The 141213-nt window shown below is 49.3% G+C and overlaps 5 protein-coding genes and 1 pseudogene across 6 annotated transcripts; 3 read left to right on the plus strand and 3 right to left on the minus strand.

Moving 5' to 3' along the window:
• Positions 1 to 2690: 2690 nt before the first annotated feature.
• Positions 2691 to 81867, plus strand: ACTN4 (actinin alpha 4). The gene is made up of 21 exons (XM_084905628.1): positions 2691 to 2992; positions 52403 to 52517; positions 52758 to 52877; positions 56436 to 56522; positions 57331 to 57418; positions 59963 to 60041; positions 61204 to 61285; positions 62028 to 62113; positions 66846 to 66938; positions 68608 to 68838; positions 69399 to 69546; positions 72661 to 72811; positions 75635 to 75743; positions 75877 to 76017; positions 76091 to 76273; positions 76368 to 76502; positions 77628 to 77807; positions 78278 to 78424; positions 79307 to 79387; positions 80326 to 80484; positions 80610 to 81867. The coding sequence occupies exons 1-21, from the start codon at positions 2831 to 2833 to the stop codon at positions 80766 to 80768; spliced, it is 2736 nt and encodes a 911-aa protein (XP_084761754.1). The 5' UTR covers positions 2691 to 2830; the 3' UTR covers positions 80769 to 81867.
• Positions 14207 to 15320, minus strand: LOC311633256 (small ribosomal subunit protein mS35-like). Its single transcript, XM_084905631.1, is given in 2 exon segments — positions 14207 to 14862; positions 14866 to 15320. Coding segments are annotated over 2 exon segments (966 nt in total). The 5' UTR covers positions 15259 to 15320; the 3' UTR covers positions 14207 to 14289.
• Positions 81037 to 93202, minus strand: CAPN12 (calpain 12; the record flags this gene model as incomplete). Its single annotated transcript, XM_084905634.1, has 20 exons — positions 81037 to 82543; positions 82638 to 82754; positions 85292 to 85370; positions 86404 to 86466; positions 86562 to 86632; positions 86939 to 86996; positions 87426 to 87485; positions 87553 to 87595; positions 87741 to 87949; positions 88139 to 88150; positions 88574 to 88803; positions 88881 to 89044; positions 89639 to 89713; positions 89784 to 89869; positions 89941 to 90015; positions 90802 to 90970; positions 91537 to 91670; positions 92066 to 92184; positions 92354 to 92423; positions 92966 to 93202. The coding sequence occupies 20 exons, from the start codon at positions 93200 to 93202 to the stop codon at positions 82365 to 82367; spliced, it is 2250 nt and encodes a 749-aa protein (XP_084761760.1). The 3' UTR covers positions 81037 to 82364.
• A 15821-nt stretch (positions 93203 to 109023) lies between these two features.
• On the plus strand, positions 109024 to 111337 carry LOC311633860 (protein MEMO1-like; annotated as a pseudogene). Its single transcript has 2 exons — positions 109024 to 109151; positions 110673 to 111337. The product of its transcript is annotated as a protein MEMO1-like (transcript).
• A 6550-nt stretch (positions 111338 to 117887) lies between these two features.
• LGALS7 (galectin 7) lies at positions 117888 to 120774 on the minus strand. The gene is made up of 5 exons (XM_084905111.1): positions 120445 to 120774; positions 119639 to 119704; positions 119193 to 119281; positions 118314 to 118515; positions 117888 to 118051 (listed from the first exon to the last, which is right to left on the minus strand). Exons 1-5 carry the CDS (start codon positions 120457 to 120459, stop codon positions 117938 to 117940), a joined length of 486 nt encoding a protein of 161 aa, XP_084761237.1. The 5' UTR covers positions 120460 to 120774; the 3' UTR covers positions 117888 to 117937.
• A 2220-nt stretch (positions 120775 to 122994) lies between these two features.
• LOC311610266 (galectin-7-like) lies at positions 122995 to 125866 on the plus strand. The gene is made up of 5 exons (XM_084861328.1): positions 122995 to 123311; positions 124053 to 124118; positions 124473 to 124561; positions 125239 to 125440; positions 125703 to 125866. Exons 1-5 carry the CDS (start codon positions 123297 to 123299, stop codon positions 125814 to 125816), a joined length of 486 nt encoding a protein of 161 aa, XP_084717454.1. The 5' UTR covers positions 122995 to 123296; the 3' UTR covers positions 125817 to 125866.
• Positions 125867 to 141213: the final 15347 nt, after the last annotated feature.

Raw genomic sequence — 141213 nt, forward strand, 5'->3', positions numbered from 1 at the left:
AAGCTACTCCACCAACTCAGGGAAGCAGCAAAAATGCAGAGACAAAGAAACAGATCACAAATGAAAGAAATGGAGGAAAGGAAACAACTGGATATAGAGTTCAAAACCATGGTCATGCCCTAACCGGTTTGGCTCAGTGGATAGAGTGTTGGCCTGTGGATTGAGGGTCCCAGGTTCAATTCCAGTCAAGGGCATGTACCTTGGCTGTGGGCACATCCCCAGTGGGAGGTGTACAGGAGGCAGCTGATCAATGTTTCAGCTGATTTCTCAGCAGAAACTATGCAGGCCAGACGGGAGTGGCAAGAAATATTCAAAGTGATGGATAGCAAGAACCTACAACCAAGATTTCTCTAACCAGCAAAGCTATCATTCAGAATTGAAGGTCAGATAAAGAGCCTCAGAGATAAGAAACCAGTATTATATGAAGTACTGAGAGGTATTCTTTAAGAAGAGGAGGAAGAAGAAAAAGGTAAAGACAAAAATCATGAATAACAAATACATGTCTATCCACAATTGAATTTAAAAATCAAGTGAATAAGCCCTAACCGGTTTGGCTCACTGGATAGAGCACATGTGTCAAACACAAGGCCCGCGGGCCAAATCCAGCCCGCCAGGCCTTGCAATGTGGCCCGCACCGCGCTGTCATCACTGCACTCCGCTGTCAGTTTATGACATTGTCAGTTTATGACTGTTCAGTAAACCATTCGGCCCGCGATTTAGGCTGGATTTTAGATTTTGGCCCCTTCTCTGATTGAGTTCGACACCCCTAGGATAGAGCATCGGCCTGGGGACTGAAGGGTCTCAGGTTCAGTTCTGGTCAAGGGCGTGTACCTTGGTTGCAGGACAACCCTAGTAGGGGGTGTGCAGAAGGCAGATGATCAATGCTTCTCTCTCATTGATGTTTCTAACTCTCTTTCTCTTTTCCTCTCTGTAAAAAAAAAAAAAAAAAAAAAAAAAAAAAAAAAAAAAAAAATCAATAAAATATATTTAAAAAATAAAAATCAAGTGAATAAAAAAATCTGATGAACAGAATAAACTGGTGAATATAATAGAATTAGGGGCATAGAAAGGGAGTGGACTGACAATTCTCAGGAGGAAAGGGTTGTGGGGGTGTGTGGAAAGAGACTGGACAAAAAGCATATACTTATGGATGAAGACAGTGAGGGGGAGGTAAGGGCAGAGAGTGGGGTGGGAACTGGATGGAGGGGAGCTATCAGGGGAAAAAAGAGGAACAATTGTAATAATCTGAACAATAAAGATTTATTAAATTAAAAATAAATAATATAATAAATAATAAAATAATAAAAATAAAATATATTTTTTTATTGATTTTAGAGAGGAAGGGGGAGGTAGAGAGAGATAGAAACATCCATAATGAGTGAGAATCATTGACTGGCTGCCTTCTGTACACTCCCTACTGGGGATGGAGCCTGTAACCTGGGCAGGTGCCCTTGACCAGAATCCAACTGGGACTATTCAGTCTGCAGGCCCACACTCTATCCACTGTGCCAAACCAGCCAGCTCTATATATTTAAACTATAGGCCCAGTGCAGGAAATTCGTGTGTGTGTGGGGAGGGGGCAGGGAGGGGAAGGTGCGGGGAGGTTGTCCCTCAGCCCAGCCTGCACCCTCTTCCAATCCGGGACATCCTTCTCACAATCTGGGCCTACTGGCTCCCAACCGCTTGCCTGCTTGCCCGTCTGATTGCCTGATTGCCCCTAACCGCTTCGGCCTGCCAGACTAATAACCCCTAACCACTCTCCTGCCAGTCTGATCAATGCCTAACTGTCCTCCCCTGTCAGTAAGGTTGCCCCCAACTGCCCTCCCCTGCCGGCCATCTTGTGACCACATGGGGTGGCCATCTTGTGTGAGGCCATGATGGTCAATTTGCATATCACCACTTTATTATATAGGATTTGAGATTCCTATTAATGTGGCAAGGTCACTTATCTGTATGCATTAACTTATTTATTGTTGTCCACCATGTTAGCCACTTGAGAACTAGCCACGCTTATCATGCCCATCACCCCACCCCCAAGAACCGGGCTTGGCAATATAGGAGTTCAGTGAAAGTTGAGGTCCAAAAAGTCCTCTACCTTCCCAGTCAGCCAGTGTCTATTCCAGTTTACCTAACCTAACTCCACTGTCCATTTGATGAATCCTTCCCATTATTGTTCAAACGTCCTCCTCCACGAAGGCTACCCTGACTACTTCACATTTAAGCTCATGCTTGATTTTTCTCAATAACACGTTTCATCTTCGAATATACTATATAATCTTAAAATTTTGTTTTCCCTTACTAAAACGTAGCTCCATGAAGGCAAGGATTTTTGTCTATCTTGTTTTCTGCTGATGCGTACAACATGGTCTGGCACACAGCAGGCGTTTAATAAATACTTGCTGAATTTGTGTTGCGGAGTGGGACTTCAATCTCCGCCGAGCGGGTTAAGGCCTGAGGCTGGTGAATCATTCCCGACGGGCCCCGCCCACAGGCGAGACCGCGCTCGCGCGCTCCTGCGGGAGAAGGGGCGCGGCTCCTACCGGAGCCTGGGGGCGGTGGGGAAAGTGGACTCTGCGCAGGCGCGGAGCTTCCCGAGGACGGAGCGTCCCAGCGCTTTCCAGGGCTGCAGGCGCGCGCGCGGGAGGGCGGCGGCGGCGGCGGCGGGTGCGCAGGCGTGGCGGGCAGTGCGCAGGCGCGGGCCGAGGGCGGGCTGAAGTAGCTGAAGCGGCGGCGGCGGCGGCAGCGGCAGCGGCAGCGGCAGCAGCTCGGGCAGAGGGGCGGGAGCTGAGGCGGGAGCGGACCGGCTGGTGGGCGAGCGAGAGGCGGCGGAATGGTGGACTACCACGCGGCGAACCAGTCGTACCAGTACGGCCCCAGCAGCGGGAGCAACGGCGCCGGCGGCGGGGGTAGCATGGGCGACTACATGGCCCAGGAAGACGACTGGGACCGGGACCTGCTGTTGGACCCGGCCTGGGAGAAGCAGCAGCGCAAGGTGCGCGGCCTGCGGGCCGGACCGGCTGGAGGGGGCCGCGAAGGGGGTTGGAGGTCCTGGGACGGGATTGGAGGGTCTGTGATGGGAATTGGGGGCCCTGAGAGGAATTGGAGGATCTGGGGGGTGGGTTTGGAGTCCTGAAAAAGAATTGCAGAACTTGAGCAAGAATTGGGACTCTGAAAAAACAATTGGCGGCCCAGTGGGAATGTGGAAGTCTAAGGAAAAGGACTCGGGGAGCCGATGAAGGAATTGGAAGGTTGGGCGGGGAATTGGGGAAACCAAGGAGGTGATTGGAGAATCTCAAATGGAATTGGGGTCTGAGGCGACATGGAAGGGCCGGGCGCCAAGAGGAACGGGGGAGTCGAATTTGCGGGTCCGGACAGGACGGGTTGGAGTCAGAGGAGCCGGAGGGCGGAGGGGCATTCGGAGTGAGGGAAGGTTGGAGGGGGTTGGTTGTGGCAGCGGCAGGGTGGGGGTGCCGAAGGGGACGAAGGCTCGGAGGCTGCGATGGGTGGGAGAGTGAGAAGGGATTGAGGAGCCAGAGTAGTGGGAGGACCAGGGTCGGGACGTGGGAAGGAGAGGGGCTAAGGAGAGGGTGTGGAGACCTGGGCTGGGGTGTGGGGAGGTGTGGGGGGAGGGAGGTCTGGGCAGGGACCTGTGAACAAGAAGTTCCTGAAGGGGTGAGGTTTATTCTGGTGCCCCCTTTTGAAGGGAAAAGGGGAGGTAGGCTGCGGGTGGGAGAGGCTGCAGGGGGATGGAGAGCATTTGGCACTGTTTTGGGAGGGTTTTCTGAGAACTGGTGGAAGGTGGAAGGTGCAGCGAAGCCAGGACTGGGAGCGGGGCGGAGCTGCGGGAAGGCCGATGCGGGGGGAGCTCAGTGAGGAAAAGGAAGGGCTCGCTGGGAAGGAGTCCTGTGCTGGAGAGACCGGGAAGGCGGTGTGTGGGGGGGGGGTGGGGGGGGTGGGGTGGGTGGGTGTTACGGTGCAGCTCCGGGCTGGAAGAGTGTGCTGTGAAGGTTGGAAAGTAGGAAGAGTTGTGTTGGGGGAGGGGCACACGAAGAGCTCCTAAGCGGGGTCTGTGTTACGGGGCACTTTGGGGTGTGGACGCAATTTACGGGGCACTCGCAGATCGAGAGGGAGATAAAGGAAGTGAAAGGTAAGAGAGGGTTGGAGCGTGTGCTGAGAGCACTGTGTGTGAGCAGGCGGGCGTGCCGAGGTGGGTGGAGTTGGAAGCATTGAATGTGTTCCGGAGGTCTGCATTTTCTTCCCAGGTTTGTTACTGAACCATTCTGTGGTCTTGGTAAGACCTGATCTCAGTGCAGTGCTCTCTTCCAGTCCAGCAAAGATGGACGTGTGTGGTACTGGGGCTTTGGGAGCAGACTCGGATTTGAGCTGAGGAAAGATGGGTGTGTGTGTGTGTGTGTGTGTGTGTGTGTGTGTGTTTGTGCTTGTGCTTGTGCGCGCGCTGCTCTGGGGCTCCGTGTAGGCAGTCCGGTCCGGAGGGGAAAGGGTGAAGGGAGCAGCTGTTCCAAGCCCTCCCTGGGGTGGGGCCTAGCATAACCTTGGGTAAATTACCAACCTCTGCTTGAATTTCCTCCTCAGTGATGGGGGTGGCGTCCTTACCTGTTGCCCCACCTGCCTCAGAGTGGGCAGGTTGAGATAATCTGACATAGAAATGCTTTTTAAGGGGAACGGGATATCTTTTCTGCAGTTGGAACAATTATTACCTGAGGCACTGCCGGCTTGGAAAAGATTAAGAGTTGCCAAGAGACCTGGAAAGTTGGGAGGGGAACAAAGAGCCATGGGGTTGATCTCATGTCTGAGATCTGTCTTCTCTTGCTCCAGTTGCTTGAGAAGTGCAGGAAAGGGAAACCTTCCTTCTCCCTCCCTTCTTCCACTGCTCCCCAAGTGACTCCTTTTGCTAGCTCAGTTCCCTCTCTGGGAGGTAGAGTGTATGCTCCTTTGTGGTAATGGTTCCCTTCACACAGGGTGAGGCTGGGTGTGGACCAGGACTCACCAGAACCCCAAGGCCTTGCTGCTGTGTGTCATTTTCCCTCCTTCCATCCTCAGTGACCAGGCAAGGTTGAAGGAAAGGGTGGCTCAGTCTGTTGTAATACCAGTGCTTTAGGTTCCAGTAAGGGCCAGTTTCCAGTACGTCCTGCTTTATACCTACTACAGCAAATATCTACAGAGAGCTGTTTTTTTTGGGAAATTTACTTTATTGATGTGCACTTTCCTATTATGGGGTAGGGATCCTTTATGGAAAAAAAAGAAAGAGTAATGGGAAGGAATATGTACACATGTTTGTGCTGTTCTCTTTCTAAGAGGACCCTCTCCCACCCCACCCCCACACACCCAAACAGGATAGTTGGATTTTTCTATGTTGTAGTGTTGCTTTAGTGAATGACAGATTGCCTTCTTGCCTCTTCAAGGCTGAGCCACTAGTCACAGGGAGAATGGCAGTTCTGTAAATGTCTTGTGCATACTCACTCTAAAAAGCTGTGTCCAGAACATCCATACGCCCTTAAATCGTATGGAATTGAATTCTTCTAGGACTTAAACAAGGATTGGCCCAAGTCACAGGATGTTTGTGGCTTCTGTGGTTCTTATTTTTACGTAAAGTTTTTACCTTTGCTCTGACTTCTAGGGATCTCTGTAACCAAGGCATTTCCTGATAAGTAGGTTATGCAACAGTTATGACACCCTAGAAGTTCTGGGGAAGGACAGGTCTGATTTTTGAGTAAGTTCTCCAACAATTATAGTTCTGGGCTACAGTTCCCTCTTCCAGTTTCTGAAAGAGGGAATTGGTCTCTGAAGCTGGAACTTGTGTAGCCTGGTCACCACCTATTCTAGATAGGTGAGGTCTCGTGACAGCTGCCCCAGAACTTATCACAGCAAGAGGAAATGCTGCCTTTGCTAAGCTTGCATGTTCACTGAAACATCACTGTTTACCGGGCTTTGGTGTTTAGATCTTGACCTTTGGCTCAGGCTGTATCAGATGTGAGTTAATTATTTGAAAGTTCTGATGGTGTTTTGTTTTTCTCCAAGAAATTGATTTCAGAGAGAAAGGGTGAGGGAGAGAGAGAGAAACATCAATGATGAGAATCATTGATTAGCTGCCTCCTGCACAACACCTACTGAGGATTGAGCCTGCAACCTGGACATGTGCTCTTGACCAGAATTGAACCAGGAACCCTTCAGTCCTCAGGCTGATGCTCTCGCCACTAAGCCAAACCAGCTAGGGCCCAAGAAGGTGTTTTGTGTGTTTTTTTAGGTTGATGATGGAGGCCCCAAAGAAACCATCTGTTATTTTGTTCCATTATTCTAATTGCTTGCCTCCTAGAATCTGGATAAGACTAACATGTCCTTTGCAGTTTTCCAAATTGAATAACATACTTACAGAAAAACAAAACACACAACCACCACCACCAAACTCTGTTGCCATTTAGAAATAAGACTGGGGGAGTGGGGGCAGGTATATTCTGCCTTCAGGAAGAGGGGTAGGGGAAGCTATTCAGCTGCTAGCACTATATATTTTCCCTCTCCCATGATGTGTCTTAGAACGAGGCTTTTATGATTATTGCAGAAGTGGTGAGGTATGGGAAGATGGCCTAGGAGTTCAGTGTCCCTTGTAGCCACTCATACTGATTCAGTTGAGAGGTGAAATCTGGTTGGTGCTGTGGAGTGGTGCCTGCTGCTTCATCTAATCTCCAGTAGATCAGGATGTGGACCCAGGATTGCCCTGTGCCTTTTGAAACACCCTCCCTGGTTCCAGCTTCAGAGACCAATAAGGAGACTACTTTACAGCAGGAGCTGACTCACTCTTCAGTTGGAAACTGGTGCTAATGGTTTCATTTAATGGCAGCCGATTGCCTGGCCTCGAGTGGGCTGCTGTGTGGGGAAAGTTTGGTGAAAGTTTTGGAGGAAAACAACCCAGGAAATCAGGGTGGTGTTTTAATACCCAGGTGCTGCTGCTGCTAAACTCTTGAGATGCAGTCAGGAAGGTCAGTTAAAATGTAGGATTGCACTCAAAATGTCCTCTTAATCAGATGTCAGGACAGCAGAGACAAGGCTTCCAATCTTAAGCCTCGGGTGGGGAGTTTCTGCCATTTAAACATATACTACAGTCATGGCAGATTTTGGCCAGACACTGACCATTTTCAGAGTTAACTGAATGAGTGGTGTAGGTTATCTGGCAATGTTATTTAGCAGATGACTGCAAAGAGAATGGAGCAAAAAAAGAATTGATTTGGGAAGGCTCAAGGAATTTGAGACTGTGAACACTAGGCTTTTGCTGTAATATTGATTTATAGTGTGCTGCAACTTATACAAGCCTTTGACCAGATCTAAGGATTGTTCTTTTTACAGTATATATATATTTTTAAAATATATTTTTATTGATTTTTTTACAGAGAGGAAGGGAGAGAGATAGAGAGTTAGAAACATCGATGAGAGAGAGTCATCGATCAGCTGCCTCTTGCACACCCCCTACTGGGGATGTGCCCGCAACCAAGGTACATGCCCTTGACCGGAATTGAACCCGGGACCTTTCAGTCCGCAGGCCGAGGCTCTATCCACTGAGCTAAACCGATTTCAGCTACAGTATATATTTTTATATTTTTTATTTTTAGTAATCCTCATCCGAGATTATTTTTCCATTGATTTTTAGAGAGTGGAAGGGAAGGATAGAGGCAGAGAAGCATCGATATGAGAGACACATCAATTGGTTGCTTCCCACATTTGCTCTGACTAGGGCCAGGGATCAAGCTTACAACCGAGGTACGTGCCTTAACCAGAATTGAACCTGGAACCCTTCAGTCTGCAGGCCATCACTCTATCCAGTGATCCAAACCAGCTAGGGCTAAGGATTGTTCTTTAAAAATAAATAAATAAATAAATAGCTGTTTTATTTGTGGGTGGGGGAGAGCAAAAATAATTAGCAAATATCTAACTTTGAAGTTTTCTGAATAGCTAACCTGTCAACATATTTATCTCTTCCCTGATATTAGTATATTCTAGATCCCCTTGCTTTAATCCTTATTTCTTTCACTTAGTGATGTGCTGCCTTTATTTATGTATTTATTTTACAGACTAACAAAAGCACTCCTGTTACCTTAAGCCTTTCCCCCCTTTCTTTTTCATGGAAATAGGAGGCAAGTGATAGCAATTTGGTAATTCAATGGCAGTGGTAACTGAAACACTGACCTACTAAAAAAGTAGGCGGAAGTTTCTACTTGGACAGATACAAATCCCTTCATCCATGAGGTTTGAAAGAAGTCTTTATATCATGGGTGGCTTGAGTCTCCAGGAAAAATTAAAGCACATATATAAGGAAAGTTAGTATTACAGTATTAGCATTCTAGGCACCAGAATTTGTTCAAGTGTCGGAAAGTGGCACAAGTAACACTTGCTTTTCTTGAAGAAGGTTTATGAGTATCCCAGGTATCAAGTAGTGTAAGGTTCAGTGAATCAAGAGAAACAAAAAACTTAAAATTCCAATCTCTGTTTAAATAGCTGTGATTGGGAGGAGAAATTAACCAACTGGCTGGGAGGAGAAGGACCATGCCTCCTCCAGAAAGTGGAATCTTTGCATACATTTAACTGGCAAGAGTGCTGACACAGGGTTTGGGAAGCTCTATCCAAGTAGTGGTCCCTGAGTTTATAAAAATCCCTGAGGCATTTGCCTGGGTGGTGTGTGTTGTTCTATGTCCTGTCCCATCTCCTTTCCCTCATAAACAACAGATGCCTCTACTTGGAATGTCCGTGGAAAGTCTAAAAAATCTGGTTGTGTAACTTGCTTGCTTTCTCTTTAGTCTGGGCAGCAGTTACTCCGTTCTTTTTCTTAAATGTAATTTATTGAAGTGTTACCTATAAGTGAGTGGATTGAGCTTCCTTGGGATTTGCTATTTGCTGCTTGTTTCTGTATTGGCTCCTGCCTTCCCAGGATGAGTCCTCATGCCCACAAATGTGAGGAACCATTCTGTTTGCAGAAGGGACAGTGGTTGCTCAGCCAGAGCAGTTGTCCCACCCCCACCTGCGTTTTTCCTAAACCAGTCATTTGCGATTTTTCCTACCCAGTTTTACATACTTTGTAGCTTTAAGTAAATTTGTTTTCTTAAACTTGTTTTAAAAGGGAAAGTTGTGAGTGTGGTAAATGGAAAACCCAGCTTCTCTGGCCATAAATAGAAAATGGCAAAAATAAACAGGCTGAAAACAACAATGTTGCTAAATTCTAGGTAGGTATTATTCCTGCTGAAGGCTCTGAGCCAGAGGCCTGCTCCCTTTGTTAAAAAGAGATGGGCAGGCCCAGCTGACAAGACTCAGTGGTCATGGTTTGATTCCTGGTCAGGGCACATGCCCAGGTTGCAGGCTTGATCTCCATTGTGGGGTGTGTAGCATGCAGCCGATCAATGAATCAAAGATCCTCTTGCTCTTTCATCATTGATGTGTCTATCTTTCTTTCCCTTCCTTTCTGAAATCAGAGAGAGAGAGAGAGAGAGACAGACAGACAGACAGTGCTCTGGCTGGTGTGGCTGTGCATCAAAGGGTGTCGGGTTTAGATTCCCAGTTGCGGACTTACCTGGGTTGCAAGTTTGATCCCACTGCATAGGAGGCAACAAATTAATGTCTCTCTCACATCCATGTTTCTCTCTGTGTCTCTCTTCCTCTCGCCCTTCTAAAATTCAGTGGAAAAAATATCCAGGTGAGGATTAACAACAAATAAAAAAATAGTAAACTTATTTGAGAGAGAGAGAGAGAGAGAGAGAGAGAGAGAGAGAGAGAGAGAGAGAGAGAGGTATTGGTGAGGTGCTATCAAACAGAGACTTTCTCTTTGAAGTAATCAGAAGGTTTACAAGAGAATCAAAGGGAATAACTTTCTCATTGTGATTCAAGGTTTAATATAGAATGTGGATAAGCTTAAACTCTACCATGTGTGCATGCCACCTTGGAAAAACTTTGTCACTGGACTCAGGGCAGAGTAACATACCCAGGAGTACACAGCCCATTTTGCTTGCCCAGTATCCTACCAGACTTGAACATGTCACTCATAGCTGGCTGACATGGGATTTATCTTTGCTTCCAAATGTTAGGATTTTTTTTTTTTTTTTTTTTTTTTTTTTTACAGAGGAACGGAGAGGGAAAGAGAGTTAGAAACATCTATGAGAGAGAAACATTGATCAGCTGCTTTCTGCACACCTCCTACCAGGGATATGCCCACAAACAAGGTACATGCCCTAGACCAGAATTGAACCTGGGACCTTTTAGTCTGAAGGCTGGCACTCTATCCACTGAGGCAAACTGGTCAGGGCTAGGATTTTTTATTTTTATTTTTTAGGAAACCAGGGCCACATGGTAAGTTTAAGAATTGCAATTTTAGCACTTGTTCCCCATACACCTTTTTCTTTTTTTAGAGAGGAAGGAAGATGGAGAGAGAGAGAGAAACATCGATGATGAGAGAGAATCATTGGTGAGCTACCTCCTGCACACCCCACATTGGGGATGGAGCCCACACCCAGGCATGTGCCCTGACTGGAAATCGAATCATGACCTCCTGATTCATAGATTGAAGCTCAACCACTGAGCCATGCCTCTGGGCACCTTTTTCTTTTTAAGACTACAGCTTTCTTACACATATACACTTAAAGTTTGGCTGCTCCCATGCATCAACTATACTGCTACTCCATCTGGGTATTGGAATCCTGAATTCTGAAAGGAAAGCAGTGCTCTCCTGCAGAGTTAAGAAAGGCTTATTTAAATGTTTTTCTTCCAAATATCAGAGTAGAACAGATTCTTTGTCTTCCAGTGGAACTATCCAAATGGTGCAGAAATTGTTGGAAGTGGCAGTTACTATGCAAAACAGTGAAGTCATCTTGGGAAATATTGGTGATGGTGTTGAAATGATTGAATGGGATGCTAGAGCACTAGCAGTACAATAGCATTTGTGTCTACAGCTTTTGGTAGGAATAAAGAAGACACTGTGGTTTGTTTTATGCTATTTAAAGTTTCCTCCCCAGAGGTGTGGGGCTGAGTGATGTTTGTCACTGGCTTTCTAGTGGGTTTTTCTTTTAATCTTTTCCCCAATCCCTGACAGCTGTCGAGAGTAGGTGGAAGGCATAGTCCAGGTGGATGGGAAGGCAGGCAGCACTCCTTACTCCTTGTTCTCCATGTGTAAAAGGAACATATTTGGTTTTTTAATTTCCAAAAAGCCTAAGGTAAAGAGTTTTCATATCTTACCTCCTGTGTAGTAATGAATCTGATTCAGCTCTTAAGAATGTCTTAATTAGTCTGGCCCCTGTGGTTCAGTGGTTGAAAGGTTGACCTATGAACCTGGAGGTCAGGGTTCGATTTTCAGTCAGGGCACATGCCTGTGATGTGGACTCAATCATCAGTAAGGGGTGTGCGGAAGGCAGCCAATCAATGATTCTCATCATTGATGTTTCTATTCTTATACCCCCCTTCTTATCTCTCTGAAATCAATAAAAATATATTTAAAAAAAGAATGTCTTAATTAGCAGCCATCCAGGATGGGGGTATGGCAGGAAGTAAAAGTTGCCTTTCTTCCTTTCTTTTCTTCTTTCCTTCCTTCTTGTTTCCTTCTTTCTTTCTATAATGCTTCATTTTGATGCCTGAAGAAGGCCAGTTTGAAGTTAGTAAAAACCTCAGAAGGAAGTTTGAAAGTGATTCAACAACTTAGGTCGTGGAGGTTGCTTCTTCAGCTTGCATTGTTGAAATGGCAGGCGTTCCTTTACCAAGCTCGAAGGGCAGTGCTGGAAGTCAAAGCCTTAGTATGCCAATGTGTGAACAGTCACACATTAGTGTTCTATCTGTCTAAATCTGGGTGTATGAATGAGAGGTATTTGGTTGATATTACCATAGAAACTGAGTTGCTTACTTACTGTTTTGGGAGGAGTGCCTTTGAACCAGAGGGAGGCATCTCTAATGGTGGAATGTTGGTTTCACTGGACAGAAATTTTATGCTGCTAACTGGTCTCAGGAAAATACTCTCATGCATGGTGGCCATACTGGGTAGGAGGACCAGGGACTCCTGTTCCTGACATAGGACTTGGGCCAGTCCGTTTTATCGACTAGGGGTGTGTATTTGCACATGAGAGAGGGAAAAGAAAAAGGAGAATACACTGTGAAAGCTGCTGTTGGTTTTGTGGCTGGGACGTATGTTTTTTCTCTAGGCATTTTGAATTGGAATCTCAGCTATGTGACTTCTCAATAGCAGGGCAAAATGTGCCTGCATCTTTTGCCTGCTTTCACAAACACTGACAAAAAGAACGCAAGTTTCCAGCAAATCCCAGCACAGTTCATTCCATGATAACATTTTTTTAAAAATCCACTTCCACCGAAACCAGTTTGACTCAATGGATAGAGCGTCGGTCTGCGGACTGAAAGCTCCCGGGTTCGATTCCGGTCAAAGGCATGTACCTAGGTTGCAGGCACATCCCCGATGGGGGGTGTGCAGGAGGCAGCTGGTCGATGTATCTCTCTCATTGATGTTTCTAACTCTCTATCTAACTCTCATCCCTCCCCCTTCCTCTCTGTGAAAAATCAATAAAATATTTTTTAAAAATCCACTTCCTTCCTACTCCAACTCTGACAGTAAATAAACCATTTTCCCCCTTTTTATTCCCCCTTCTTCTTTTTTTTAAAAAATATATATATATATATATATATATATATATATATATATATATATTTTTTTTTTTTTTTTTTTTTTTTTTTTTTTTACAGAGAGGAGGAGAGGGGGATAGAGAGCTAGAAATGTCGATGAGAAACATCGACCAGCTGCCTCTTGCACACCCCCTACCGGGGATGTGCCCGCAACCAATGTACATGCCCTTGACCGAAATCGAACCCGGGACCCTTCAGTCCGCAGACTGACGCTCTACCACTGAGCCAAACCGGTTTCGGCTATTCCCCCTTCTTTAAAGAAATGAGCATTAGACTCAGTGTCTGGTAAAAATATTAAATGCTTTTACCAAGTGTGTGTGTGTTTTTTTTAAAATATATTTTATTGATTTTTTTACAGAGAGGAAGGGTGAGGGATAGAAAGTTAGAAACATCGATCAGCTGCCTCCTGCACACTCCCTAACTGGGGATGTGCCCCCAACCAAGGAACATGCCCTTGACCGGAATCGAACTTGGGACCCTTCGGTCTGCAGGCTCTATCCACTGAGCCAGACTGGTTGGAGCCCAAGTGCTTCTTTGCCTGTTACTGGCATGACTTGTATTTGGAAGAGTCAGTTGTTGTTTTTGTTATTTTTAAATGTTATTAGGTTTGTATGATCTTCCAGTTTTGGCCTATGAAATAAACTCAGTTTCAGAATTCAAAATGTCTGGAGGCAGCCAGCTTGCCAAGCTTGTTCAACGGCAGTCTGATGAATCAACCCTTCTTACAGGCTGTCTGCTAACCAGTCTTGGAAGGTATCCAGACGGTAAACATCACCAGGATTGTGAGGCAGGTTTTTTTTTTTTTTTTTTTTTTTTTTTTTTAAATCATTTGAGCTATGCTGCCAAGTCTGGTAGGATTTGACTTTCTGTAAAACAGAATGGTCTGTATCAAGATGTCTTTTTCAGAGACCCAGTACTGTGTCTACTGGTGGGGTGAAAGGGAATACCTAGACCAGTTTGAAGGGCCTTCTTAACCATTTTGAGAAACAAACTTTCCCTTTCCTTTTTAACTTCCATTAATTCACAACTCAGGGACAACCCACAGAAAGGAGCTGTAAACCTTTTTAGGGGAGATTGAGCCAAAGCTGGGGAAGGTGAGCAGCTCTTACCTGCTGCACAGAAACATTCCAGAGATTCAAAGGGAACGAGCTTTGACCATAAAAATAGACGCTCACAGTGCATTGAGTTCTCTTAGCAGCTACCTTGGACTTGAGAAAGTTCTGGGCTTCTTTAATAAACAACTACAAGGCAGTCCTTGCCAAATACGGCCTGCTACAGGGCCATAGGGTTAGCTTAGGAGCATTTTTTTGCCTAAAAATAAATGCATGTTGCTATCAAACATTCCAAGCATAGTTTCAACATGAGACGTCTGAGTAGCCATTAGACTCTGTGGGTTCAGTTATGACAGAGTGTGGGCAGTTGAGGGGCTTTGAGAGCTGTTCTCTGCTTTAGGATTGGCCACTGGCTACCCTGATGACCAAATGCAAACCATCTTCCATCTCATTTCTATATGTTCTTTTTTTTCTTTAAAATTTTTTTTAACATTTTCAACTTTATATAAAATTAGATAATTACAAATCAATCATAAAATAAACCAAGCATATTTTTCTACATAATTCATGTTAAATTTAATAGTCTCTTCACTGACTCTTTGTACTGAGAAAGAGTATTTTCACTGTCCCCTTCGTTCTTAAGACTAACAATGCACTTTTTGTAATCTTCAATCTCTTTAGTGCCAAGGAGCTCTTCTTTAGTTACTTCCAGGTTTTTCTCTGCGGCTTTAATTTGGAGAAGTGTTTCCAGGATATTTTTTTCTGAGGAGCTATTTGTCCATATATACTCTTGCATGTCTGCTTCAGTGATATTTTTCTCCCAGTCCTCAGTTTTCCAAGACTCATGGTATAAAACTGTTAGCAGATACATTGCATAATCATAATTCTGCCTCTTTAAAGGGCACCTATCTGTTTTGATGGTAAGCACATCTGTGGTCTTGCAGTATCGCTCTCCTACAAGTTTAATAAGTTTCTTCTTTGCATGATCATCTAAATTCAAACTGGAAAGTTTAACCCTTAAGGTTACTACTCGTGCTTTGGGGTTTCGAATAGATGGTCCTGCTGAAACATAATCAGCTGTGTCAATTTCAATTGGAAAATGCTTCTCACATTTTTCATCACTGTCTAGTGCAGCTGGCTACTCAGTGCAGAAATCTTTAAGAGCTTCACAATGCTTTTTAATTGCTACAGGAGTCAAATGCAAAAAATTGGGGATCTTTAAAAGTTCTAGATTTCCCTCCTTTGCCATGGGCACCCCCATTTTTACTGGGTAACCCATTCGAACAGGAAGAGGTACTGCAGAGGGCTTAAATGGTGCTGCAATAGGGTAGACACTAGGCCAGTCCTGGTCAACAGCCATTTTCTCTGTCCTAGGAGGTAGTGCCTTTCTTCTTGATGGCTTTTCCAATCTGGATGTTCTTTGCGGGCCTGCCTTCCCGGGGAGAGTGGTCGGAGACACTGCGGTGGAGAAGGCACGCAGGGCCCTGGCCCCCGGCTGCAGGCACAGCCACGCGGGGAGCGACGCGGCCGCCATGACTGCGAGGACGGCAAGGCGGGCAGGACAAGCGTGACCCCGCTCATGGGGGCAGGCCTGAGGCCCTTTTTCTTTAAATTTTTATGTGTTCTTTATTTACAAGCTGGTGGGAGACAGAGAGCAAGCGTAATAGCTAGCACATTACTCCATACTAGACACTATTCTCAGTGCTTTACATGGACTGACTTGTGTTATCCTGGGAGGTAGATGTTGTTACCTTTATACGACAGGTGCAAAAAATGAATCCATGGAAATTTAAGCCACTTGCCCAAGTGACAGTGTCAGGATTTGAACCTGGAAGGTCTACCTCAAGCCTATGCTCTTATTTTTACACCAGTGAGGAAGAGAGAACCAAGAGGACACTGGACTAAGGCTGTTCTAAGCAGAGGGAACTAGAGTGTGGAGGCACGGAGAATAGAAGGAAGGCCAAAGTGGTTCAAGGCAGGGCATGTTGAAAAGCTGGGCACAGCCAGATTTCTGAGAGCTTTGTTAGAATTGGTGGTGAGGCCTAGAATATGCAAATTTTGTCCCTTTTGGACTGTAGTAGGCCAGGAACCTCATGCTTCCAAAACTGTCACTTCAACCCTTTCCTCTCAAGCCTCCTGGACAGGCCAGACCAGAACTGACTTCTAAAGTGGGAATCCCAGGACTGGAGAACATTAAACCAAACAAAAGCTTCAATTATCTCTGTGATCATTGCTGCAGGAGACACCTGTGTTTGATTAAAGCCTTGGTAACTTTTAAATCTGGAGTTTTATGGCACTGTGTACTCCTATAGCTTTGTAGTGTCTCTCAGGGAGCTTAACTTTTACTCCATGAACAAATTCCAGCCCCCTTCAGTCCCATCAAGAGGCTGCTTGATTTACAAAGCATCACTGGTAAAGTGTTGTGTTTCCTTCTTTGAAGTGGGAAGGCAGGAAGCCTGATTTTTTAAACTGGCTCTTCTCCTAGGTCCTCCCTTTCTCTGTAAATCCCTCTTCCATTTACTCAGTATTTCCCTCTTGTTTTCTTTGGTCTGGGAGACAGGCATGCAGGCCGATTCACTCTGAGGCGTTTAGCTTTCCAGACCCCACTGAAAGCCAATCCAGGAACTCGAAGATTTCATTTGGCCCGTGGCTCTCCATTTGAATGCACACCTTGTCAAACTAGTTATGTGGCTTTTACTCAGAGAGGGAGGAACAGAGAGAGCTTGGGTCTATCAATAGACACTCCTGACTGTACACACAGCATTCAGCAAGAAGCTCATGGATCATAAAATGTCCATTGTGAACATGGGCTGGGATTTTCTCTGCCCTGCCCTTGATGTGATTTGGCAGCAAAAATTAACCTTGTCGACACAATATAAAGGAGGGAATGAATATGAAGGTGTCTTTGTAATGGCATGGGCTGCTTCATCTGGAAAGAAGATGGTGAGGTTTCCATTCTCCGGCAGCATACCCATGTGAACTTGTTAAACCTTTTAAGTAGCTGTATAGGAGGGGAGAAAAGTATGTGTATATGTTTATCCTTATTCTTTAAATAGGAAAAATAAAACTTTACCTTTATGCAAGAAAGTGTTTGGTAAATGGAAAATGTGTCCAGTTCTATATTCCTACCCCACGTTTGGGATACAGCTGTAAGTTTCCACGGTGGGTAGCTTATGCATTTATGCTGAGCTGAACTTGCTCCAAGCTGTTCCTGCACTTAGAAAAGGCTTTCTTTGCGGGAAGCTGTCTCTTTTTATCACACTGTAAAAGCTTGGGAGGTCTTTTGAAAAACCTTAGCAGTCGTCACTTGGGAGCAGAATTAGGGGCTACTGACCAAAGTGGGTCTGCATTTTATAGCCAACCGGCATCTTGTGTAACATGAGTTAGGGCTTCATGGGCTTTGGAGTCCAGCACTCAGATAGAAACATGACCGCCAGGGCCAGACGACAGCCCTCGCTGGGCCCCTCTGCAGAGGGAAGCTCTGCACCGAGCCTTTGGGGGTATGAGAGAAACCGGAGACCCGGCCCATGATCTCAAGGAGCTCACAGTGTAGTTGGGGAGAGAGCAAAGCCACATGAGACCTCAGGAGGACACTAAGCTGCACACCGACAAACCCACAGCTCTCTGGCCGTGTCCTGGGAGAGGAGAGGGGTGAATAAGGGCAGGTGGGGTCAGTCATGGAAACGTTCATAAAGGAGGTGAGTGTGCAGGAGGGGTGGGCCTTTTCCCCAGCTTCGTTCGGGAAGGTTTCTGGGGGAAAGTATTAAGGGGTCCTGTGTGTGCAACTGAACAGTTTTCCTTAGCTGCCTCTTATGAGCAGTCCTACCAGGTCCTTCCCCTGATGAGCATTGTCTTTGTGGAGTTTCATTTTTGAGTCACTATGTTGGGTATTTCTTAGCCATACCTTGCGAGCTCTGAATAGCAAGATCCTAGGTTCTGAATCTGAATCCATTCACAGCCCCTGTTGCTTTCACGGCTGGAGTGAGCAGGTCAGACACCTTCCTATGTGGGAGTCTGCCCTGACTGATACTTAAAATATAAAATAAAATATGTCTATATTTTTTATTGATTTCAGAGAGGAAGGGAGGGGGAGAGAGACAGAAACATCAATGATGAGAGAGAATCACTAGTCAGCTGCCTCCAGCACACCCCACACTGGGGACTGAGCCCACAACCTGGGCATGTGCCCTACTGGTTATCAAACTTTGACCTCCTGGTTCATAGGTCAGTGCTTAACCACTGATCCATGCTGGCCAGGCTGACTGATACTTTTAGGGCATTTGTTTTCAGAATAAGTACAGGCTTCAGAAAAAGAGGAATAGAGAAACTCCCTTCTTATGTTCAAGGATCTCTTCAAGCTTTGTGCCTTATGGCCCCTCCAGTGTGTGAAGCTGCCACTGCCCCTGGCTCACCCAGAGCTGGGACTGGTAGTTCTGTATTGAGATCATGGAAATGAATGGGGTTGACTCCCAGCAGGCTGGCTGGTTTTGGTGTGCCACAGCTAACATGCTGTCCTTGGAATAAAGGTAGCCTAGAAGTATTGTGCCTTGAGAGTTTATTCTTGCCTGCCAAGCTCAGCTTCCAGGTGCTATTCTTTCTCTAAATAAATGCCTTAGAGCTGGCTTACGGAACTTAAGAGTTCCTATCCCAGGAAATACTCTAGTGCGTTTAAAAAAAAAAAACAAGGAAAAAAAAAAACCACCACCAAAAAAACCCTCATTCAGATGCTCATGGCTAATGATTCAAATACTGCAATGCCCTTGATATGAATTCCCAAACTTGACATACTTGAGTTGTACTCAAGCCCTGCTACAAGATAAGGTTGGGGTGCTGGCCCAGGCCTTTTTCTTCATGTGGTTTCAGGTTTGTTTGTTTTTTCTCTCCTAGATGATGCTTGAGAGCCATGACATAGCTCAGCTCATGCAAGTAACTTAGTGGCTAAAATCATCTAGGAGAACCCAGCCTCTGTCTCTTAAGCTGCCTGACACCAGTAGGTTTGCCGTGGGAGAATTTGGTGTGGATGGAGAGAATGGCAGGTGTCTCCTGGAATGAACCAGTCTCTGTAGCTTGGGCACTGGAGTCCTGCCTGTGCGTTAGGGAGAGGGCTGCAGGGTATTATCACAGTTCATTTCTGTTTCCTATTGCATTTTATTGCACCTTCCAGACAGGATCTGTCTGACTATCCTCAAGAGTTGCCTTTTTCCACCCCTTTGAAAGGTAAAGGAGTTAGGGAGGTGGGCATTTTTCCAGGAGAGAAACTGGGGCTCATTAGTTATAATTCGGAGGTGCATTGCTCTTCCCACATTTTGAGAGAGGTTTCTGGGGAGCTGTTGCATAGTATAACTTTCTTGCATGAACCCAGGTGCTGGGAGGACACACCTGCTCTGCCAGTGGGTTAGCCGATAGCACCCAGCCTACCCACCCGAGATAGGAGGCGGCTCAGGTGTCCCTGGGATTCAGGCTGTCTCTTGGCCCAAGCAGCTGCAACCTGGGAGGTGGTGTTGAGAGAGCAGAAGCTTCTGTGGGAGGGTGCTTCTGGTGACAGAACAAGGAAGTAGTGAAAGGTATGGTGTGGGGAGAGGGCTGGGTTCAGAGCACAGACACTAGAGCAAGACAGACCTGGGCTCCATATTTATTCAACACCTGCTGGTCCTGGACACATGGCAGGACTTAAGTAAGCCTCAGTGTCTCTTGAAAAGGGCCATTATCCCACCTCTCAGGATGATTCTGGGATTAAATTAGATACATGGTATGTGTGAAACACTTGCACAGTGCCTGGCACATTGTCAGTGCTCAATAAGTGAAGCTTCTCAAAATGTTTTCAACACTTACCACCTGTGTCCAGGTGGGATCTGCTGCTTGAGCTTCCTCCTTAAAAGAGTTGAAAGGGTCTGCTGAAATGTGCAGCTCAGTGGAAAGCCAAACTATATACCTCCTTTTCTGAAGTCCTCCCTCAGGGAGCTCTGAACCCTAAATCCAGCAGACTTCAAAGAAGCAGCTTCTGTCAAGTGGCAGCTGGCATTTGAGCTGCAAGTGACATAACATAGCCCTGTTCTCAGCCTCTGGGTCCATCTGGGCCTCATTACCTGGGAGGTAAGTTCGTTTTCAGAGTTGCAAGCCCTGAACAGTTTTGTGTCTCCATAAGCCATAGGCAGTGCTGGCAAGGCTCTTACATAAGTAACTTTAAGTTTGGGATCAACCGAGGTGCTCTTTTCCTGTTCCCGTTCTTTCCCCTTCCCCCAAAGTAAGAACGAACAAACAAAAACTTACTGACTCAAGTTAGAAACAACCTAAGGCCTCAAGCTAGGCCACCTTCTCTCAATTGATAATGATGTGGAAACAGGAAGGCCTTCCCATTGATAATCCCAAAAATCTCTGTTCCAAAATGCTATCATGTGGGGCTTGAGGTGTGTAGGATCCTGTGCCCACCTGCTGACCTGGAAAGAGGGACCATCGTTTAGCAGAGCCATGCTCCTTCCAGGTCTCCTTCCTCAGTGCTGCTCATGCCTGCTGCTTCAGCCTCTTCCACCTTCCTCCTGCCCCTCCTCTTCCCGAGGTCACTTCCTGATGCCATTCCTCATTTTAGCCGCTATTCCCCCCCAAAAGCAATCAAATCCACAACCTAATAAGGCAAAAGAATGAGGAGAATGTCTGCCTCCCAGCCTCTCCCCTAACACAGCAGGCTCTAAGCAAATTTGGAAAATGTTACAACTGACTAGTGTTCGGGGGTGGGGGCAGCCATTTTTAGGAGCTGCTCTTTGTTGGCAGCAGGCGGGATCTTGTGGGAGGGCCACCAGGGTTGTGGTGGTTGACACCCATCTTATACAGAAAAGTGAACGGAAAGGAAAGTAACAGCCTGCATCAGCTGCACCTCCAGTTGGGATTCTACAGATCAGAGGTATTCCGCACACACATCAAGAGTCCGCCTTGAAATCTGCTTGGAGAGATCTTCCTTTGTTGCAACTGGCAAATCCAAACACTTGCTGCCTCTGAGAGGAGGAGCAGTTTTTCTCCCCTTGATTGTGCCAGGGTTAAATTAGCCCAGGCTTAATTTAACTGTGTCGACATTAAAGCCCCTGAAACCTGCCACATCTTTTGCATCATTAGCCCTCTCCAGTGCACATTTTCTGTTCTGGACTTGGGAGGAGGGACAAGCTCCTCTCGGAGCCCTGAGGGAGGGGTGCTGACTGGCCAGACGTGCTTGTTTCGGTAGGTCACATTTAGTAATTAACCTGGACATTCAGGGAGGGGGGTAAAGGAGCTTCTGAGAGGGGATGAAGGCGAAGGAACCACCTAAGGATGGGCAAGGTCTTTCAATTTACTAATTACCAGCAGGCATGCGGTTACCCATAAATGTATTTAATTCCATAGCTGTAATTAAAGTGCTTGATAAAAACTCAGGGAAGTTTTTGTATTTTTAAAAGAAAAACAAAAAAATGTTTGTTTCACCTTGACAGGATGGCTCAGAACAGGCGGAGAATTCAAGGCACAGGGCTAGTTTCCTGCCTTTACAGGAAATTAACTGCAAACAATATTGGTGACCTTGCCAAAGAGGCAAACCTGGGATGATGTCATTGTTCAAAGCTGTCACCACTAAGCATGGCCTATGGGGAGGAGAGTTTGCAGGATTACAAAAAAAGAGTGTAAATATGTGTGCTTAGTTGTTTCTAGAAGAGGCAAGTCATTTGAAAAGCTGGGAAGAAGAGAAATCACAAGTTTTGGGGTCTTTGAAATATTCTTAGGTTCAACTTTCCTTGTTTTTCCAAGTTAAAATTCTCTTGCTATTTTTGCTCCTCAAAATGCTGCTGCTTTTTCAGAGACAGCCTTTTCTGAGCCATTTCCCATTTACTGGTAGTTCTTTCTTGAGTAACTGGCTGTTACAGTCTGGGATTTGTGACCCACAAGGCAGGGTGCTAAGTTAGGCAAGAGGTAAACGCCTGCTGCTGCTCTGAGGATGAGACGCTCCATCGTTAAGAAATGTGGAGTCCGCTGAAACCAGTTTGGCTCAATGGATAGAGTGTCGGCCTGTGGACTCCAGGGTCCCGGGTTTGATTCTGGCCAAGGGCATGTACCTGAGTTGTGGGCATGTCCCAGTAGGGGGTGTGCAAGAGGCAGCTGATCGATGTTACTCTCATCAATGTTTCTGGCTTTCTATCTCTCTCCCTTACACTCTGTAAAAAATCAATAAAATATATTAAAAAAAAGAAAAAAAAAAGAAAGAAATGTGGAGTCCTAGCCGATTTGGCTCAGTGGATAGAGTGTTGGCCTGCAGACCAAAGGATGCTGGATTCGATTCTAGTCAAGGGCATGTACCTTGGTTGCAGGCTCTTCCCTGGCCTGGGCCCTGATCTGGGCTCATGTAGGAGGCAACCAATCAGTGTGTTTCTCTGTCTTTCTCTCTCTCTCCCACTTTCCTTAAAAAATCAATGAGGAAAATATTCTCTGGTGAGGATTAATAAAAAATACACACAAACTCACAAAAAAGAAGTGTGGAAACTGAGGCACAGAACTAGTTTAATTCATCTGTTTCTTCCACAAAAACCATTTGGGAAATTACCAATGCCAGTGAGTTGGCATCTCTGAGTTAATCTTTTCAAATGCCTCCAGGAACTGTCTGGAGCATCTTTGAAAAAAGGATAAACTTTGCATCTTGTCATCTGGCTGGAAGTCTAACAGAAAAGCATAAACACAGTCTTAAAATGAAAGCAACAAAAATAAACTTGAACCAGCCCTGCATGAAAACATTAATGCAAAATATGCAAGCTGGCTTACTATTTATATGGCAGAAGGCAGTCATAAGAAGATCCAGGCCTGGTTAAGGAGAGAGATGTCTTTTGAGGTGCCTGTTCCTTAGAATTTCAAATAAACCATGGGTAATTTACTCAGATGGGATATAATGTGGTGTCTGGTTTCATGCTTTTCACAGTCCAGTTTGTTGATGAAATACTAATGCAGGATCAGGATACAGTTGAGAGTGTCCATTGCACCCCCATCTCCGTAAAAAACATCCTAATAGTTCTAGAAGAAGGTTTGAAGATTTCTAGAAGAGCCATGTAAGTTAACCTGTGGTGCACATCTTGTGATATGTTAGTATCTGTCCCCTCCCCCCTCATTCAATTGATATTTCCTTAGACTCTTAGACTTAGAAATACACTAAGAAAGAAAACCAATGTAGCTCTTGCCCTAATAGCAGTTACATTCCAGAGATGCAGACAGACAATGAATGGAATGATGGAAGTGAACCAGATATTTAAGGTGATATGTAGCTGTGAATACCACCTTTGGTTTACTGCTTATAGTTTAACTGCAATAGACACATTTCCTGGATTTGGAAAGGATATTTCCAACATGCTGTATGTGTCTAGGTGTTCAGGGCTACCTCTCATAAATCAACTTGCAGATGAGTCCTGAGTGTTTGGTTTTTGGTGTGTGGTTTCATAAGCTCCTCAGAGCTGCAGAGTCACCTTGAGATCCAGCTTTTCCTGAAACTGTTCTGGCTTGGGATATATTGCTGGGAAGAGAAGACAAATCTAGGCAAGAAGGAAGAATCTCCTGGCCTAGGACACCAGACTTTCCAGGTAACCCCCATCAATGGGATCTAGAGTTTCTATGTGGGAAAAGCTTAGGAGGCTACCAAAGTGGATGGGTAGAAGATGCAAGCATGCTACTTTTTACTTAGATTAAGTAGTTACCTGAGCAGCTGGAGAGAAGCTGGTGGTGAGCATCATGATGGGGGGCAGGTGGCCATTGCCTGGAAAGATGATTGGTTGCCTTTGGATTGCTCAAGCTGCTGCTTACTTAAGGGGCTACTTTGTACTCTTGGAGCCATGTTTATGTGGTAACTGCCAGGAAGTTGGTGAAGTTAGCACCCTTTTTGGTTGGCTAATAACAATACCAGGGCTAACACCTCATGGTCTGTCTGTGGGGTTTTGTTTTGGGGCACACTTTGGAAATTGTTCTTGGAATGCTGGTTCACTTGTTCATTAGGTAGCTTGAAGCAAGAGTTGAGAAAAGGAGGGAAAGCAGTTGCAGCCCAGTCCAAAATCTCTAGGCTCAGTCTTCAATGTATGAAAAATTTACTGGTATTTAGTGGAAATAGCTATTCTTAGCACCAAATTTAAGTGTTGGCAGCTGAAGGGGGTCATTCCTCCAGGGCCCTACAGACCAGTAGATCTGGTGTTTCTAACATTGCCTTTTCTCAGCTTTCTAGCCCCACCATTTGGATAGGGTACCTGGAAAGAATGTCTCCTAGGTCCCCCAGGAAATTTGGTGCTTCCTCTCAGGGAAGTTGGAGACCACATAACACCCTCCACTCTGACCTGGGATTTTCAAGTCATATGTGGGAATGCAGGTCAAAAGAGGCTGGAAGCTGAGCAGGTACATCTCCACCCTCAGTCCCCTTTCAGGAATAGTGAGGACAGGAGACTCCATGAGTGGTGCTGTCATCCAGGCCATTGTGAAGGGAATGGATGTGAGTGTTCCGTTTTCTTCTGGAGCTCTGAGGAACTGTTGTCCTGGATTATTATAGGGCAGGTGACAACCAGTGAAGTAGCCTGGGTGGGGACAGGACAGACACTACTTAGTTTCAGTTGATTGTGGTCAGGTGTGCATGAGGGCCTGGGACTTCATATTTCTAGATTTTTTTTTTTTTTTTTTTTTAATAAATCTGGCTGCAACAGTTATCTTTTTTTTTTTTTAATATATTTTATTAATTTTTTTAAAGGGAGAGGGATAGAGAGTTAGAAACACTAATGAGGGAGAAACATCGATCAGCTGCCTCCTGCACACTCCCTACTGGGGATGTGCTCTCAGCCAAGGCACATGCCCTTGACCAGAATTGAACCTGGGACTCTTGAGTTCACAGGCCAATGCTCTATCCACTGAGCCAAACCGGTTAGGGCTATTTTCCTAGAATTTTGAAACCCAGAATTATATGGGGCGATTAATTAAACTTAAAAACCCTAAGAACTATCTACTTGTGACCTTTGACCTTGGAAATTTGCATGATTTTTATCCTGTCTCTACCTCTCCTTTTTCTTTCTTGGGCTGCTGCTGCTTACTGGAAAAGAGAAAATCCATATTCTTTTACTCCCTGGTGACAGCTCTATATTTGTGATTTTCCATTTCTGGACTTCCCCTTTTTACATTGCTATAACTAATTGAGTTGGCTCCTCAAAATTCCTCACACCATATACGTATTTCTGTGAACAAAAATAGTGGAAAGTTCTTTTGATTTTGTTTTAGAAGGCTCCAAAGAACACTTTTATATAAAGGCAGCTATTTTGCACCTACTGTAACTTGATGAACAATGCCAACCTTCAAAATTAACTGCCAATTAATAATTTGTCCCCAAATGGCATATGTACTGAAGTACTCATTTAGGATTGGCCACTTCAGTTTGACTTCCAGAAGACACCTATAATCCAGGTTTTGTGAAAGAGATCAATACTAAGATCTAAGTAGATAGAAAAGTGAGAACACAGCACTAATTATACAGGAGAGAGTTGATGGGTTTCTGGGATATACTAGGAGTGTAATAAAGTTGTTGACTTGTGCTGAAACTGGTTTGGCTAAAGGATAGAGCGTCGGTCTGCCAACTGAAAGGTCCCGGGTTCGATTCCGGTCAAGGGCATGTACAGTGGTTGCAGGCACATCCCCAGTGGGGTGTGTGCAGGAGGCAGTTGGTTGATGATTCTCTCTCATCGACATTTCTAATTCTCTATCCCTCTCCTTTCCTGTCTGTAAAATATCAATAAAAAAATAAAGTTGTTGACTTGAAAAAAATTTTTGACACTTATACCCGAAAAAATGCATGTAATTTTTTTTTCTAAGCGCTAATTGAGTTTCCTCTTAATGGGATTAGTGACCTCACAGAAAATAATACTTATCAAACCTTGCATTTGGAGCTGTCTGTCTGGAAAAAGGAAACTCTCCATAAAACATCGCCCTCAACTTTAACTTTTTTTGGGCTCTGCACTGGTTTGAGTATTTCCTGGCCCAATTGTTTTCTCAGGCTGGCCTTGAGTCCTTATATGTTTTTGTGCCTAGAAATAGCTGGAGGAAAAATGGTTGTAATGCTTTGAATTGCTCACTGCCTCTCTCTCCTTGAATGGAAACCCTGCAAGAGAAAGGGCTTTTCACTTAGAAAAAACAGCTGAGCAGTACAGACTTTATCACCAGCTTGCCTGTCCCATTATGCCCAGGGCTGTCACTCTACCACAGAGATTAGGATGAGAAAGTTTCTAGCTCTCCACAGATTGGAGTAGAGGCCAGAGCAGTAGGAGTTCTCGTAAGTGGGAACTGCCAGCCATTTGTGCTACACAGGGGTGTTTGTTTCATGAGGCTCTTATTTTTTTTAATCTGCATTCCTTGTGGTGGATTTGGAATGAATGGGGAGGAAGGAAGTGAATTATGGAGGGGAAAGGAGAGATAGAGCAACAGTCCGATAAGGAGAAGCCCTCTCCCATTGTTTAATAATTGATCCCAGCATGATTAACAGAGAAGATGGGGTCATCCATCCATTCATCATTTATTGAGCAATTATCCAGTATGTGACATAAACAAGGTACCAAATAAAGAGATGTGAACAATGCCCTAGCCAATTTTGGCTTGTGAATAGAGCGTTGGCTGCTGACTGAAGTGTCTCAGGTTCGATTTCCATCATCAAGGGCATATGTCTGGGTTGCGGACTCGATCCCCAGTAAGGAACATGCAGGAGGCAGCCCATCAATGGTTCTCTCTCATCATTGATGTTTCTGTTTCTTTCTCCCTCTCCCTTCCTCTCTGAAATCAATTATGAGAGATGTGAACAAAACAGTAGTTCCTATCCTCATGGAGCTTACAGCCCAGTGGGGAAGAGAGATATTAAACAGCAAAAACAACAAAATCCAAAGCATATAGTGTTCCAAATTATGAAGGGAAAGAGCAGAGCCCTTTAAGAGGGTAGAGTAGGGAAATTGATTCAGATTGGGCAAGAGCCATTATGTTTGCCTTTTTTGAGATGGGGACAGTGAAATGGGACCTGGAGGGTAAGCAGGAGCCAACCTGGGAGAGGAGCATCCTAGGTAGGAGTCCTGAGGAACATGAGAGGAGAGAACTAGAAGTTGGGGCAGAGTCACCCAGCTAGTGTGGCTCAGTGGTTGAACATCATCCTATGAACAGGAGGTCATGGTTGGATTCCTAGGCAGAGTACATGCCCTGGTTTGGGGCTCCATTCCCAGCAGGGGGCATTCAGGAGGCAGCCAGTCCATGACTTTCTCATCATTGATGTTTCTATTTCTCTCTCTCTCTGAAATCAATAAAAACATATCTTAAAAAGAAAAGAAGTTGAGGCAGAGTGGGGAAGATGGTGTGAGATGAGGTAATAAAGGTGACTGCAGCCAGAACATACCTATAATAAGGACTGTGGTTTTTATCCTAAATGCAACAGAAAGCATGGATTTTACAAATATTTATTTCATTTTAGTCACTGTTTTAGGCACTGGGTATACAGTTATGAAGAAGACAGACAGGACCATCCTTGCCCTCATTACACTCCTACTCAAGTGGAACACCATGGAAATGTGTCTTTTTTGACGTTGGGACAGATCCTGTGATAGCTTATAACACGAATAATACATTTCCTTCTGTTCTTTCGTTTTATCCTCACATCAACCTTGTTTTTTTTGTTTTTTTATCTCCACCTTACAGATGAGGAAACAGATTCAGAAAGGTTATATGACTTTCCCAAGGTCATTCAGCCAAAACAACAGAACTAAGAATCAATCCATACTCTTTTCCTTTTAGGTTATTTCTTCCACGTCAGGACTGGTCAGGACTGAGCTGTTGTTTCTGTTCCCTTTCACTTTCCACCTCTAGTAGTAAGACTCAATGTTCTCGGGGATCCTTGGATGCTAGGGCTGTGAGAGCCATCAGAGTGCAAATGATTTGGGTTTTATCGGATGGGGTGTGGAGCGGGGACAGCTTAGTCATGGCAGTCCATGGGATTTCATCTTCCTCTCACTGGGGAACCTGTCTAAACAGTGTTGTGAAGTTGGGGTGTTGACTTGGCTCTGAGCATATCTTCTGGGTTCTGTCTGTCTATATATGGCTTCATCTCAAAGAGCAGGTGATGGCAGTGGGAGTTTTCTGTGTTGCTGGTGGGAGGTGCCCAGCTACATTCCTTTGTAGACAAGCACAAACTAGATATTTTTTAAATTGAAGGTCTGAAACTAGCCAAGAGTGAATCCAGGTCTGAAAAGCATATGGTGAGAGTACGGCCAACCTAGCTTGGGTGTTTGTTGCCTTCTTGACTTGCTTGGTTTTTCTTTTGATTTCAGAGAGGAAGGGAGAGGGAGAGAGAGTCAGAAACATCAATGATGAGAGTCATTGACTGGCTGCCTCCTTCTTGCCCCCTACTGGGGATCGAGCCTGCAACCCTGGCATGTGCACTTGACTAGAATAGAACCCAGGACCCTTCAGTCCACAGGCTGATGCTCCACCCACTGAGCCAAACCAGGCAGGGCAACTTTACTGCTTTTTAGTAAGCCTAAAAAATCTCAAGAGGGAGGATCTTTGTGAAAGTCTCAGGCACATTCTTTGTGGCTGACAGCAGAGGCCTCTAGCTATCAGAAGGTCTCAACTCCATCTTTCTGTCTTGTACATTTTGGCTGATGAGGTGCTGGGCAGAGGTTTTAGCAGCTACCAGAGGATTCTTGATGAAAGGTCAGCTGAATGGATCCAGCTCTTCATTGCCCAGCCGATAGGCCTCATAGCAGGGAGAGAGCAGGGCTTGGACACCCAGGGTACATGGCCCAGCTGTGCAGAGGCTGCAGCTGGACCCATGTGCATTCTCGGGCTTTCTTCTGCATTGGAGGCTGTAGACTTGGTTTCTTATGAACACAGGTCGTGAAGCTAAAGAAGTTCAGGTGCTGATCCTGGCCCAGGACTTAACTGCTGAAGGGACTTTGGGCAAGGAAGCCTCGGGTTCCTCATCTACAATACAGGGTTGATATGTATTTATACCAGGACGCAGTGAAGTGATGTGTTTAGCATTTTGTAGAGATGAGTAAATGGTGGCTGTTTTATTTTTTTTTTTAAATATATTTTTATTGATTTCAGAGAGGAAGGGAGAGGGATAGAGAGATAGAAACATCAATGATGAGAAAGAATCATTGATTGGCTGCCTTCTGCACGCCCCTTACTGGAGATCGAGCCAGCAACCCACGCATGTGCCCTTGACTGGAATCGAACCTGGGACCCTTTAGTACGCAGGCCAACACTGTCCACTAAGCCAAACCAGCTAGGGCAGTGGTCGGCAAACTCATTAGTCCACAGAGCCAAATATCAACAGTACAACAATTGAAATTTCTTTTGAGAGCCGAAAACTGACTTCTGCACATGGGCCACGAAGTTTCAGTCGCACTGTACATGAGCGCCCGCATGTGGTATTTTGTGGAAGAGCCACACTCAAGGGGCCAAAGAGCCGCATGTGGCTCGTGAGCTGCAGTTTGCCTACCACTGAGCTAAGGCAATGGTGGCTGTTTAATTATTACTCTGTCTATTGAGGGTGTTGGGGTTTGGGATGAAGTTTTATGAGGTCTCATCCTATGGTGTCTGGAGTCCCAATAGGAGTGATTTGGTTGGGGGAGTGAGAATTGGAAACATTTCTTCAACCAGGAGGCATTAGAGCTGTTTTATGATGTCTACATTTGAAGACAGCTGCTCTTTGAATAGTGACACCGAGTTCTAGCAAGTTCATTGCTAGGTATATACACATTAAGCATTTAAGGGGTCCAGGAAACAAGGTTCTTAGAAAGAGGCAGCAATCTCATACTCATCTTGATTATCTCAGACACAGGGTGGTGGATGGAGCCCATGTAGTTTAGGGGCATACTCTGGTCATTGCTGGGCTAGGAAGCTAAGCTAGAAGAGGCCGAGTGCTTTGTTCAGTAGTGTCCTACTAGTGGGCTAGAGACTGCTGAGGGGGGCCAGTGGGCCCATAGAAGGAGGTATTGTATGTCTTGCAGAACACCACATATGCCCTTCCCTCTGGGAAACCTTCCACCTCTGCAGGGCCTCTGGGGCCGGATATGGAAGGTAAACAGGCAGCCCTTCTGTTCTTTACCACAGACAGGCCCGGAAAGGCCCGTGTTGTAGCTTTTCATCTCAGGAAGCCCTGAGGTCCCCCCCTCCCCCCCCACCCCGGCCCTCCTGAAGTAGCTCATTGTCCCTTTGCAGGAGCATAACCGGTGCTCCAGCTCCTGAAGCACCGATGGAGAACCGCTGTGGCTCAGGCACCGATGCTGAAGTGTGAGCAGCAGCCCCTGCCCCGCTCCAATCCGTTCTCCACATAATGTCCAGCTTGAAATCTCGACTGGAATCCTTTGCCCTCCGGATAAAATCGGAAGTCTACTGGGCCCTGTAGGATCTGTTTTCTTGAGCCTCCTCTCTCTACCCTCCATCATATCACTACACACCAGATGCCTCAGCTCCATTCTCTTTCCTACCTGTGGAACCCCTGTCCTCTCCAAATCCCCCCTTTAGATCGGGATTTATATTCCTTTTTAAAAAACAAAACAAAACATTTTATTGAGTTTTTACAGAGAGGAAGGGAGAGAGAGTTAGAAACATTAATGAGAGAGAAACATCAGTCATCTGTCTCCTGCACACCCCTCACTGGGAATGTGCCCACAACCAAGGTGCATGCCCTTGACTGGAATCGAACCTGGAACCCTTGAGTTTGCAGGCCGATGCTCTATCCACTGATCCAAACCAGTTAGGGCCTGAGTTTATATTCCTTTTTGTAGGGAAGTTGGGCCTGAACCCTCTGGCCTAGGTTCTGTCTTTGTGGCATGCCTATTAACCTCCACTTCTCTTTTTACCTCTAACCACCCGTTGCTCCTTTTACCCCTACCGCTTCCCTCCCCCATTAGCCATGAGAGTAGACTGAATCTGTTTCTTCCATTGCTCTGCCCATAGTTTGCAGGACAATGTCTGGAAAATATAGGTGCTCAATAAATATTTATTGAATGAGCAGATCAGTGGTTAGCCAGTCAGGCTGATAGAATGGACCTGCCATCATCTGTCCCCTCATTTATTTGAGAACTTTCCATGGAACAGTACCTCTGCTTAGTGTTAAGGGCAGAGATTGATCACTCACAGCCCCTCCTCTGAGAAAGAGGATGCTGTCACTTTCCAGGCCAGGTTACTTCTGTAGGTCAGTTGAATCCCATCTAAAAGTTGGCCCTATCCTAAGCTGTATGCTGCATGATCATAAGAAGTACTTCTGCCAAAATCGGTTTGGCTCAGTGGATAGAGCATCGGTCTGCAGACTGAAAGATCCCAGGTTTGATTCCGGTCAAGGGCATGTACATTGTTTGCGGGCACATCCCCGGTAGGGGGTGTGTAGGAGGCAGCTGGTTGATGTTTCTCTCTCTCATCGACGTTTCTAACTCTCTATCCCTCTCCCTTTTTCTCTGTGGAAAATCAATAAAATATATTTTAGAAAAAGAAAAAGAAAAAAAAGTACTTTTCTGGACATTTCGAGGCAGCCAGGTGTCCTTGAAGAGTTCTGTATCAGTGCCTGCCAGTTATGAGACACAAATAGGATGCTTTTTGAGTGGGGAAAGAAGAGGAGATAATTACTGTTGCCTGGAGAGGTGAGAGAATCATTGTTAGAACAGAATTCATCCTATTTTGTGTAGATATTTACCAAGCTAGGTGGCTATGTGTGCCAGACATGGGTCTAGGCGCAGGGACACAGATGATAGAGAAAAGCCCCTCCTATCAAAATGAGACATGTGGCTAGACCTCCTCCCCCCTTTTAAATGTTTTCCTTTTATGCAGAAATTGCTATCTATAGGTCAAATAAACATATATAGTAAGAGACAATAGAGTGTTTTATTTCTAGAGATAGCTAAAAGCATAAAAATATAGCCCTGTGGTTTAGCTGGCTGGCCACCTTCCTGAAACCCAGCTCACTGTTATACTGAGTTCTAGGGCAGCCCACTCATCTCCCTGTCCTGAGCTGAGCCTGGAGACTCGCAATACCAGGAAAGGAAGCACAGTCTGGGCTATCTTTGGTGGCCATTGTTATTTATAGGGCATTGGCAGAGAAGTCAGTACCATGGAAACTCTAGAGAAAGATAGAGGCTACGCGGTGTGGTTGAGCAGAATTCGATAGCTCTTCGGTGCTCTCCAGGCCATGGGACCCAGAACAACACGGCCGCCCTGTCTCTGCTGTCGGGCTTGTCCTAGGGCTTTGTCTGCCTTGTCCCTCCACACCTCCTTCACTGCCGGCATGAGCGATGCTAGGGAATCAGTCTCACTGTGTTGAATCCCTGCCCCTGGGACCTTCTCTCTGTTTGGAAGACAAAACCTGAGACTGTTTCTCCTTTTAAATGCAACTTTGTTCTGCAGGAGAGGAGAAAAGTGAGAAAGAGGTGGCTTGTTCCTTTGACAATAGTAAGGTGTGCTCTAATAGGCCTTTGAAAAGGCCTTTACTTGATAACATAAGGAGGGGAACACAGGGAACTTACTGGGAATCTGAAGCCGGAAGAGGAGTAAGAGCAGGCAGATCTGTCCCTTGTAGGAAAATAGAAAGGGGCCGGATGGCCCACAAGTTGGGTTCTACCCTGGGAAAAAGAAACATATTTGGAAATTGGTGCTCACTGATTCCATTATTTCTCAGCCCCACAGCTCCCCTGAGTCTGCTCTCTGAGATCTCTAAAGACTTCCATTCCGAGGGTGTGTGTGCAACACCACCTAGTCAGGATGTATTTGGCACCTCCCATGGTAGGCCCTGCCTTCTCAACCTCTCTGCAATGCATGATCCTTACACACACACACACACACACACACACTCTCACACACTCACACACTCACACGAAGAGAGAATCCTTATGTACCCATCTCCTAGCATCAACGATTATCAGCATTTTGCCATACTTGTTTTATCAGTTTCTCCCAACATATTCCCTCCTTAGAGAATTTTAGACAATCCCAACCATCACCTATAAGTGCTTTAGTATGTTTCTAATAGATTTCAATGTACATGTTTTTGATATAATTAGTTATACTTGATGCTTCTGACCATTTTCTTCAGACACAAACTCAAAATGCCTCCCTTTGCCTTCCTTGACATGACCTTCTTGCTGTTTCTCTGACTCTTACTTCTCATTCCCTGTCTCTGAATTCTGCTTCTTAAATGTGGACATTCCATAATGTCCTTTCCCTGGAGGATTTTATCTGCCCACCCTCCCCTAGTCATAAGCCGCACGCCTCTGTGGATAACTCCCATGTTTCTAGTCCTGATACACTTATAACTCTCCAGAGCAATTGCTTACTAGTATGTCTCTTTCCTCTATTAGACTGGGAGGTCTTTCATGGAAGACCCTTTTCTTATTTCTCCCTGTATCCCCAGCACCATCACTATGTCCGGCCTTAGGAGAAGCTTAGGAAGTGTTTGCATGAGTGACGGAATGAAGGCGTGTGAATGAAGGCGTGTGAATAAATGACCTTCTTGCAGAGTTTTAGACTTCAGTGTCTTAAAATACACACACACACACACACACACACATATATGTGTGTGTGTGTGTGTGTGTGTGTGTGTATATATATATATATATATATACACACACATATATATAATTCAGCAAGGAAAGGAGAGGGTGAGAGAGATAGAAACATTAATGATGAGAGAATATCATTGATTGGCTGCCTCCTTCACACCCCACAATGGGGATTGAGCCTACAATACAGACATGTGCCCTGGCCAGGAATCAAACCATGACCTCCTGATTCGTAGATTGACACTCAACCACTGAGTCACGCCAGCTGGGCATAGACTTTAGTTTCTGAAAGATGCTAGTTGTGCAGCACATACCTCATTTTCAGCATGTCCCCAATCAAACTCTTTTCACAGTCCCTCTCTGGCTTCTCCATACCCAAGTTTGACATTAGTCATCCAAGTCTAAAACCTTGGAATCATTTTTTATCCTCACCCTGTCTGTAATGGGAACCAAGTTTTTTTCTTTTATATGTCTCTCAGGATCCTAACCTTTTTTCTTTTGTTTGTTACTACTGTTATCCTAAATCAGGACTACATAGTGGGTGCTTAAAAGTGCAAATTCTAAAATCAGAGAGCCTAGGTGTAAACTATAGTGCTGCCACTTGCTACCTTGAGCTGTGTGACTTTGGGAGAATGCCTTAACCACTCTGTGGGGATAATGTCTGCCTCCAGAGGCTGTGGTGAGACTTAAGTGTGTTAGTACGTGTGTGCCTTTTGTACCATGTCCATCACACAGGAAGTGGGTTGCTGTTGGCTGCCGCCGCCATCACCACCACCACCGCCACTGCCATCATCATAATTCCTGTGCTCAGGTCTCCTGAAGCAGCTCTTAACTGGCTTCACTCCAGTCTCCTAATTCACCTCAGCGTCTCCATGAACATTATCTCTCCAAGACTCATATCTAACCAGGTCACTGAGAAATCTTCCCATCCCCCCACTATCCAGAGAACAAATCTTAGTTTTTTTGGTTTCTCTACCTTCTGATTCCCAACTGACACCATCTCCTGTCACCTCCTTTTGAGATCCCCAAATATCTTCTGCATATTTGTGTGTTTTTTTGCTCTTGATGTTCCCACTACAGGGAACAACCTTCTTCCCAGGTCACCACCTATCGAAATAGCTCTCCTCTTTCATGGCCCAGATCAGGTGTCACCTGACCTCTGTTGTCCTCGGATCACACTGCCCAGCAGGGGCTGGCTCACCAGTGTCTCTCTCCAGTCAGACCATGCACTCCTCCAGGGTAGGACTGGCAGGTTCTGTGGATCTCCCCAAACTCTTGGTTGTGACTGTCTTTACTAGCTATTCTGATGCTCAGGTTCCCCAGGAGATGGGAAGCTAGCTACTCGAAAGCCAGTTTCACCTTAGTAGATGTTTAGTTAAATAAACTGAGGCTTCCTTATTCACTCTCTCTTTAGTTCTTCTTCTTCTTTTCCAAATCTAGCAGCTCTTTTTTTTTTTTTTTTTAAATCCTCTTCTTGTTCTTCTTGTTCTTGTTCTTCTTCTTCTTCTTAGGAGAGGATGCTATGGAAGTTGCTCCCACTGGACAACTTTGGGCAACCCTCATGAATTCAGGTTGCCATTATCTGGTTCTGGTTCTCCCTGTCAGGTCCCATCTGTGGGCAGCAGGCCAGACATTGGGGGAACTTTGGGATACAGGCCTTCTTCCCTTTGTTTGTTGCTCTACCTTACAGAAGGTCTCAGCCATCTCAGACCAGAACAGTAGCACATGTGGTGTCTGCCTTCCTCCATCCTCCTGCCACTAACTGAGCAGAGAGGATCAAAGGCTTTAACTAGGAGGAGAGATCAGAAACTACTCTTTCCCCTTCCATAGCTTGGCCTGGCAGAGCCTTGTCCTCTCCTCAATCTACTGTGAAAAGAGCCACAATCCTTTGGAATTGATTTGGCATGGAGGATTTAAGATTTAAAGCAATGATATTTTTCAATAGCACAACTGTTTTTTAAGTTTAGTCTCATGTAATAAAGTAGATTAAATATAAAATAGATTTTTTTAAAAAAAGAGCTGCTAGATTTGGAAAAGAAAGACAACAAAAAGAGTTGCTGAGGTTAAATTTGAGTAGGGGCACCTATTTTTACCTCTGGCATCCCTCAAGAACACGCTTTTGGGAATGCTGTGTGAAAATCACTCCTTGCAACGAAACCGGTTTGGCTCAGTGGATAGAGCATCGGCCTGCAGACTGAAAGTCTCAGGTTCAATTCCGATCAAGGGCATGTATATTGGTTGCGGGCACATCCCCAATAGGAGGCAGCTGATCGATGTTTCTCATCCATGTTTCTATCTCTCTCCCTTCCTCTCTGTAAAAAATCAATAAAATATATTTTAAAAAAGAAAGAAAAAAGAAAATCACTCCTTGGTATAACTTCCACTTCACTGAAGGAAGTGTTCCATCTACCTCTGTTGCCCTTGAATGAAGTATCCTGTGGTTCACTCTTAGTGTTTTGAAGAAGATGGGATGTCCTGGGTCTGCCCATTGGATGTGTCTTCATGCTATGGAGCCTTCTGGTTCTGTGTGTGTGTGTGTGTGCGGCGGGGGGCAGGGAATGGGAGGTGCTTTGACAAAGGATAGCAAGTCTTAGCAGCTTTGCCCTCAAAGTTCTCTCCCTCCATCTTCACTGCTATAACCCTGCCATCCACATGGCCTCCAGAAATATCTTCCCACACCATAAATCTGCTCATTACTATTTCCCCTGTGAGACCCTCCAAAGGCTTCCTGGAGGCCCTTACTGCCTACCCCCTTGGCCTATGAGGTACAATGTGAGTACTCTAATACTCTTCTTCTAGGCCTCCTGGAATAATGTCCTTACCTGTCAGTTGATTGGCTTTTTTTGTTTGTTCAGGCTCAAATGTCCCATCCATAGAGAGGTCTTTCTTGATTGGCTAAACTTGATTCCCTATCTGGCTGTCCCCCTCCTCTATTTACTCTTTGCCACATTACCCTGTTTTATTGCACGTCACTATATAATACCTTCTTTTCCTATGTATTGTCTCCTCCACTAGTATGTAAGCTTCATGAGGGCAGGAATGTTTGTCCATTTAATTCTAGTGCTCAGAGTAGTATGTAGCATGTGGTAGATGCTCAATACATTTTAAAATTGGAATGAATGAATGAAGTTTGGGAGAGGCTTAGAGCAGTGAGTCTTGCCCTTTCTGGGGAGGATGTGTGATGCCAGCATTTTGGGCCCAGGATGGAATGACTCTGGAATCCTGTGAGGCCCAGTCTCTGAACCTCAACTTGCTGGTCTGTTCCAGCCTGAAATTGATTTCCTTTGGGCCTTGCCTTGAATCTGGCCCTGTGAACAGAAGGCGGTGTCTAAAGCCAGGCCTCCCCTGCCGTGAGTGGGGAGAAGAGTGATACAGCCGCTTAGCCTAGGAGCCACTAACTTTACCCTCGCCTCTCTAAAGGCACACAATGGCAGTTGGGCTGCACCTTTGCTTTATGAGTCATAGGCAATTAGCCCCACCTGTCATAAATTGTTATTTCCTATTCTTTCAGAGCACCTTTATCTTCTATGCAATCCTGAACGGATTTGATGCAGGATCAGTTAACATGTGGTGTCGAAATTTGTCATTGTGCCCATATAAGGCAAACTCCTCAGGTTTCTTTTTACCTTGGCAGAATCACAGGAATGTCAAGGTAACCAGGACACCTCAGCATAGCTCTGATTCTCACTGGGTCACCTGACTTGTCCTCCTCCTCCCATGACTCACCCTGCAGCCCAGCACTAGGCCTGTTGAGCTTTTGGTGGATGGAATTGGCCAAGGGCCTCCTGGGTAGCAGTTGATTTTATATCTTCCATAGAGTGAATCAGATGAGAGAAACTATGTGAGGTATCTCACATGGGGCCTGACAGGGAGAGAAACAGAAATGGAAAGCAACCTTGGCCAGAGTTGAGGTTAATTAGAAGATGAAGTGGGTCCCAGGTCTGACACCTACCAGCTCTGTGTCCCTGGGCAGATCGCTTCAGCATTTGGAGCCTTATCTGTAAAATTAAGAGTACTCAGAACAAATCCTGGTACACAGAAAGTGCTCAATAAATGAGTCATTTGTACAATTCGGGTAATCCCTACACCCCACCCAATCAGCCCCTTATAGCTTTAATAGGGCACAGTGAACTGGTACGTTGAGTCCCTCCCTTTAAAACAACCCAAATCTTCATGATTACAGTCCCCCCCCCCCCCCGCCCTCCCCCCCCGCCCCACCCCCTTACACAGAGGCAGACACTCCTTTGTTGTTACAGAGTCAGAACTGTCCCCTTTCTCCTGACATCACACTGTTCTTGGAGACAGCCACTCCTTATGACTCTATGGTTTGGCCAGGCCTTAGTGCCAGCCCCAGGAAGGCCTGTAGGTAGGGCGAGCCAGGGTGAGAGTCTAGCCTTGTCACTCTGCCAGGGCAAATGGTTTCACCGTTTTTAATGGAGCAATTATGAGTCAGAGGTTTCAGTCTCTCTTTACTGGTTCCTCCCAATCCTATAATTACTCTTTGGCTATAGAATCTTATTTTGCTTTGTTTTTAAGACTCTCCCAAAATACTATTAATATTGTCCATCTCATGAGTCCAAGGGGTCTAAGATGGAGTTAATATGACAAAGGAAAAAAAAGACTCCCCCCCCCCCCCCCCCAATCCAGAATGATTTCTTAAAACTGTGCCCCCAACACCATCCTGGTGCCATGCCAGGAAGTAGAGCTCCATAAGGCCAAGGATAAGAGTAGGTAACTCTGAACACCACTAGTTACTTCTTGGCAAACTCCAGACTCCAAGCCAGGAATTTCTGGTCTGAGGCACCTCCCAGATTGACTGATGGGTTCATTCACTTCCTCATCCAGTACTCACTGAGCCCCTGCTTGCTGCCAGCCCCAAAGAGGAGCTGTGCTGAACCTCGGTAAAGGGCCGGCTGGCTGACAAGTACCCAGTATCTCTGTGGGCCCCCTGTCAGTGCCGGTCCACTCAGAGATGAGAGGAATTGATCATGCAGATAAATGCCCTATATTCTCTTGGCCTCCAAACTCACCCTGCTTCTCAAAGGGATCATCTTACACTCAGGCTCTGAGAGTGGGAAGCCATTGGGCTGGCAGAGTATATGTGAAACAAGGGCATGCCTGTGAGCACTGCCCAGTTTTCCCCAGTGTGTCAAGAGCACACATTACCAGACCAACCTGCCTCACCCTAGCCATGGTTTCTTCCCCCAACCTCCATCCCCAACCCCACACACCTCCTTGCTTTCACTGGAGCAAGAGAAGGCTTCTGACCAGATAAGCAGACCATTGAATCAGAACATCCCAAACAGGAAGAAAAGATCAGCAAAGAGGAAAGGTGAAACCCACACCACTGTTAGAGCTCACTCCTCAGCTTCCACTCAGCAGCAAGGCTCAATTATAGATCTTGTAAATTCCAGCAGAAAAAAAACAAAACAAACAAAAAACAAAAAAACAAAAAAAACCTGTCTGCTAGAAGGTGAACAGAAGGAGCAATGGGAGTATTTGCCCTGCCTTCAGATGCCCTTAGTCTGCAACAGTCTTTGCACCTCTCAGTTTTGTTGGGGAGTTCCCATGGTGGTCCCAAAAGCCCAGGGCAGAAGTAGCCCTGTCTCTCAAATGCCAAGTACCTGTTATCTGGATGAACAAGTCCATGGGAGGATTTGTCCTAACTAAAAATGGACCCTCTTAGACACTTGTTAGGATTCTAAGCCAACCAGTCTCACGACCAGAATTGGCTTGCTCAGGTATCTTTTTGAAGGATCAGAGTTTAATCTCCCCTCCCACCCCGAAACCTGAGCTCAGCTGTAAGCCATTGACAGTAAATGGGGTTTTTGTAGTTCAGACTCCCTGTTCTGCAGGTAAAGGGCCCTGTGCCCAATCCATTTGCAGCAAAATGCCAGATGGGGCTAGAGGAAGCAGAGGGCAGGTCCCTAACCTCTGCTGTTGCCCTAATTTAAAAATTGCCTTTTGGGAGTGGACATTTTCTCTTTTAAAGGTAGCTCTTTCAGGGTAGGCCTCACCCATCTCCTCTTTCTGCCGAAAAGCTCTCCTTTAAGACCTGACCACTGCCTCTGACCTCTACCCTGTGGGTCCCACCTGCCTTTAGTTCAGACACTTATCTCTCTGTGGAATTATCTCTCTGTGGACTCTGTACGGGGTGGTAGGGGCCAGGCTCTTCCCTCTTGGGGAGGACCCAGTTCTGTGGTATCTAATCTCAGTAGCTTTGGGTTGGATGGTTGGTTGAGACAAGATCAGACTTGGGGCCCCTCCTTACCCCAGGCTCCCTATCCCTTGCTTCTCTGGTGTTTTTTATTTATTTATTTTTATTTATTTTTATAACATCAAGGGTCCAATGCAGTCTAACAAATCCAGTGGCAAGGACTCCCTGGTTCTATCTGGGCCCTTAGATCCCTCAATTGTAGGATGAGCGGGTTAGATCAGAGTGGGTGCCCTCTCAGTCACATGCTAGACTCACTTGGTAAGTTTTGTAAAATATCATTGTATAGGACCCACTTTCAGGAAATTGGATTCATTTGGCCTGGGGTGAAGTTCAGGCATTTTAAAAAATATATATTTTATTGATTTTCTTACAGAGAGGAAGGGAGAGAGACAGAGAGCTAGAAACATCGATGAGAGAGAAACATCGACCAGCTGCCTCCCGCATATCCCCCACCAGGGATGTGCCCGCAACCAATGTACATGCTCTTGACCAGAATCGAACCTGAGACCCCCCCAGCCCGCAGAGCCAAACCTGTTTCGGCAAGTTCAGGCATTTTTAAGGAGCTGCCAGGTCCCATACATTTATTGTCAGTTCACTTTCAATAAGAATGAAATACATATTCAATGGGACCATCTTGGGAACTCCCCAACAAAACTGAGAGGTGCAAAGAATGCTAGGGGCATCTGGAGGCAGGTTAAATACTCCCATTGCTCCCTCTGTTCACCTTCTCTTAGTACTAATTCAGTAAACAGCGCTAAGAGAACCAGATATCCACATACAAAGAATGGAGTTGAACCCCTAGTTTACAGCATAGACAAAAGAATCCAGCTGGATCAAAGTCCTAAATGCAAGAGCTAAAACCATAAAATTTAGAAGAAAACATAGGCATAAATCGTAACCCTGGGATTAGGCAATAGGACACAAAAAGCGTGCTACCAAAGAAAAGTATTTAAAATAAAAATAATCTAGAGGGGTCTCGCTTCACCAACTGCAGTTCTAACACTGAGGCACCTTCCTGTCCGGGAATGATATAGTAATGAAGGTCTCTACTGATTACTCACCCTGCTGGGCTATTAATAATCTAGTGCTTTCTCTCTGTTATCCACTTAGGGCTCACATGGTATCTAATATACTCCTTTTACAGAGGAGGAAACTGAAGCATAGAGAGGTGAAATTTGCTTCCTGAGGCCACACACAATAAATAGAGAAGTAAGAATTTGAACCCGCATCTATTAAGATCTCGGAGCCCTTGTTCTGGAGCTCTGTCATGTTATTCCTTCCTCAGCCTGTCTCCTTCCAGCCTACCCACTTCTATCCCACTGTCTGGGCCCAGCCCTTAAACCAGGGTATCTGCAAGTTCAGGTGCCTAAGCTAATGGCTGCTGAAGGCTCCTCTTCTATTGGAGTGGCAAGTCGAGAGCACTATCTTCCCGGCTTATTTTTGGAATAGCTCCAGTTCTAGGATTGCTCAAGAAAGCAAGCAGTTTTATCCCTAAGTAGGGACCCTCACCAATACAAAATGGGACTAGAAACTATGTGGTCATAAATGAGTAGACACGAGAAGCCCCAATACCATTCCATTCTAGCATTTACTGAGCACCTACTGTATGCAAGTTAGTGGGGTCCTGCAGCAAAAAAGATCCCACTCTCGCGGAGCTTATATTACATTTGGGAAGGAGACTGGCTATGGACAAAGAACATAATTTCTTTTTTTTCCTTTTTTTAATTAAATTTGTTAGAGTGACATTGGTCAACATGAACATATAGGTTTCAGGTACGTGTTTCTATGTTACAAGATCTATATATTGCACTGTGTGCTCACTACTCAAAGTCAAATCAGAACTTAATTTCTGATAGTAATAAATACAGTGAGTAAGATAAAACAAGAGTAAAGTGATTGCATGGTAGAGATAATAAGTCAGGGAAAACCTCCTAGGATGATGACCTCTGAGGGAAGTCCTGAGTGATGAGAAAGGAACAGTCTTATAAGGAGCTAGAATAAAGTCTCAGACCAGTGTTCCTCATCAGACAGGGGAATATAATATAAAAATAAGCCAGGGAAGATAGTGCTCTCGACTTGCCACTCCAATAGAAGAGGAGCCCTCAGCATCCATTAGCTTAGGTCCCTGAACTTGCAGATATCCTGGTTTAAGGGCTGGGCCCAGACAGTGGGATAGAAGTGGATAGGCTGGAAGGAGGCAGGCTGAGGATGATTCCAAAATCGTCCATCACAACAATGACACGCATGCTTTCTGGTGCCTTACCGGGGGTTGGCTGAGGTGGGAACATTGGCTACAGGATGGGAGCAGAGGGGAAAGGGCTGGTTTATTGGATGGACACGCAGGACCTTTGGAATGCTCGCCATGCTACTTGGCGTTTATACCTCTCCTCCAATTTGAAAGTCAGATTTTCCATGTAGGCTGAGAAGACTCCGAATAAGGCAATGTGAGGCCAGCACAAAAGAAGCATTCCATATTCCCTGTAACTGCTTTCAAATTAGCTTATGTTGTCACAGGACAGGCACATATAGCATACCCACTCTGCCCCTGGCTAGATATGCATTTGTGTACCCATGCTGGCAAGGTTGGCTGAGTCTCCTGTTGCTGTGCCCACTTAAATGGTGGCCATGTCATCATGACTAGTTCATTTTCTCTCTCTCAACCTGGTCCCCTATTTCTTCTGTGGATCTGGTAAAGGCAATGGATTTTCAAACAAGTGCTCACATAACCATCTCAAGGCCATTCCAGAGGCTTCACAGATACCCTGGATTGATCCATGCAGATGTTGCCAGGATAATCTCCTTTTAGCTTGGGCCCCTGGTAACCCAGATTCCAGAAGGCTCAGTCTTTGGGCCCTGAAAGCACTTTTATAGCTAGCAATGAAGCCCTGCTTTCAGAACTGAAAAGGTGCTCTGAGGTCTGGCAGTAGCCTGGCAGATGGACAATAAGAAGGGTGGATGCCTACCCTAGGAATAAATAGCTCTGCTTCCTCTGTGTCCAAACCCCAGGCACCCTTCCTGAGGACCCAGGGAGGCAAGAACTATGGGCAGTGTCAGAGGCCATAGCAGGCAAGGTGGGAGTTTAAGAGGTGCAACTGCACCGTGCCCCAGTGGAGCAGTAGGCCCTACTTGGTACAGCAGAGATGAGGTTTAAAAAAGTAGCACCGTAGGATCACACTTGGGGAGTGTGCTGTGTCCAGTTCCAGGCAACCTGGGCTTGGGGGAAAGACATGCAGCTGTTCCTGGGACAGCAATTAACCTGGGACCTCCTGCTTAAAGAAGTTCATGGTATACACAGTGGGGCACTGAATAGGTTTTTTGAAAATCACAGTCAGCAGAATCCACGTGTGAGCCTCTGCTGGGCAGGCAGGAATAGTGCAGCCTCTGACGCTGATATAAGAGCTCTTCTTTGCTCATAATTAAAGCCAGCATGCTTGCCTCAGCCTAGGAAGGTTGGGAGGGGGCGGAGGGGGGGCAGGGGCAGGCTGTTTCTAGGCCCAAACTGACTTTGCAAAAGACTCCCTTCATTCTGGGCTTGAAGAACATGTTGTGTAGCAGAAAGTCATTGGGGGGAAAAAGGAGAAGAAAAGCTTTTTAGCTGGGTTAGCTGCCTCCCACCAGGATCCTTCTTGCACTTTCTATCCCTCTGCCCTCTGGAACACCACTGGGTTGCCAGTGTCTTTCAAATGTTTGTTTCTTACTCAGTGACCGCCCCAGCATAGAGAGTTTACCTCTTTGGGTTGGGAGAGGGAGTCATCAACGAATGGCTCATTAAAGCCCACTGCTGCCACATTCCTGGCTGCTTAGGTCACCTCCCGAACAATATCCATCATTCATTTACCCAGCCACCCCACATCCTGGCTGCTGGGAGGGGTCCCTGTGACACAGGAAGGACTTTATGACCAGCCATGCCAGGCCGCCTCCTCCTCCCCCTTCGCATTGAGTGACAAAGCAGAAACAGCTCTGGGGCCGCTCTGAAACTTGCTTTCTTGGGTGCACCACGAGGCCTCAGCATTGGGAGTGGTAACAGTGGATCCCAATGGAACCAACAAGCTCGTCTTTCTTTTACCCCTCCCTCTCCTTCACTATACCCGGTGTTATTTTAGCAACTAGAGAAGAATCTCTAACAGGCTGCCAGTTTGCAGAGGCAAGTTTGGGAGGCTCTTTGTGGTTTTGTTCATGTGTGTTCTGAAAGACAGACGAGTCCACATCCTTCCTCCCTAGATAGGTCAAGGGCTGGGTGCAAGCTCCCTTCATGGGATGACGGGAACAGACTTGGAACAGCAGAGCCTCACACGCTGGCCCAGGCCATCCTCCAAAAGGCATGCCAACTTTTGGAGCTACAGTCTTGCCTGCCTGCCTGACTTTGCGAGCTCACCTCCAGCTCTGGGACAGAGATGGGGCTGGGGCTCTTGCTGACGTGGTTCTGCTCGCTCTGCTTTGCCCATCTGGTACCTTGCATTCTACTCAAAACATTGTGGAATGAGTGAATACCCTATGTTTGTGCTGATTAGCTCTTTCACCCTAGTCAAGTCACTTAACCTCGCTCTGTTTCAGTTTCTTCATCTTAAAATGGAGATGATAATCTCTCACATGATCATGAGGTTGGAGGTTTTAAAGAGTTACTATTTGTAAATAGGAAGAACCAGCAATGAACTGTTATTGCATAGTTACCTTTTAGCATGCCTCTCCCCAACAGAATGTAAATTCTGCCGGGACAGGTTTGGCTCAGTGGATAGAACGTCGGCCTGCGGACTAAAAGGTCCCAGGTTCGATTCCGGTCAAGGGCATGTACCTTGGTTGCGGGCACATCCCCAGTAGGGGGTGTGCAGGAGGCAGCTGATTGATGATTCTCTCTCATCAATGTTTCTAACTCTCTGTCCCTCTCTCTTCCTCTCTGTGAAAAATCAATAAAATATATTATAAAAAAAAGAAAGAATATAAATTCTGTGTCTGTTTTGCTTCCTTCTATGGCAAGTACCTAGTAGGAGTTCCAAGTCAGGTTTTGTCAGCCAAGTGAATGCATTGAGTGCCGCTTAGGTGAAGCGCTGGGGACATGGCCACCGGTCAGTCAGTGCTGCCCCTGGAAAATGACCCTTGACAATAACACGCAGGTGAGCTCGATGCTCTTGCCTTCCCCTCCTCCAACAAAAGCCAGTACCTTTGAGCCCTTCCAAATGAAATGGAAATCTTGAGCCGGTATTGCCAACATGGCTTCTCTGCCTTCCTCCTGCAAGTTTCTCTCAGAACTCTCTACCCTCTTTCCCACACTGACCTTTGCCCCTTCAGCTTAATCCCGTGCAACAGCAGCCAGCATGACTTTTTGAAGGCTCCATGAGGTTGGACTCTCCGCCTCCTGGCACATCTTACTCCCCTCACGCCTTTCTTCTTGAAACTTGCTGTTTCACCTGTTGTTCTCCCTTATATTTGTACTAGGGGCCCAGTATACAAATTTGTGCACCTTAAAAGGAGCTCTGGGCTGTGAGGCTGCCATGGCCACAGGGGCAGGTCTTGGCCCATTCTCCGCACTCCTGTCTGGCTCCTCCCACCACGGCTCCCAGTCCCCTGTCTGCCAGCAGCTGCACTCCCGCCACTGCTGCTCCCATGTGCTGATGGTGCCAGACCTGCTCACACCTGCTGACAGCGCTGAGCTATCAGGACTGGTGCCAGGCACCAGCAGTGGGTGCGAGTGGTGGCTGCTGGCCTGATTACCCTTCAGGAGCAGGAGGAGGTGGAGAAACCCTGAGGGGCAATCAGGCCTGCAGCTGCCACCCACACTCGCTGATAGCGCTGAGCAATCAGGGCTGGCACCAGCAGCAGGTGCAAGTGCCTGGTGGGACCATGGTGTGCGGGAGCAAAGAATTTTCAGTAACCACCAGAGGTTCGCCCCATGACAGTTACTGGTGCCCTGCCTTGGTCTGGCACCCCCGCTTATCTGCTCCACCATCCCACAGTTGCCAACGCCTGTCATGTTCTGCACTCTGCCGCCTGTTGCTGATACCTGTCATGTTCCGATCACACTCCCTGGTGGTCAGTGTATGTCATAGCAACCCGTTCAGTTCAGTTGTTCTGCTGATCAGTCTATTTGCATATTAGGGTTAATATATATATATATAGAGAGAGAGACTTAGAGACCTGGTGCATGAAATTCCCTCAGCCCCACCTGCACTCTCTCCAATCTGGGACCCCTTGAGGGATGTCCAACTGTCCTACTGGGATCAGGCCTAAATGGGCAGTTGGACATCACTTTCACAATCCAGGACTGCTGACTCCCAAATGCTTGCCTGCCTGCCTTCCTGATTGCCCCTAATCGCTTCTGCCTGCCAGCCTGATCACTCCTTAACCCCTGCCAGCATGATTGATGCCTAACTGCTCCCCTGCCAGCCTGTTTGCCCCTAATTGCCCTCTCCTGCAGGCCTGGTCACCCTAATTGCTCTTCCCTGCAGGCCTGGGTCTCTCCCAACTGCCCTTCCCTGCAGGCCCAGTCACCCCCAACTTCCCTCCTCTCCCAGCCTGGTCACCCCTAACTGCCCTCCCCTGCAGGCTTGATCACCCCCAACTGCTTTCCCTTGCAGGCCTGGTCCCTCCCAACTCCCCTCCTCTGCAAGCCTGATCGCCCACAACTACTCTCCCTTGAAGACCTGGTCCTTCCTAACTGCCCTCCCATTCTGGCCATCTTGTGGCGGCCATCTTGTGTCCACATGGGGGCAACCATATTGTGTGTTGGAGTGATGGTCAATTTGCATATTGATCTTTTATTAGATAGGATATAGGCCTGGTACATGGGTGGGGGCCAGCTAGTTTGCCCTGAAGGGTGTCCTGGATCAGGGTGGGGGGTTCCCTTGGGGTGTGGGGCAGCCTGGGCGAGAGGCCTGTGGTGGTTTGCAGGCTGGTCATGACCCCAGGTGACCCAAGCGGAGACCCTGGTATCTGGGATTTATTTATCTTCTATAATTGAAACTTTGTAGCCTTGAGTGGAGCCAAGCCTCCTGCTCCCTCTGTGGCCGCAGCCATTTTTGTTGGGATTTATTTATCTTCTATAATTGAAACTTTGTAACCTTGAGCAGAGGCCAAGGCAGACTAGGGCTGTGGAAGCTTGGCTTCCTCTATTGCTGAGGAAACCCAAGCCTCCTGCTTGCTCAGTGGCTGCAGCCATCATGGTTGGGTTAAATTTGCATACTCGGCTGGTGGGCGTGGCTGGTGGGTATAGTGGAGGTATGGTCAATTTTCCTATTACTCTTTTATTAGATAGGATTACTAACTCTATTCTCAGATCAGAGTTGAAGAATCACCTCTTAGGGAAACTTCCCCTGCCACTAGATCAGGAGTTGTAACCCAGCACACGGAACCCTCTCTTTAGCTCCCTTTCCAGGGGTAAGAGAAAGGAGAACAGGTGCAACATAATACATCAGGGCCTGGCCTCTGGAGTTTACTATCTGGCTATATATATATATATATATATATATATATATATATATATATATTATTGATTTTGTACAGAGAGGAAGGGAGAGAGATACAGAGTTAGAAACATCGATGAGAGAGAGTCATCGATCAGCTGCCTCTTGCACACCCCCTACTAGGGATATGCCCGCAACCAAGGTACATGCTCTTGACCGGAATGGAACCCGGGACCTTTCAGTCCCCAAGCCAATGCTCTAGCCATTGAGCCAAACCGGTCTAGGCAGTTTACTACCTGGCTTTAAATCCAGCTCTGGAAATTTTCAGGTGTGTGACTCCCTGTGGGCAAGTCACATCACCTCTTAGACCCTTATCCTATTTGTAGAATAGGACAGTAATAGCCCTGACCTCAGAAGATAGTTCTGAGGATGATGAATTGCCTAGAACACTGCCTGACACATAGTTAGCTCTATAGAAGCATCTGCTATGGTTATTATTACTGTTATCACTTTTCCTTCTGTATTGAGTATTTGCTTAATGAGATCCTGTTCCTCATCAGACTGGGGACTACATAGAGTGCAGTCTGTTTCTGATATGGCTCACTATGTACTTGGTACAGGGCCTGGCCCTGGCTTGACACTCAGCAGATGCTTGTGGAGGAATGGATGTGTACCAATCCCGCAGTGGCCTGGGGTGTGGGAGCAGGTGGGACTCATCAGTCAGACTGAGAATTTTGCATAGCTGGATTTTGATTATGAGGCCTTCATCTATAGAAACTACCCCTCAGTACTATTCACTCCACACATCTTAGTCTAAATCCAGGTAGGAAGAATATATAAGCAGAATGTTATTTTTGTAACCAACTAGAAAAAGCTATAAATTTTTAATATCTTTGTATTCCAGCTCCTATTCACTAGTCATACTGCATGGAAAAGTGGCCTTCTGCGGTTCCCTGAAGATGGCCTCACAAGGTCATGCTATCCTTGCCCAGAGCTCAGGGCTCCATCAGTCTCCAGTGTCAGTAGACACCTCTCAATTTTCAGGAGAGAAAACAGGGCCATCATGAGTATGGATTGAGGTGGGGAAGCCTGTGGGTGGAGTTCCGTTTTGTGTCTGTCAGGTTTGGGAGGGAGTTCTTCCTACTCACCACCTAGGCCAGGTGAGTGGATATTTTCCCCACGTACCTGCTCAGTGTTCTGCTTGGGACTCTGCCTGCTTCTAGCCAGGGAGACAAGTACGTGGCAGAGTTACCACTTATTTAAAAATAGATCTTTCTTGACATGTATGTAGCACTGAATACTTAATTTGTGCCAGGCACAGCCCTCCGTGATTTACTTGCATTATTTTGTCTGATCTTCATTTAAATCAAGAGATTGTTGTCTTTATTTCATCAACAAGGAAGCCAAGGCTCATTGCTTGCCCAAGATAACACTGTTGGCAGATTGCCTCAATCGCAGAGACAAGATTTGAACTCAGGTCTGTGGGAGTCCTAAGCCAGAGCACTTGCTTACTGCTCAGAGAAGATGAGCAAAGGACAGAGATAGGACATGTGTTTGGAGGTGGGTAGTACAGTGACTTTGTGAGGAAAGATAGTGTGAACCCAACAAGGCGAGATTTGTTCAAAGCCTCCACAGGTTGGGGTGGATCTTGAGAGGATCTCCTGTAATCTCATTTCCATTTCAAACCATGGGGGTGGGATAAGGGCCTTTGCAAAGAGGGAGGCAGCAGTGTGGATGTGTGTACTCACACAGTTTATGTGGCACTTTTATTTATTACTAGGGGCCCGGTAAATGAATTTGTAAGGAACTGTGGGCTGTGGGGCTGCAGTGGGCATAGGGGCGGGTCTTGGCCCATCCTCTGTGCCCCTGCTGGACCCTCCTGCCTCGACTCCTGGTCCCGGGTCTGCTGGTAGCTCCCGCTGCCACCGCTCCCATGTACTGACGGTGCTGGCCCTGCTTGCACCCACTGACAGTGAGATTAGGGCCAGCACCAGCAGTAGCTGTTGCCCTGATCACTCCTCAGGAGCGGGAAGGGTGGAAAAACCCTCAAGGGCAGTTGGGGCCAGCAACCACCAGCAGTAGGTATGAGTGCTGGGCAGGACCGTGGCTTGTGGGAGCAAAGAATTTTCAGTAACTACCAGAGGCTTGCCCTGATGACAGCAACAGGTGCCCCACCTTGATCTGGCACCCTGCTCACCAGCTCCACCATCTTGCTGCAGTCGATGCCCACCATGTTCCACGTGCAGGCCCCCTCCCCTGGTGGTCAGTGCGCGTTATAGTGACCAGTTGTTCTGCCATTTGGCCTATTTGCATATTAGGGTTTTATATAGATAGGTGTGTGTTTTTAATCCTCACCAGAGGACATTCTCAGAGAAAGGGGGGGAGAGAGGAAGAGAGAGAGAGCGAGCGAGAGATAGAGATTGGTTGCCTTCTGCACATGCCCCACCCCACAACCCAAGTATGTGCCCTGACTGGGAATTGAACCAGCAACCTTTTGGTGAGCAGGACACCCTCCAACCAACTGAGCCACACCAATCAAGCTCATCTGGCACTTCATGCTGACCCTGTGTAAGAGGCTTTAAAGCATACCCTTCTTCCCCCACTTAATCTTACAACAACTATAAGAGGTAGATTCTGGTAAGTTTATCGTATAGAGAAGGAAAATTAGGTATAATAGGTCAAATCACTTGATTGGAAACACAGAACAAGTTGAGGAGCTGGCATTTAAACCCAGATTTGTGCCCCTTCAGAGCATGCAAGTATAACCCAGGCAGTGGAGCTGCCATGGAGACACTTGCTCGGCCATGCTTGCAGACCAGGTGCCTAGATATTTTTTTTTTAATTAAATATATTTTATTGATTTTTCACAGAGAGGAAGAGAGAAGGGTAGGGAGTTAGAAATATCGATGAGAGAGAATCATCAATCAGCTGCCTCCTGCACACCCCCTACTGGGGATGTGCCCACAACCAAGATACATGCCCTTGACGGGAATTGAACCCGGGACCTTTCAGTCTACAGGCCGACGCTTTATCCACTGAGCCAAACCAGTTTCAGCAGGTGCCTAGATCTTGGCTCCAGCAGCAGCAGAACACCAATAAGGCTTGCCCTCTGGGAACTGCCCTCTTATATCCTCAGTCGTGAAATGTGATTGGCTGCTTTACTGCCCAACAGCATCTATCAGGCACATGCAAGATCAGAGGCTCTGGCATCCCCTGTCATTTCCTGCCCTAGCCCTGCCTGCTACTGCCCTTAGCTTTACTAGTACAGGTCAGCTGAGTTCCACCGTGTACTCACTGCCCACCACTGAAACCAGCTGTGCTTTGGGCATTATAAAAATATCTGAGATGTGAGAGGTAATTCCTATCCCATGGGAATGTGCACATGTGCACAAAACCTCCAGTGAGATCCAGACGAGGAAGAGGCTGTCAGAGAGATGGTGAGGGCTGTGTACTGATGAGGGCTGGCAGGGTACAGAGAAAGTAACTCTGTGGAATAGGTGGGCAGGATTTCAGGAGAGGAACGGGGACGTATTAACATTTTTTGAGCACCTGCTATGCACTCTACAGGCATTGTCACCTTGAATCCTCACACTTGCCATGACCCCCGTGCCATTTTCATCACATTACAGATGAGGAAGCAGATGCTAGGATGGGTAACTTGCTCACGTGAGAGCTGTAACTAGCATTCTAGCCCTGGTTTGTCTGAATTCAGAGTTGTATAAGGAGTGTGGGAAATTGGGTAGGGAAAGCAAATTCATACATTCCTTAACGAAAACCTGCTTGGTGGCCAGAGCTCAAAGTAGCTCATGGTTGTGGGAGGCAGGAGACAATGCATACTTGTTGAGAGATCAGACACAGAGGAAGGGCCATCCAGGTCAGAATCGGGTCAGGGCAAGCAAGTTGGTGCAGGCACCCCCAGAGGAGCCGCCTTTCAGGCTGATTGAGGAAAAGGCAACTGCTGGTTAAGGTGAGGCAGGAACCAGGCAATGGGAACAGCCTCAGACAGGAAGGGGCTCTCTTGTCTCCGAGGCAGAGGAATTCATGTTGTCAAGAGGCAGGCGGGGGAGTCCTAGGCCACCGGCAGTCCATCCCATCCTGTCTCATGCCCTCCCCTCCCCATACTCAGGTTTGGAAGGAAACCTCTTGTGGTCCCTATTGTAGTACAGCATGTTAATTAGGCAGGGACTTTGTCTGGGAATGACCCTGTGTTGAGCCTCTGAATGAGCAGGACTGGTGGCGTTATCAGAACACAGTGTTTGGCCAGAGGCTCCTTGGAAGCCCCTCACCTCCATGTGGCTTCTGCCTGTACCTGGCCATGGAGTGTGTGCTCCTGCAGAATGAGGAGGGTAGAGGTTCCTATGAGAAACAGAGTGGGGATTTTCCCAGACCCTGCTTTGGGAGGCTGAGTGGGCCGGTTTCCCAGGATTCTGGGCATGTCCACCTTAACTGGTGTGACATGTGTCCCTGGCGCTGACATCTGATGACATGCCCCAACCAGCAGGGGCTGAGTGGCTGGCCACCACCAGAAGGACAAGTGCATTGTACTTGGGTGTTTTGTGTTCAGGTTTGGGCTTCTTAACTCCCTTTCACCTTCCAGCATTCCCATGCCCAGTGATCCTCAGAAACATCCTCCTCAGAAACAGTTGTTTGACTGGGTGAAGAGGAGGCCTGCCTCCCACTTGCCTTGCTCCCCTCTCTAAGATACGTTGATCTTAAGATTTGGAAGGGTGGGATGTGGAATGTTCCCCAAGAAATAGAGGACACGTGGCCTATAGGAAAACAAACTGTGGGGATGTGCACAGAGGAGGTGCTTGCTGGTGGGCCACCCAAAGCTCCCAAGGGACACTAACATGAGAAAACCTTGAATTTATAGGAGGCTTTACCGTCGTAGGTCATCTCTGTACCAGAGATGGGGAAGTGGCTGCCCAAGCTTCTACCTGAGGGGTAGGTGGGTGGAGGCAGTACTAGCTGGTCCTTGAGATCTGGTCAGTCTACTGGATGACTGAGGGCTGGCTGTGTCTGTCCAAGAGAGCATAACTCTACAGCAGCGGTCGCCAACTGGTAGTCTGCGGACCGACCACTGGTGGTCCATGAGGTCCTAATGGTCGGCGACTGCTGCTCTATAGGAGCAGGGCCCCTGCCTCTTGTTTTCACACTTGGACCTGGTGCTTAGTCAAGGTAGGTTTGTGTGATTGAACAAGCAAACCACAGGTTGTGGCACCTCTGTCTGCTACGTGTGCTAGGCTTAGGATGTGTCTCGGAGAGGGCACTTGTTCCAAGGGTGGCAGACTTGGGCTCCAATCTGTGCTCTGCCACTTTTCACCTAGGTGTTTGTGCTAGTGGGTCTGAAATTACCCTGAGCCTCAGTTTCCTCAGATTAGCCTGCTAGGCTGTTGTAAATATTAGAAACAGTGTACTTAAAGGGTGTAGCCCAGGGCTGTGGCCCAGCCCTTTTGCTAGAAGCCCCAACAGCCACATTGACCCTCCTGGCCACTCTCTGCTCTGCTTCCCTAGACCTTCACAGCCTGGTGCAATTCCCACCTGCGGAAAGCCGGCACGCAGATCGAGAACATCGATGAGGACTTTCGAGATGGGCTCAAGCTCATGCTCCTCCTGGAGGTCATCTCAGGTGAGACTCCTCTCTCAGAAAGCATACCCCACCTGGAACCGGGTACCTGTCACAGCAGTCCCTGGGATATGGCCCACCCCATCTGTCCCATTGCTGCTGGGAAAAGTGAGGCTTATATGGCTCCGGTAGCAGTGTGTCTGAGCATAGGCCTTTGGGATGGGCCCAGAGTGCTGTGGCAGCCCGTTCTGGGGAGCAAGCAATGGGGACTCTAGAGCTTTTCTTTTTTCTCTTTTTTCTCAGGGGAACGGTTACCTAAGCCAGAGCGGGGCAAGATGAGAGTGCACAAAATCAACAATGTGAACAAAGCATTGGACTTCATTGCTAGCAAAGGAGTCAAGCTGGTCTCCATCGGGGCAGAAGGTGAGCTTGGATTATGCAGCCCAGTTTCTGACCTGCAAGCTCTGAGGCTGGACCTCTGTCTCAGAAGTTGTACTGGTGGTAGAGCACTGGGAGTGCTTAAAGCCCTGATATATCCTCAGCAGTGACCAGTGATTGTTGCAATGTGACATTGGCCCACAAGTTTCCCTTCCCCTCCCACAGAATAATCCAGTCCAAGACTGAGGAATCTAATTCCCCTGATCACGCAGGGCAGGCTTCCTCTGCAGGAGAAGAAATGGCTTTGACTTGCACCCTGGAGACACTGACAGACAAGAGACATGGCATCCCTCTGTGCCAGGAGCACATTTGCCCTTAGGCCCTGCCTGGTATCTGTAGGCAGGAGGGGATGCAGAAGGTAGAAGGGCACTTGAGGCCCAGTGTCAGTGCTCTGGGCAGGAAGTGCAAGCCCAAAGGTCAATGACCAGACTTTGCTAGCCACATGTCCTGGGAGAGTTTGTCCTCTGACTGATTACCCAGGATCCTTCTGTGCCCCATGGGGATTCTCAGGACTGTAACCTTCTACTCCAAGCCTTCCTACTAGAACAAGAACATGCTGTCCCTCCAGCAGCAGGTTCTTGTCTAGTGGTCACAGGCACTTTTGGAGACTAGGTGAAGCCTGATGGTGTTCAGCTGCTCCCCATCAGCCTAGCCTCACAGTTTGCTCATTAGTCAGATCAGTTTTCCTCTGCCCAACATCCATGTGGTCCCAGCTTTTCAAAAAACAAAGAAAACTAATTGCCATTAAAGACAGTACTCTGAGAGTTTGGCCAAGACCCTAGGCTAAGAGTGCCTATCGAGTTCCAAGGCTTCCCCTGCCCCTGCTGCTCTGGGTGCCAGAGAGGGGTGCCAAGCCTTATATGCCACAGTTGGAGTAGTTGGTGTTTGTTTGAAAAAAAATCAAAGGCCAAAGATTTAATTAGGCCCTGAGATTTTCTGTCCTTGCGTGGATCTTTCCTCCTGGCTGCACTCCAGTCTTCTGCTTCTCACAGCTGCATTTATTTTGCTCAAATTCTAGACTGTAAATACAGAAGGGGTTAGAGGAGAGGCCCGTGGCAGTCATCAGTTTTCATTTGGAGAAAAACTCAGGCTAAAAACATCCTCTTTTCAAATTAGTTCACTCCCAATCCTGTGACCATCGGGCCTTAGACAAAGCTGTAGAGCAGCCTACTAGAGACATTCTGGGGGCTTTGGAATACCTGAGAACTCCAGCCCCTACACTGCCCTTACCTCCCCATCCCTCTAAGGATCTACACACTTAGAGGAACATTGCTTCCTTATGGGGGTTATAAGAGGGGATGAGTTGGAAGCACAGCTGCAGTTCTGAGAAGCAGCTGGTGGAAGTGTAATGAGAAAAGCCATCTTCTTCCCCTCACAGGAACTCTCTAAGCCCTTCGTGACCAGCTTCCCCATGTAACCAGCTGGAAGTAGGAGCTGTGACCTCCTCTCCAGATTGCCCATCCCCCACCTCTGGATATCTGGCACTTGGGAGGAACACAGCATAGATTTCCTGAATGAATGGTGCCTTTGCTCCACACTGGGAAGCTTCTGCCTGGTTTCAGGGTCTGGGCTTCTTAGCCCTGGGAAAGGGCCTGCAGACACTGTGTTTTTCCTCTGCCTCCAGGCTGCAGGCCACACATATTTTCTTATCCTGAAACTAAAGCCAAAAGCTATCCTCAGCCATCAGCCCATGGCTTCACTTGGGGAGTTTTGCCACCATTGCCAAGAGCCCCCACCCTTTTCTCTTGAGTGTGTCCGTGGGGAAGGTTGGGCCCCATCCTGTGGATGACCACTATACCCCCTTTTTAAATCAAGCCCATCCTGGAGTTTTCTGCTTTTGAGGATCCGTGAATAAGGTGTCTTGAAGTGTCCTATTCTTCCCACCCTTTCTCCCTGTATCTTGTGTGCCAGGGTATGTGGGGGCAGAGGACGTTTAAAAGACTGCCAAAGGCACGCCTGGCTGATGGCTCCTACTAGAGGAGGCCACTTGTACTCTGTCACCCAGCAGTGAACACATGGTACCCTGAGTGCTACAGATATGACTTTCTCTAAGTTGCTGAAGCTAAAGAATGTGTATTCCTGACCCTTCTCTCTCACTCGAGAGTGGTTGGTTTTTGGGTCCTGTATCCCTACTTTCCTCTTCCTTCAACAACATCATATCTTTCAGAAGGGCCAGGGCCAGGTGCTGGGGATGCAGTGGTCACAAAGGCAGACAGTGAACAAGTAAACCTACCAAGAAATATATGGTTCCAGTTGGCGATCAGTATGAGGAGAAGAGCAGGGTTGTGGGGAGAGGGGCCCTAGGATGGGTGCAGGGAGCACCTTTAGACTGGTGGTCAGGGAAGCCGTTTTGAAGAGGCGACAATAAGCAGAGGGTGACAGGATAGGAAGGACTTGGCATCTGAGAAAGGGGTTGAGGGATGCATTTTGTTGGTGGACAGAAGGTATGAGGTCCTTAAAGCAAAAAAGAGCCTGGCTTGCAAAACGATACAGCTAAAGAGTGCTGGGGAGGGGAAAGGGCAAGGTAACCCAGGGCAGGCTTTGTAAGCTGGGCCCAGAACATGGGCTTCGTTTGAGGTGTAGTGGAGCTTTAATTAGGTGAGTGACACAAATCTGATGCAGTTTTAAAAAAAAAATTATTGAATTTTTACAGAGAGAAAGGGGAGAGAGATAGAAAGAAACATCAATGAGAGAGATACATTGATCAGCTGCCTCCTGCTGAAGCTACACCCCTTACTGGGGATGTACCCGCAACCAAGGTACATACCCTTGACGGGAATCAAACCTGGGACCCTTTAATCCGCAGGCCGATGCTCTATCCACCGAGCCAAACCGGTTAGGGCTATGATGCAATTTTTAAAGGGACCACCCTAGCCACTGTGTGGAGGTGGATTGCAGGGGCTGGTGTAGGTCGCAGTGTATTGAGCTCTGGAGGAGGCAACAGTGGCTTGGACAAAAGAGGCAGCATTGGGCTTGGAAGGAAGTGGACAGATTCTCAACAAAGAGTAGTGCAACATGCACCCACTAGTGGGGAGACGTGCCCATAAGCCATGATGGAGGTATCAACAGAGGGCTGGGAGCAAGCTTCGGGGAGGAGCAGTCTTTTAAGTTAGGTCAAGAGAGCCCTAGCTGGCTTTGCTTAGTGGATAGAGCGTCAGCCTGTGGACTGAAGGATATTGGGTTCGATTCCAGTCAAGGGCACATGATCCCCAGTGGGGGAGTGTTCAGGAGGCAGTCAATCAGTGATTCTCTCTCATCAATGTTTCTATCTCCCTCTTCCTTCCTCTCTGAAATCAATAAAAAATATATTAAAAAGAAAAAAGAGAGAGAGAATGAGCTGGCGTGATGGAAGCCAAGGACACATATGTTTAGAGGCTTTTGGACTGTGCTTCCCAGAGTGTTCAGGGCACATCTCCAGTGAGGATGGTGGAGGGTAGGCCTGGGCAGCTAATTTTAAATGGGTTGGAAAGGCTGCCCTGGGGGTGAGGGGCTCTCAGTCTGGTTTAACAACCTTCTCGCCCTTTACCCACTCCCTGTACACAGAGATTGTAGATGGCAACGCAAAGATGACGCTGGGGATGATTTGGACCATCATCCTCAGGTTCGCCATCCAGGACATCTCGGTGGAAGGTAAGAGCCAAGAGTCCTACTGACAGCCACGAACCACTTTCTCCCCACCCAGGTTCTACCTGGGTTGGGGAGAGTTAGATTAGGATTTTGGGCATTTTGTCGTCATGCTTCAAGGCTCATTCCTGTTTCCCAGGGTCACTTATAGGGCCCAGCCATGTGCAGGAGTGGTTAGTGGAGATTCTGGCCCAGGCTGTAGGTGAAGGAATCACTCTTGAAGCCACCCAACTCTGGTATCCAGAGTACTTTGCTTTCACAACCTCTGTCTCGGTAGACCCTCACATCACCCTCATGAAGATGACATGATCAGCTCCATTTTACAGCTGAGGAATCGGAATCATATAGACATTAGTGGGAATCAGGCCTGGCCTGGTTCCCCTGAGTGTCAGTGCCTACCTGTTTCCATTCTCCAACCTTTGCCTCTGTGGATCTGGAATGAGTCTAGGCCACCACCGACTCTTCACTTGGTTCAAGGAGTGGCCGAGGCCAGCATCAAAGGCTTCTTTGATGGTGTGTCCTGACAGTAAAAGGCACAAGCCTTGTGGTCTGAAACATGGCACAGGTTCAGACCTTGACATTATTCTGTCACTGCCATTTCCTGGGGTGATTCTGGGTGAGTTACTTCTTGGGGCCATATGTGCTGGTTAGCAGTTAGGATCAGCAGAGGCCTGCCCATGTCTGGAATGGGAAGGGCTGTTGCTACCATCACTGCTGCTGCTGCTCTGTCTAGTGGCCTGTCCCCTGGGTTCTGCTTGAACAAGAAGAATGGTTTTGTCTGAGCCGGTGCTCAGTGACTCTGTGTGTTTTGCAGAGACCTCTGCCAAGGAAGGGCTCCTTCTCTGGTGCCAGAGAAAGACAGCTCCATACAAGAACGTCAATGTGCAGAACTTCCACATCAGGTGAGTGCCGGCAGCCCCGAAGCCCAACTCATTATCTTGCTTCTTCCTGGGACATGAGGCACTGTCCTCCCACCTGCCTTCTTTTCCTGTGCTTTCCTCATGATCTATCAGTTGCCAGCCCTCCAGGAGTTCCTCCTCCTGACACTGACTCCTGTAAGCTCCTTATAAGGTCCCTGTGTCCTCTCCGAGGAGGAGGAGGAGGAGGAGGAAGAGGAGAAGAAGTGGTGGTGGTGGTGGTGGTGGTGGTGGTGGTGGTGGTGGTGATGATGATGATGGCAGTGACAGTTGCCTCACTGTCCTGGGCTGAAGGCTTTAAAGGCCCCAAGCAAAGTGATTCTCTGAAGTAACAACAAAGCTCTTTTTTGGTTTTGACCTCTCAAGGGGAACCCATCCCTATAGATCCTTGTGAATTGAGTGTTGGGGAAAACATGCTTTGTCCACTCTAGTGAACAAAACCCAGTCAGCCCTGTGATGAACCTGCTCTCTCTTGGGTGAGAAAAAAGGAGACATGTCCACTGTTGCCAGAACACAGGCAAGCATGATCAGCGCCACTCAAGATCCAGTGTGACCAGAGGCGGGTGGTCCTGAGGTCAGGTCCAGCTTAGCCCTGTGATTTCACCCTCTGAGCCTCTGGTGTCCTCCTAGGGTGGATGGGCGAAGGAGGGAGCACACATAGGAATGAAGAATGGGGCCTCACAGGATCCACAGAGGTTCTTCTGTGCCCCCAGGCTCTCCAGGGCCCCAGCACTTAGAGGTTGGGTACCTTTCCATTGTACTCAACTACTAATAGCACACAGTCCCACCCTCAAGAACCTCTGTGTGTCTCCCTTTTCCTGCCACCAACTCACTGGTCCTCTCTGTACTTCTTGTTCATTTATTTATTCAACTAGAGGCCTGGCGCACAAATTCATGCACCAGTGGGGTCCCTCAGTCTGGCCAGTGGGATCAGGCTGAAACCAGCTCTCCAACATCCCCCAAGGGGTCCCAGGTTGCAAGAGGGCGCAGGCCAGGCTGAGGGACCCCACGAGTGCATGATCGGAGCTGGGGAGGGACATGGGAAGTTGGCCAGCTGGAGAGGGACCGTAGGAGGGCTCCAGGGCATGTCCAGCCCATCTCACCCAGTTTGACCCCAGTAGCAGGCTAACCTATCAGTTGGAGCGTTTGCCCCCTGGTGGTCAGTGCACATCATAGTGAGTGGTTGAGAGACCTTAGCATATCATTAGCATATTGCTCTGTAATTGATTGAATGGATGACCAGATGACTGGACACTTAGCATATGAGACTTTTATTATATAGGATTGGTAAATATTTGTGCCTAGTACATGCCAACAGTGGGGATACAGCAGGACCAAAATGGAAAGTTACATTGTAGCAGAGAGGACCACTAATTGACAAAGGTGCAAATAAACCAACACGATTTCAGGTAGTGAGAAGTGCTATATAAACTAGGACCACAAAATAGAGTGAGGTGATAGAAAGTAATCGGGAGAGTACCTTGGTCAGGAGTGGCCTTCCTGAGGAAGTGTCCTTAAGCTTGACCCCAGAAGGAACCAGCCCTCAGAGCAGTGGTTCTTAACCTTTCTAATGCTGTGACCCTTTAATACAGTTCCTCATGCTGTGGTGACCCCTAACCATAAAATTATTTTCATCTCTACTTCATAACTGTAACTTTGCTACTGTTAATGAATCGTAATGTAAATATCTGTGTTTTTCAATGGTCTTAGGCAACCCTGCTAGCAGTTATTTTAGGGCCTGACCAATCATTCCTTGACTTGACCCACAGGTTGAGAGCCACTGCTGTAGAGCCTAAGACCATCGGAAAACACAGATATTTACATTACGATTCATTAACAGTAGCAAAGTTATAGTTATGAAGTAGCGATGAAAATAACTTTATGGTTGGGGGTCACCGCAACATAAACTGTATTAAAGGGTCGTAGTATTAGGAAGGTTGAGAACCATTGTCTTAGAGGATCCCAGGTAGAAAAATGTGACCAGTCTAGCATGTGACCAGTTGTCATTTTGCCTCGCAGAGACCCTCATGCCAACCACATCCTGGCATTTAGCTAGCCTGTGGGTCATGTCAGCCAAGGTGCGGAGGTCACACAACACAGGCACTGCCCTTCTGCAGTAGGCCATCTCCCCTCAGTGGGCCTGTGCAGTTCATTGGAGCCTTACATGTACACATGTCAGGCCCTGGTCTGAGTGTTACCATATTTACTTATTTAATCCTATGACAACCCTCATGAAGTAGGCACTGTTATTATCCCCATTTTACAGACATGGAAACAGGTAATAATTGTAGGACTTGCCCATAGTCACACTAATAGTAAGTAGAGGCGCTAGGATTTGACCCCGTAACTCTCAGCTCCAGCAGTCAAGGTCACGGCCACCCTGCCATACCATCTCCCGGCAATGCCTGGCACACACACTAAACCACCTCAGTAAATGGGAATTGATTGTTGCTGTGGGTTCCTGGGGCCTTTCTGCACTCACATTACAGTACGTGGGCATCCTCATAACCTTGGCCTTTCCATCCCCAGCTGGAAGGACGGTCTTGCCTTTAATGCCCTGATCCACCGGCACAGGCCTGAGCTCATCGAATATGACAAGCTGAGAAAGGTATGCATCTTGTGTTCCCCACAACAGTCCACAAATACCCTAACTCTAATCACGTCCCCCAAATCCATCTATCACTGCTATTCAAAGCTGGATTCTGTGATCAGATGGGCAGGCTGGAGAGCCTTGTGCCAACTGTCACCACATCCCCTGGCTCAGTTCTCACCTCCTTTGCTCCCCTCAGAGACTGTCCCTTTCTCCTTCCATGGGCATTGTAACCACCAGAGTTATTTTAAGGCCTGGCCAACCATTTCTTGTAGCTCCCCTTCCTTAACTTCTGGGTTCTGGAAGCATTCCCTCTCTGTCCATGGGGACAAGGGGTAAGGAATTCCAAACCACACTGCCGGCAGACATTTCCTGGCAGGGTCCTGCTCTAATTTGTTTATACAAAGCTTGTGACCCTGTAAGCCCCAGGCCCTGCCCTAGGATTCCCCAACCTTGTGGGGAAGGCAGGACAATGTATCCAGAGCAAGCCAGCCACATGAAGCCATGCACAGGTGCTCAGGCTGAATGGGGTGGCGAGGAGATAGGGCCCGACAATACTGCAGGGGAAGGATGGCACACTTGGGCTGTCATGATCAGGGAGGGGCCAACCTAGAGTCAGAGAGCAGGCATTCCAAATGGAGGAGGCACGGGCCTCATTGAGCCTGTTCAAGTCACAGGGAGTAATGCAATTGGACTCTAGCTGGAAAGCAGTAAGGACACGTGAAGAAGGGTCCGAATTAAGTGCACTTTAATCCCCTAGCAGTTGGAGACGGCATGAAGGGATGGATGGTTCAGAGAGGTTGGAACGTGGAGACATTCAATTTGCTTCCCCCAGAGATGTTTCAAGTCTGTCCAGCTGTCGGGTTCAGGACAGGGGGCTTAATCTGTGGTCTGGATAGTTGAAAACTGTAAGAAAGGAGCACATTTTTTTTTCTGGAGGAAAGATCCCCTTTGTCCAACAGGATTTTCAGAGGCGTCCCTTTGGGTCGGAATTGACTATTCAGGTGGCCTCCTCTCCCTGCCAGTAGCACATGTGGCTAAGAACTGCCTAAAAAAGTACCTTTTCCAGTCCTAACCCCTCCCCAGATCTCTTCCTTTTAGGCCAGCCCTGGGTCCCTTTTGTTTCTGGATCCTGCCCCTGACTGAGTTCTTCCTTCTTTCCTCATTTCCCTCTCCTCAGGACGACCCAGTCACCAACCTGAACAATGCCTTTGAAGTGGCAGAGAAATACCTAGACATCCCCAAAATGTTGGATGCAGAGGGTATGTACATCCCTTTTGTTCAGTCAGCACGTTGTTTCTTGTGTATCTTATGGTAACTTCAGACAGTGGCAGAGCCAGTGAGAATGGCGGAGAATCTGGGTGAACCCGGGACATTGTGTCTCCAGGGGAACCAGAGCAGGAGCAGCCTTTGCAGGCCAGACTTGCTCAGGGATAGAGCAGGGTGAGGAGTAGGGAAGAGGGAGCTTGAGGAGGATTGACTCTGGAGGCTACCATAGCCCTGCCTGACCCAGTCCCATACCTGGGGGGAGGCAAGGAGCAAAGTGACCAGGGAGGGCTCGCTCCTCTGAATAAGCAAGGCTTCTATTTACCCTGCCTGCTGTGGATTCGGAGTCCAGAGCCCACCCATTTGTAGTGTTTTGTGTTTTCCTTTTCTGGCTTTTCTCCATTTCCCATCCATGCACCACCCAGCCAGGATCCATGCCTCTGGCCTCTCGTGGCCCTTGGGGTTGACTGTCCAGAAGCCCCTTGAGACCATTCTCAGAGAGAGGAAGTGGCCTCATTTTAATCCAGTTCCCACAGCTGTGGCCTTTCTAGAGCCCATGGGGATGGAGGGGCTCAGGGTGTAGCTGAGCCTACCAGAGTCACCAGGGGTCATTGAGTCAGTTCTAAGGGACCTTCTTCTGGGATGTCTGTGATCTTGGGAGCCTTTGGATCCCGGTGAGTGAACACCCCTCCCCCACACCAATACTTGGGCAGTTTAACCCTTGTCATTCACTTGCAGACATCGTGAACACGGCTCGGCCCGACGAGAAGGCCATAATGACCTATGTGTCCAGCTTCTACCATGCCTTTTCGGGAGCGCAGAAGGTACCGGGCAGGGCCAGGCAGGCCCACCTCGCTGCCACTGCCCAATGCCACTGCTGCCTCTCGCCTCCCATGCTCACCTCATTTCTCTTGCAGACGGCAGTGGCCTCTCCGACTGGAAGCCATACCCCAGTTCCTTGGCATTGCTGCCACCCTTTGCTCACAGTCTATTGAGTGCCCAATCTGTGCCAGGCTCTGTACTAGGCACTGAGAATACAGTGGTGACAGTCAAGCAGGGTTTCTGCTTTCATGGAACTTCCGTTCTGGTGGCTGGGGCAGACAACAGGCATATTCACAGATCAAGTAATTTCATGTGATAAGCTCAGTAGAGAACATGGGACAGGATGGGGGGACAGAGAAGCCCGAGGGCTGCTTTAGCTGGGGCCATCATGGGAAGCCTCCAGGAGGTGACATGAACAGCACTTGGAGTGATGACGAGGAGCTGTCATGTGAAGATCTGTAGGAAAAGCATTCCAGGCAGAGTGTAGAGCAAGTGCAAAGGCTGTGAGGCAGAAATAAGCGTGGCTTATTGAAGGAATGGCTAGAGAAGAGTAAGCGAGGTGAAGGTGCAGAGCCAGGCTGTGTAAGACTATTGTAGTCTGAGATCATGAACTTAGGTTTTAGTCCTAGCCAGTTTGGCTCAGTGGATAGAGCATTGGCCTGCGGACTGCTGAAGGGTCCCAGGTTCAATTCTGGCCAAGGGCACATGCCTTGGTTGCAGACTCATTCCCCAGTAGAGGGCGTACAAGGAGGCAGCTGATCAATGATTCTCATCATTGATGTTTCTATCTATCTCCTTCTTCCTTCTCTGAAATCAATAGAAACATATTTTAAAAATAAAATCATTATTAAAAAATAATAATTTAGGCCGAAACCGGTTTGGCTTGGTGGATAGAGCGTCGGTCTGCGGACTGAAAGGTCCCAGGTTCGATTCCGGTCAAAGGCATGTACATTGGTTGCGGACACATCCCCGGTAGGGGGTGTGCAGGATGCAGCTGGTCGATGTTTCTCTCTCATCGACGTTTCTAGCTCTCTATCCCTCTCCCTTCCTCTCTGTGGAAAATCAATAAAATACATTTAAAAAATAATAATAATTTAAGTTTTATTCTAGGGCCCCAGAAAACTATTAAGTGGTTTATTCTGAGGTGGCAGAAATGATCTTACATTTTCAGAAAGATCAGTTAGGGTCTAACCCCTCCAGCCCCAATGGCTAGTGTCATAAATCCAGGCCTGGTTCGAAGAGGAATCCACCCCCTTCCCTTACCAAAACCTAGCAAAATGGCCCGCATAGCCAAAGCCAGGGTTTGGCTTCCAGTCTAGAGCAAGCGCTATTTCTCCCGCATGAGCCTAGGGCCCAGTCCCAGCTGCCCTCCCTGCATCTTTCACTCTCTCTTGCTTCTCTCTCTCTTTCTCTCTCTGCGCAGATATTGTAGGCACTCTGAGGCCAGATGAGAAAGCCATCATGACTTACGTGTCCTGCTTCTACCACGCTTTCTCGGGGGCTCAAAAGGTGAGCTGGGGTGGGAGCACACCTGGCTGCTGTGTCTAAGAGGCTTGCCCTTGCCGGCCTCCTGTCATCATCATCCATCTGTGGTTGGCCAGGCTGAGGACTGACCCGCTCAAGCAGGTTTATTGTGACCATGGGCTTCAGTGTCATCACTTAGCTGGCGCTGACACGACACAGATATTCTCTCTATGAATACAGCCTGCCTTGAGAGATTGCTGGTAGCGTCCCAGTTTCTCAGAAAGGGCAGTTGAGTCCCTGCATCACATTAAATTTAGCAGAGCTGCAATTGGGACCCGTACTCCTGACCACTCGGTTGCCCTTGTTCCTCTCTGTTCATGATCCACACTAGGCCACCTGCCTGGTGCCCTGGCTGTGCCCTTTCGCTGGAGAGAACTGGCTTCTCTGCCCCTCTCTGTGGCCCCTTCCCCTCCCAAAGGGCCCAGGAAAGGCTCAGCCTGAGCAGGTTAGGCTGTTCTCTAAGCCTCCTCTTGTTGACCCAGCTCTCTGGACCCATCTCAAGCAGCTATGCTGACACAGGCAGAGCAGTCACAAGTGTGTTCCCAGTGGCAGTTCTCCCTGAGCATGGCTGATCTCATGCTGCCCCTGAGGAGAGACTCCCACATGAAGGCCTGCGCACCTCTGTCCCCTTTGCTTGCCTCCAGGTCTCTGGTTGTGGACAGCTATTCCCAGAGACCTGAGTTAGTGTCACCAATTGGCAAGTGGGCAGGGAGGAGAAAAAGAAACTAGCTTTTTTTTATGAGCACTTACTAGATGCTAGACACAGACTCTTAGTACCTACACATCCCTTTGTAGCAGGGGGTGCTATTATCCTCAATTAAAAGAGGAGGACATTTAAGTGGGTAGGGCATCATAGGACATGGACTGTCTGCTGCCTGCCGTGAATTACCTTCTTCAGAGGCCAGGTCAAGCAGGTGCTCCCTGTGCTAGTTTGCCCTGCCCAGGCTCTGCAATCTCTTAGCAGTGTGAGATAGGTCATTTCATCTCACTCAGTTCTCCCATCTGTAAAATGGGATTGTACTAGTACCTGCTTCACAGGGTTGTTCTGAGGATGAAATGACTGTTCCTGGCACATGCTCAGCTAGTCGAGTAGCCTTGTCCCTGCCCGCTGTGGTTCTTCCCAGCCCAGTGCCAGAGAGCCATTTTCATAGCCTCCTGCCACTTACCCGCATGAGGTGGGAGCTTGTGTTTAGAGTGTTCTGTGGGAGGGCATAGGCGGGTGAGTGGAAGGGACCCCCACCTTAGTGGGAAGGCAGGGTGGGGCAGGGGTGGATAGCAGTGAAGATTCATTGCCACAAACCCCAACTAATAGCACGTAAGCCATTGGACTCCCTCCTACTGGCCCCACGCCAGCCTCCCTGCCCATGCAAGAGTGCTTTCTCTTCTGCCCTGGCTACCCTCCTGTGCTTAGAGCTGAACTCCATGTAGTAGGGAAATGGAAGCCTGGAGGGGTTTTTGGGAGTGGACACTGGCAGGAAGACCCAGGACAGAGAACTTGGCCATTTTGAGGCAGCCAAACTGCTCTTATAAGGGAAGAAATAAAGGCCTGGCCCTTGGAGCTGCTGTTCACTAAGGCATTGCAGGATCCAGGCTTCTTTAGCCCAAGTTTGGGTTCCCCCCAGCCTGTGTCTGCTGCTCAGGCCAGCCATGGGATACTTTTTATTATTGCTGCTGTCTTTTCCCTGTAGACTTAAGCACATCTCTCTTTTTGTTGAATTTATTGGGGTGACATTGGTTAATAAAATTATATAGGCTTCAGTTGTACAATTCTCTAATATATCATCTGTATATTATATTGTGTATTCACCAATCTCATCTCTTAAAAGAGTGCTCTCTAGGGTTCTTTTTGTTTATAAATTGAAGCTGATCCCCAGGCTAAAGCATTTACTCCTTGTTCACTCATTCATTCATCAACCCGACTACCTAGAACACTGAACTCAGAGCTGGATGCCAGGAATTGGACAGTGAAACTGACCAGCAGCCCCCACCTTTGTGGGCCTGTGCAGGAGAGTGGGTTCAGCGTGGGGTACCATTGTCTTCCAATGAGTGGTCAGGGACTAATCTCTGTGGCTGCCCTGAAAGCTGCAACCTTTGCTCTGCTTGCACTTCGGGCCAGTGTTCACTGGCCAAACCCTTGTGAACCTCATCTCTGAGGAGCACTGCCTGGAGCCATTGGCAAGTATCCTGCAGCATGATGCAGTGTGTGTGTGTGTGTGTGTGTGTGTGTGTGTGTGTGTGTGTGTGTTTGCGTGTTTGCACACCAACCTTGGCTGGTCCACCACTCACCTGTCTGCTTGTCCCAGAAGCAGTGTGTGGAGGGAGAGGCTGGGCATCAATGCCTGTAGTTAGCCCGGTCTGGAGCCATCCCCAAGCCTCTCTGTTTTCCTTCCCCACCACTCTGTAGACCCTCCTCACTATTTCTGTTCCTGTTCTGTTGCCGTTTCAACTCTTCCTCTTGGATCCTTTCTGTGCTTCCTGAAAGGTACCTGGTCTCTCCTCTCTTGTGTGGAACCCCTTTCCCTCCTCCACTCCTCGCACCCTCCCTCAGCAGGCCAACACAGGACAGAGTCCTGTAGTTCTGGGCAAAAAGTAGTCACTGTCTCCACCACTCCCTGCTCTGTGAATCCCTTGCTCTGTGGACGGTGACTTTGGCCCAATGAGCCATCAAGGGGAGGATTTGGAAGGGGCTTAGTGTGTTCCGCCTGTGCACTGACCACCACACCAGGCTTCTCTGGAGGGGGGGGGAGGGCACCAGCATCCCCGCCATTTGCCCTACAGCTCTCTAGCACTCAGCCTCGCTGCAGTCTACCTTCCCACCCAAGGGGAGACTTCATCCAAGGTTTGGCCTAGTGGAGGACCCCACCCAGCTTGACCCAACCCTTCTCTTTGTGGGCTACTAGGGCGTCTGTTAATCCATTTCCTCCACTGTGGAGGCTTCCCAACCCTTCTCAGCATCCCCAGGGTCCAGGCCAACAAAACTGAGGGGCCTGATTATCTGGGTAGGAGCCTGAGCAGTAAGCTGTGCAGACGCCAGCAAGGGCTGTGAGGAAACAGGCACTCGGGGTGCCATCTTGCCGAAGCTGTACTTCTTTACTCCTCGGGAAGTTCTGTGTGGGCCATGGATGAGCCAGCTTTCTAGGGACTTGCCTGTCAGGGGGAGGGTCACTAGCCCCCAGGCAACCCTGACTGTGTGCACTTCCCTCATCCCAGGCTGAGACAGCCGCCAACCGGATCTGCAAGGTGCTGGCTGTCAATCAGGAAAATGAACACCTGATGGAAGATTACGAGAGGCTGGCCAGCGATGTAAGTGCCACTTACCCTACCCCCAGTGATACCCCCAGAGCTGAAAGATTGGGTCACCTTTGTTACCCTTGACCAAAGGTCATGTGACACTTGCAGAGTGAACAGTAGGTGTTACAGTGAGACTTTTTAGAAACGGTGATAAGATTACAGGCTGTAGAGTTTGCCTAAGCCAGTACGGGAATGTGGCCTTTCAGGTCGGTTTCACATGGTTAAGCATCAAACTGATATGTCAGCATGCTAGCTGGCTCCTGGGGTCTAGAGCTTCTATCTGGGTTCCAACACAAATACTCAAAGATAGAATTTTCTGAACACGGCATGGCTTTTGAATCATCTGGAGAGTGTTTTAAGAATTAACATTCCCACACCCTCCCCGTGGAGAGTCGGACTCAGTAGGATAGAGAGACCGAGAGCTGATGCGGTGCTGGCCAGGACTACGGTTGTCATGGCAGGTCCTGGGCAACAGCACTACAGGCTTAGGATCTGCCATTCCTGTCACCCCCTTTCCCAAGTGAGGAGACTGAGGCCCAGGCACACGTCCACTGTCACATGGCTGGTAGGAGAGAGAGCCGGGGTTCAAACACAGGTAGCTCTGCTCCAGAGCCTGACCTGGAGCATCGGTTGGGATGGTAGGTGTTCAGTAAATCTCTTCTGGATTCTGACCTTTATTTTGAAAAATTTCCATAGAAAAAAAACTTAAAACAGGTAAGCTTTTCAAGAGCAGTAATTTGACGGCTCTTCTATACCAGTGAGTGATTCCCAGACATTGAGATTTCATAGAGAGGAAAATTGGGGGGAAATTTTGACAACCAACCTATGGGGGTTGACTTTTTATCTTGCCAAGTTAAGGGGATATTTTAAAAAGAAAAGATCTTTTATCACCATTATTTCTAACACCAAGAAAAGGTTAAAGGTTATATATTTTGGGATCCCATTATTTCACCATATTTTTTTTATATATATTTCACCATATTTTTTTTTATAAATAATTTCACCATTATTTCACCATATTTTAAAAAGAAAAGATCTGTTATCACCATTATTTCTAACACCAAGAAAAGGTTAAAGGTTATATATTTTGGGATCCCAGCCCTTCCCAAGAAAGGGTGTTTGGCATCATGCATCAAGACGTAAAGGATACCTTTATCCTTCCTTGCTTTTCCCATTTTGTCAGAAGTTGTCATTGGGAATCACTTCTGAGCATATCCACGCTGCATAATAACTGATTTACTCTCCTGGGATTGTTCTAGAATGTACAGTTTGTTTGCTTCTTTGTGGCCGTCCTCACTCCATCAAAGACATGAGTAGCTCATAAAAATATATATCACCTTTTTCAATTTTACATTCTAATTTTTTATGCCCCAGGCCTGTGAATCGCGCTGGCTGCCCCTGAGAGAGCCAGGCATGCTACAGGTCCAGCCCTTGAGGCACTGACAGTCCAGTGAGATCTCTGAATAAGGGAGACCACCAAGGAGAGGCACAAACAGGAAGTAACCAGTGAACAGCACAGTGGTTCCGAGGGGGCACCCATTCCCAGAATTCTCTGCCCTGGGATCCCAACGGGAGGCTGGAGAACAGGGGTGATTCCCCAAGACAACCCTCCAAGATCTGGATGCCCAGGTGCCTGTGAGCCAGGGGTGGTCCCGCCACATGGCTTCTTGTGGGCCCACAGCTTCTGGAGTGGATCCGGCGTACCATCCCCTGGCTGGAGGACCGCGTGCCTCAAAAGACCATCCAAGAGATGCAGCAGAAGCTGGAGGACTTCCGAGACTACCGGCGAGTCCACAAGCCACCCAAGGTGCAAGAGAAGTGCCAGCTGGAGATCAACTTCAACACTCTGCAAACCAAGCTGCGCCTCAGCAACCGGCCTGCCTTCATGCCTTCCGAGGGCAGGATGGTCTCGGTGAGGGCGGGGTTGGGGGCAGAGGGAGCCAGGACCCAGGAGTGCAGATTCACCAGACAACCCCAGTCTTAATTGTTTGGCCAGTAAAGTCTTTCTTAACTAGAATGCACAGCCTTTCTGGTGCAGAGGTGGTGGGACTGCATTGACACTTTACCACCACCACTATCACACACCCCGCCTCATCGCTCCCCAGATTTTTATACCCATCCTCAAACCACACCAGTTTGTGTGGAATTGTTTGAATTTGGAACCCCAGTTCAAATTCAAACAATCTAGGACAACCACCAAGTTCTTAAGACCCCTTCTCAGGGAGGGACAGTATTCCCTGAATAGTCACCTTCTGAGTTTCATAGCCCCATCCATGGCATTTATTCATTTGCATTTATGCATTTAACCCAGAAGAACTGGTTGCACCTGCTATGTGTTGGGTTCTGTCTGAGTACACAGATAGAACAGCAGGAGGTAGATATGGTCTAGCCCATTGCAGCCTCCCTCAGTGAGGCATCGCCGTCCCAGATGACCTAGCTCCTGTGATAGCCCTGCCCTCTGCTGCCCTCCAGGATATCAACAACTGCTGGCAGCACCTGGAACAGGCTGAGAAGGGCTACGAAGAGTGGCTGCTGAATGAGATTCGCAGGCTGGAACGGCTTGACCATCTCGCAGAGAAGTTCCGGCAGAAAGCCTCCATCCACGAGGCCTGGACTGATGGTATGGTCCTCCCAACTCTCTTGTTTCTCAGACACACACACACACACACACACACACACACACACACATCCACACACCCCCGACCACCTGTCCTTTTCCTGATGCATTGCTCTTCTACTCTGGTCTCAAACATTAATCATAGGTGGACCCCTTCCTGGGTCATTGGAGGCCAGTCATCCAGCAATGCAGCCAAGCCACGTTGATAGGAAAATGACCCTGTTCCTGACCACTCTGCAGGGCTGGGGGACAGGTTCTTCCATCCCTGGCAGCCTGTGTGCAGACAGCCTGCCTCTGCCCTCCACACCCTTTGTGACCGAGGACCTCACGCTGTACGGTCTGTTCCCCAGGAGGGTCCTTACAGGCAAAGGCCTGGAGCCGCCTCCTGAGCCACAAAGCTTCTCACTGACTGCAGCCCCACAGAGCCCCCACAGGGCCTCTGCAGGATGGCTTCTTCCAAAAGGGCAGCCTTCAAGCCCTCCAAGGGCAGGATGGTCTCGGTGAGGGCAGGCCTCCTGTTTCTCAGCTCTGCAGCTGCCTGTTCCCTTAGATCAGGATGTGGAATTCTGTCATGCCTCTGGCCCTCAGTCAGGACCCACACTATGGTTGGGGTTCCAGATACCAGGGGCCTAAAAGCCTTCAGGAAATAGCCAGTGCCTAGAAAAGCTGAGAACCATCCATAGGACTCCACCCTCCTTCCTTCCCAAGTGTCTCTGCCTTCCTGCTATTACCAAACTCAGGGGTTCACCCACTGCCACCACTCTGCCCAGCTGATTTCACATTTTTTTGCATTGCTTGTGGTGATTTTTCATCCCTCCCAGACCCACAGTTAACCATGAGATAGATCTTCATTGAATCTCAGGGGAGCTCTTCTAGTCCCCCTCCCAGCTGTTTGTCAGGCAGCCCTAGCACTGGCTAGAAGGTAAGACCTACCCAGAGGCCCCACCCCAACAGCATGGGAACTCTGTATGATCTGCAGTCCTGGGCTATTCTCCAGCTGCAGCTGCCAGATCAGAGCAATGCCCTAACCTCCTTCTCCAGGGAAAGAATGCGGAGGGAGATGCTAGAAGGTGGGGCAAGCAAGACCTGGGCCAGAGGTATAGGCACCTCCCTCATGCTTTGAAGAAATGGCACCCATGGCTCTACCCCCAGCCCTGGAGGAGAGGATGTTGGCATTTACTTCATTCGTTCATTCATTCCACAAATACCTCTGAGCCTCTTCCCTGTGTTCATTAGTTCATTCGTAGGTGAGGTCCCTGCCTGGGAAACTCTGAGGCCAGCAGGTGTTGGCATTTTTCACATCAGAGGGCCTTGTGAACATAGTGGATTTTACAGCGCCCGCATCCCACACGTGGACTGAGCTGTTTTCCCTCATCCACAATTTTGCATGTCATTCAACAGGTTCAGGGCATCATCCTTCTGTATATCCCTTCTAGGGCCTCTTGGCCCGTGTTATCAGCTCTATAGTCTCTTTCCTGGGCTCCAGGAAACCCTGGGAAGATGGTCTCCTGATGCCCAGGGGTGTGGGTCTGATGGCCTACCAGTATTCCTCCCCTGGGAGTGATGCAGGAGCTGGCCTTCATGTGAAGGCATTCAGGGGAAGTTGGCCTGATCTTGTGCCAGAGTGGACTGACTGGCTCAGTGGCCTCCACATGCCCTAACCCCTCCCCTACCTCCCCACAGGCAGGTACATAGGCACTTTGACACCTGGCCTGTGTCATGAGTCAGCCTGGAGCCCCCAGGCAGGCTGCCCACTCTCATTCTCAACACCTGCTGCCCAAAGCCTCTGTATCGCCAACATATGCAAAACAGGACAGACCAGCCTCCTGACCGCTCTCAACATCCCTCACAGCCTATAGGGGTGTGATTGTTCCTCAGATCTTGGGTTATCTGGGGAAAGAAACAAAAATGAGCCTAATTCCCTTTCATGGCTACCCCTCAGCCTGCATACAAAGTGGCCATGGCTGTGGCCCAGTCGTCCAGCGCACCCCTTGCCAGCCTGAGCTGAAACTCTGCTGAGGCAGAGAAGTGCTAACCTACTATTTTGGTTCCCACCCTTGGGAGAAAGCAATTTCGGGAAGGGAATTGTAAGCTTGCCTTTGTGGTTACGTGTTCTACCCCAGGGCTGGGGCGGCAGGGCCAGTGGAGTCAGTCTCCCAGGCTGTGCCTCCTGTCTGCCAACGCCAGGCCCTGTCCTCGGGGTGGCTGAGGTTACAGTGGTCCTGGCTCTGTGCCTGCCCTTCTCGAACAACACCTCACTGAGGCTTCAGGCGCCGGCGTTGGCTCCATTCCAGAGATGAGGGAAGAGCTGGGAGAAACTGCCTGCCTTCCCACAGCTCTGAGTCTCTGCACCTGGAGGGCAGCTGCTGGTCAGACGCACTGGGGCCGCATTGAGGAGGGGGTCTCTGAGCTGCTACTCTAGGGGCAACCCAGAGTGGCTTACGGGAAGCAGTGCCCCCTCCCAGGCTAACCTTTTCCACCAGTTCTGCGGTACCTTACTGTGCTTCCAGGGCCACTCGAGCTTCTGTCCTGGGGCATATAATTAGCCAGGCTCCAGGTCTAATAACAGTGTTCCTCCCTTCCTTCAAAGGCCTAATGACAGGCCCTGCCTCACTGCACGTGCAAAGTCCTTAGGACAGTATGGGGCCCATAGGTATGTGATAAGACACCCCCCCAAAGGAGCCAGCCCACAAGTGCCAGGGAGCAGGCAGAGGGGTGGTCTCCAAGAACCCTAACTGGAACACTTCCCCTTCCTCTACCCAGCTGAGGCATGGGCTGCACCCCAGCCTTTTCTTCAGATCACAGCCCTCTACAGATGGTATAACAGTCCAGGTTTCCAGTCTCCCACCACTATGGACACTAAGTTTAGAACACATATGTTGAATTGGGATATCTGGCTTAGGCCCACACCACCACAGTGTCTCCCAGTCCATGCAGGATTTATTTGGGCTTAGAGATCCCTGGAAAGGTCAAGGGAAAAGGTTCTGGAAGTTTCTATTCATTCTCCGTTAGATAGGATGTTGTTCTGCCTCATTTCCTTGCCCCTGGTTGCACAGGCCTCTGGTGAACTCTTGGTGCATTGTTGTCTAAGTGCCTCCTGCCTTCTGCCCCACCCAGGGAAGGAAGCCATGCTGAAGCACCGGGACTATGAGACGGCCACCCTGTCAGACATCAAAGCCCTCATCCGCAAGCACGAGGCCTTCGAGAGTGACCTGGCTGCACATCAGGACCGCGTGGAGCAGATTGCAGCTATTGCCCAGGAGCTCAAGTAAATGCGGGCTCATGGGCCCATCACTTGCTTTTCCTCCAGCACCCCACCCAGAACAGTGGTGGACTGCAACCAAGGTCATGCTGCACCATGTCTAGAGTGGGGTCTCCCAGCCCTCTGCACCCATACCCCTCCTGCAGATGCCAGGGCCTTATGGGGTGATGTCTTTATCATTTCTTGTCTTATGAGAAACAATGCGGAATCTAGATGCTCTGACCCCTTGTCCTGATTCTTCAGGCTCTAGGGGTCCCTGGGCTCCACTTCCTTGCCTGCCACAGCAAGGAGATCCCTGGTCTCTGATAGGGTCCCTATTCCTGCTCCTCCCCAAGGGACTTGGCTGCACAGAGTGCACAGAGAGCCCATTGTTCTGCCCCTTTCCTCTCATGCTCAGAAACACTATTGTAAGGCCTTCCAGGCAGCCGGGTTCTTTGCCCTCCCTTCCCTGCCCCAGTCAGATAAACTTGTGCACACAATTAGTACACTGAATCTCCAGAGCCAGTGAATGAGGGCCTTATTCCACCAGTGCAATGGCCATCAGCAGGGCGGACTCGGGGTGGGAGGGCCAGGCCATTACTTCATGGAAAATCCATAGGCTCTGGAGGGACAGCAGGGCTCCCAAAATAACTCTGTTCAAAAATAGGATTCTTAGCTAGAACTGCCCTTTCTACAGTCATTCCCAGAGTTCTGCTTGTTCCTACATGGCTGGAGCCAGCATGCTGTCCTGTGATGCCCCATGCCAGGGAGGGCCAGCTTATTCCCTGACTCATTTGCTCCATATTGCCTAGTTTCTTGGGGTTCCCCGTTTGCTCACCAGAGGCAGAAGTCCTATGGGGCCTTTCTGTACTGGAATACAGGGTCCTTGCTGGGGCCTCCCCTTGGGGTCCTGCAGACTCTCCTAGGATAGAGCTCCTGCATTTGGCACACCCAGGCCAAGGACAGCAAGGCAAGGCCACACACGCAGTTTGTAGGGGTCATGGAGGGTGGCACACGAGTAGGTTTCTTAGCTGGCCGGCGAGCCCCTGGAAGCTGCTAAGAAACATTTTGAATAAATCCCAGGCCAGCCCGCTTCTCAGGCACTGGGAACTGCCATTTGAAACCCATCACCCTGACCCAGGGAACAGGCGGTCCCTGAAGCAGCTTTCTGGAGAGTAGCCCTAGAGGAGGAAGGGCGGGGGGCGCGCCTGTTTAGGGTACTGTCAGCTCCCCCAAAGATGAGTCAGAGGACCGAGAGCCAGCCAGAATGAGCCCTGATTAATGGCAGTGATGGAAACTCCAAGAGCACTCGGTGCTCTATCTGTACCTGCTCACTCAGTCTCCCAGCCTGGGTGATGGATAGCCTTAAATGTTGGTGTCTTCTGGCACCCATGTTACACAGGAGGACTGAGGCATAGAGAGGACAAGGTCACATAGCTAGAAAGCAGTCAAGGCAGGAGTGGAGCCCAGGCTGCCTGGCCCTCTGGAGCAGCGGTCACCAGCCCGTGGTCTGTGGACCACTGGTGGTCCGTGAGGTCCGAAAGGTTGGTGACTGCTGCTCTGGAGCATAGCCTTGCTCCCACTCCCTCTGCTAGCCTTGCCTGCTCCCTCCTGCCCCTGAATCCAGGCAGGTGACACAATCATTCCTTCCCTGCTCTCCACCCCTCACCAGTTCACCAAGATTTTGCCTCTATGCCAATTCCCTAGTGCTTTACTACTAAGAGTATCCAAGTGTCTGGACCATAGGAGATGGGAATACTGGAGCTGATGGGGGATTTTGGGGGGGGCAGGGAGCATGTGGAGGGCTTGGGACCAGTAACGATTATCAGCCCAGGATTTTCAAAATCTAAATCATTTGAATAATAATACCTGTATCCTAATCAGCTTACTTTTTTCTTAATTTTCAATTGCTTAGAATTAAATTGCAGGCTAGTTTTATCTGTGTGTGTGGTGTGTGTGTGTTTAATATATATATATATATATATATATATATATATATATATATATATATATATATATTATTGATTTCACAGAGGAAAGGGGAGGGAAGGAGAGGTAGAAACATCAATGATGAGAGAGAATCGTTGATTGGCTGCCTCCTGCATGCCCCACATCGAGCCTGCAACCTGGGCATGTGCCCTGACTGAGAATCAAACCCTGACCTGGTTCATAGGTCAACACTCAACCAATGAGCCAGATCGACTGGGCTTGTGTGTGTGTGTGTGTGTGTGTGTGTGTGTGTGTGTGTGTGTGTATGTATGTGTTAATACCCATTAAAATAAATACACATCCTTTAATAAATAGCTGTTATTACTTTTACCTGTTAGGCGTCAAGGACTGCTCCCAGCACTTCACAAGCTCTCTGCGATAACCCCACCACCTCCTCACAAACAAGAAAGCAGGGTTCCCTCTCTCAGGGCCACACAAGTACAAAATCAGGGAGCCAGAATTCAGGCGTAGGGAACTCAGCTCCGGAGCTCATGCTCTCTAACCAGCGTACTCTTCTCGACTTTCTTTAAGTGGGAAAGCAATCCCCATATAAGCTTGGTCAAGGACCACACTCTGTGCCCCCAACTACCTGCCCACCCATTTAGTTTATCACAGTTTAGCAGCCCATAGAGTGAGAGAGCAAGAGGAAGCCCCTGCCCACTCCTTTATCCCCTCCCCCTCCTCCACTCCTGAATTCTTCCTACCCTGGGAGGCCAGAAGTCATAGGAGTGGTGGGTGACTAATAGCCTTCAACATTGCTATCCCCTGGTACCAAGGCCTGAGACTTTAGGGGGCAGTTGGGTCCGGGTCCACTCATTGCTGGCCTCTGCCAGGTCTCACCACCCTTTGCCCTGCCTACAGTGAGCTGGATTACTATGACTCCCACAATGTCAACACCCGGTGCCAGAAGATCTGCGATCAGTGGGACGCCCTTGGCTCTCTGACCCACAGTCGCAGGGAGGCCTTGGAGGTGAGGAGGGACAAAGTCACCCTGGAGCCTGCTGTACCCACTGACCCATTGGGACCTGCAGGCCCCTCCCCATCACCACTTCCTGCTTATTGACTACCTCTCTCCTCTGTCCCTGCCCCTCCCCACACACCAGAAAACAGAAAAGCAGCTGGAGACCATTGACCAGCTGCACCTGGAATACGCCAAGAGGGCAGCCCCCTTCAACAATTGGATGGAGAGTGCCATGGAGGACCTCCAGGACATGTTTATCGTCCATACCATCGAGGAGATTGAGGTCCGCCCCTACCCATCCTTCTTGTGGGACCTCTGAGGGGCTGGGTTGCACCTCACTCCTTCTTCTCTCTTAGGGTCTGATCTCAGCCCATGACCAGTTCAAGTCAACGCTGCCAGATGCCGACAGAGAACGGGAGGCCATCCTGGCCATCCACAAGGAGGCCCAGAGGATCGCCGAGAGCAACCATATCAAACTGTCAGGCAGCAACCCCTACACCACTGTCACCCCCCAGATCATCAACTCCAAATGGGAGAAGGTGGGGAGAGCCCCTCAGCAGGGCCAGGGCAGGCAGGGCCGGCCCGGTGAGGGGGCCATCACCCTGACTGCTCCTGCTCCATGCCCTTCCCCAGGTGCAGCAGCTGGTGCCCAAACGGGACCATGCCCTCCTGGAGGAGCAAAGCAAGCAGCAGTCCAATGAGCACCTCCGCCGCCAGTTCGCCAGCCAAGCCAACATCGTGGGGCCCTGGATCCAGACTAAGATGGAGGTGAGGGGCCGCTGCCCTAGCCCCAGCCCTGCTGAGCCCAGGGCGGAGTGGGGAAGAGCCCAGTAAGCAGGAGGAATTGAGCAGGAAAGGTTGTCTGCCCCTGCTAACGTGTGCTCCCAGGGCCAGCGGACATGGAGGCCTGGTGGGTGTGGGTCCCAGCTCTCAGCAGCTGGGAGCCCTGACCCTTGGGTGAGTTAGGAGGGTGGATCAGTGATGTGCATGGAAGTGGCAGCACCACCCAGAGGGCTACTTGGCTGAGGAGGCAGATGGAGGTAGGTTCGAGTTTTGACTCTGCCTTTGATTGGTGCTGTGAGCTCAGGTTCAATTTAATCTTGCTCCTCGGTTTCCTCATCTCTAAAAGGGGGGTGAAAAGAGTTAGTATTTCATTTGCTCCACAAATGCTGTCGTGCACTGCTCAGTGCAGGCCCTGCTGCAGGCGCTGTGGTGTAGCTGTGATCAAGGTGGTCCCAGCTCAGACCCTCGCAGCATGCTCACAGTAACCCCTCGTGGCCTAGCCACAGAAGGTTTGTAATGATGCCGGTTTCAACTCTGGCCACCTCTTACTAAGTGCTCACTACCCACCAGGCTCACACTGACCAGCGCAGCCTCGCTGAAACTCACTACAGCCGGGGAAGGATATGGGCTAGTCAGCCCTGCCAGCTACACAGCATGGCCACTGAGGCAGGCCCCCCTTAGGAGCCAAGGCTCTAACATCAGCCAGGCCTGGTTCAGGATCTGCCTCTGCCTCTTACCGTGAGAAGTTGCTTTGCTGGGCCTTAGTTTCCACTTTTGTAGACAGGGCCTGTCACAGTGAGTCAAGGGTGCATTAGATGTGTAGCACTTAGCCCAGAAACTCTCCAGTGTGGTTGCTTTTACACTGCAGCAACTGCCCTCCAGGCCACCCACACCCCCCACCTGCCCCAGCTGTCCCTGGCCATCGCCTTGTCCACATCACTTCTAACTGTGTGTTTCCCAGCGTGGGACAGGGAGGGACCATCACTGAGCCACAGACCTTTTAGGAGGAAGAAGCTGGTAGGGAGGCCACTAGCAACAGGGATCTCTGGGTGGCTGGCTGTGGCCGAGGGTCTGCCAGCCCCACCTCCAGTGGCACCTGCTTGTGTGCAGGAAATCGGGCGCATCTCCATCGAGATGAACGGGACCCTGGAGGACCAGCTGAGCCACCTGAAGCAGTACGAGCGCAGCATTGTGGACTACAAGCCGAACCTGGACTTGCTCGAGCAGCAGCACCAGCTCATCCAGGAGGCCCTCATCTTTGACAACAAGCACACCAACTACACCATGGAGGCATGTTATACCCCACCGGACCCCTGCACCTCATCTGTAGCATGGAAGAGCCCTATGTAGTCCCATAGGAAAGGCTCTTGCGGCTTCCTCTGTCTCTTATCCTGACTGAAAAGACTAGATCAGAATGTTTACACATTTTTAAATATTATTTCCCTAACACTGCTCCCTACACCCACCATGACAACACATCTCAGGACAAGCTCCCAAGAGAGCTGGGAGGGTAGGACCAGCCCCCGCTGTGGCCTCAGCACTGAGTCCTCACTTGAGAACACAGATCCAGCCAGTGTGTGCCAGCATCTGTGTGTGCCAGCTCTCTGCGGCTGGTCACACTGTCAGTGCTGCTTATCATCCATGCTATACACCCCCCCATACGGGGAGAACCCAGTTCCAAGTGTCCCTCAGCTGCAGCTGTGGTGGTCAAAGCACACCCACCAGCCTGGCCTGCAGTCACGCCCTCCCTTCTCCCTCAGCACATCCGAGTGGGCTGGGAGCAGCTGCTCACCACCATTGCCCGCACCATCAACGAGATTGAGAACCAAATCCTCACCCGAGATGCCAAGGGCATCAGCCAGGAGCAGATGCAGGAGTTCCGGGCATCCTTCAACCACTTTGACAAGGTGAGCAACTCTGTCTGCCCCTTGGCACCTTCCCTCCCTGCCGTCACCATTGTCACTGTCCCATCATCTTGCCCCCTCTGTCTTTGTATCTGTCAGTTCATTCACATCACAGTTACTACATATCAGCCGCCGCTCACAGGGCTTGGCAGGGCCTCAGCCACGGAAGGTGGTGCAGACGGGCACACTGTACCCACGTCAGGAGCAGTTTCCCTTAGGAGTAAAAGGGGGTCCTGAGCCCCACTTCAGGCCATGCTTCCTCACCAACCTGCCCAGGAGACCTTGGGTCAGACAGCCCGAGCACACCCGAGAGTTGAGACCTGACCCGTGAATCTGGTTTACGCAGACACACAGTGTTCTTCACATTCAGATTTGGTCTGGCAGCCCCTTTGGAAGGGCCTGAGTGCCAGTGTTTACCCCAGTCCCTCTCCGCTGCTGGGCCTGATGTATCATCTGCCTGCTTTCCCCCATGGTGAGGAGGGTGCAGTCTCAGCCCTGCACCATCAAGCAGGACCCTGAGGCCTCACACAGGGTAGAGTGCAGTCCCTTTTCTCCCACCCAGACCCTGGAGGCAAGGTGTGCCCCCTCCCCCTCTGAGTCCTGGGACTCAATCCTCGATTCTGCACCATTCAGCTCCCCACCCTGCTCTAGCCCCAAGGACGTGGGAAGAAGCCTCTGACTGCCCTCCATGCAACCCACACCCTCCAGCTGTCCCTGGCCATCGCCTTGTCCACATCACTTCTAACTCTGTGTTTCCCTCCTCCATGTGTGTCTCCCCCGGCCCCCGGCCCTCGGCCCTCTGCATGTAACCCCGGCCCCTCTCCCACCTCTGTGCCGGCCTGCTTTCCACACCGCCCTTGCACACCTGCCTTTGGACACCGGCAGGACCACGGCGGGGCGCTAGGGCCAGAGGAATTCAAGGCCTGCCTCATCAGCCTGGGCTACGACGTGGAGAATGACCGGCAGGTATGCGCCCCCTGGGCCCCAGCAGACCGTGGCATTAACTGCTCTTCTTTCTCTCTCTCCTCTGTCTCCCCACCCTCGCCATTTCACCCCTCTTCCATATGTATACCATCTCACCCGTTCTTTTGCCTCCTTCCTACCTGTGTCTTTCTGGACCCCTTCCCCTTACCTGGTCTCTTGGGGCCGCTTTGGTCTCCCCTGCTCCTGCCACTGTCCTGTTTCCCTGCTGTGCACATGGGGCTGCCCCTCTTGCCTACTGTGGGCCTGGCCTCCTGCTGTGCCTGCGTCCTCGAGCAGAAACAGACAGGCAGCATGGACTCCGAGGACTTCAGGGCTCTGCTTATCTCCACAGGATACAGCCTGGTATGCAGCCTCTGCCTCCCTCGCTGCTGTGCCACTCCTCCTCCTGCTCCTCCTCCCCTTCCTTTTCTTCCTCCTCCCTGCCCTTCCTCCTCCTCCTTTTTGTGCTACCCCAGCTAGAGTTTCCAAGTCCTCAGGGACACCCTCCACCAGATCAGTGCAGCCTCACCTCCCTCCTGCTGCATCTGCTGGACTGGGTCCCTCCGATGACTCCCTGAGCCTCCCACTCCCTTTCTTGGAAGTCTGCAGAGAGAGGAGGTCAGGCCTCCAGCTCTTTCCCCCCTTTCTTTCTTTTTCTTTCTTCCCCACCCTCCAGAGTTAACTTGTGAGCCTAGGGCTGAGGAGCAGCAGACCTATTTGCTCTAAACACCACTCCCCACTTCCCAAAAATGTGGGAGGGGAAGCGGAGAGGGTGCTCACGGGGCAGTTGCCGGGGGAATCCAGGCCCGTGGAGGCAGGTTGACAACTTGGAGAATGCACTGGGGTTGGACCCTGCCCTCCTAGCTTGGTTCTGCTGTCCCAGCCCAGCCATCCTGCCCCACTCAATGCTGCCTGTCCCCTGCCCCACTCCTGCCTCGCAGGGGGATGCTGAGTTCAACCGCATCATGAGCGTCGTCGACCCCAACCACAGTGGCCTCGTGACATTCCAAGCCTTCATCGACTTCATGTCTAGGGAAACTACCGACACAGACACAGCCGACCAGGTCATTGCCTCCTTCAAAGTCCTGGCTGGGGACAAGGTAAGCCAGTCACCTCTGAGCACCTGGGGCCAGCAGGAAGGGGCTCTGCAGTCAGGACTGGGCATGAGGGGCTGGGGGCCAGTGTGGGGTGTAGGTGCCCCAAAGTCCCGCCCTGCCTTCCCCAGAATTTCATCACAGCCGAGGAGCTTCGGAGAGAGCTGCCCCCCGACCAGGCCGAATACTGCATCGCCCGCATGGCACCATACCAGGGCCCTGATGCGGTGCCTGGTGCCCTTGACTACAAGTCCTTCTCTACAGCCCTGTACGGCGAGAGTGACCTGTGAGGCTCCCACAGAGAGCCCTGACCAAACACCCCCTCCTCACAGCCTCCAGGAGGGGCTGCGGGGCCTCCCTGGTCCTGTTCCTCTGACTCTGTATCTATGCAAAGCACTCTGTCATCCTTTCTGGGGGGGGGGGGGGGAGGGGGGCGCGGGTGGGCAGGGAGGGGCTGGGGCAGGCTCTCTCCTCTCTCTTTGTCAGTTGGCCAGAAGGTTCTCTCTCGTTCCCCCTGGATAGGGGTACGGGAGACTTTGGGGGTCAACACTTATGGTCTGGTAAATATATATGATGTGCTGGTTTGTTGTTGTTTTTAACTATGTGGAGGGGACAGTGGGTCCCCACAGCAAATAGGTCCTCTCCCGGCCCAAGGAACGCCCACCACAGCCTGCCTCTTCCTCCTCCCGAGGTCCCTGCGAGGCCTCCCACATCTAGGCCAAAGCCCTATGTGCCTTGTCCAGGAACTGCTCACACCTGTGATGGGCCCAGCAGAGGGCACCACAGCTACCAATAGGAAAGAGGACCCCACCCTGCTCCCTTCGCCCCTCCCCTCCTTTGCGATGGCCAGGAGGTGGGGGGTGCAGCTCAGTGTCCCCTTCCGCAACAGAAGAGTGGGTTGGGCACACAGCCTTCTACCCCTGCCCCAACCAGCTCCCACCTGGCTTTGTCTGGACCTGCGTCTCTCACATTTTCTAAGGACCAAAACAAAACAAAAAAACCCACAAAATCACAAAAAAAAAGCTATAAAAATTTTAAACCTTTCAGAGAATTACTATTTACTTTATTAAGTTACGGATTTATTATATAAATATATATTCACCTAGCAACATATCTTTGCCGCCTCTTGCTCTCATAATGAAGACATAGCTGATTTGCTCCCCTCCCCCAGCCCCTTACTGATTTTTCTTTTGTCTGCCATCAGGCATGGGTCTTTGGGGACCCTCCTGAGTGGGGGGTAGGCTGCTGGCCTGGCTGCCTGTTAGTTGATGGTTTTGTTCCTTTCCCACTCTCCTTTTGTTTTATTCGGATTGATTTTTTTTTTTCTTGGTTTCTGGATAAACCACCCTTCTGGGGACAGGATAATAAAACATGTAATATTTTTAAGAAGGAGTCTACAGTATCCTCTCTTTCTCTCCAATCTCTGTGCTCTCATTTTTAGCAGAGTGGTGATACAGCACCTCTCGCAGAGTGGGGCAGGGCCTGGGGGTGCCACAATCCCTGCTCCCATGCGTGTGTAGAATGAGAATGCTATTGGGGACCCAGTCAGGGCCAGGCACTGTTCTCAGCACACAGCCGCCTCGGGCAGCCTGTCCTCGGAGGGTGCGTCGTCCCCATTCGCAGGCGAGGAGAGCAGAGCACGGAGGGCAGCGGCCTGCCCAGCGTCACCAGTGGTTAGTGTGGGGCAGACCGGCTCCCAAGGCCGTGCTCAGAGGCTCTGCCTGATGCCAGTGCATCTGCCTCATGCCAGGCAGGGAGGTGGAGGGGCTGGGAGGCTGGTTTGGCTCACAATCCCTCGCTGTGGAAAGGCTGGTCCAGGTGACCAGGGAAGGCAGGGCTCCCGCAGCCCTCCCGCCTCCAGCCGCAGGCACTCCCCTGCCAAGATCCTAGGAGAAGTTGGCCATCTCCATCCACTGGGTGAGAGAAGACAGTGGGCTTGAGGCAGGGGTCTCTTGGGCCTTCTGCCCCAGCCGCCTGGTGCCACTCTCCCTCCAGCTCAGGCTCACCTGTTGACGGCTCAGGCAGATGACTCCCTCGCCCCCATCCAGGTGCTGTCTACAGTGGCCTGTGCAGGGAGGGCCGGGTGAGTGCCCACCACCCAGTCCCCTGCGGTGGGAGACATGCCCCTGAGCCCAGCCCGTGCTAGGGGTGGCACTCACAGAAGATGCGGGTAAGCTGGGCCACACAGGACACGAAGTGCTCGAAGTCCACACGCAGACGGCTGTCCCGGTAGCGGCTGGTAAGGGCCTGGGTCAGCTGGTTGTTGAGGTGGAAGCCTAGGGGGAGGCTGCCTCTGAGCCTGGGCTGCCATGAACCCCACCTCAGTGTGGCACCCCACCCTGACTCCTCAGGGAGACCACAGGGACCTGTTCCCAGCTCTGCCTCAACCCAGCTGTGTTGCTATGGGCCTCAGTTTCCTCGTTTGTGAAACGGGAACTGTGGCAGCCCTGACCCCATAAGGTTCTGTGAAGGTGTTCCATGTAGAAAGCGTAGTGCCGTGTCTGGCACATACCAACCGCATCAGTGTTACTCCTTTAAACACAGAATTTCTGCTAGTGGGCCCTGGAGGGTTTTTCTGTGTAGCAAAACGTCTGTTCCATATGGAGTCAGTTTCTTTATTCTCCACACCAGGGGTGATTTCTAACGTTTAGAAACATCTCTGATGAGGAACCTGAGCAGGCTTCTCAAAGCTGCAGACACTGGCTCTCCCAGATCACAGGTAACTCACAGGGACGCAGGCTGCAGCGGCCCCTCTGCTGCAGGTCCAGACAAACAGTTGGAGGATAATTATCAAGTGCCATCGCGGCCTGTGCCTTGTCTGGGTGCCATGAAAGGTCTTGGGGGGAAGAAGAGGCTGTCCCCTCCTGGTGGTGTGACCTCTGGCCTTCATCTGCCCTCAGGGTGGGTGAGGGTGGGGTAGAGCTGCTGTGCCCAGGGCCGTGGGGAACCCAGGCAGGCAGAGGGGGTGAAAGGACCGAGAGCCCTTCAGCAGCTCTCTCTGGAATTCCTACGGTCAGCTTCCTTGACTACTTGTGGACTCTATTCTGTGGTGCCTGATGTGGGGTCCTGCCCAGGGTCTCCTGGTCCTGGTGAAGTCCCTCACCTAGTTTATCAAGGTTCACTCCTAGTGACCATGACCTGGTTACCCCGCCCCAGGGCCCCATTGTACCAAGCACATGACGCCCTCACAGACCAAACCTCCCCTCCCACTCCTCCTCTCCCCACGTAGACCTTGGCTTCTTGCCTCCTTTGTGCATGCTGTTCCCTATGCCCAGAGCACCTCTCCCTCTTGGTCCAAGGCATTCCTCCTCATCTCACTCTTCAGAAAGCCCCGTAGATAACCCAGCATGCGGCATCGAGCACCTTCTCGGCTCCCACAGTTCCCTGGGCCTCCCCACCTCCACCCTGACCACTCTGGGCTGTCACTGTCATTGGTAGCTGCTGCCTCTGGACTGGAAGCCCTGGGGGGGGGGGGGGGGTCAGGAAAGGTTTTTTAGTCACCACATCAGCCTGCCCAGGGTGTGAGCAGAGCAGGTGTTCAAGGACTCCGTGGAACAAAGATGTGACTGAATTGGAACATCTGCTTCTAGTAATCCCCCATCCTGACACCCTACCTGATCCTGGATCTCGGAGCTTGCTTGTCCCCTCCCTAGCCTTCCCCTCGCTAGACACTGCCATCACTCCAGCCCCTGCACTCTGACCTGGACTTGCCTCTCCCTCTTCCCTTCTTATACGGAATTAAAAAGTTTTAAAGAGCTGAAGTCCTCATGATGCCCCGTGGGCTCTCCTGTCTCCCCACCATCACCACCAATCTTTACTCTGACCAGCACTCCCCTCCCCCACTTGGCTTCAGGCCCCTCCTTCACACCAGCCCCTCAGGGTGCGGGCTCACACCTCAGGGTCATTGTACTCACTGTTCCCTCTGTCTGGAACACTTGCCCAGTGTCCCCAAAGCTCACTCCCTTCAGGTCTCTGCTCAAACCTCAGCAAGGCCTTCCCTGGCCGCCCTGTCTCAGCCCTCCCATCCCTGCATGCCCTGGAACTCACCCTGCTTTCTTTTGCCCTAGCGCTTATCACCATCTGACCGAGGTGTTCTATTTGCTGTTTGTGCCATAGAACCTCAAGAGCACGTGATCAGTTTTTTCCGCCTCGCACACCAGGCACGTACCAGGTGCTCAGTGACACCAAGTCCAAGCTTGCACCTCCTCGTTCTCTCTCGCCATTGCTTCTGTCTTCTGGGACTTTGTTTCTCACTGTCCCTCATCTCCCCGTCTTCTCTGATTCCATCCCTCCCCCTCTGTCTTGGGCTCCTTTCTTTCCTTGCACATCCCTGGATCTTTGGTCTCCTGGTGTCTTACCCTTCACTTCACTGGGGGTAAGTGGGGGTCTAGGAGTTCCTGTCTGATTTCCCTCCCCTGCCCCTTCCATACAAGGGGGTGTTGAACTCGTGCAGCCATTCTGTGTTGGAGCCACTTTACAGAAGGCAGTGGAGGCTCAAGGGGATGGACTCACATGCCCAGGGAAGGGCCCCCAGGAGTAAGTCAGTAGTTAGAATTCCAGCCCAAGTTCATGGGAATACAGGACATTCTGCCACGGTGCCCCGGGGACCAGGGCCTCTCAGACACCAGCCCCTCCCTGGCCCATCACCTCTCACACCTTCCTTCCCCCTCACAGGATTCTCCCTGTGGCCTCAAGGTCACAGTCCCTGCTAAGAGCTGGCAACAAGCTGAGAGGTTGGCTTTGTGGGTATTGGCAGCTGAGTGAGCTGCTAGGACTCGAAGAGGATGACTCACCCCAAGGCCTCTGTCCATACCTGCAGCGTGCAGCGCCAGCCTCAGCTCATGGGAGTTCATGGTGTCAGAGGCGTCCTGGTCGAACTTGTCGAATATGGCCTGGGTGGGAGGAATAGGTCAGTCCCTCGGACAGGCCGGCGCCCACCCCAGCTCCCGTTCTTCCTGGCTTCGCGGCGTGGGGAAGCAGCTTGGCCACTTTGGGTCTGTGTTTCCCCGTTTGTAAAACGGGATCAATAAGAGCTGTAACAAGGTTATTGTGAGGACACGCTAAGATCACCCACAGGGAGCCTGCTGAGGGCACAACAAATGGTGGCTTGTCACCATTATTAGTATAGAGAAGCCTCAGACCATTTTCTTCTCACGGGTTTCGGGGTGGGGGAGGATCACCACCTCCCGCTGCTAGATAAGCAAAGTTGCCTCCAAGGGGGGTACTGGCCTGCGATCCACAGCCAGACGGGCTGAGCTGGGCTGGGAGCTAAAACGCCAGCCCAGACCGGAGCCAGTGTTCTTTTTAAAATATATATTTTATTGATTTTTTACAGAGAGGAAGGGAGAAGGATAGAGAGCCAGAAACATCGATGAGAGAGGGATATCGATCAGCCGCCCTCTGCACACACCCCACTGGGGATGTGCTTGCAACCAAAGTACATGCCCTTGACCTGAATCAAACCTGGGACCCTTCAGTCCGCAGGCCAACGCTCTATACACTGAGCCAAACCGGTTTCGGCCCAGTGTTCTTTCTTAATGTCTAAGTTCATCAGTGGTCCTAGAGCAGGGATGGGGAATGTCCAGCCTGCAGGCCCAATAAAGGCCCTTGAAATCTTTCGTTCTGGCCCTCCCAAGGCATTAGGGGTGAGTTAATTAACTGGCTAAATATAGCAGGCTAGTTTTTAAGACAATTTTATATGGTCCATGAATGATGTTATAAATGCTCAAATGGCCCTTGGCAGAAATGTTTCCCACCTCCACTCTAGATGGGCCACAGAAGGTGAAGGAGCAGGGACATCTAGCCAGATCCCCCAGAGTTGGTGTGGGGTGGTCCCTACTCCCCTGGGGCCCTGCTAGCCCACAGAGCATCTGTGCCCTATTGGGAAGTCTCCTTCCAGGAGGTGGTTCCTCCCAAGCCCCTTACCTGCCACTCCTGGAGGTGGCCCCAGAGCTGCTGGAAGTGGTGCAGGGCCAGGCCTCTGCCGTGCTGGAGAGGGACATCTGGTTCAGTCAGTGTCCCCAGAAGGGGCAGAGGTGCCAACATCACCACCCTCCCTGCCAGGCACGGCTCCCACCGTATACCCCGAAGCACTGCAGCAGCTGCTCACAGGTCCTGAGGCCGATCTCCCTGGGGGTCCAGCTGTGGGCCCTGGCTACAGGAACAAACAAAACCCCAAGCTTTCTGTGGGCTGGCATCACCGTGGGCGCTCGGGATCACTGCATCCCCATTTTATAGAAACGGGCACACAAAGGACTGCTGGTAACGCACCAGCCGGGATTTGAACCCAGACAAGGGAGTTCTGAGTGCAGCCACACTCCCTGCCTGTCCCTCAGAGGAGGGCTTATGAGTCACTGGGCAGGGCCCACGTGTGAGGAGATGCCATCACACTCCCAGCAGCATCACGGATTCCCACACACCGCACACCGGGGGCTGTGAGGACACACTGGCCCCAACTCACCAGGCTCCAGGGCAATGCTTAATACGGTCTGGAGCTGAGAGGCACTGAGCTCTTCCTCCTGGGCAGAGAGTGGGTTGTCAGGCCATTCACTCCAGCCACTCAACAAGGGGCCCTGGGTCCAGCCGAGCAACATGCTGGTGGTGCTGGGGACAGGCAAAGGCAGCCAGGCATGCCCTCTCCAGAGCTCACGGCCCAGGAGGTGGTCAGGGCTGCAGTGGGGAAGCCCTGGGCTGTGGAAACCCACAGGGGCATGTGGCTGACCAGCCTGGGAGGGCCAGGAGAGCTGGCAGCTTAGGGCACTTTAGAAAGACCAGAAAGTGTGTGGGGAGGGGAGGGGAGCGAAGGATGAGAACTCACAGACTGGGCAAAGACCCTGAGGCAGGGAAGAGCTGTGGGCATTCTGAGAGATTTGAGAGGGGTCAATCTAAAGGAAGATTAGACAGGGTAGAGGAGCAGTTGCGGGGGGACCCCTCAGCCCACTCCTCACCTCTCCTGCCAGCTCCTGAAACAGCTGCTTCAACCCCAGGTCCAGGGGAATGTCGGGGGCCTGCGTGGTGGGGGAGTTTAGTTGTAGCCAAAAGGGCCCCCACGCCCACCCGGGCGCACCCCCTCACCATGAGAGCGTGCAAATCAGCGCTGATCACGTCGTCTATCTCCCTGCAATTACAGACCAGAAATGGGGAGACTGCTCACCCCGCGCCGGGGCTGGGGGCGGGCGGGGTCAGGCAGGGTCCTGGGCCCTGGGGCCCTGGGCTGACCCACCGGGGCGCCCGGAGGCGGCGGGCCCCTCCCTCCGGCTCACACGGCGGCGTGGCGGCGCTCCGAGAAGACGCGCAGCGTGAAGTCGGCCTCGTCGCCCGCGCGGGCGGCGCTCGGCACCACCAGGTAGTGGCCGGGGAACAGGCGGCAGCGGCGGCTCACGTCGCGGCGGGCGCAGAAGCGCGAGCGGTCGGCGCACAGCAGCCCCCGCAGGAGCGCGCGGCTGTGCGGGGAGTCCCAGAGGCCCAGCAGCTGGGGGGCGGGGACGCGTGGCCGTGACCGCCGAGGTCACCCCGCCCGGCCGTGCACCCATCGCGGCCCCCCAAAACGCCCGTGCAAACCCCGTCCCCCCAGCGGGCCCCTGGCCTTCCCTGCAGGTTGTCCGAGGCTTTGGGGCTAGTTCAGGGATAGAGTCTGGAATCGGGGTCCCATCAGACTCACCTCCTCTGGGATCTATAAAAAGTAGGAGGGAAGGGAGTCAGGGTGGGGGTGGGGAGGCCCCTCAGCGTTCCCTCTATACCCCACCCTCTTTTCTTCCCATTCTACCCTCATTAAGCCCCTGCCCTCAGCCCCTGGCCAAGCCTCTCTCTGCCGCCTCCTGGGTCCCTCCCTCTCATCTGTGCCTTCTTTGCTCCTTTTCACCTCCCTGTACCTCAGGCCCCCCCCCCCCCTCCCCGCCTCCTTCCTGACCCAGTCTCCCTGGCCCCCTCTGATTGCTTAGCATGTGCAAAGCCCAAACCCTGCCTCTCTGTGTGTGTCTCTCTGCCCTCACCCTCAGCTTCCCAGCCCCTCTGGGTCTTCTCGGACTCCCCCCCCCCACCCCAGCCCTGCCTCTCGTGTCCCTGCCCCGCCCCTCTCTTCAGCCCAGGGTCCCACCTGGAACACGTGGAAGCCCACAGTGAGGTACGTGAGACCCTGGGCCCTCAGGCACCGCCGGTTGCGCTGGATGAGTGACAGGAGGACAGTGCACTTGGGGACGCGGCCACCGCGGGCAGGGCCCCGGGCCCACGCGGCCCCCCAACCCCCCCAGGGCCCGTCCTCATCCTCATCCTCCTCATCCGGCTCCAGCAGCGTCAGCCGGAACTGGGGGTTGGTCCAGAAGGTTTCTGGTAGAGGAGGAGGAAATGTGGTTACCGGCCGGCCTGCCGCAGCCCCGTCTGCCCCTCAGTCTCCTCGGCCTCACCGGCAGCTGGCTGGCTCCCGCCGGAGTTGAAGCCTCGCACCCAGCGGCCTTGGAAGATGTGGGTGTGCCAGCCGCCTCCGGCCGGGCTGGGGCCCAGCACCTCCGGGCTCAGCGAGCAGATCTGGACGGTGTTGAAGTGGCAGAGGAAGTCCTGCAGCTCCATCCTGGAAAGGGGCCGGAGTCACCCCTGCCCATCCCCCAATCTCAAGGCCCCCCACTTCCTCAGTACTGGCACGCACCCTGCAGCTTCCAGAATGACCCCCAAATTCCTGAACCCTCCAGCCGCAGGCCCAGCCAACTTCCCTCCTTGGGAATGCAGCCGGGGTTGGGGAGTGCTCCTCCAGCTCCCCCAAATTTCTAAATCCTCATAAATGCCCCACAAATAGCTAAGATCCACCAACTTCCCTCATTGTCCAATTGTTTTCTGTCCACAAATATCAAGACCCTCAGACTCTCAATTACCAACAAATGTCCCTCAGCCCCTCAATGTTGCCAAATCTCAAAAAATGCCCCAGGTGTCACAAAGACCCCTCAATTGCTCTGAATATTCTCCATCCCCCTCAACCTCCCAGAGGTTACTATGCCGCCCAGTCTCCCTAATATTATTACTAACTCATCCTCAGCTCCCCAGCTGGAAGCCCACCCAGTCACCGCTCAGAGGACAGCTCCTCCCATTAGGACCCTCCCCAGGAGCCTCGCCATGTCCCTTTAAGCAGGACCGGCCCCTCCCTGCGCCCCGCCAGGCTTCTCCTACTCACCAGAACTCACCGTCCTCCTTCTTCACCAGCAGGGCATCTCGCCACTCAGGGGGGAGCACGTCCCAGCGTGGGCAGCTGGGGAGACCAGGGTGTGAGGGATGGGCAGGTGGGGCCAAGCCCTCCCACCACCACAGAGCCACCCCACCTGTCGCTCCAGGGCCCGGTCCACTCCACACGGCCCCAGGGGTTCCGCAGCCGCAGCAGCCGCACCTTGGTGAAGCCCAGGGACATCTGAGGGCGACAGTGTCAGTGGGGGCCAGGGCCCGGACACCCTCTGCCAGCCCACCCGTGGGGTTGCTCACCTTGTGCGTACCCGTGACGGAATATGCATGTCCCTTCACCAGCCCGTCTTCTGTACGGTACTCGCCCTGAGTGCTCTGGGCAGAGGACAGGATGGTGAGGCCGCATTGAGGTCAGGACCCTCCCTCTCCTCTGTGCCTTCTCTGCTCCTTGTCCCATCAGAGGGTCCCATGTGGCTGGGTGTGTGGCTGGGACTTGGGGCTGCAGCCGGGGATTGGGGAGTGCTCCTCTCAGAGCACCAACCGAATAGCCCAGGCTCCGAGGGGCGGCAGGCGTTGGTGAGTGAAGGGCGTGAGGAAGCAGAGAGGGAGATGGAGACAAGAGACAAAACAGATGGAAGGAGAGAGAAGATGAAGATTAGTCAGGCAGAGAGAAAGAGGCAGAGAAACAAAAGACAAAGCAAGTGGGTCACTGAGCACAGGGTTACATACATGGACGAATGAATGAGTTAGACCGACTCAGTGAGTGAATGAGCATGTAATTGGCTCACAGATGAACATAGGACCAAGGCTGAGCCCATGAATATCTATCTTGGGCTTTTGCTGAGATTCTCAAAAGAGGTACTTTTCTTTCTTAACTCTGGGGTGGTGGGAGGTAACTGTGGGAGCCTCTTTTGGGTCCATGAAGGGAAAGCCTGCCTGAAAGTGAAGCTAACCCAGAAATAGAACCAGGGATAGAAAAACACATTCACAATGTCTGATGAGCACCTGAAGCTCATGCATTATGAGAGCAAATAAACATCCTTCCAACTTGCTCGTGTTTGGCTTGTGAAAGAGAATGAGCCACCAGTGACAGGAGGACATGGAGCGCCTCCCCTCCTGTGCCCGGTGCTGGGGGTCTCCGCGGGAGGCCGGCTCTCTCACCACGGCAGTGGCCCCCACGAGGGACTCCTTGGCCAGGGCGTGGCGCAGGGCCGAGAAGAGGCCCGCGATGTCTTGTCTCAGGTAGAGCACCTCGCCCACACCACCTGTGAAGTCCACGAAAGCCTCGTTCATGTGTCCGCCTCGCATCGCCTCATAGGAGCCGTGGAGCCTGTGGGAGCAGGTCTGGCATGGCGGTGCCTGAGGCGTGTGCCAGCATCTCTGTCCCAGGGTGTGGGGCCCAAAATGTGCGGACTCTGAGATGGGGACCGCGGAGCCTTTGGTTCCTGGGTCACCAGGACAGAGTGATCTAGGGTCTCAGGAGAGCTCAGTCAGAAGGAGTCTCTGGGAGGTTGATGTCTCTTTTGGGGTAATCCCCAGGGGGTTGTCAGGGATTTCAGATGCACAGGATGGGGAAAGGCGAAGGTTTGAGGGTCCCCGGTCTTACACCCAGTATTTTGGGGAGTGCTTTGGATTTCTCAGTGGATCGGGAGAGACTGTCTGCGATTATAGGTCTCCCCAGGGGCCTGTAAGGGGCCTGGTTGGTGGGTCTCTAAGAATGTTCTGAGCGACCGGTGGGGAGGAAGGAGTTACGGTGTGGAGGGCTTCAGGGAGGTGTGCATTGGGTCCCCGGGCTGTGACTCGGTCTGGAGCCCTCAGCAGGGCATCTAGGAGACCCCAGAAGTGGAGGGGCTCGGGGTCTCCTGAGGCTGGGATGCCGGGTTGGGGGGTCCTTACTTAGCATAGGCCTTCTCCAGAAGGGGGGCCCAGAACTCGTTCCGCTGCTCCGAGCGCACAAACATCAGCTTCCCCTCGCGCACCGGCAGCCGGTCGTCCACCACGACGTCCACCCAGCAGCCGAACTGCCAGAGCTGGTGGGAGGGACGGGCCCGCTCAGCACCTGCCCCGCCCGCCCAGCCCCACCCTGACCTCGCTGTACCTGTCCCAAAGGCCAGCCCCAGCCGAAACCGATGTGGCTCAGTGGATAGAGCGTCGGCCTGCGGACTCAAGGGCCCCAGGTTCGATTCCAGTCAAGGACATGTACCTTGGTTGCGGGCACATCCCTAGTAGGGAGTGTGCAGGAGGCAGCTGGTTAATGTTTCTCTCTCATTAATATTTCTAACTCTCTATCTCTCTCCCTTCCTCTCTGTAAAAAATCAATAAAATATATACAAAACAAAACAAAATTCCAGCCCCAATGAAACAATGTCACCTAGGAAACCAGTCGCCTGGGGGAGCAGGTGTGAGCAGAGGAGCCGAGCTTTACCTGGAAGTGGAAGACACCGGCATAGTGGTCCCGGAAACCCTGTCCAGGGGGCACCACTCGGCACAAGAGTCTGGGGTGCAGAGTAAGGGAGGCGGCGGCGGCGAGAAACCAACAGTTACCTTGGAGGAGAGAAGGCTAAGGCCCAGGGAGAGGAGGGAGGAGGGGGAGCTGAGGGCGGGGGGGGGGGGGGGGCCTAGAGAGCGGGGAGGGGGAGATGGAGGGCAGAGGTGTCAGGGTCCCAACTGCATCCTGCAGGATCTGGGACTTAAGTGGGTTCCGTGGTCTCACCCAGTTTCCCCTGGCAAACGTCTGTCCGGCTCATGTCCTCACAGATGAACTGGGGCTCAGCACAGAACTCCTGGGGGGATGGGGATCCAGGCCTCAGCCAGGAAAGGAGGGAAGGAGCAGCTGGGAGGTCAGGCGCCTGGGTCCCCTCCTGCCTCATCGCTCCAGAGTAACGAGCGTCTCCAACCCCGCGAGAGGCTTGTAAAGCCTTTGGGCACGCGGTAGGCTTCTCTGGATTCCTGGACCCAGAGTGGTTGAGCCTGCTCTGAGCTGGTCCCACAGTGACCCTTCCTCCCTCAGGCCCGGGAGTCCAGGCCCCAGCCCTCCTCCCTCAGACCCAGGAGTCCAACCCCCAGCCCTCCTCCCTCAGGCCCAGGAGTCCAGGCCCCCAGCCCTCCTCCCTCAGACCCGGGAGTCCAGGCCCCCTGCCCTCCTCCCTCAGACCCAGGAGTCCAGGCCCCCTGCCCTCCTTCTTCAGACCCAGGAGTTCAGGCCCCCAGCCCCTCCTCCCTCAGACCCAGGAGTCCAGGCCCCAGCCCTCCTCCCTCAGACCCAGGAGTCCAGGCCTCAGCCCTCCTCCCTCAGAGCCAGCCCCAGCCCCCAGCCACACTTTACATGGGGCCTCATCCATTCCACTCCTTTGGCCTTCTCTGAGTCCGGCCCCAGCTGGTCATAGCCAAGGGCATGAGGGCCAGCTGGGAAGTAGGGATCGCGGAACAGGATCCCCTCCTCTAGGCAGGCTGCTTGGATTGCCTCGTAGCTCTGGCCTCTAAAAAGCTTCGGGCCCTGGGCTCCAGGTCCTGCCTCCTCGTCCACCAGCTGGATGGTGACCTTCCCACTGCCGCACGCCATCTGGACACTCCGGCTCCCCGGCTGGCCCCGGCCTTTAACCTCCTGAGTCACGGAGGTGGGGCTTCCCCGTCAGCTGGGCCCCACGGGGGTCTTTACACAGAGGGAAGCCTTCCCTCATTGGCACTAATTGATGGTTTGGGTGAGTGGAGCTCGGACGCCTCCTCAGTGGTTTCCTTCCGGGGCGTGGGGCCTTCAGTTGTGGCCGGGAGAGCAGCTTCATGGGCTTGGCCACACCAGGAGAGGAGGGCAGAGCCGAGGGAGGACCGGCTGCCCATGTGGGAGTTCCTAGAAGGAGGTCAGTGTGTCTCCTGCTGTGCCTGACTCTCCCTCTCTCCATCTGACCTTTTCTCTCTGCCTGACATCATATCTCTTCTCCATCTCAGCCCCACTCCGTCCATCACTCTCATCTCCTTCGGTCTTAGTTTTTCATTCGTCTTTGTCTGTATCCCTCTTCTTTTAAACACTGGTTTTCTTTATTTTTAAAAATACACTTTTATTGATTTCAGAGAGGAAGGGGGAGAGAGAGAGAGAGAAACATCAATGATGAGAGAGAATCATTGATTGGCTGCCTCCTGCATGCCCCCTACTAGGGATCTAGACACTTGAATAACACCTCTTTCCCTTTTCTTTGTCTTTCTTTTCTTTTCTTCCTTTCTTTCTTTCTTTCTTTCTTTCTTTCTTTTTTTTAAAAATATTTTTATTGATTTTTTACAGAGAGGAAGGGAGAGAGAGAGCTAGAAACGTCGATGAGAGAGAAACATTGACCAGCTGCCTCCTGCACACCCCCTACCGGGGATGTGTCCGCAACCAATGTACATGCCTTTGACCGGAATCAAACCTGGGACCTTTCAGTCCGCAGACCGACGCTCTATCCGTTGAGCCAAACCAGTTTTGGCACCTCTTTCCCTTTTCACCAGCATGTGCCCTTGACTGGAATAGAACCCGGAACCTTTCAGTCTGCAGGCTGATGCTCTATCCACTGAGCCACACCTAGCTGGTGTCTGTTTCTCACTGTGCCTGTCTTGTGCATGCCTCACTGTCGGTGCCTCTCATCCTTCTCTCTGTCCTGTAACGCCTCAGCCATCCACAGCGGGAGTCGCCATGGGACGCCATCTCCGCCTTCCTGACGAGGCAGGGCTGACGTGGAAGGCTGGCTGCTCTGGGTGAGAGGGCCCACCAGGGCCCGTGACACCTGCATAGCCCGCAACGGCTCCAGTCCCGGGAGCAGCATTTCCCCCAAAGGGAGCTGGGGCCGTTGGAAATGGGCAAAATCGCTCTGAGAGGCCAGAAATTCAGCAGTTTTTGTCCGAGCAAATCTTCCACCGTCAGCACAGGTCTCCTGCCCTGGCAGCACCTGTCACCTCTGTGGCCCCCAGATGTCCCTCACCTTTCTGAACTCTTTCCTTCCAAATGGACCGATAGACACACTGCAGTATCGGAGTCCCTCCGCGGTAAGCCGCCAAAAGAGGGTCATAAAACGGGATTCTCCCCGTGTGAGGCAGGTGCCAGCGAAGAGTCCCTTAACCTCTCTGTGCCTCAGTTTCCCCACCTCTGTTCTGCGGGTAACAATAGGACGTACCGTGGAGGGCTGTTGTGAGAAGCAGTGGGTTAACGTGTGGGACGCGTTCAGAGCGGGCCTGGTGCTCAGGGCACTTCAGGTGCAATGACTGCGGACTGAGGTCCCATCGCGGGCACCTGTCACCTCAGCCCCTGGCCCTCCCTCCCCCTCCCCATCCCATTCTCCGTCCACATTTTATTTGCCCCAAAGTGCTGCTCGCAGAAGGAGGAAGCTTTTGATAAAACCTGGCTGGCATCTTGCAGTGACCGGGAAAGAGCTCCTGTGCCAGCTCACAGGCCGGCCCTCCCGGCCGCCTCCTCCCAGCCGCCTGCTGGCTGCCAAGCCACAGGCTCTGCTCACGCCTCACAAACAGGGCGCTTTGATCCTCGCCCCATTAGTGCCCTGGCATGCAGGTGTGCAGTGGAGGTGCAGGCTTGTCGCTGTAAATGCCGACTCTGGCTAATAATAAGCAGCTTGTAAGTCAACAGCACGTTTGCATGGAGTCCTAGGGACTAACGTCAGAAGGCGCAGCCCAGGCCCTCCGCCGTCCCAGTTCCGGGCCATTTGCTGACCTGCAAACATGGAGCCAGCATGGCACGGCACCAAAGGCTCGCAGGGCCCGTGGGAGCCTCCCTCCGTCTCGCTGTGCGATCCCCGTCCCCGTCCTACCAAAGCCTCTGCTGCTCCAGCGTGGAGATGGGCTTTGTGACAAGAGTCCCCTCTCCTCCGGTGACGGCACCTGAATAGAAGCTCTTTCTTTCCCTCCAGCATTGGTGTTCGGTGTTGGCAGGAGCGGAGCCGGTGGCACTGCCCACATCTGCCCCCAGGCCTGCGGGAGAGAGGGCGCAGATCTGTACAGGTGTCTGTGGCTCTGCTGCCTCTTTATGGACCCCCCACACACACACACACACACATTATGTGTTCAGGATCCACCTCATCCTCAAGCCATGCAGCTCTGGCAGGCGGCTTCTCCCCACAACTGCAGGGGGGCGCTGACCCAGACCAGCGGTGGGAGCAGCCAGTTCCTGGGCTTCTCTTTGGGGGGCAGCCTGGTGGGAGGGGGGCAGGGAGTGCGGGAGACCCCGCGGAGGAGGAGCACCGTGCGGGCAGGGCAGAGCCAGGTGACGGGAGAGAGACAGATGCCCACAGCAGAGGCCTCGGCAGGAGGCGCTCGCAGCCAGACCTCCGGTGAAGGGAGCCGAGGGGCCGCCCCAGCGCCCCCGGCTGCAGCGCCGTCCTCTTGGGGGAAGGAGTGGGTTCCACTCTGGTCAGAGCACATACAGGCCTGAGCCAATGAACACCAAATCGATATTCCTGTCGGCCTGTGGGAAGAGCTGACAGCCGGCGCCAGTTTTCTCCGTGTCCCTCCTGTCGCTTTACCTAACCGGCAACGTGCAGGTGTTTGACTTTACCAAGTTAAGGCCGCACTTGAGCCACTAAAGGAAAAAACCTGCCTAAAACACTATGAAAATGAAAACTCCTCTGACTCAGAGCAGGCATTCGTCACCCACGAAACAGCACACGCTTACTCTCCTGGTCCCTGTGGCCACTGCCCAGGCGCTGCGCCGAGCAGTGTGGTCGCCTGTGACCTCACAGGAACCGGGAGGCGTCTCAGTCAGGCCGGCGGCTGCAGCAAACGCCATGTCTCCTCTGGAGCCTGGGCGTCCGTCGCGGAGCGGGCAGGCCGGTTCTGGTGAGTCTTCCGGCGAGTGGGCCGCTCAGCCGTGCTGCACCCCATGGTCCCTCCTTCTCAGACTCCACCGCATCCCCACCCTCTCTTCACCGAAGGCTAATAACACTAAAACCCACCGCCACACACCATCCTGTTGGGGGTTAGAGCTTCAACATGTGAATCTGGGGAGGACCCCAGCATTCGTCCATAACAAGAGATAAGCCTTGGCGTGATCTCATGTCACAGGCGAGGAACGGAGACGCAGAGAAGCCTGGTACTTTGTGCAGGATTGAGATTTGAATCCCGTGGTCTGGCACACGGATCACATTAAACAGACTCTCAAAGAATAGGTTCAGAATATGTAAAGAGCTCCTACAAATAAACAACAGTGGCCCTGGCCAGTGTGTCGTCCTGTGCGCCCAAAGATTGCTGGTTCGATTCCCAGCAGGCTGCTGCAGGAGGCAGCCAATCACTCTCACATTGATGTTCCTCTTTCTCCCTTTCCCTCCCTCGCTCTCTGAAAATCAACACAGCCAAAACCGGTGTGGCTCAGTGGCTAGAGCATTGGACTGCAGACCGAAAGGTCCCAGATTCAATTCTGGTCAAGGGCATGTACCTTGGTTGAGGGCACATCCCCAGTAAGGGGTGTGCAGGAGGCAGCTGGTCAATGTTTCTCTCTCATCAATGTTTCTAGGTCTCTATTCCTCTCCCTTCCTCTCTGTGAAAAAAATCAATAAAATATATTTTAAAAAATCAATACAAATCAATACAAATATTTAAATAAATACATAAAATGCAGTGGACCCAATAGAAAATGAGCAAAAACATGAGTGAGCAATCACAGACTCAGTGATTTTATTTTCCAATAAGCATAGGAAATCACATTCAACCTCAAAGAAAGGCTCCTTGCTGATGAAGACCATATGAAACACCATTACAGGCACTGGATTAGGGAGGAAGTTAGGGAGTTTGAAATGCCAACCGTTGGCAGGGATGTGGAGCAATGGAAATGTCGACAGAGAGGTGTAATTTGGTACAAATACCATGGAAGACAGTTTGGCACTTCTCAGTCAGTGTCTACCCTGTGACCCATCAATTCCACTCCCAGGAAAATGTACCTTAAAGAAATACATGCATATGTGTCCCAGATGTGTTCATAGCAGCACACCTTGTGATAGCAAAACCTGAAAACAACTCAAATATCCATTGCCAGCCAAATGAGCCAATTCATACAAGGGAAGACAACACAGAAGTGAACACTGGATGAACTACAGCTATAACTTGGGCGAATCTTACACACATAATGCTGAGCGACAGAACAAGCCTCAGAAGAATACTGTTCTTTAAAAGTATTATACTTACTGCTCCATCATCATCTGTACACCGAAAGGTTGCAGGTTCGCTCCCCAGTTTGGCCTGTAGGGGAGGCAACTGATTGAAGATTCTCTCTCTCCCTTTCTCTCTAAGATCTGGTCTGCGCTGTGGTGTTAGTCAGAGGGGCTCGCCGCCTGCACCCACTGAGTCAAGATGGGGTGGAAAATGGTGATGTTCTACTTCTGGTGTTTCATCTTCACAGAGTGGCTGGAAGGTCATATAAAGGGACACGTCCCCTGACCCACCAGCTCGCTGCCCTGAGGTTCGGTGCATGAAAGGAAAAAGGTGACTCCTCTGGTCCTTTCCCTTTACTTACTGCTTGTTTATCAGAAAACATATGTGTGTCAGAATTCATTTTAAGAGCTTTTATTGCAACCAACTACCTGGTAGTGAGGTTGTGTGAGGAGAAAACCTACCTTCAAAAACAAAGAGTTGCCTGCAGAGGGGTACTGTGAATGGCCGCCGGCAATAGCCCCACAGGAAGTGAGGGGAACAGGAACGGACAGAGGAAAGCCCACGGACGGACGGACGGACGGACGGACGGTCTGGAGGGAAGGAAGCTTCCGGCAATGCTCTAGTGCTGGGGCTGGGACGCCGCTGCACCGGCGGCCCTGGGCCACTGGCATGGGCGACCCGGAGGCGCACAGCAATGGGCCAGGCGAGGCTCTTCCCAGGAGGGTCACCGCTGTGAGCGGAGCTGCCCAAAGCCCAGCACCTCCCAGCTCTGTCCACTACGAGGGCCCGTCTGGGGACCTCTTCTCTAAGCTTGTGATAATTTCCAAATCAGAACAAATATTACTAAAAATACGTAGTACTGATTATTAAAAATGACTCTGCAGCTGGACTGGTCTGGCCTGTCTCCTCCGTGCTGTTTTGGTGGCCTCACAGAGGCCCCAAACCCCGGGGAAGAAGCGGTAAAGAATGACAGTAACACTCTAAACTGTATCAACAAAAGCTGGAATAGTTACCAGGAAGAAAGAATAATTATATTGTCTCCCTCACATTACACAGGAGAGTTAACAGATAATTTTATTTCCTGACATTGATAATTGCATAACCAAAGGTTCAAATATGTGCTTTTAAAAATCTTTATTTAATCAATAGTAGAATAAAAACAGAACACATAACTTCCAAGTCAGTGGAATAGCTTAAAAAGAAAAGAGGAAAAAATACAATCTATATGGCAAAGGTCAAATCACAAAGAACAATTCTGGAAATTATAAAAAGTAAAATCAGAAAGCATGGAACTGACCAAAGTGAAGCCGAGCATATTATAACAATATAACATATCATTTTATACTAATATGTGCCACTTACTAGGATAAGTCACCAAACGAAGTTATATTATAGTGCCTGGCCAGAGTAGCTCAGTGGGTGAGTGAGCTATGAACCAGGAGGTCACGGTTTGATTCCCAGTCAGGACACATGCCTGGGTTGCGGGCTTGATCCCCTGAGTGGGCATGCAGGAGGCAGCAAATCAATGATTCTCCCTCATCATTGATGTTTCTCTCTCTCCCTCTCCATCCCTCTCTAAAATCAATAAAAAAAATATTTTATTATTTATTTATTTATTTTAAAAAATATATTTTATTGATTTTTTTACAGAGAGGAAGAGAGAGGGATAGAGAGTTAGAAACATCAAGAGAGAAACATTGATCTGCTGCCTCCTGCACACCCCTTACTGGGGATGTGCCCACAATCAACGTACGTGCCCTTGACTGGAATCGAACCTGGGACCTTTCAGTCCGCAGACCGACGCTCTATCCACTAAGCCAAACCGGTTTCAGCAATAAAAATATTTTAAAAATTATGTTATAGTGATGGTTACACAACCCAGTGAATATGCTAGGAAATATTGACTCATAAATTTATATGGGTAACCTGTATGTTGTGTGAACTATATCTCAATAAAAAATGTTACTTTAAAAACCCAATAGGGTTGTAATTTGGGTTTGAAACATTCGTTCTAAAGTGTCTCTAAAGAAAAACTTAATAAGTAGAACTTATCCTACTATCATAGATATTAACATGTGCCATCAATCTAAAATAAATGGTGCTATAATAACACAGACATGGAACAATGGCAGAGAAGAGTGAACCCAGAAATACTTGCCATCGTATTCAAGAATTTGGTGTCCGCATTGGTGAGGTGGATCTTCTTTACTCAGTCTGCTGATTCTAATGCTAATTTCTTCTAAGACACCCTCACAATGCTTCACCAGCTATCTAGGCATCCTTTAGTCCCGTTAACATATAAAACTGAGCATCACAGCAAAGTGTGGTAACCCCTCTTTTATTTATTTTATTTTATTTTATAAAAGTTTTATTGATTTTATTATTTTTAAAAATATATATTTTATTGATTTTGTGCAGAGAGGAAGGGAGAAAGATAGAGCTAGAAACATCGAAAAGAGACAGTCATCCATCAGCTGCCTCTTGCACACACCCCACTGGGGATATGCCTGAAACCAAGATACATGCCCTTGACCGGAATCAAACCCGGGACCCTTCAGTTCGCAGGCCTACACTCTATCCACTGAGCCAAACCGGTTTTGGCGGTAACCCCTCTTTTAAATCACTCCAACTTCATGAGAGATGCTGAGCCAGGAAAGCCAGTGTCAGGTTCCTAACTTAAAGACTGAGTAAGATAATAAATGTGCCCTAACCGGTTTGCCTCAGTGGATAGAGCATTGGCCTGAGGACTGAAGGGTCCCAGGTTCGATTCTGGAAATATAGAATGCAGCTACAGTCATATATAGAAGGAAATGAATAACTTTAAATACAAATAAGAAAGGGAGAAATATTTAATCTTAGCTTCAATCTTAATAACTACAATAGAAAAAGAACAGTAAAGAAAACTCAAAGTAAATAGAAAGAAAGAAAAATTAAATATCAGAGTGAAAAATCAGTGAAATGGAAAATATAAAAACATAGAGAAAATCAATGAAACCAAAATTAATAAACTTTAGCAATTCTGACCAAGCAAAAATTCCCAAAGTAAAGAATAAAGGAAGGAATACCACTAACAAACCTATGGAAACAGAAAAGTATTGTAAGGGAATGTTTTTTGTTGTTATTAATCCTTACCCAAGAATATTTTCCCATTGATTTTTAAAGAGAGTGAAAGGGCAGAGGAGAGACAGAGAGTGGAACATTAATGTGAAAGAGACACAATTGCAGCCTGGTCCGGGCTGGGGATCAAACCTACAACCGAGGTATGTGCCCTTGACTGGAATCAAACTCAAGAGTCTTCAGTCCATGGGACAAACCGGCTAGGCATAAGAGAATATTGCAAACAGCTTTTGGCAAACAAATTAGGCACCTTACATGAAATAGACATATACTTAGAATGACACAATTACCAAAACTGACTCAAGAAGAAATAAAAAAATATATAAGTAGACCTATAGCAAGTATAAAAATTGAATAAAAAATTTAAAATATTCCACAAAGAAAAGCCCAGGTCCAGATGGTTTCAATGGTAAATTCTCAAATGTTAAAGGAAAAAATATAAACCTAACATAAACTCTTTCAGAAATAGTGAGGCAGAGGGAACACTTTCCAATCATTGCATGAGGTGACCATTACCCTCATATCAAAGTCAGGCAACAATATCAAAAGAAAACTTCAGACCAATATCTCTCATGAACATAGATGCAAAAATCCTTAACAAAATATTAGGAAACTGAATCTACTCTATGTATAAAAATCATTATACTCCAATACCAACTGGTATTTATATCAGAAATTCAAGGTTGGTTTGACAATCAGAAAATCAAATCAAGTAATAAAACCACAAAAATCTCAATAAACACAAAAAGAGTATTTAACAAAATCCAACACCTTTTATGATAAAAATAAAATAAAAACTTTCAACAAACTAGAAATAGAAGCTAACTTTCTCAACCTAATAAATGACATCTAAAAACAACAACAACGACAACAAAACCCATAAACAAACCTACAGCCAGCATAGTACTTCAGGGTAAAAGATTAAATATTTTTTCACTAAGATTGGGCACAAGGCCCTTGCCAGTTTGGCTTAGTGGATAGAGTATCGGCCTGCAGACTGAATGGTCCTGAATTCAATTCTGGCCAAGGGCACAGGCCCAGGTTGTGGGCTCGAACCCCAGTAGGGGCCATGCAGGAGGCAGCCAATCAATTATTCTCTCTCATCATTGATATTTCCATCTCTCCCTCGTTCTCCCTTCCTCTCTCTAGAAGTCAATTAAAACACACACACACAAAACAATGCCATTTACAAAAGCATCCAAAAACATTTACATTTAGAATAATTTAACAAAATATATACAAGACTCTACAGTGTAAAGTACAAAACATTGATGAGAAGTTTCAAAGACCTAAGTAAATGGATTGATATGTTTGGAAAACTCTTTATCTGACCTTCAATTTTTTGAAAACATATTTTACTGATTTTTACAGAGAGGAAGGAAGAGGGGTTGAGGGTTAGAAACATTGATGAGAAAGAAACATCGATTAGTTGCCTCCTGCACACCTTCTACTGGGGATGTGCCTGCAACAAGGTACTTGCCCTTGACTGAAATAAAACCTGGGACCTTTCAGTCTGCAGGCCGATGCTCTATCCACTGAGCCAAACAGGTTAGGGCTGACCCTCAATTTTAAATTAGAGCTTTGCTGGGTAGAGTAATCTTGGTTGTAGGTCCTTTCTATTCATCACTTTGAATATTTTTTGGTACTCCCTTCTGATATGCAAAATTTCTATTGAGAAATCAGCTGACAGTCATATGGGTGCCCCTTGTAGGTAACTAACTGCTTTTCTCTTGCTGGTTTTAGGTTCTTTGTCTTTACCCTTGGCATTTTAATTATGATGTGTCTTGGTGTGGGCCTCTTTGGGTTCCTCTTGTTTGGGACTCTCTACGCTTCCTGGACATGTAAGTCTATTTCTTTCACAATGTAAGGGAAATTTTCTGTCATCATTTCTTCAAATAGGTTTTCAATGTATTGTTCTCTCATCTCCTTCTGGCACCCCATAATGCAAATGTTGGTACGCTTGAATTTGTCCCAGGGGCTCCTTACACTATCTTCATATTTTTGGATTCTTTTTTCTTTTCACTCTTCTGACTGGGTGTTTTTTTGCTTCTTTATATTTCAAATCATGGATTTGATTCTCAAACTCCTCTAGTCTAATGTTGAATTCCTGTAAATTATTATTTTTATTTTTTTAAAATATATTTTATTGATTTTGTACAGAGAGGAAGGGAGAGAGATAGAAACATCAATGAGAGAGAGTCATCGATCAGCTGCCTCCTGCACACCCCCTACTGGGGATGTTCCTGCAACCAAGGCTTCATGCCCCTGACCGGAATCGAACCTGGGACCCTTCAGTCCACAGACCGACGCTTTACCACTGAGCCAAACCGGTTTCGGCATGACTGGTCCTTTTTTATGTCTTTGATTTTTTTCACTAAGATCCTTGAAAGTCTCATAACCTAACTTATGCCATGGTTTTGAACTCTGTATCCAGTTGTTTGCTTGCTTCCATTTATTTCATTTGTGACATGTTTTTTTGTCTCCCCGTTTTGGCTGCTTCCTTGTGTTTGTTTCTATGTATTAGGTAGAGCTGCTGTTTCCTGGAATTAGTAGAATGCCCAGCTCAGGTGACTGAGCCACAGTCTGTGTCCTATAAGGCCCAGTGCTCAGTCACCTGAGCTGGGCATTCTAGGTGAGTCCCTGTGTGGGCTATGTGCACAGTCTTATAACTGAGCATCACTGGGAGGAACTGACCTCCAGTCCAATTGACTACATGGGAGAACACAGGAAACACCCCTATGGATCAGCACTTGCTTCAGTGGGGCTTTGGTGCTCACTGAGTCTGCCCCTTGAGTGTCACTTGCGGATAAGTAGGGTTGTAATCTGCTCTGCTCTGAAGCTGTCCAGTGGGTACACTGGTTCTAGAACCTCCAGGGAGATGCAAAGTCAGCCACTGCCTAGGGCCACCCTGCAGGAGCTACTTGTATTGGGCTTGGAGGTGCCCAGGCGAGGCCAGCTGTAAAACAAGGCAAGCTGGTGCTAATGCAGGGTCTTGGGCCTTTTATTATTAAGGGCATGCTGACCCAGCTACGGCTTGTTTGAGAGATTTTAGCAAAATCTCAAGCCTGACCAAGGACAAGCTGTTCATATGCTAAAGCCACTGCAAACAGGTTGGGTCGAGCTATAAATTGGATGGGGCAGGGTCTCAGTGAATCACCAGGGCAGAGCAAACAGATATGGCTGCCATTCATCTCTGTGACCAAGGAGATCCCAGCACAGGAACCTCCATCTTGGAGAATGCCTCTATCTGGCATCAAGTTCCTGCCCTGATGCCAGACAATCCAGTTCCTCCTCATAAGTATCTGGGTCTCCCAGAGCCTCACCCTGGTGTTGGAGCTCAGAGAAAGTGGGACCTTGTAAGTTCAGTGTGTGTTGGCCCTTTAAAAGGAACACCTGGGGAGTGTGCAGGAGGCAGCTTATCAATGTTGGTTCTTTCTCATCAATGTTTCTAAATCTCTATCCTTCTCCCTTCCTCTCTGTAAAAAAAATCAATAAAATATATTTAAAAAAATAAAAGGAACACCTGGCTCTTCAGCAGCCTCTGTGTCACTGAACCCCAATCCCCACTGAGCCCATAGTTATGGGAACTTCACTTCCCAGCTTGGGGTCTGGTGTGGGGCTAGGACCCCTTTCTCCTCATAGGCACCTCCACAGAGATGATCTTCCTCCAATTAAAACGCCAAACATGGGTGTCAGTACAACCAGTTCCATGCCTCTGCCCCTCCTACCTGTCTCAGAGTGCTTTCTTCTTTACTTCTCTAGTTGCTGGACTTCCACTCAGCTAGCTTTCAGTGGTTCTGGATGATAGTTGTTCTATATTTTAGTTGTAATTTTGAAGTGGGAGTGGGTTGCAGTGATATAGGCATTTACTTCTTCACCATCTTGGTTTTCTCTGCCTGTAACAATCTACACTAACAAAAGAGAAACATGCAAATTGACCATCACTCCACCACACCCACCAGCCAATCAGGAGTGAGTATGCAAATTATCCCAACAAAGATGGCGGTGGCCACAGAGCTGGAGTGTGCAGGAGGCTTGGGTTGCCCCGAGCAATGGAGGAAGCCAAGCTTCCTGCCCATGCTGGCTGGCCCTGTCCTCCACTCTCGGTTACAAAGTTTCAATTATAGAAGATAATTAAATCCCAGATACCTGCTTCCAGCCTGCCCTAGCCTCTGTTCAAGGAGGTGCTGAAAGAAAAAGAAAAAGGGGGTGGGGCTGGGAGCCTGGATCACCAGGGGGTGTGGTTAGCCTGCAAACATCCATTATCCCTCACCCAGGCTGGCCCAGCACCCCAGTGAGAACCCCCACCCTGAAGGGGGTGTAGCCAGCTTGAAAACAGCCCTCAGCCCCTCACCCAGGCTGGTCAGGCTCCCCAGCAGGTTTCCCTCACCTTTAAGGGGGTGTGGCCAGCTTGAAAACAGCCCTTATTCTTTTACCCAGCCTGGCCATGCCCCCCAGTGGGGACCCTCACCCCATGGAGGTGTGGCCAGCCTGCAAATGACCACAGGCTCCTCGCCCAGGCTACCCCACACCCCAAGGGAACCCCTGCCCTGATCTGGAGAAATCAGCTAGCCCCCCATGCTTCTATCTATGCTTAAAAAAAGGTAATATGCGAACTAGACTGCAAGACCTTCTAGATGTTCTTCTGGACAAAGCCATGGTGGCGGGGCCAACAATTAGGTAGTTAGAGGCCAAGACGGGAGGGCAGTCGTGGGTGATCAGTCTGGTGGGGGGCGGGGCTGATGGGGGTAAGCAGACCAACAGGGAAGCCAGCTGGGGGCAAGCAGGCCATCATTGGGGGTCAGTTGGAGGGCAGTTTGGTGTGAACAGGCCAGCAGGAGGTCATTTGGGGGTGAGCATGCCAATAGGGAGGGAAAATGGGGGCAAGCACACTGGCACAGAGGGCAGCTGAGGGTTATGAGACTGGCAGGTAGAGTGGTTAGAGGCAATCTGGCAGGCAGGCAGGCAGGTGAGCTGTCAGGAGCCAGCAATCCAGGATTGTGAGAAGGATGTCCGACTGCCAGTTTAGACCAGATCCTTGTAAATCAGCAGTAGGACATCCTTTCAGGGGGGTACCAGATTGGAGAGGGTGCAGGCCAGGCTGAGGGAAACCCGCCCCCCCATGCACAAATTTTGTGCACCAGGCCTCCAGTTTTTCTATAAAGAAGTCTGAGTCCTTCAGCCATGTCCTTCAAGATTTTCTCTATTCAGTTTTCCTTTCAAATCCATATGAACTTTAAGATAGGTTTTTTGAGGAAACCAAGATGGCGGGCATAGGTAAACACCTAACTGCAGCCTCACACAACAATTTCAAAAAATACAACTAAACTATAAAGTGGACATCGTCGAGAACTACAGGAAAGTTGACTGACTGGAAATTCTACAACTAGAAGGAAAGAGAAAACCAGAAGGAAAAATCAGAGGAGCTGTAAAAGCCCAAGGTACAGAGACACAGTGCACAGGTGGGGAAAGGACGGAGTCAGAGAGGAGGGGTGGCTGAGTGCCTGGCTGGTGTTCCCTAGAGGGAAGGAGATAAAAGCTCCAGACTGTGCTGAACCCAGGTTCTGGGCGAGACCCTGGGGACCCAGGCTCATACAGAGGGATTCTAGGCTATAAGGCGGAAACTCAGGAGAGCTGCGAAAGGCAGTCCTGGAATCCCGCACATTGCGTGCAGAGGCTGACTGTTGACTGTGCCACTTGATTGCCCTAGCGAGAAGGAGACAAAAGCTCCAGACTGCACTCAACCCCACTTCCAACTGCACTTGAACCCCAGCTGATCCTCACAGCCAATTGGCCTGGAGGTCAGATACCAACAACAATTAAGACTTAACTACAAAAGATTGTACACACAGACCACAAAGGGGTGCACCAAGAGTGTCCACCTCAGGTAACTGGGAGGCTGACCCACTGAACCATATAGGACACCTTAACACACAAAGCCATCCTACCAACTCAGGGAAGCAGCAAAAATGCCGAGACAAGGAAACAGATCACAAACGAAAGAAATGGAGGACAACAAGCGACTGGATATAGAGTTCAAAACCACGGTTATAAGGTTTTTTAAGAATTTCTTAGAAAAGGCTGATAAAATAAACGAGACTTATGAGGATATGAAAAGGGATCAACTAGTAATAAAGACTACATTGCCTGAAATAAAAAAAAAATATACAGATCACAAAATCACAAGAATGGAAAGATCACAAGAATCACAAGAATGGAAGATCACAAGAATCAAGTAAAAAATTTGGAACACAAAGACCCAGAGGATACTCCTCCGCAGAAGCAAGAAGACAAGAGAATCCAGAAAGTTGAAGATAGTGTAAGAAACCTCTGGGACAACTTTAAGCGAATCAACATCAGAATTATGGGGGTTCCAGAAGATGAGAGAGAGCAAGATACCGAAAACATATTGAAAGAAATAGTGACAGAAAACTTCCGCCACCTGGTGACAGAATTAGACTTACAAGTCCAGGAAGCACACAGAACCCCAAACAAAAGGAACCCAAAGAGGACCACACCAAGACACATCATAATTAAAATTCCAAGAGCAAAAGACAAAGAGAGATTCTCACAAGCAGCAAGAGCAAAGCAGGTAGTTACATATAAAGGAGCACCCATACGACTGTCAGCTGACTTCTCAACAGAAACCATGTAGGCCAGATGGGAATGGCAAGAAATAGTCAAGGTGATGAATAACAAGAACCTACAGCCAAAAATACTCTATCCAGCAAAGCTGTCACTCAGAATCGAAGGCCAGATAAAGAGCTTCACAAATTAAAAAAAGCTAAAGGAGTTCTTCACCTCCAAACCAGAATTATATGAATTGCTGAAGAGGGTTCTTTAGGAAGAGGAAGAAAATAAAGATAAAAATTATGAACAACAAATACGTAACTATCAACAAGTAAATCTAAAAACCAAGGGAGCCAAAACTGGTTTGGCTCAGTGGATAGAGCGTCAGCCTGCAGACTGAAAGGTCCCAGGTTTGATTCCGGTCAAGGGCATGTACATTGGTTGCGGGCACATCCCTGGTGGGGGTGTGTAGGAGGCAGCTGGTCGATATTTCCCTCTCATCAATGTTTCTGGCTCTCTCTCCCTCTCCTTTCATCTCTGTAGAAAACCAATAAAATAATATATATAAAAAATAAAAATAAATAAAAACCAAGGGAATTAAAAAATCTGATGAACAATATTAACTGTTGAATTTAATACAATAGAATCAGAGGTATGGAAGGGGAGTGGACTGACGATTCTCAGGGAAAAGAGGAGTGGGGGGTGTGGGAAGAGATTGAACATAAACTGTGCACCTATGGATGAGGACAATGTGGGGTGGGGAAAGGGCAGAGGGTGGGGTGGGAATCTGGTGGAGAGGGGAAAAATGAGGAATTTTGTAACAATATGAACAATAAAGATTTATTTAAAAAAATAAGATAGGTTTTTCTATTTTGGCAAAAAGTCATTCTTAAAATTTAAGAATAGTGTCTCCCAACCCATTAAAATGGAATGTCTTTCATTTATTTATGTCTTTAATGCCTTTCAGCAATGTCTTATAATTTTCAGTGTGTCTTTCTCCTTGATTAATTCCTAAGTAGTTTATTCTTTTTTTTTTTTTTTGCAGCTTTCCTGACACTTTTTTCATTTCATTTTTTATTTCTTTCATTTTTTAATTAAGTTATTATATATGTATATAGCCGAGACCGGTTTGGCTCAATGAATAGAGCGTCGGCTTGGGGACTGAAGGGTCCCGGGTTCGATTCCGGTCAAGGGCATGTACATTGGTTGCAGGCATATCCCCAGTAGGGGGTGTGCAAGAGGCAGCTGATCGATGACTCTCTCTCATCGATGTTTCTAACTCTCTATCTCTATCCCTTCCTCTCTGTACAAAATCAATAAAATATATTTAATATATATATATATATGTATATATCTTACCAATCCCCCCCCACTCCCATATATGCCCTCCCTCTCCAGAGTTTTGTGTCCATTGTTTATGCTTATATGCAAGTTTATTCTTTTTGATGCTATTATATATGGACATTGTTTTCTTAATCTCATTTTCAAGTTATTCATTATAAATATAGGAAAATGCAATTGATTATTGCATGTTGACTACATATCCTAGACTTTGCAAAATTTGTTTGACATGCTTATAAACAAGTGGATCCATCTATTACTCAGAGAATTTGCATCCTCAGTCCTTCTCGTCTTGTGATCCTCTCTCCATATGTACTTTCCAATATAGAGCACCTCTATATGACCTTCATATCGACAAAAAGATTTACAGAGACCTGGCCAGAAAGCTCAGTTAGTTAGAGCATCCACTAGATAAAACAAGATTATAGGCTCGATTCTGGTCAAGAATCAACCAATGAATGCATAAATAAGTGGAACAAAATTTATGTCTCTCTTTCTCTCCCTCCCCCTCTTCCTCTCTCTCTCTCTAAAAAATCCTATATAATAAAGAGGTAATATGCAAATTGACTGTCACTCCAACAAGAGGGCCGCCCCCATGTGGACACAAGATGGCCGAGACAAGATGGCCAGCAGGGGAGGGCAGTTGCGGGGGACCAGACCTGCAGGGGTGGGCAGTTGGGAGGGACCAGGCCTACAGGGGAGGGCAGTTAGGGGTGACCAGGCCAGCAAGGGAGAGCAGTTAGGGTTGACCAGGCTTGCAGGGGAGGGCAGTTGGGGGACCAGGCCTGCAGGGGAGGGCAATTTGGGGTAACCAGGCCTGCAGGGAGGGAAGTTAGGGGCAATCAGGCTGGCAAGGGAGGGAAGTTAGGGGTGACCAGGCCAGCAAGGGAGAGCAGTTAGGGGCAATCAGGCTGGCAGGGGAATGGTTAGGGGGTGATCAAGCTGGCAGGCAGAAGCAGTTAGGGGCATTCAGGCAGGCAGGCAGGCGAGTGGTTGGAAATCACAGTCCTGTATTGTGAGAGGGATGTCTGACTGCCCATTTAGCCCAATCCCATCACACATCGGGATCGAGCCTAAACGGGCAGTCAGACATCCCTTGAGGGGTCCCAGATTGGAGAGGGTGCAGGTTAGGCTGAGGGACACACACCCCTCCCACCCCATGCATGAATTTTGGACTCTAGTAATAAAATATAAAATAAATCAATAAATAAAGATCTAGCCTTGGCCAGTGTGCCTCAGTTGGTTGAACTTCCTCCAGTACACCAAAAGGTTGCTGATTTGATTCCAGGTTGCGGGTTTGGTTCCTGGTCAGGTTCCATACAGGAGGTCACTGGTTGATGTTTCCCTCCTTTTTTCTCTCTCTCTCCAAAAAAATCAATAAAAAAAATGAAGTTTGTCTTCCATTAAAATCTATATCTATAAAAGCCTAAGGGACCATTGCAACTGAACGAACAACTGAACAGGCTGCGTGGGGCAATCAGGCCTGCAGGGGGGCAGTTGAGACAACCAGGGTGGTGATGGGGGCAGTGAGGGGCAACCAGGCTGGCAGAGGGGGGCAGTGAGAGGTGACCAGATCAACGGGGGGGCAGTAAGCGGCAACCAGGCCGATTGGGGGAGGGGATGCAGTTGGTGGCAACCAGGTCAGCAGGGGGCGCAGTTAGGGGTGATCAGGCAGGTAGGCAGGTGAGTGGTTAGGAGCCAGTGGTACCGATAGTGAGAGAGATGTCCGACTGCCAGTTTGGGCCCAATTTCTAACCAGCAGTTGGAAACCCCCCGAGGGGTCCCAGATTTGAGAGGATACAGGCTGGGCTGAGGGGACCGACCCCCCCACCCCCACCCCCCGTGCACAAATTTTGTGCACCAAGCCTCTAATATATATATTTTTTTATGGGGAACTATGGAAGACAGGAATATTTGAACACATGTCTCTGCAGATAGATGAAGGAAAAAATGTGTTGAAATGCATTTGCCTTACATAGCTAAAGCCATGAAAAGCTATAAGGATGAGTTTACCATTATTTATATCCTGGTTGGAGCTCTGAGTGAGTCAAAAGGATGGAACTTGGAAACTCTTCAGTAAATACCTAGTGGATCCTGGTAATCTCTTTGTGGTTTCTTCTGATTTCTACCATTTGAGTCAGAGTTTCCATTACAGTTATTATGATGAATCCCAGAAGGAGACTTATAGAGTCATTGAACATCTACATACAATGGATATGAATACAATAAACAATTAGACCCTGTATCTTTTAGCAATTACTTGAAGAAATACCGTAAAACTATATGAAGACATCCCATTGGGTGCTGTTGAAGGTTCTCACAGAGCTCCAAAAGAATGGAATGAAGATGAGCTTTTTCTTCTGAATTGTGCCCGGCCAGTCAGTGTGGAAACTGGCAAGATGGTTTGGTGAGCTATGCTGCTGGAGCACTCACATTCCCTGAAGCAGATTCCTCAGGGATGCCACCTGCACATACTTGTAGGGTTCCAGGTCTCAGCCTAACCCTTACCAAGATTCTGGTCCTGGTCTGGAGGATTCTGAAACCTTAAACCAATAGAACTTTCTTCTTTTCTAATAGTCCTTCCTTTACTTCAAACCAATAAAAAAAATACTTTATAGTTTAGGGCAAGGAAAGGAAGGCTGGCATGGAATATTTTTACTTTTTTAAAATGGCAATGTGCCCAGCTGGCTCAGCAATTGAGTGTTGACCCAGAAACCAAAAGTTAGTCAGTTTGATTCCAAGTCAGGGTACATTCCCAGCTTGTGGGCTCCATTCCCAGTAGGGATGCATGTAGCAGACAGCCAATTGATGATGTTCCTCTGTCATCGGTGTTTCTATCTCTCTATCCTTCTCCCTCTAAAAATCAATAAAAAATGTATTTTTAAAATAGTGTTGAACCCAGACCCGGAGTGGCCGGGCCCGGAGAAGCCGGGCCCAGAGCAGCTGGTCGGGAGCAGCCAGGCCCAGAACAGCAGTAGCCAAGCCCAGAACATCCAGGCAGAGAGCGGCCAGGCTCAGAGCGGCCGGGCCCGGGGCAGCCGGGCCCAGAGCAGCCGGGTCAGGTGTGGCCAGGCCCGAAGCAGCAGCTGCCGGGCCCAGAGCAGGCGGGTTGGGTGTGGCCAGGCCTGGAGCAGCAGCAGCCAAGCCCGGAGCAACCAGGTCGGGACCGGCAGTGGCCAGACCCGGAGCAGCTGGTTGTGGAGCGGACCAGAGCAACAGAGGCCAGGCCCGGAGCAGCCAGGCCCGGAACAGCTCGCTCCTTGCCTGCCCCCGCCCCAAGGCTGCCCTCAGACATGGCTGGAAACTTTTGCGGGAACTTGAGGGTCTGCTGAATCAAGTGATGAAGGCTTAGATCTGGATATGTTGAGTTATTATAGCGCTTGGGTGTTGATCTGTGAGTGCCTGTGCAGGGCCTGGATGAGGTTGGTTGACCTATTTGGAAATGTCTTTTGTGTGAAGTGTATCTTTGGGCATGTGGAGGTATTATTGATATGAGAAAATGCTAAGTAACTGATTTACTATCTGAAAAGGGATTTACTATTGGGAAAAGGGAGGGAGGAAGAGACTGAACTGTGCACCTATGAATGAGGACAATGGGGGAAGTGAAGGAGGCGGAGGGTGGGGTGGGAACCTGGTGGAGGGGGGAAGAAATGAGGAACCTTTGTAATAATATGAACAATAAAGATTGATTTTAAAAAAATAATAAAATAAATAAATAAATAAATAAAATGGCTATGTGGCACACAGTAAAAAAAATAATAAAAATAAAATAGTGTTGAATGCAAAGTATAATAGAAAATAAAGTAATTTTTTTATTGATTATGGTATCACATAATTGTCCTCATCCCCCCATTCCCATCCCAAACCCCTCCTCACATATGCCCTCACCCCCAATAAAGTAATTTTAAAAAAACAATTAAAAACATATTTTTTAAATGGCAATGGCCCAGTTGTGGCAGTTTTAAAAAAAATAACCTGTATTTACTATACCCTGAATTTTCATTCTGCGACTTACTCTGCTTTCAAAATAGTTTTACAAATTATACAAAAACTCAAAAGGTGGGAGCTTTTTAATAATGAAATTGAATCTATAACTCATTTGTATTTTTTGTTTTTTAAAATAAATATTTATTGTTCATATTATTACAAATGTTCCTCTTTTTCCCCCCACCATTGCTCCCCTCCACCAGGTTCCCACCCCACCTTCTGCCCTTTCCCCAACCCCATTGTCCTCATCCATAGGTGCACAGTTTATGTTCAGTCTCTTCCCACATCCCCCTCTCCCCTTTTCCCCAAGAATCGTCAGTTCACTCCCCTTCCATACCTCTGATTCTATTAAATTCAACAGTTAATATTGTTCATCAGATTTTTAAATTCCCTTGGTTTTTAGATTCACTTGTTGATAGTTACATATTTGTTGTTCATAATTTTTATCTTTATTTTCTTTCCCTTCAGCAATTCATATAATTCTGGTTTGGTGGTGATGAACTCCTTTAGCTTTTTTTTAATTTGTGAAGCTTTTTATCTGGCCTTCGATTCTGAGTGATAGCTTTGCTGAATAGATTATCTTTGGCTGTAGGTTCTTGTTATTCATCATCTTGACTATTTCTTGCCATTCCCGTCTGGCCTACCTGGTTTCTGTAGAGAAATCAGCTGACAGTCATATGGGTGCTCATTTATAGATAACTACCTGCTTTGCTCTTGCTGCTTTTAATATTCTCTTTGTCTTTTGCTCTTGGAATTTTATTTTTATTTTTAAAATATATTTTATTGATTTTTAACAGAGATAAAGGGAGAGAGATAGAGAGCTAGAAATGTTGATGAGAGAGAAACATCGACCAGCTGCCTCTTGCACAACCCCTACCGGGGATGTGCCCACAACCAAGGTACATGCCCTTGACCGGAATCGAACCTGGGACCTTTCAGTCCGCAGACTGACGCTCTATCCACTGAGCCAAACCGGCTTCGGCTGCTCTTGGAATTTTAATTATGATGTGTCTTGGTGTGGTCCTCTTTGTTTGGAGTTCTGTGCACTTCCTGGACTTGTAAGTCTAATTCTTTCACCAGGTGGGGGAAGTTTTCTGTCACTATTTCTTTCAGTATGTTTTCGGTATCTTGCTCTCTCTCATCTTCTGGGACTCCCATAATTCTGATCTTGGTTCGCTTAAAGTTGTCCCAGAGGTTTCTTACATTATCTTCAACTTTCTGGATTCTCTTGTCTTCTTGCTTCTGCGGAGGAGTGTCTTCTGGCTCTTTATGTTCCAAATCTTTGACTTGATTATTGCGATCTTCCATTCTGTTTTTAGGACTCTGTATAATTTTTTTTTTATTTCAGACCATGTATTCTTTATTTCTAGTTGATCCCTTTTATTTCTAGTTGATCCCTTATCATATCCTCATAGTCTCATTTATCTTATCGGCCTTTTCTAGGAAATACTTGAAAAACATTATAACCGTGGTTTTGAACTCTATATCCAGTTGCTTGTTGTCCTCCATTTCTTTCGTTTGTGATCTGTTTCCTTGTCTCAGCATTTTCACAGCTTCCCTGAATTGGCTGTGAGGACCAGCTGTGTCTATGACAGAGGCAGCCTTATCTGACTAGACTTGGAAAATTGCAAAAGCCTCTGTGCTCTGCTTGGATGGGGTGGAGTTTCAGGGTGGAGCCTACAGCCTTGGCTTTCTGACAGGCCCCGCCCTATGAGGTTCCTAAGTCTCAGTGTTACTCAGTGTCCTTCAGTACTCGCTGCAAGCACCTCTGAGAGAAAGGTGCCCTCGAGTTTCGCCCACTACCAGACAGTCTAATTTCTCCCCCAATGAGCCAGAACTGGGGTTCAGTGCAGTTGGAAGTAGGGTTCAGTGCAGTCTGGAGCTTTTGTCTCCTTCCTGCTAGGGCAAACCAGTGGCACAGTCAACAGTCCATCCTCTGCACGCAACATGCGCACCTCAGGACTCTGCCTTTTCCCCACTCCCCTTTCAGCCCAGATTCCCTCCATATGAGCCTGGGTCCCCAGGGTCTGGTCTAGAACTGGGGTTCAGTGCAGTCGGAACTGGAGCTCAGCACTGTCCGGAGCCTTTAACTCCTTCCCACTAGGGAACGCCAGGCAGGCACTTAGCCACCCCCTCCTCTCCGGCTCAGTACTCTCCCCATGCACACACCGTGTCTCTGTACCTTGGGCTTTTATAGCTCCTCTGATTTTCCTTCTGGTTTTCTTTTTCCTTCTAGTTGTAGAAAGTCAGTCAACTTTCCTGTAGTTCTGGATAATGTCCATTTTGTGTTTTAGATGTATTTTTTTGAAATTGTTGTGCGAGGCTGCAGCTAGGCATTTACCCAAGCCGCCATCTTGGTTTCTCCACCCTTCTGACTCTAGTGTTGATTTTTAAAATTGGATTAAGCATGCTGATACTTGACAGTTAAATCGTCCTTGAGATGTGAAGATGGAACAATAATATCTAATTGGTAAATAAAATTCCTCTAGTTTTTCAAGATTCTATGCAGAGGCATGAGGGGCCAAAGATGTTAAATGCAGTTTTATTCCCAAATCGCATCCTCTTTAAAAACGATTCCCTGAAGATCTCTGTTTAGCATCACGGAGCCCCGTCACATTCTAGTCAAAGGGCCGAACCTCTAGAGCTTGCCCTATAAGTCATTTATTATATTATTAAAATATAATAAATCTCCAGTTATAGTCAACTAGAGGCCCAGTGCATGAAATTTGTGCATGGAGGAGAGGTGTCCCTCAGCCTAACCTGCACCCTCTTCAATGTGGGACCCCTCGAGGGATGTCCGATCGGGTCTAAACAGGCAGTTGGACATCTCTCTCACAATCAAGGACTGCTGGCTCCCAACTGCTCGCCTGCCTGCCTTCCTGATTGCCCCTAACTGTTTCTGCCTGCCAGCCTGGTCACCCCTAATTGCTCTCCCTTGCAGGGTTGATCGCCTCCAACTGCCCTCCCCTGCTTGCCTGGTCCCTCTCAACTGCCCTCCCTTGCAGGCCTGGTGCCTCCCAACTGCCCTCCCCTGCTGGCCATCTTGTGTCCACATAGGGGCAGGATCTTTGACCATAGGGGGGCAGCCATCTTGTGTGTTGGAGTGATGGTCAATCTGCATATTACCCTTTTATTAGATAGGATAGAGGCCTGGTGCATGGGTGGGGGCCAGCTGGTTTGCACTGAAGGGTGTCCTGAATCAGGGTGGGGGTTCCCTTGGGGCGTGGGACAGCCTGAGTGAGGGACCTATGGTGGTTTGCAGGCCAGCCACGCCCCTTGGTGACCCAAGCAGAGGCCCTGGTATCTGGAATTTATTTACCTTCTACAATTGAAACTTTGTAGCCTGCAGCGGAGCCAAGCCTTCTGCTTGCTTCATGGTTGCTGCCATTTCTGTTTGGATTTGTTTACCTTCTATAATTGAAAAATAGCCTTGAGTGGAGGCTTAGGCCTGCTAGGGCAGGCGGAAAGTTTGGCTTCTTCCATTGCCTGGGAAACCTAAACCTCCCTCCTGCTCTCTGTGGCTGCAGCCATCTTAGATAGGTTTATTTACATACTCGCTCTGATTGGCTGGTGGGCGTGGCTTGTGAGTGTAGCAGAGTGATGGTTAATTTGCATATTTCATTAGGTAGGTTACTACCTTGTTGTGCACTGGATACCTTCTATTTTAATTGCTAATAAAGGGCTAACAACTCAAAAGAAAAATAATAATATTCTGCACTATATATACACAGTAAAACAGCGGTGAAAAATGGGAAATTAACACATAGGTCACTACCTAATCACTATCTGAAATTTGTACCATATGGATGTTACTTTTACAAATTTATTTCAATGTTCAAAAATTACATGACACAAACTAAAAATTAATCCATGTAACTATGATTCCTGAGTACCAGTGAATGCCAGACTTTCCAGGTTTCCTACTGAACTAGGGGACCCTCAATCCAACGGCCCGCCCACAAACATACTCAGAAGGGAGGCGATGCAGGTGGAGGCTCGCAAAGTGCATAAAAAGCTCCGGTCCTAGCAGGACTCCAGCCGCTGGCTTGGGGTCGCACAGGATTTGCCCTCCTCCGCAGGGAAACCCAGGTAAAACAGGCTCCTGAAGACAGCTAAGATGGCCCTGGCCGGTTTGCTCAGTGGATAGAGCCTCAGCCTGCGGAATGAAGGGTTCCGGTTCCATTCTGGTCAGGGCTCGTGCCCGGGGTTAGGGACTCTATTCCCAGTAGGGGACCAGGCAGCCAATCAATGATTCTGTTATCATTGATGTCTCTCTCTCTCTCTCTCTCTCTCTCTCTCTCTCTCTCTCTCTCTCTCTCTCTCTCTTTCCTTTCCTCTCTGAAATCAATAAAAATACAAATAAACAAAAAGATTCTAATGTCCATGGGGATGACAAGTCGCCAGCTTCCCAAGGCTCCCAGATTCCCCACCCTCGCACCCCGTCACCGGCCGGTTCCATCCACAGCCCATCGGACAGCCTCTGGGAGGTCCGGGGGCCCCAGGACGCTGAGTGGTGCCGGCTACCCCCATGCTAAAGGCCATTTGGTGGTTACCCAACGACCCTCCCCTTACTTAGCCTCCTCCCCCCGCCACCCCCACCCCCGCCCCAGATAATCTCCCCCTCGGTGGTCTGGGGTGGGCGGAGCAAACGCTTCCCTTCCCCTGCAGAGCCGCGTGCGGGAACCGAGGAAGAAATGTGGTCTGAGCCGCCGCCCCCTCAGCCCCGGGACCAGGAACTCCGCCCATTGCGTCCCCGCCCCTCCCGGGGCACCGCCGCTCAGGACGCGTCTTCCCCGCGGCGCTCGCGGGAGGGGATCCTCCAGATCGGGGGCGGCGACGCCCCTGCCTCCCGCCCGCCCCGCCCGGTGCCTCCAGCGCCGAGAGGCCGGGAAGCACCCAGAGGCGGGGCCGGAGGGTGGAGCGGGGCTGATAGTTTCACGTACCGTCTCCCCGTCCGGTATTCAGGGACCCAGCGTGTGGTTTTACTAAGTCCGGGCAGCCCCGCGAGCCCGCCCCGCAGCCCGGACCCGCCCCGGCGACCAGAGGCACCGCCTCCCGGAGCCGCCCCGCCCCCCCCGCCCGCCCGGAAGGAAGGAGACGCGGACACGCGGTGCGGGCGCCCAGCGGGCTCAGACTTTATTGCCTCCGGGCCGGGCCCGGCTCAGAAGACCCTCGCCGACTGCAGCTCCAGGTCGCCGCCCACCTCCAGCAGCCGCACGCGCGCCGGCGGGATGCGGTAGCGGAAGAGGTGGAACTCCTCGTCGCCCGCCACGGCCTGCGGGGCGGAGGCGCGGGCTCAGGGCCGGGCCGCGGGCTCCCCCGCCCCCTCCCGCGCCGGCCACCCCCTTCTGGCTCGCTTTGCCCGGCCCCGCACACCCTGTCCCGCTGGCGCCCGGAGCTGGCACCGCGGAGGGGCGGGGACGGGGGCGGCTGCCAGCTCTGCCCAGCCTTTGCTGCCCCCTCCGCCACGCCTTGCGGGCCTCCCCCACCCGCAGGAGGGATGTGGGTCCCGGCGCCACCCCGCGGCAGGGACACACCTTGAACCCCTCCTCCGTGGCGATGAGGAGCACCTCGAAGGGCTGCCCACGCTGGAAGGGAAGGCCGCGGCCGCGCTCCTCCTGGCCCCAGCCCCCGCGCTCCTTGGTGTTGAAGACCACCGTGGACTCGTCCATCCGGGGGTTGAAGTGCAGCGCAGCCTCGGCGCCCTCCTCCTCCCCGCACAGCAGGTTCACGTGAAACCTGGGGAGGGGGTGCGGGTGGGGGGTAGATGTCACCAGCCATGAAGCACCCAGACCAAGGCCAAGGCCAATGAGTTAAGACTCACCATAGAACAAACCCAGGTTTGCAGGGACCTGAGTCTGTCACACCCAAGAGAGACCGCTGTGGACTGGAGCAGGGAACCCCGAGGCAGGCAGGCCAGACCCTTACTGCACACACATCACCAGCAGGCTGTGCCTGCGCTGCCCTCCTTCCCGCAGAGTCTGGGAGGTTGTTGGCAAGGAGTCGTGATGCTGATGGCCAGGTGCTCAGACTCCCAGCATGCCCCCTGTTGCCATGGGTCCCAGAAAGACAGGCGTTCCCACACCCAGGAAGACATACATTGATCTCTCAGGCTCTCACATGCCCAGGACGCGTCAAATCACAGGACATACTTCCACAGTTCCTAGTGGAAATCCTAGAACTGTAGGCAAGAAGCCTGAAATGGTCTTGGAACCCACAGATTCTTAGGGACCCAGCTCCCAAATCAGCGGACACATTTGTGGGAACACCAGATTTCAAAAGGTTGGCAATGGCCTGGATTCCAAACCCTGGTGGGCAAAGGTGGCTCTGGGGCCCTCACAGTCAGTCAGCTGGGCTGAGACCTCCACGCACCCCCACCCCTTACCTCTGGAAACTGGGTCACTCTGGAGTCTCACCTGCGAGCCTTGTCGGGCACAACACCACGGATTCTAATCACGTTGCCCACTCTGACACCCTCGGGCAGCGAGGTCTTGTGTGGCACGTTCTGCAAGAGTCCAAATGGGAGGGGATGAGGGAACCAAGGGACCAAGGGGTGAGACAGGCGGGTCAGCCCAGGGAGAAAACCACCAGGACCCAGACCAGCACCATCAGAGGAGAAAGGCACAGAGAAGCAGAGGCAGACACAGGCAGGAGTTGTGAAGGGAAGCACTGAGGATGAACAGAAAAGCGTTCAGGCAGACAAGCCAAGGGGACATGGAGCATCGGGATGGGGGCGGGGGGGGTGGGGTTTCACGCAAAAGGCAGCCCGGGCAGGAGACTTCAGCCAGGCCCCAGCCCCTCCCCTAGGCTGGGGCAACCTTGGGTCCAAGGCCCCCCAACCCTCAGACGCTAGGACACTCACGGAGCTCCCTGCCATGGCTGGGTCGGTGGGACAGGCAATGGTGGTGTCAGGTATGGCTGCTGGGACCTTAAGTTGAAAGCGGGTGTGGCTGGGCCTGGTGACTCACCCGTCTTTCCAAATCCACCACCCACACCTGGCACAGACCCTGGCCCTGGGGCCAGGGTGGCCCAGCTCCCTCCTCCGGGAGCCTCTCCCCCTTCCCTCCATCCAGGCCCATTTCCAGCCTCCATAGCCCAACACTAGAGAGAGCCAGGCTAGGACGGGAGGGGGGGGGGGGGGAGTGCGGAAAGGTGGCTCTGAAGTCCAGGCATGGGAAGGGGGGAAGGGGGGACTAGGCAGAAACCCCTCCTACAGCCTAGCAGCCCTCCTCTGCGCCTTCACCCCTCGCAGGGAAGAGGCTGCTCCAGAACGGAGAATGGAAACTGGGTGGAAACCAGACTCAGCACCTGCCCACACCTGCCCCCACTCTGCCCAGGCCTCCCCGCCCCTCACCACAGCCACACAGGAGTCACCCAGGTGCTGGTGGAGCACGTGCCTTGGGGACAGAGGATGGGCAACTGCTCTTAGGTGGAGGCGCCAAGCTCCCCGTTCGGTGGTGGAGAAAGCGCAGGCTTGGGGATGGGGGGGGGCAGCCTCTCGGCCAAGGCCTCCCAGGCGGGAAGGGCCCTCCCTGCCTGAGCTGGAGTCCAGGCTGTGTGCCACGGGCAGGTCATCAGACTGTAAACATCGAGGACAGTGGGGTTGAGGCTAGAGTACCAACTGCTGGGGGTGGAGAGAGCCCCAGTGATGGACTCCATGGCTCTTACCAACGAGGTGGCCATGTCTGTCCCAGTCTGTGCTACTGTATCCCAATGACACCCCCTCTCCCAGGTGCCTCACGTGGGTGCCCACTCCTCCACAGGCTGCCGACCTGCAGGTCCCAGCTTGACCCTGGCGTTGGGCCAGATGAGTTCAGTCTGCTATCAGCTTGCTTTCTGCTTTATTTCTGATGGCTCAGATGTGCGTGCCCTGGATGATCCTTATTCATTGGTGGAGGCTATCTTCACATCAGGGCTGGGGACACATTTTCCAGAGCACGGTTTTTCATCTCAGGGTGTTTAGTGCACAGGAAGACCACCAGGGCTGCTTCGGTTCGTAAATGAACTTCAAAATTAAAAACACACCAATATTCTAAAATCTGATGTTTGGTGTTTTTTTTTTAATGAGGAACCCTTAAGTTCTATTTATAAATATAGGAAGTTGTACCAATGCCAAGTAACCGTTTTCTGTTGTGTGTTTTTTTGTTTGATAGACTTATTTTTAAAAAAATATATTTTATTGATTTTTTACAGAGAGGAAGGGAGAGAGATAGAGTTAGAAACATCAATGACAGAGAAACATCAATCAGCCGCTTCCTGCACATCCCCTACTGGGGATGTGCCCTTGAGCAGAATCAAACCTGGGAACCTTTTTTTTTTCTTTTCTTTTCATCCACTTAAGCTGTAATTTAATGTTGATCTTTCTTCTAACAGATTATTTTCTAAATCAGCGACTGACAATTTTTTTTCCTGTACAACAAATCAGATCATGAATATTTTAGGCTTTAAGAGCCAAACAGTCCCTCTCATAGCTATTCAACTGTACTTTGGTGTAAGAGCAGTCGTAGACAATATAAGTGAATGAGTATGGCTGAGTTCTAAAAAAAACTTTATGACAAAGAAGTGGTGGGCCATAGTCTGCCAGTTCCTGTAAATAATTGTTCCTTGAGCTCAGTAGGCAGTATGGCTTATGTGTACGACCAAAGAGATTCAGCCCATTAACATTGACAACCTATTCGGGGGCTACATTTTTCTCCCTTTTCTTCTGGGCTCTTAGCTCCACCCCAGAATGGCTGGGCTGCCCTACATACATGTGACCTTTGAATGATAAAAGTGTTGGAATTCAAGGTAATGTGTAAGCCCAGTGTGATAACATTACAAAGTGTTGTCCACAGGTGCCATGGGGTCAGCACATGGTCAGAGGGGGTGAAGTTTGTTAGGAAAGATGCCTTGTCAGGCATTAAATGTTAGACTGCTCTGGAAAAGCAAAGGTAGATGTGGTCTTGGGAAAAAGAACTTGGGGAAGGAACAGAGGACAATGAGATGAGCCAGGGCGGGGGGTGGGGGTGGGGGGATGATGAGAATGAACCAACTCTGTGAAGGAACAGGGGAGAACGATAAGAATTGTCCCGAGTGGAGAGCAGTGAAGAGTCCCGGCTTTGGAAATCAAATGCCTCGCTTCAAATCCAAACTCTCCCACTTTCCCAGAGAAGTTACTCCAACTTCCTATGCCTCTGTTTTCTCATTGTAAGATGAGGACAAAAAGAGGCCTACCTCCCAGGAGCTGCCAGGCCCGGAGCAGCCAGGCCCAGAATTGAACCTGGGACCCTTGAGTCCGCAGGCCAAGGTTCTATCCATTGATCCAAATTGATTTCGGCTGATAGACTTATTTTGTTATACTCTCTTAACATACAGTATTTTAGGCTGCATGGGAATTTTGCTTTAGATTAAATCTGAAGTATTTCCATTATCCAAAAAAGTCTCCAAGTCATAATGAATTCTTGTAAGTTCCATGCTGTGGTTGTGAATACCTGTTGTTCATCTTCCTTTCCTTCCTCTGCTGGACTCTTGGGTCCTACAGCCTGCAGGTGGGTGAGCATGGCTGCCTCCTTGGGGCGGAGGCCATGGGGCCAGAGTGGGCTGCATCCAGCTGGGGTGTCAGAGGAGCAGGTGAGGAGCAGGCTGACCCTCCGGGTGTGGAGGGAAGCAGGAGAGGGGGTGCCCAGCCCTGAGCAGGGAAGTGGTGTCTGTCCAGGGGTGGGACCTACTGAAAGGTACTTCACCCAGCAAGGCCAGGAGGGGGTTCCCTGGGGAGAACCGCTGAGTGGTGTCAGGATCGCAGACCACTCATTGGAGGGTTACAGATCGGGAAAAGGGGAAAGCCCATGAGTATGTGACCTTGCGGTGGAATTAGAGGAATACTTCTGAGCTAATGATTTATGAATTGGTCTTTCCTTGGGGGTGGGGCCAATGTCTTTTTTAAATAGTTTTTATTGTGCTAAAATATAAGTAACAGAATATTCACCTTGTAACCATGTTTGAATGGGCTAAGGCTGGCTCTGTGCGATTCAGTACTTTCCTATTGTTCTGCACCCATCCCACCGAGCATCTCCAGCTGGTTGCCTCTCTGCCGAGCTAACAGCTCCCCACCCACCCCAGGCCGTGGCAGACACCGTTTTGCTTTCGGCTTGTGGCTGTGCTACTCCAGGGACCGAGTATGGAGAGAACCAGACAGGAAATGCTCTACTGTGGCTGGGGAGGTATTTACGAACCGAAGCAGCCCTGGTGGTCTTCCTGTGCACTAAACACCCTGAGATGAAAAACCGTGCTCTGGAAAATGTGTCCCCAGCCCTGATGTGAAGATAGCCTCCACCAATGAATAAGGATCATCCAGGGCACGCACATCTGAGCCATCAGAAATAAAGCAGAAAGCAAGCTGATAGCAGACTGAACTCATCTGGCCCAACGCCAGGGTCAAGCTGGGACCTGCAGGTCGGCAGCCTGTGGAGGAGTGGGCACCCACGTGAGGCACCTGGGAGAGGGGGTGTCATTGGGATACAGTAGCACAGACTGGGACAGACATGGCCACCTCGTTGGTAAGAGCCATGGAGTCCATCACTGGGGCTCTCTCCACCCCCAGCAGTTGGTACTCTAGCCTCAACCCCACTGTCCTCGATGTTTACAGTCTGATGACCTGCCCGTGGCACACAGCCTGGACTCCAGCTCAGGCAGGGAGGGCCCTTCCCGCCTGGGAGGCCTTGGCCGAGAGGCTGCCCCCCCCCATCCCCAAGCCTGCGCTTTCTCCACCACCGAACGGGGAGCTTGGCGCCTCCACCTAAGAGCAGTTGCCCATCCTCTGTCCCCAAGGCACGTGCTCCACCAGCACCTGGGTGACTCCTGTGTGGCTGTGGTGAGGGGCGGGGAGGCCTGGGCAGAGTGGGGGCAGGTGTGGGCAGGTGCTGAGTCTGGTTTCCACCCAAAGTTTCCATTCTCCGTTCTGGAGCAGCCTCTTCCCTGCGAGGGGTGAAGGCGCAGAGGAGGGCTGCTAGGCTGTAGGAGGGGTTTCTGCCTAGTCCCCCCTTCCCCCCTTCCCATGCCTGGACTTCAGAGCCACCTTTCCGCACTCCCCCCCCCCCCCTCCCGTCCTAGCCTGGCTCTCTCTAGTGTTGGGCTATGGAGGCTGGAAATGGGCCTGGATGGAGGGAAGGGGGAGAGGCTCCCGGAGGAGGGAGCTGGGCCACCCTGGCCCCAGGGCCAGGGTCTGTGCCAGGTGTGGGTGGTGGATTTGGAAAGACGGGTGAGTCACCAGGCCCAGCCACACCCGCTTTCAACTTAAGGTCCCAGCAGCCATACCTGACACCACCATTGCCTGTCCCACCGACCCAGCCATGGCAGGGAGCTCCGTGAGTGTCCTAGCGTCTGAGGGTTGGGGGGCCTTGGACCCAAGGTTGCCCCAGCCTAGGGGAGGGGCTGGGGCCTGGCTGAAGTCTCCTGCCCGGGCTGCCTTTTGCGTGAAACCCCCCCCCCCCCCCCATCCCGATGCTCCATGTCCCCTTGGCTTGTCTGCCTGAACGCTTTTCTGTTCATCCTCAGTGCTTCCCTTCACAACTCCTGCCTGTGTCTGCCTCTGCTTCTCTGTGCCTTTCTCCTCTGATGGTGCTGGTCTGGGTCCTGGTGGTTTTCTCCCTGGGCTGACCCGCCTGTCTCACCCCTTGGTCCCTTGGTTCCCTCATCCCCTCCCATTTGGACTCTTGCAGAACGTGCCACACAAGACCTCGCTGCCCGAGGGTGTCAGAGTGGGCAACGTGATTAGAATCCGTGGTGTTGTGCCCGACAAGGCTCGCAGGTGAGACTCCAGAGTGACCCAGTTTCCAGAGGTAAGGGGTGGGGGTGCGTGGAGGTCTCAGCCCAGCTGACTGACTGTGAGGGCCCCAGAGCCACCTTTGCCCACCAGGGTTTGGAATCCAGGCCATTGCCAACCTTTTGAAATCTGGTGTTCCCACAAATGTGTCCGCTGATTTGGGAGCTGGGTCCCTAAGAATCTGTGGGTTCCAAGACCATTTCAGGCTTCTTGCCTACAGTTCTAGGATTTCCACTAGGAACTGTGGAAGTATGTCCTGTGATTTGACGCGTCCTGGGCATGTGAGAGCCTGAGAGATCAATGTATGTCTTCCTGGGTGTGGGAACGCCTGTCTTTCTGGGACCCATGGCAACAGGGGGCATGCTGGGAGTCTGAGCACCTGGCCATCAGCATCACGACTCCTTGCCAACAACCTCCCAGACTCTGCGGGAAGGAGGGCAGCGCAGGCACAGCCTGCTGGTGATGTGTGTGCAGTAAGGGTCTGGCCTGCCTGCCTCGGGGTTCCCTGCTCCAGTCCACAGCGGTCTCTCTTGGGTGTGACAGACTCAGGTCCCTGCAAACCTGGGTTTGTTCTATGGTGAGTCTTAACTCATTGGCCTTGGCCTTGGTCTGGGTGCTTCATGGCTGGTGACATCTACCCCCCACCCGCACCCCCTCCCCAGGTTTCACGTGAACCTGCTGTGCGGGGAGGAGGAGGGCGCCGAGGCTGCGCTGCACTTCAACCCCCGGATGGACGAGTCCACGGTGGTCTTCAACACCAAGGAGCGCGGGGGCTGGGGCCAGGAGGAGCGCGGCCGCGGCCTTCCCTTCCAGCGTGGGCAGCCCTTCGAGGTGCTCCTCATCGCCACGGAGGAGGGGTTCAAGGTGTGTCCCTGCCGCGGGGTGGCGCCGGGACCCACATCCCTCCTGCGGGTGGGGGAGGCCCGCAAGGCGTGGCGGAGGGGGCAGCAAAGGCTGGGCAGAGCTGGCAGCCGCCCCCGTCCCCGCCCCTCCGCGGTGCCAGCTCCGGGCGCCAGCGGGACAGGGTGTGCGGGGCCGGGCAAAGCGAGCCAGAAGGGGGTGGCCGGCGCGGGAGGGGGCGGGGGAGCCCGCGGCCCGGCCCTGAGCCCGCGCCTCCGCCCCGCAGGCCGTGGCGGGCGACGAGGAGTTCCACCTCTTCCGCTACCGCATCCCGCCGGCGCGCGTGCGGCTGCTGGAGGTGGGCGGCGACCTGGAGCTGCAGTCGGCGAGGGTCTTCTGAGCCGGGCCCGGCCCGGAGGCAATAAAGTCTGAGCCCGCTGGGCGCCCGCACCGCGTGTCCGCGTCTCCTTCCTTCCGGGCGGGCGGGGGGGGCGGGGCGGCTCCGGGAGGCGGTGCCTCTGGTCGCCGGGGCGGGTCCGGGCTGCGGGGCGGGCTCGCGGGTCTGGGCCGCACAGCGCGGAGCCGCAGGGGCAGCTGTGAGGCGGAGGGGTTGTGAGGACGAAGCCCCCCGCGGTGCCCCCTCTTGGACCTAAGGAGCTGCCCCTGTGCAGACAGGGCAGAGACCCCCGCCTGTCCGGCGGAGACCCCACCCCGGGAGGGGCAGCACGCACTCTGGGTCCCGTACCCACCCTCTGCCCCCTCGGTGCTCCCCGGGCCTCTGGTGCCGGAGACGGGGTGGGGGGGAGGGCCGGCCTGCCCTCTGCCGCCCCCGGGCTGACGGACCGGAGGAAGGCAGGAGCCCCGCGGGCGGCGCCCCACGCCGTCCTCTCCCCTCGCTCCCCCCAGAGGTTCTGGGCGGGAAAGGGAGCGTGTGCTGGGGCCGAAGCCCAGCTCACCCCGCGGCCAACGGGCTGATTATCCAGTGTCAGGGCGTCCCCGAGTCACCACCCCGGCCCGGGAGCGCCGCGGGGAGCGAGCGCCCTGTGCCCGGGGCCCCGGCGGCCTGTGCCCGGAGCCTCGGCGGCGGGCGGCCTGTGCCCGGGGCCCCGGCGGCCTGTGCCCGGAGCCTCGGCGGCCTGTGCCCGGAGCCTCGGCGGCGGGCGGCCTGTGCCCGGGGCCCCGGCGGCCGGTGCCCGGAGCCTCGGCGGCGGGCGGCCTGTGCCCGGGGCCCCGGCGGCCGGTGCCCGGAGCCTCGGCGGCGGGCGGCCCGGGCTGGAAAAGGCGCGGTGTCCGGGCCGCGGGCAGGAGCCGCTCGCCTGACACGCCTCTCCCTCTCGGTGGCCGCTGCCAGCGCGGCCTCCGGCTTCTTTTCTCTCTTTCCTTTTTGTTTCTGTGGCGGAAGCAGAGATATGGAGAGAAGCCAGGCCTGGGAAAGGTGCAACCAGGGTCCGAGAGTGAAGGTAGTTCCCGCCGGAGCTCCGCCCGTTGCCATCGTCCGTAGCTCGGCTCCAGCGGAGCCGGTGGGCCCGGGCGCAGAGCCCGCGGGCTGTGCTCCCATAGGAACCTCAGGGCCCCAAGGAGCCCAGGGGGAGCCTGCAGGCTGGTTCCTGACTCACCCTGAACCCCAGGGCTGGGTGGTGGGAGACCTGGCCCGGCTGCGGGACCTGACACTTCTTAGAGCCGGATTTTTCTGTCCCGTGGGCCCACCCCATGCGCGGCCCTGGAGAGTACCTCTCTGGATGGGCCGAAGAATGAGGTTGTTAACCAAAAAATAAAACATTAAAAAAGGTGAAAATGAAAGGCAATAAACGTTTGAGATCACAGAATGACAATTGGGAGATTTGCTTAGAAACCCAAATGGAGTCCTGGTTTTAGAGTGAAGGCAAGGGGTTTTTATGAGAAAAAGGAAAGGAAATAATTATATGAATGGAAGAAAGGCATTTCCATGGTGCTAGCAAGCTAAGTTACCCCTCAGCTGTCCACCCATGGTAGTTACTGATTATAAAGAACGCCCGTACTATCAGGATGTCTGCTTTCCTGTTAGCTTTCCAAATGAGTGTTTGTAAGACAACGTGGGTTTGGCCTAGTCCAAAGGTTGTTCTGCCTGTTCAAACATTTCCCAGGTTCAGGGAGTAAGCCGGCAAGGCAGTTCCTCTGTCAGGACTGCTCCCGCTCCACTTTATTTATTTATTTATTTATTTATTTATTTATTAAATATATTTTATTGATTTTATACAGAGAGGAAGGGAGAGAGATAGAGAGTTAGAAACATCGATGAGAGAGTCATCGATCAGCTGCCTCTTGCACACCCCCTACCGGGGATATGCCCGTAACCAACGTACATGCCCTTGACCGGAATCGAACCCGGGACCCTTCAGTCCCCAAGCCGACGCTCTATCCATTGAGCCAAACCGGTCCCCGCTCCCGCTCCACTTTAAAACGGCTCCACTGGGGGTAGGGGGAGGATAAGTTCATTGAAGCTCATCGAAATTGAAATATATTCAGGGTGGGGCAAAAGTAGGTTATTGAAAATGAACAGACTCCAATTTCTATATCAGGGCTACCCCTGGCACCAATGAATTTTTCTGTTTCTTGGTTTATGTACTCTTCCAGGTTGTAAATGTAAAGGTATTATAAGAAATACCCAAAAAGATACAGAAGAACCAGAGTTTTGGTAACAAAACATACTTGTTTCCTGCACCAGCAGCATGGCATTGTCCCTGATGGGGCACTCCTGACATAGCCAGTTACTGTGAAATAACGGGGGAACTTGCATTCGCTCTTTAAAATAATAAAAAATCATAAGGCCTGACCCATATGGCTCACTGGACTGAGCGTCACCCCGCACACAAGAAGTCACTGGTTGGATTCCTGGATAGGGCACATAGGTTCAGGCTCAATCCACCATAAGGGACACGCTACACTGTTCCTCTTTCATCAATGTTTCCATCTCTCTTCCTCTCCCTCCCCCCCTAAAAAAAAACAAAAAAGCAACACAAAAAACTTTAAAACACACACCCATACACACACCAAAAAACCGCTGTGGAGGAGTTGGGAGATCTTGTCGTTAGCCACTTGTCTCACACTGTATCTGTCTGACACAGTATCCCCACAGCAAGCCATAGCCCACGATCTGGAGCAATACAGACCATAAAGCAATGTAATTATCTTCATGAGTTCCAGGACAAACACATCTGTCATCACAAGAGTCACTATCAACGTCTGCATTGAGATTTTTTAAAAAGAATTTTGAATGAACTCATATTTGCGTTATCACAATTTACTAACTTATTATCAACTTGATTGTAAATGCACATGTGAAGTGCCCAGCGAAAGGTTGCCAGTTTGATTCCCAGTCAGGGCACATGCCCAGGTTGCTCTCTGGTCCCTAGTTTGGGCATGTACAAAGGCAACTGATTTGTTTCTCTCTCACATTGATGTTTCTCTCTCTTCCCCGCTCCCACCTCTCTCTAAGCATATCTTCAGGAGAGGATTTTTAAAAAAGTATATGTGAAGCTATTCCTAAAGCTTTTATTGACAAAAATAAAAATAAAAAATGGCTCCATTTCTGTAAGCTTTTCACAAGGGGTCACCTCTTCCTGTGGAAAACCTGACAAAGTCTGAAATCCCCTGGTCCTCCAGGATGTTTCCAATAACTTAGTTTTTACTTTTTTTTTTATTTGTGAAGTATTATAAATATATTTTTAATTTTTGTAAAGTAATTTGTGCATATGATACAAATTTCAAAAGTATGCAGCATAAAGTACAGTTATCAGCACAACTGATAAAGGTGGTTTCGGTCCTCGGATTCGATGACTCATCATATTGATTTCCTGATTTTCACCATTGCCTCACAGTAGACATGAGGGAGAATGTTCTTATTTGTAAAAAAATACACTATAAAGCCTTTGAATATTATCAGAAAGCCTGTTCATGTTATTCTCAATGGATTTAGGGGGAAATTTGGGTTTTTGTTAATCCTCACTGGAGGATACTTTTTCCATTGATTTTGGGAAAAAAAAAGAAAAAAAAAAAAGAAAAAAAAAAAAGAGGGAGAGAGAGAGAGGGAGAGAGGGTGGAGAGAGAGAGAGAGAGAGAGAGAGAGAGAGAGAGAGAGAGAGAGAGAGAGATGGATGTTGATTGGTTGCCTCCTGCATGGGCCTCCACTCCAGAAAGGGATTGAAACTGCAACCCAGGCAAGTGCTCTTGACAGGAATGGAACCCGAGGCCCTTCAGTGCGCAGGTCAACACTCTAACCACTAACTGACCCCCTAAGCCATTTTTTCCAGGGTAGAAAAAAATGTTTATACTATAATTACAGCATTTTTATTTCAAAATAAATTTTAAAATGATATTATATATATGCAAAAGAAAGTCCTACTTTATGAGAGTAAACTACTGCTACCTATGTCTTCATTTCTTGTGTATCTTTCAAAAGAACCTTCTGTACACGGATGAGTTTACAGATTAAACGCACCCATGTACAGTCTCTTCGCCCTCATTGCACAAGTGGTAGCATTCTCCACCCACTGGCCTCATTTATGTCACTTAGCAAACATGTGTCCAACTTCAATCACTTTGCCGGCTGCCCCTGTTCCATCACAAGGAGGAACAGCACGAATGTGGTGCTGTCACAGCAGCCACTGCAACCAAACTATGCTTCAGTGAGTGTCCTGGGACCTGTGTCAGCCTATAGCTTTTACCTTTTATAATCTCCTTTCTGATTATAAGATGTATGTATGCTTATTCCAGAATTTTTAATGACAAAATTTAAATCAGCCCCAATTTCGATCCAGATAATAGTCACTCTTAGTATGTGTGTTTCCTTCTAGCCTTTTTTCCTATAATAGTTCATATTCATTATACATTTGGGGAGAAATTGAAATATATACAGGATGGGACAAAAGTAGGTTTACAGTTGTTTGTATAGAAAATAATACATGGTGAATATAATAGAATGAGGCGCATAGAATGGGAGGGGATTGATAATTCTCAGGGGGAAAGGGGTGTCTGGGGGGGTACGGGAAGAGACTGGACAAAAATCATACACCTATGGATGAGGACGGGAGGGGGGGGAGGAGGAGGAGCGAGGAAGTAAGGGCAGAGGGTGGAATGGGGACCAGGTGGAGGGGAGCTATGGGGGGGGGGGGAAGAGAAACAATTGTAATAATCTGAACAATAAAGATTTATTTTTAAAAAGAAATAATACAATAATTAATAAATAATAATACAGGAATAAACTATGATTTGCATATTCAGAACTATAAACCTACTTTTGCCCCACCCTGTATATATTTTACAAATATATATGTGCAAATATATACATCTATATATCAATAGCTAACATTTCCTGAGTCCTACTATGTTAGTCACTGTGTTAATCATTCTTTCAATCCTTAACATGATTCTCTGAGGTAGATATTCTTATTATTCCTATTTTGCAAAGGAGGCGTCTGATGCACGAGATGAAGGGAGCTGTTCAGGTCACACAGCACATAGAGGGCAGAGCAGGGCCCAGAGCCTGGTGAGTGTGATCCGGAGCTGAGGGTCTACAGCCCTAAGAGATCGAGGGGTGTTTGTTTTTAATTGATTTTTAGGAAGGGAGGAAGGGAGAGGGAAACAGCGATATGAGAGATATATAATACATGGGCCAGTTGCCTCCCATACATGCTCCAGTGGGGATGAACCAGCAACCCAGGCATGTGCCCTGATGGGGAATCGCACCCACAACCTTGCAGTGCAGGGAGGTCAGCAAACTGACCACACCGGCCAGGGCTGTTCTGATTTATTTATTTCTTTTTAAAAAATATATCTTTATGATTTCAGAGAGGAAAGGAGAGGGAGAGAGAGACAGAAAGATCAACGATGAGAGAGAATCAGTGATCAGCTGCCTCCTGCATGCCCCCTACTAGGGATTGAGCCCGCAACCCATGTGCCCTGACCAGAATCAAACCCATGACCCTTCAGTCCACAGGCCGACACTCTATCTACTGAGCCAAACTGGCTAGGACTGGTTTGTTAATATGAACTTCACTGAGGTGTAATATACGTACAATAAATTCCACCCTTTACAGCCCATGAATTGTGATAAATCCATACGGTGTGTGCCCAGCACCACTGTCAGGGAGAACTTTTCCATCCGCCTGCCCACGCACGCCCTGGGCGCCTGGCCTCCGCGTCCTACTCTTTGTCACCATGAAGCGGTTTTTCCTGCTCTCGTATTTTGTGTGAAAGTAGGGTCCATGCTCTTTTCTGTCTGGCTCCTTTCTGTCAGCATGTTTTTGAGGTTTGCATGGTTTGCATGTATGTAAGCCATTCCCTTCTATCTGACCATCGATGACCACGCCACCACTTGTTTATCCAGTCACCTGTTGGTGGACATTTGAGTTGATCCCAGAGTTTGGTGACGATGGATTAAGACGGTATGAACAATTCCCTGTGGGGATGCATGTTTGGGGTAAATTGCCAGGAGCTGAGTTGCTGGGTCATGTGGTCAGCGTGTGCTTAACTTTATAAACACTGCCCAGCTGTTCTGCGTGTGTGAAACCATTCAGCATCTGCACCTCAATGCATGAAAGTCACAGCACACCCTCCCCAAGTGGTGGCTTGTTTGTTCACTTCTACTCAGCCTTCCAGGGGTGTGAACTGTTACCTCATGGTGGCTGTAATTTGCATTTTCCTGTAAGTGCTGATGCTTACTGGCCACTTGCACATTCTCTTTGTAAACTGTCTGTTCACGTTGTTTGTCAGTTTTTTATTGGACTGCTAATTGTCTTCTTTTAAAAACATATTTTTTATTGATTTCAGAGAGAAAAAGAGAGGATGAGTTAGAAACATCAATGATGAGAGAAAATCATTGATCGGCTGCTCCTGCATGCCTCATACTCGGGATCAAGCCTGCAACCTGGACATGTGCCCTGACTGGGAATCAAACTGTGACCTCACTGAGCCACACCAGCCAGGCTAGTTGTCTTTTTATTGGGCTAGGAGTCCTTTCTTTTTCTTTCTTTCTTTAATTTACATATTTACAAACTTGCTGTTATAAACACATTTATTTATATAAATCTTTATTATTATTATTTTTTAAATATATATTTTATTGATTTTACACAGAGAGGAATTGAGAGGGATAGAGAGTTAGAAACGTCGATGAGAGAGAAACATCGACCAGCTGCCTCTTGCACACCCCCTACTGGGGATGTGCCCGCAACCAAGGTACATGCCCTTGACTGGAATCGAACCCGGGACCCTTCAGTCCGCAGGCCGACACTCTATCCACTGAGCCAAACCGGTCTCGGCTTTATTATTGAAAGTATTACATATGTCTCCTTTTCCCCCACTGACCTCCCCCAGCCCGGCCCCCTCCCCTGCCCCAGGCCTTAACCATCCTGGTCCATGGCTTATACATACATGCATACAGGTCTTTGGTTGATTACCTCCTGCCCACCCACCTGCACCCACCTTCCCTCTGAGATGCCACACTCTGTTCCATGCTTCCATGTCTCTGGATCCACTCCATTCATCAGTTTGTTACTTAGATGCCACATGTGAGTGCAATCATATGACACTTGTCTTTCTCTGACTGACTCATTTCACTCAGCATGATACTCTCCAGGTCCCTCCATGCTGTCTCAAAGAGTAAGAGGTTTCCTTTTTTTACTGCTGGATAGTATTCCATGGTGTAAATGTACCACAGCCCCAGGCCTGGCCCAGAGCGGCTGGGCCCGGAGCAGCCAGGCCCGAAGAAGCCGGGCCTGGAGCAACAGTGGCCAGGCCTGGAACAGCCAGGCCCAGAACAGCTCACTCCTCGCCTGCCCATGCCCCAGAGCTGCTTCTCAGACATGGCTTGAAACTTTTGGGGGAACTTGAGGGTCTGCTGAATCAAGTGATGAAGGCTTAGATCTGGATGTGTTGAGTTATTATAGCGTTGGGGTGTTGATCTGTGAGTGCCTTGTGTGGGGTCTGGATGAGGTTGGTTGATTTATTTGGATGTGTCTTTTGTTTGAAGTGTATCCTTGGGCATGTGGAGGTATTATTGATTTGAGAAAATGTGAAGTAATTGATTTGCTACCTGAAAAATTTAAAGTTCTGAAAGTTTAAGGTCTCTTGCCAAAAAGAGATTTTAAAGCTAACACCTTAATTTTAATGGAGAAAGAGGAGGACATGCCATTCCCACCCAGAACAGGTAATCCAATTCCAACCAGCAGCTATCTTTAAACATTGTGTTCATTTACATTTGATACATTTGATACATTGATAGCCCAAGGAGCTTGGGTGTGTTTGTAGATTGTGCGGGGCGGAGTCTCAGGGCGTCACTAGGCTATGGCATGGCAAACAGTGATGGCTGCCAGTCAGCCTTCTCTGCCTCTCTGACTGGGCCCCTGCGTCTCCCCGTGTATCATGCCCCTGCACAGCAAACAATTATTTTTACGCACAGCTCTGCAAGCAAGCCACTCTCACTTTCCAACCCAATGGCACACAGTCCAGCTTCTTTCCAGAAAATGGATTTCAGAGGGATTGGGAGCATGTCTCTCTTCAGGTTGAAGAAAGCAATGTCCGCCGTTAGCCCATATCGCGCTGGCGCCCCTGTACCTCAGTTTTTCAGCACTTGTGCCTTGAATGCTCCTTTCTCTTTCAGTCTAGTTGTAGAGATTCCACTCAGCCAGCTTTCCCGTGGTTCTGGGTGATAGACGTTTTGTCTTTTAGTTGTAGTTTTGAAATTGTTTTGCACAGCAGCAGATTAGGTGTGTTTAGCTAAGGCGCCATCTTCTATCCATTTAGGGTTATTATTGCGATGTACTTATTTATAGCTGTTTTATTTGTGTGTTTTTAAAATATATTTTATTGATTTTTAACAGAGAGGAAGAGAGAGGAATAGAGAGCTAGAAACAACAATGAGAGAGAAACATCGACCAGCTGCCTCTTGCACACCCCCTACTGGGGATGTGCCCACAACCAAGATACATGCCCTTGACCGGAATCGAACCTGGGACCTTTCAGTCCGCAGGCAAACACTCTATCTACTAAGCCAAATCAGTCTCGGCTATTTATAGCTATTTTAATTTTGTATTCTCTCTCTGGCTAGTTTTCTCTCTCTTTTTCTTCTTCTCAGCAATCCCTTATAGCAATTCATTTAGCATTTCTTGTAATGCTGGCTTGGTGGTGATAAACTCCTTTAGCCTTTTTTTTTTTTCTTTTTTTTTTTTCTTTCTTTCTTTCTGCCTGGGAAGCTCTTTATTTGGCCATCTGTTTTGAATGATAGCCTTGGTGGGTACAGTAATGTTGGTCTCAGATCTTTGTTTTTCATTACCTTGAGTACTTCATGCCATTTCCTTCCTGCCTGTAGAGTTTCTGATGAGAAATCAGGTGACAGCCTTATGGGACCTCCTTTGTAGGTAACAGTTTTATTTTCTCTTGCTGCCTTTAAGAGTCTCTCTTTGTAATTTTGGGCATTTTAATTATGTGTCTGGGCATAGGTCTGTTTGGGTTCTTCTTGTTTGGGGTTCTTTATGCCTCCTGAACTTGTGTGACTTTCCTTTACCAGGTTAGGGAAGTTTTCTACCATTATTTCTTCAAACACCTCTATTTATTTAAAATTTTTTTTTTTTTTTTTGCTCTTTCTGCCTTTTCTGGGACACATGCTATTCTAATGTTGTTATGTTTCACATTGTCCTACAGCTCCCTTAAGCTGTCCTCCTGGTTTTCTTTTTAATTTTTTTTTCTTTTTGGTTCTCTAATTGAGTGATATTTTCAACTCTGTCTTCTAATTCACTGATTCGATCCTCAGCTTCCTGTAATCTACTGGAAGATGTGTTCTTTATTTGTGTTATATCATTCTTTATCTCAGACTGTTCCTTCCAATGTGTTCTTTATTTGTGTTATATCATTCTTTATCTCAGACTGTTCTTTTTTCATAGTTACTATATCTTTTTTTATACTGTTGAGCATTTTTGCCATCATTACTCTGAACTGTTTCAGATAACTTTCTTACCTCTGATTCATTTATCTATTTTTCTGAAGAATTATCTAGTTCTTTGATTTCTTTATTATTATTTATTTATTTATTTTTATTAAGGTATTATGTGTGTACATATCTTTCCACCCCACCCCTGCCCATACATGCCCTCCCCCTCCCCCAGAGTTTTTTGTCCATTGGTTTTGCTTATATGCATGCTTACAAGTCCTTTGGTTGATCTCTTATCTCCCCCATATCTCCCTATCCTCCCCGCTGTAATTTGACAGTCTGTTTGTTGCTTTACTATCTCTGTATCTACTTTTTTCCATCAGTTTATAATGTTCTTTATTATCCATAAATGAGTGAGGTCATGTGGTGTTTCTCTTTCATTGACTGGCTTATTTCACTCAGCATGATGTTCTCCAATCCCGTCTAGGTTGCTGCAAATGATGAGAATTCCTTCTTTTTTATGGCAGCATAGTATTCCATTGTATAGATGTACCATAGTTTTTTGATCCAGTCATCTGCTGATAGGCACCTAATTGTGCTGCTATGAACATAGGGGTGCATATTTCCTTTCTGATTGGTGTTTCTGGTTTCTTAGGATATATTCCTAGGAGTGGGATTACTGGGTCGAATGGAAGTTCCATTTTCAGTGTTTTAAGGAAACTCCATACTGTTCTCCACAGTGGTTGCACCAGTCTGCATTCCCACCAGCAGTGCACGAGGGTACCTTTTTCTCCGCAACCTCGCCAACACTTGTTGTTTGTTGATTTGTTGATTTTGGCCATCCTGACAGGTGTGAGATGGCACCGCATTGTTGTTTTGATTTGCATCTCTCGGATAATTAGTGACTTTGAGCATGTTTTTATGTGCCTCTTGGCCTTCCTTCTGTCTTCTTTTTAAAATATTCTATTTAGGTCCATTGCCCATTTTTTAATTGGGTCATTTATCTTCCTTTTAATTAGTTGTATAAGCTGTCTGTAGATGTTGGAGATTAAACATTTATCAGTGATAACATTTGCAAATATGTTTTCCCATACAGTGGGCTTTCTTGTTGTTTTGTTGGTGGTTTCTTTTGCTGTAAAAAAGCTTTTTATTTTGAAGTAGTCCCATTTGTTTATTTTCTCTTTTTAAAAAAATATATTGATTTTTTACAGAGAGGAAGGGAGAGAGATAGAGAGCTAGAAACATTGATGAGAGAGACATATCGACCAGCTGCCTCCTGCACACTTCCCACCGGGGATGTGCCCGCAACCAATGTACAAGCCCTTGACCAGAATCGAACCTGGGACCTTTCAGTCTGCAGACCGAGGCTCTACCACTGAGCCAAACCGGTTTCGGCTGTTTATTTTCTCTTCAGCTTCCATTGCTCTAGGGGCAGTATCAGTGAAGAAGTTCTTTAGGCATATGTCAGAGATTTTGCTACCTGTGGATGCCTCTAGTATCTTTATGGTTTCCCATCTTATGTTTAAGTCCTGTATCCATTTTGAGTTTATTTTTGTTTATGGTGTAAGTTGGTGATCTAGTTTTGATATTGTACATCAAATACCCAAAAGACTCCATCAAAAACTAATTGACTAATAAATGAATTTGGCAATGTAGCAGGATACAAAATTAACACCAGGAAATCTATGGCATTTCTATAAACCAACAATTTTTTTTTTGCAAGTGTCTGTCCAATTTTCCCAACATCATTTATTGAAGAGACTGTCTTGACTCCATTGTATGTTTGTGCCTCTTTTGTCAAATATTAATTGAGTATAAAGGTTTGGGTCGATATCCGGATTGTCTATTCTATTCCATTGATCTATATGTCTGTTCTTGTACCAATACCAGGCTGTTTTGAGAACAGTGGCTTTGTAATACAGCTTGAAATCTGGTATTGAGATCTCTCCTACTTTATTCTTCTTTCTCAGGATTTCTGTGGCTATTAGGGGTCTTTTTTTGTTCCAGATGAGTTTTTGGAAAGTTCTTTCTACATCAGTGAAAATGCCATTGGTATTTTAATGGGGAGTGCATTGAACCTATAGATTGCTTTGGGTAGTATGGACATTTTGATGATGTTGATTCTACCAATCCATGAACATGGTATGTTCTTCCATCTGTTTACATCTTCCTCTATCTCTTTTTTCAGTGTCATAAAGTTTTCTGCATATAGGTCTTTTATCTCCCTAGTTAAGTTTATTCTTAGGTATCTTAGTTTTTTTTTGGTAAATGAGATTGCTTTTTTAGTCTCTGTTTCTGTAAATTCACTGTTGGTGTATAGAAATGCCATAGATTTCTTGGCGTTAATTTTGTATCCTGCTACATTGACAAATTCATTTATTAAGTCAATTAGTTTTTTGATGGAGTCTTTTGGGTTTTTGATGTACAATATCATGTCATCTGAAAATAAGGACAGTTTTACTTCTCCTTTTCCAATTTGGATGCCTTTCATTTCTTCTTCTTGTCTGATCACAAGGGCTAGCACTTTCAGTACTATGTTGAACAGAAGTGGTGAGAGTGTGCATCCTGTTTTGTTCCTGTACTTAGGGAAAATGGTTTTAGTTTTTGCCCATTGAGTATGATGTTTGCTGTGGGTTTATCATATATAGCTTTTATTATGTTGAGGTATGCTCCTTCTATTCCTACCTTGCTAAGAGTTTTTATCAATAAAGGGTGTTGGATTTTATCAAAAGCTTTTTCTGCATTGATTGATATGATTATATGATTTTTATCTCTCAATTTGTTTATGTGATGTATCACGTTTACTGATTTGAAGATATGATACCATCCTTGCATTCCTGGAATAAATCCTACTTGGTCATGGTGTATGATCTTTCTGATGTACTGCTGGAGCCGATTTGCTGGAATTTTGTTGAGGATTTTGGCATCTATGTTCATGAGGGATATTGGCCTGTAATTCTCTTTCATTTGTTGTCTTTATCTGGTTTTGGTATTAGGGTGATGCTGGCTTCATAGAAGGAGTTTGGAAGTGTTCCTTCCTCTTGAATTTTTTGGAATAGTCTGAGGAGGATAGGTTTTAGTTCTTCCTTGAATGTTTGGTAAAACTCTCCTGTGAAGCCATCTGGCCCCGGGCTTTTGTTTGCTGGATGACTGTTGCAATTTCTTCCAAAGTCACTGGTCTTTAGATTCTTCCTGATTGAGTTTTGGAAGGTTATATTTTTTTTAGGAATATGTCCATTTTCTCCAGGTTGTCCAGTTTGTTGGAATAGAGTTGTTCATAGTATTTTGTAACAATCCTTTGTATTTCGGTGGGGTCTGTTGTTATTTCATCTCTTTCATTTCTGATTTTGTTTATTTGGGTCATCTCTTTGTCATTACTTCTTGAAACAGGCTTTCTATGCCTTCCTCAGTTTCCTTTCCTTCTGGAATCTCTATTATTCTAATATTGTTTTGTTTTGTATTGTCCCGAAGTTCCCATAGGCTTTCCTGCTTTTTAATTTTTTTCCTAGAAGCTGCTCTAATTAGGTATTTTTTTCCATCTTGTCTTCTAGCTCACTGATTCAATCCTCTGCTTCTTCTAGTCTACTTTTGATGCTTCCTATTGAGTTCTTTACGTAGTGATGTCATTTTTCATTTATTCTTGGTTCATCTTCATTTCCTCTTGGTTCTTACTCATATTGTCAAATTTGTCTTCCATTCTTTTTAGCCATCTTATGATCATTACTCTGAATTCAAGCTCTGGTAGGTTGCTTGCTTCTAACTCGTATACTTCCTTTTCTGGTGATGCCTGTTTTTCTTTCATATGCAGGCTGTTTCTTTGTCTCCCCATGATCTCTCTTTTCAGGATGTCTGGTTATATAGTTCTCTCTCTCCTGCGTTAATTTAAAGGCACAAAATACAACACAACCAGATACAACACACAAGGCATTGAACAGAAATGTGTTTGTGATATTAATGACCTCCAATAAAGGTGACCATTTGAGAAAGGCAATTGGGGGGTAGGAGAGATAGGAGAGAAAAACAAACAAACAAACAAACAAACAAAAAAAGAGTGGCAAAATGAAAGTGGGAGAAGTAGAAAGAAAAGAGAGAGAGAGAGAGAGAGAAACTAGAACGATACTAAGAGAGAAATGAGGAACTAACTATATATATGGGAAGGAAACTCCAATAGAACAACCCTTAATCACAACAAATGCCAACCACAAGTATCTGGAGATTAATACAACTTACAACACCAACTAATATCAAGTGAGGAAAGGGAAAGCAGAAGGAAAAACTAACTAAAACACAGCTAACAAAAATATACAATCAAACAAAAAGAATAAGGAAAATAATCTCACAAAAAAGCGTAAAACTTCAATATAGTTAACATTCAACATACAACTACAAAAGGATAGAGAAAAAGACTTTTTTGTTGTTGTTTTTGTTTTTTTTAGGACAGCAAAAAGGGAAGTGTGTATGGGCTTGGAGCAGGGCGTTGGAAATTAGATATACACAAGTAGGGTGAAATTTTAGCAGGGGATAAACAGGAAGAATAGGGAAAATCTAGAGCAGGCAAGAGTTAAGATAAACAGGACACCAAAGCAGGCAGGGTTAGGAAGAGAGTGATGACATAAAGGTTGGGTTGAGATAGACTAAAGCGTTGGTGAAGGAAAGGTAAAAATGGACTGTAGAACACTAATCCTGAAGTAAAATAAAGAGCAAATAATATGACACTTAAAAAATAATAAAAATAAACAAAAGTAAATAATATTAAAAAGGTAAAATAGTAGTAGTAATAATGCTAATTACAAATAAAAATGTATTAATTAAAAAGGTAAAATCAAGTAAGGACAAAAGAAAAAAATAGTTTCTTGAGTAGATGTTGCAAATAATGAAAATAAAAACAAAAATTAAAATTAAAAAATTAAATAAAATGTGCAGTAGTAAAGGTCATTCACTTCCTCTATCGTTCTATTTGGCACACCTGTTTCCCAGTCCGGACAGTATTGCAGTCCACTGCTCCTCGGTGTTGTAATCCGGTCCTGATTTTTAAGCGGGCCTTGCTTTGATTTTTTATTACACTAGGGTCAATTTGTGATTTAGCCTCTGGGTGGCAGTGTTTCTGGGTTGACTTCCAGGGCTCTAAAGCCTCTCTAGCTTTTTTTTTTTTTTTTTTTTTTTCCTATGACACGGATCTGTGGAGGCTGTCAAGTCCGAGCCGACTGCACTCCCCTGTAATTCTCCAGATATTCCTCCGTGTCAGATCAAAACGTGTTTTTCTTTAGATATCTCCCGTATTAGGAGCCGTTCCATAATAAGGGGATACAGCAGCCCAACAGCCCGGGGCTTCTCCTTGTAAACACACCGCCCCAGTCCTCCAGCTTCCACGCACACGGTGCGGGCGGGCTTCTGTCTTCACGGAGACAGCCTATCCCTGGGCATCTGACCTTTTCGCCGTGTGGTGGTGCGCTCCTTTGAGTTCAAGTGTTCGCGCTGCCTGGGACTGGCTTTCTGGGGCTCACAGCTGCTTGGTGGTCACTGCAGCTGTGGATATTCAGGCCTCTAACAAGACCCACTTTTCCGTTAAAGATGGTGAGATTTCCCCGTCCAAGCCCGTAGGTAGCTCCGGGAGGGGACCCAGCCCTGTCAGGGGCACCCTGATCAGCAGCCCCCCACCTTCTCCTGGAGTTCGCCTGTCTCTGAGCTTGCTAACAAACACTCCCAGCCCGACCCCCAGCTGCTCTCTCTGCTTCGGCACAAGGCTCAGAACCGGTCCATCTAGTCTTTGGCCATTTGTCTCCTAGAATGGACATTTTAATGATGTTTATTCTACCAATTCATGACCACAGAATATTCTTCCACTTGCTTATATCTTCCTCTATCTCCTTTTTCAGCATCCTATAGTTTTCTG

The sequence above is a fragment of the Pipistrellus hanaki genome (genome assembly GCF_964339955.1).
Source record: "Pipistrellus hanaki genome assembly, chromosome: 15".
NCBI lineage: Eukaryota > Metazoa > Chordata > Mammalia > Chiroptera > Vespertilionidae > Pipistrellus > Pipistrellus hanaki.

Coding starts and splice junctions, on each gene's coding strand:
- ACTN4 (XM_084905628.1), top strand. CDS start 2,831: ATGGTGGACTACCACGCGGCGAACCAGTCGTACCAGTACGGCCCCAGC. Junction 52,518..52,757: donor CCTCCTGGAGGTCATCTCAG/GTGAGACTCCTC, acceptor CTTTTTTCTCAG/GGGAACGGTTACCTAAGCCA. Junction 52,878..56,435: donor GGTCTCCATCGGGGCAGAAG/GTGAGCTTGGAT, acceptor CCCTGTACACAG/AGATTGTAGATGGCAACGCA.
- LGALS7 (XM_084905111.1), bottom strand. Junction 119,282..119,638: donor CAGCCATGGCAGGGAGCTCC/GTGAGTGTCCTA, acceptor GGACTCTTGCAG/AACGTGCCACACAAGACCTC. Junction 118,052..118,313: donor CCACGGAGGAGGGGTTCAAG/GTGTGTCCCTGC, acceptor TCCGCCCCGCAG/GCCGTGGCGGGCGACGAGGA.
- LOC311610266 (XM_084861328.1), top strand. Junction 124,562..125,238: donor GTGCCCGACAAGGCTCGCAG/GTGAGACTCCAG, acceptor CCCCCTCCCCAG/GTTTCACGTGAACCTGCTGT. Junction 125,441..125,702: donor CCACGGAGGAGGGGTTCAAG/GTGTGTCCCTGC, acceptor TCCGCCCCGCAG/GCCGTGGCGGGCGACGAGGA.